This window comes from Echiichthys vipera (assembly GCF_963691815.1).
Source record: "Echiichthys vipera genome assembly, chromosome: 15".
NCBI lineage: Eukaryota > Metazoa > Chordata > Actinopteri > Perciformes > Trachinidae > Echiichthys > Echiichthys vipera.
Genome location: NC_139840.1, coordinates 11824643 through 11968821, shown reverse-complemented (window position 1 = coordinate 11968821; position 144179 = coordinate 11824643). Strand labels below are relative to the sequence as shown.

The 144179-nt window shown below is 40.0% G+C and overlaps 6 protein-coding genes across 7 annotated transcripts; 4 read left to right on the top strand and 2 right to left on the bottom strand.

The window, feature by feature from the left end:
* The first annotated feature begins 33254 nt into the window (after window positions 1-33254).
* Window positions 33255-35711, top strand: LOC310958139 (aquaporin-1-like). Its single transcript, XM_083928968.1, has 4 exons — window positions 33255-33661; window positions 34371-34532; window positions 34750-34830; window positions 35138-35711. Exons 1-4 carry the CDS (start codon window positions 33299-33301, stop codon window positions 35315-35317), a joined length of 786 nt encoding a protein of 261 aa, XP_083785094.1. The 5' UTR covers window positions 33255-33298; the 3' UTR covers window positions 35318-35711.
* A 3473-nt stretch (window positions 35712-39184) lies between these two features.
* Window positions 39185-40747, top strand: LOC310957872 (aquaporin-1-like; the record flags this gene model as incomplete). The annotated part of the gene is made up of 4 exons (XM_083928610.1): window positions 39185-39547; window positions 40082-40240; window positions 40405-40485; window positions 40583-40747. 4 exons carry the CDS (start codon window positions 39185-39187, stop codon window positions 40745-40747), a joined length of 768 nt encoding a protein of 255 aa, XP_083784736.1.
* Window positions 40748-48712: 7965 nt separating this feature from the next.
* thoc1 (THO complex 1) lies at window positions 48713-54637 on the top strand. Its single transcript, XM_083929033.1, has 21 exons — window positions 48713-48788; window positions 49000-49073; window positions 49158-49218; window positions 49302-49371; window positions 49991-50109; window positions 50209-50257; window positions 50373-50468; window positions 50604-50686; window positions 50769-50842; window positions 50931-51039; window positions 51176-51310; window positions 51518-51618; window positions 51733-51799; window positions 52332-52382; window positions 52504-52574; window positions 52732-52827; window positions 53073-53138; window positions 53223-53306; window positions 53444-53591; window positions 53712-53796; window positions 54154-54637. Exons 1-21 carry the CDS (start codon window positions 48741-48743, stop codon window positions 54429-54431), a joined length of 1965 nt encoding a protein of 654 aa, XP_083785159.1. The 5' UTR covers window positions 48713-48740; the 3' UTR covers window positions 54432-54637.
* Window positions 54638-54703: 66 nt separating this feature from the next.
* Window positions 54704-61656, bottom strand: usp14 (ubiquitin specific peptidase 14 (tRNA-guanine transglycosylase)). The gene is made up of 16 exons (XM_083927757.1): window positions 61528-61656; window positions 60427-60572; window positions 59918-59950; window positions 59710-59814; window positions 58811-58914; window positions 58586-58644; window positions 58296-58426; window positions 58072-58152; window positions 57868-57950; window positions 57567-57681; window positions 57280-57345; window positions 57086-57178; window positions 56869-56997; window positions 56666-56723; window positions 55811-55918; window positions 54704-55677 (listed from the first exon to the last, which is right to left on the bottom strand). Exons 1-16 carry the CDS (start codon window positions 61541-61543, stop codon window positions 55532-55534), a joined length of 1473 nt encoding a protein of 490 aa, XP_083783883.1. The 5' UTR covers window positions 61544-61656; the 3' UTR covers window positions 54704-55531.
* A 950-nt stretch (window positions 61657-62606) lies between these two features.
* Window positions 62607-97114, bottom strand: rock1 (Rho-associated, coiled-coil containing protein kinase 1). 2 transcript variants are annotated; one of them, XM_083928492.1, is made up of 33 exons: window positions 96267-97114; window positions 83988-84069; window positions 82004-82104; window positions 81703-81840; window positions 81353-81528; window positions 79620-79704; window positions 79252-79396; window positions 78825-78963; window positions 78497-78588; window positions 77443-77602; window positions 77171-77246; window positions 76962-77050; window positions 76535-76583; window positions 76144-76279; window positions 75611-75702; window positions 75269-75515; window positions 74193-74299; window positions 73864-74014; window positions 72790-72950; window positions 71914-72098; window positions 70949-71018; window positions 70755-70858; window positions 70431-70596; window positions 70226-70319; window positions 69711-69799; window positions 69424-69615; window positions 69165-69330; window positions 66992-67062; window positions 66761-66849; window positions 66427-66505; window positions 66019-66280; window positions 64820-65027; window positions 62607-64624 (listed from the first exon to the last, which is right to left on the bottom strand). In XM_083928492.1, the coding sequence occupies exons 1-33, from the start codon at window positions 96360-96362 to the stop codon at window positions 64573-64575; spliced, it is 4149 nt and encodes a 1382-aa protein (XP_083784618.1). In that variant the 5' UTR covers window positions 96363-97114; the 3' UTR covers window positions 62607-64572. The 2 variants fall into 2 exon arrangements, with proteins under 2 accessions (XP_083784618.1, XP_083784619.1); XM_083928493.1 differs by having other exon boundaries at window positions 62607-64155.
* Window positions 97115-124603: 27489 nt separating this feature from the next.
* On the top strand, window positions 124604-143502 carry greb1l (GREB1 like retinoic acid receptor coactivator; the record flags this gene model as incomplete). Its single annotated transcript, XM_083928008.1, has 32 exons — window positions 124604-124760; window positions 125311-125484; window positions 125696-125872; window positions 126002-126178; window positions 126807-126929; window positions 128417-128539; window positions 129760-129897; window positions 130029-130154; window positions 130361-130498; window positions 130868-131053; window positions 131225-131524; window positions 131654-131782; window positions 132117-132251; window positions 132660-132857; window positions 133038-133218; window positions 133742-133931; window positions 134838-134971; window positions 135519-135861; window positions 136437-136552; window positions 136986-137218; window positions 137351-137910; window positions 138044-138149; window positions 138309-138455; window positions 138885-139024; window positions 139211-139372; window positions 139498-139702; window positions 140287-140449; window positions 140538-140753; window positions 140849-140990; window positions 141445-141645; window positions 142233-142371; window positions 143339-143502. The coding sequence occupies 32 exons, from the start codon at window positions 124604-124606 to the stop codon at window positions 143500-143502; spliced, it is 5823 nt and encodes a 1940-aa protein (XP_083784134.1).
* Between the last annotated feature and the right edge of the window lie 677 nt (window positions 143503-144179).

The following is a 144179-nucleotide window of genomic DNA, read 5'->3' as shown; positions in this document are numbered from 1 at the left end:
CAGTTATTTTACATGTTCTGCAAAAACACCATGTATTTCACATCTGAGAAGGTAAAGGATGGGACTGTAAAGAACCAAGCCAAAAAAATAAGCCTGTACTGTGATTTTGTCTGTGCAAATATCTGATTTGGACGGTGAATCAGGGTCTTCGACAAGAGTACAAATGTTAAAATGTAAGTGAATGATCCCCTGTAGTTTCATAACGGAAATTGCTATTTTTGCATCTCTCCTCCACATCCAGTAATTGTGCCTTCTGTATTTGACTGCACGGTTCATATGTTTGTTTGCGTGTGTGTGTGTGTGTGTGTGTGTGTGTGTGTGTGTGTGTGTGTGTGTGTGTGTGTGTGTGTGTGTGTACAACTACTGTTGTAGTCCACCAAGCGTGGAAGAATTTAATCTGCTCTGCTGTGCTGTACAATTCTTTAGGTATGGCAACAAATTGGATTAGCGTATGATGCAGATCATCCAGTCATCACTAAAGGCAGATTGGTGTGAAAATGTCTCACATGCCGACAGAACCGACAGTATTTTTGATGGAGTCAGACATATTTCAAAGACAAAGTCGCTGGGGATCGGTAAAGTCTCTTTGAGATGCTGAGCGTCTGATTGGCGGGACAAAGCCCAGCATTTATCCAATGACCGTCTAGTTTTGCTGCATTGCAACCATAGACTGTATAATGTTGGAACAACCCACTATACCCTTCCCCATTGAAGTCAGTAGAAGCTGAGCTGTGTAAAGCGCTGTGGATGAATGAGAAGGAAGTTGCGCCGGTTACCTGTGATAAGTAGCTGATTCTGAACAAAGATGAAGGCTTTCTAGCGTGTATTTAGTCAATGAAATGTACACACAGCAGTACATACAGAATTTCACCACTTTTTTTTGCTGACATTTTAGGGGAAACTGAGCTTCCCTTGCAGTCTTAGAGCAATCGCCAGTAATGCAGGAGTTATGCCACTTTTTCACTTCAGTAGAGTGTGCGTTCTTAATTACAGTATATCCATAGTTTTACAGTATATCCATAGTTTTCAGCACACACTATGTTAGTCCTCCCCAACCGGTCAAGACAGATGGCCGTACTCCCCAGAGCTGGGTCAGTCTGACGTTCCTGCCTGTAAAAGGAAAGGTTTTCGTTGCCAGCGTACTCTACGGGGGAATTGTTGTGTCCAAATAAGTCATAGGGTGTGGTCTATACCTACTCTGTAAAGTGTCCTGAGATAACTTTTGTTATGATTTGGCACTATAAATAAAATTGAATTGAATTGAAATAAACTTTAATTTTGTTTGAAATATTTTAGGGCCCACATTAAAGCCATGCTTTCAGTCATTTACAATTTTTGATTGCCATTTACAATTTTTGATTGCCAGGTTGAATAGTATTTCAACGAGTGAGCAAGGCAAACTGTTTATCTGTTACTTCCTGTCTTTGCATATTCATATGCTTTTCATAGATGTATTAATTACAGTTTTTCTCTCACTTCTGGAGGGTCATGGTGGGGTTAAATAAGGAGGATACGATAAAGTGGGACTGAACTGTAGGTACAAAGGGACATATTTGTCTGGAGGGCAGGATTCAGTGCTTTAATTTGATATGATATGTTAGGCACAGATATGCACTGCCCCACTTAAACCTTAAATAAATCATTCATCTGAAGTTCAAATTAATTCTTGATGGAATTTGGATTAATGGTTTAAGTTATGCATTTTATAAGGATGCGTTCTCACATGTTTTTTTTAAACAAGTTCTTAAAAACCTGCAGGGGAAGAAGATTGTTAACCTCTATTTCAAACAGGAAGGTTAATTAAAAACGGACTTTTATTCATGCTGAATGCCCTGAAAGAATAGAGATGAGGAATTGGGAACGGGAGGGATTAAGCAAAAGCAGACAGACAAGACAGGAATGCTTGCAGCTGGCAGGAGGAAACATAGTAGAAAAAGATAGGAGACACAGAGACAGCAAACAATAGCAAAATAACAACACTACTTGAAGTAATTAAGCATGTAACAGAAAACACATTTAGCAAAGATCATGCCAAGGGTGTTATGTTATATTTCATTTTCCTATAGACAGTTGGGTTAATGTCCAATCCTCGTTAGTATAGTGGGCTTCTGTTCTGATCCTTTCTGTGTCAGACAGGCTGCCCTGAAAACTCCCTGAAGCCTGCCAAGGCCACGATCCCCTTGGCGCCTTCAATCGGACTCTGTAGACTTAAATGATAACTCCCCTAGTATAAGAATCTGGGTTTTGCTGTTGAGCCTCAGAATTGAGGTGGCTTCACACACTACTTTCTGTTGATGACACTGCCGTTTTCCTTCGTCAAGTAATTAAACTCCTTCAGTATCAGACATACAGGACTCAGGCATTTTAGTTTCTTTTCTGGCATCATAATAAATTCTTCCCTAACAAAGGGTTTGAGCAACATTTTTAATTGAGAGAAGAATGTTAAAAGACAAGGTTGATCCCTTGTTGCCCTCTGCTGGACACTGGTCAACTCTCCCTCTGGGAAAGGCAACAGGACGGCCTCAGTCATTTCATCCCCACTTTACGAGACAACTGCTGAATATTAGATTTGTTATACACTCATGAAACCTGGCCTTTAATATGTTCATCAAATTTTACCAGTTGTTATATATAAGTATGACTTCATTCCTTCGGTGGTCTCTCTGCTTTGCAGCACAGGTATCTCCCTGGTTCTAATGATCTGCTCATTATGAAGCAGCTAAAGCTTATCAAAGGGTTATAATGATCAGGTCATAGTCTAGGTAGGTCATAGGTAGTTGCTCTCAAGGAGCAGAGATGGAGACCACTGACATGCCTTTCTAGGGATTTAGTGAACATTTATATATTTGTTTATATATTTCTATATTATATATTGTTACTTTTCTGCATTATCCCTACATTACACGTAAAATGTCATTCCTAAAATGCACTCTTTGTACATTTTAATGGGAGGATTCAGCAGTGTTTCCGGTCATTGAAAGGCCAAAATTACAGTTAAATAATAAAGTAAATGGCATTTTAAACCCTTGTTTTGTGACATGTCCTGTATTGTTTCCTCTGGTGTATTATGTCCCAACATTTTGCAAAAGACTGCAGTGTTGTGAACTTGAAGAAATTATGCAAAACCTTCACAAATAAAATATAGCAGACTACAATGTCATGTCAAGAGTTTTAGAAAATTGTAATCCTCTAAAGAGAGGACTTGAGAAGAAAATCAAATATCATCATTAGAAAATGATGTCTTTCTGTTAGTGAGAGAAAAATGTGGCAATCAGACTTGCACACAAATATTTTTAATAGATTTGGAAGCAAGTGGTTTGTGAACCAGTATACTATGCATCTTAAAAAATAATGCTTTTTATTAATCACAACATCTGCAAGGCTGACAGACATTTTGTCTCCATCATTAATCTTGTTTCGGTTGTTTATTTCATGTTCCTGTTTCCAGCTACCAAGCAAACTTCGGTCTCATTATAAACCTCAGTGACTTGAAAGCCCAGTCACTTAGAATCTATGCATACAGACTGAAGTCAAGTGAAATCAATTTCACAGTGAGCCAATACAAAACGATACTGTTGGAATGATTCAGCGCAACTTGTGGCAGTGAAATAAACTCAAATTGATAGCAGTGCAGAGACGGGTGATTAGATAAGCATTTATCCCCTGCTGCTCTGGTTACTCATGCTATTATTTAAGAAGAAAGGTGTAAATGAAATTTGCATGCTTATAAAAGTGGAAATCAGGGAAAGGGTGTGATAGAGAATGCATGTTTTAACAGGCATGCTTGTGAGTAAAACATACTTTAGAACTTTAAATATATATGCCCAACCATTGTCAGTGTCACAAGTAGAAGTGGTGCAAACGGAAAGTAAGTGCTCACACAAGTGCATGTTCTTAGCAGTTAAGTCATTGGCAGTATGGCTGTGCAGACATTTCAAAACAGATAATGATTTTGTATTAGGCCTATTTGTTGGGAAAAAAACAATTCATCAAATCACTAGACTTAGCCACACAAGCTAGATTGGTTACATTTATGAATGATGTATTGCCACATCAGCTCATCGCAGCATGTGCTCACTATTTATTCCGCACCCAGCAGCAGCACTCTCATTGGACTTTGTCTTGCAAATGACGACAACAACGGGATGCTGTTAAATGCATCAAATGTAGCATAGCAGTTGCATGTATCGAGTAGATAAGAGTAATAAAGGCAGTGAGCTGGCTCGGGAATGCTGATTTTAGAGGTATCTAAAGGTGACATGGCAGGTGAACATTAGCTACCATGATCTACTGATCATATCAGAAAAAAGGCTGTAGCAGCGAAACCCCTGAGTGCACTGAGCTGAGCAAGTGTGCGCTATATTGCTTCAGTGCCTGCTGAAAACGTGCCTGTATCGCAATGGGCCGTGTGGACATTTTTATACATGAAGTGTTTATTTCTGTTACAAGATACTTAAAGTTGTATTATTACTCACTGTGCATATATATCATTTAGATTAAAATGATTTAGCATTCTTTCACATTATTATCAAGTTATCACAGCTGTCACATAATTAAAGAATGTTGCAGACAGTAGTAAGCCGTAGGATGAGAATGTTTTAGCTCAGGAAACGGAGAGTTACAGAGTATGGAAGGCTCTTTCAACAGGAACTTGCTGCTCATTGGAGGAAGCGTGTGCCCAGGAGCGGAGGACTCAACTAATGCAGCAGTGAACAAATGAGAGTGTGTGTAGGAGTGATGGACGGCCCAAAGCCTGGACATTGGCTCACCTCAGCAATATTCTTAACCAATCATACAAAGGAAGGAACTTCATTGCTGTGTTAACGCTTTGTATGTGTTAGGCTCTGGGCTCTTTCTTGTTCTCATTGGTTGCAACAACAGCTTAAGGCAGACTGTGATTGCCAAAGTCAGAGAGAGTCCTTGGCTGATATGAAAATCCTTTTTTGTTTTCATAATAAACTATTTTATATACCTATATAGTAGTTTGGCTTTCCATAAGAAATACAAACACCACAGTCAATTGCTTGGCCTCTGGTATTGGTTCCCAACATTGTGTTTCCTTCAGCTTTGGGCATAGACTGTACATAAAGATGGATGGCTTGACAGCTCCTCGACAGTGAAGCCAAAATATCTTGCTCCCCCTAGTGGCTGGCTGCAGTATAGGTCACAAGTCCTGCCCCCTCCATGTAAGCAGATGAGACATGGGCCAAACCAAAAATTCCAAGTCAAGTCAAGTCAAATACATTTATCCTTTAGATGATTTCTGTCATTTTAGGTATTTTTATCACTTGTTCAAGTGTTGAGAGAGGGATGGAGAGAGAGAGAGAGAGAGAGAGAAAGAGAGCGAGAGAGAGAGAGAGAGAGAGAGAGAGAGAGAGAGAGAGAGAGAAAGAGAGAGAGAGAGCTTTAACCATCATGCTGTTTGGTGGTGTACCATTGAACAGGGATCCTCTCTCAACACACTATATGATAAATATGTCATGTATACCTCTGCACTCGAGACTGAACTTCCTTGTGTCCTCAACAATACACTCGTCAAGTGTTGAGTTGATCGGATGAGTTGCCAAGTTGTCAAGTAAATTGAATGACACAACCAGACAGAGACTATTTCCATTTAAGTTGGATGAATTATACTTTCCATTTGTAAGAAGCTACGTAGTTTCACTCTAAAATCAGCCACTTGTAAATCAGAGTTTGCAACAACAAAAAAACATGGTTAAAGAGTTTGCATATTTTCTACTAAATTATCCAAAGTCTTTCACTGATTGCATCTTTTCAGTTCAGCACAAATGATCTTGTCGTGTTATTTGAAATGTTGGAATTATTATAAGGGCAGCAGTAACACTGACTGTTCTGGCCCAATTGTGAAAGCAGTTTTGCATCTTTTAATTTTGTGTCCAGCTTTTTGCTTGTTTCTTGATTAATTTAGTCTGTTTTTAATTAAATAAGATCATACCTGTTAAACTAAACATTTCATGACTTCACAAGTTTTTCTGACAGTGGTAAACAGCAGTATGTACAATAGGTAATGTGTTGTCCACCTGCTAAAATGGTAGAGTTTATTAGACTTGGGTCCTGCAACCAAACTGTGCTGAGAGAGTGTTATGAAGCTAAAACTGACAAGCACCTTAGCTACAAATTGATCAAACTTTTCATTTTGTGTTCACTAGAGGGCAATGGTGAGGTTAGGAGATGGGATTCAGAGCAGTGACCTAGAAGTCCAAGTGCTGATCCTTTATCTCATGTTGCAGGAACAAAGTGCATATTTTTTATTTCAGACAAATGGAATGAGTGGAATTCAGATGGAAATCAAGGGCTCTTCGTCCACACTGAAACAAAGCCTATTGGGAAATATCCATGGACATGTTTTGAAGTCGGATGCAATCACAAAGCATAATGCATAGGAAGTTCAAACACTGCTATTTAAAGTTTTTGCACCGCAGCAAACAATGCGATCTATTCAGGGGGAAATTGTTTGGGGCATTATGTTGATTTCAGTGGTGATGGGAGTCAATCTGACCTGTGTCACGTGGAGTGAGTATGTGACTTCAGGAGTATTGTATCCTAACAGCTTCCCGCCTGGTCGCACATTAGACCCCACCTCGTTGCTATAAATGCCTCCATGCACTCCAATGGCTACACCATCTGGTGGTGGTGGTGTGTGTGTGTGTGTGTGTGTGTGTGTGTGTGTGTGTGTGTGTGTGTGTGTGTGTGTGTGTGTGTGTGTGTGTGTGTGTGTGTGTGTGTGTGTGTGTGTGTGTGTGTGTGTGTGTGTGTGTGTGTGTGGGTGGGGGGGATCCCTCCTGCTTATTCCCCAGCGTGCCATTTCAGAAGGTCAAGGAACTGTACATTTCCCTCAGGCTGAGAAAAGAAACAAATCAAAAGAGCAGTTTATGCATTACTCCCTAGTAATTTGACTTGCTTTTTTTTCCAGTCAAACCAAGGACAGATATGTGGGCAGTGAGAGATGAAAGTCAGGACACACATACAGCACATATCAACTCCCACAAGATAGTACTAAAGCAGTGTGAGGCTGTCTCCCAGCACTTTTCTCCTGCATTAGCAGAGGATGATGATGCCAACTCAAAGCATGAAAAAGGTATTCCGTATCAGCGTGTCAGCTTAAGCAATTCCTACCACCAGATATAAATGAAACATTTGCCAAGCTGTATTCAGAAACAAGACAGTTCTGTCAGGTTGGTCTGACCACCCTAGAGAGATATTCAGAGCTGGGAAAACAAATTCCATGTTCTCCATGAAAGCATAAATAACCAACATTGACCTGTTGCATTAGTGTGTGACAGACATGTACTCCCACTAGACCTATCAAGGCATGTTTGATAGACCAAATCTAGCAATGTGTGTAATTAAGGAGGTCTGTAACGTTTTCAAAACCGTTTAAATAAATAGTACCTCAATCATTTATCACATTGAAACTCACTCAAGATGTTTTGTGCAAGCTTGCAATTGCAATTTTGATCTGTACTTGGGTTTTCATCCTTTGTCAGCAATCCCATGCAATGTATTCCATCACTGCAGTCATGTTAAGAGCCTTGTCACTTAAAAATCAAGCTCACCTCAGTATTGGAGAAGTATCACAATGTCCTCTTTGTTTTTTCTTTTTAACTACTGAACATGGTCTCTGCTCATAGGTGCAACATTCAAGCTTATCATGGCTTGAAAATAACAAGAGGGTGATGACTGAGTGTTCCTATTCGTTCACCTTATGCAGCAATAAATAACAAACATCATTCAGGCGATACAACTTCTTCGCATTGACGAACAACAAAATTCCATTATTGTGAACTTCATGGGTGGCCTGATGGGCCTCCGGTGAATGCAAGGTATGCCCTGATACCAGCAAAGATAAGTGATACCTATATGGATATCTTGACCCCTGGGACAACCTATAAAGGCTCTACAGAATGTTGTAGCTCATATGTAGTGGTATATTTTTACACTTAATAACTCCAGAGATCATTAAAGCTGATACTGGGGGCTCAAGCCCAGATCTATATGAAGCTCTCAATGATCACAAGGATGTCTTTCTCCCTCAAATGATCACATCTTTAACAAAGTTCACAAACCATTTTCTGTCCCTGTTTATGTGATCCACTAGAATGAAAAGCCAGTTATACACTATTATTGAATCAGAAAGTATTTGAATCGAGATCTGTGAATTGCATGGTGCTTTTTTCCCATCCTAGCCCATCTTACAATGGCAGGATACTGAATTGGAACAACATGCAGCCCATACCTTCCTTATTTTGAGTTCACCAGAGTGTTATCCTAATATTTGTACGAGTGCTTTGTCAATAGGGATGTTTCCTGTCCTCCCATTTTACTTTCCCCAAATAATCTTCTTCAAGAGAAATTTTTAACCAAATCTGAACCCCAATGTTCCAGTTAAAATTATTCTAATAATTCCAATAAGAGCCAGTGCAACAACGTAAATGAATCAGAAGTTAACAATCTAAATAAGAGTGCAAATTGGTCAATCTTTGCTTTTTTGTGTGTATTCATTTAGACAGGCTGAAGAGACAGAGTGAGACATCAAAGGAGACAACGGTGTGGACTCACTGAGCAGCAGTTGAAAACACTTAAAGGGGTACTACTCTTTTTTTTTAAAATTCATACATGCTCTTCCATGTATTAAAGAATATACAAGTAGTCCAAGACAGTGCAAAAAAAGTAAACATGTACAACTTTCTCCCAAATCCATAAACTAGAGTGCTAAAAATCTAATTTGTGATGTCATCAAGTATAGCGTGTGGAACTGCTCCCTTGACAATGAATTGTGAAAGATGGTATAGATGACAGATGAGTACCCAGGGGAATGTATTGAGTAAATGGGCATATTTTCTGTTTCACAACTGAGAACCATCCATCCATCTGCAGGTACTTATCCCAGTCTGGGTCGCGGGGGCCTGGAGCCAATCCAGGCTGACATTGGGCCCTCGTTTATTATCTACGGAGCAACCCCAGAATTTAGACTTTACACTTGATGACACCACAAGTTTGTAGCTCATGTTCACAAATATTGGTTGACCATGGAAATAACATATTGGAATTCTTAATTTAGGTGGTGTCCCCCTTTGTACTGTACATTTCATTGTACTGGTACAATGACAATAAAGACAATTGTATTATATTGTTTTACTGGACAAAAGGGCAATAGATTGGGCGGTAGTAGCCCATAGGTGACTGGGATGGGAACCGGAGGGTTGCTGGTTCGAGTCCCTGTGTGGACCATGAATGGAGTGTAGACTGGTGGCTGGAGAGGTGCCAGTTCATCTCCTGGGCACTGCAGAGGTGCTGTTGAGCAAGGCACCGAACCCCCAACTGCTCGGGGCGCCGAACACTGGCAGCCCCCTCGCTCTAACATCTCTACATTGGTTGCATGTATATAGGTCCTGTGTGTGTATTTCGGGCCTGTGTGTGTGTGTAAAACGAAAAATAATAGAGTGAAAATTGAATTTCCCCATTTAATAAAGGAATTCTTCTTCTAAAATTACCTGTTCTTCATTCCTCATATAAAGCCATACTAGATGATGGCTAAATCTGTTTACTGTATAGTGAACAGTGTGAAAACACTCTTTCAGTCCAAATTAGACCATACTGAGTCGACCTGCAAGCTTCTAGATGTTCTTGGGAAAAAGAATAATCAGGGCCAGTGCACTGTAGAGATCCGGACTCTGTGTGAAAATGGCCATATTATCTGATGTGAAGGGATTGTTTCGAGGTTGTTGTTGTTGGCCCACTGAAATAGTGTTGTGTAAGAAAACATGATAATGTTGTATCTGTCGCCTGGATACGAAATAATGAAATAAGTTCCACAAGGCTCATAGTTTGTGGGAGAATGTTCCAGCATATATCTGCATTACAGGCTTTCATGTGTTCAACATTCAAATCCTCACTAAGTTTTTTGACAGATTTAGAGATACCGCATTAGCTGATTGAGTTTTTTTTCTGGCTGAAAACAATTTGTGGATTCTGCACATTCTCATGAATACTTTTGAGCTCAACCACCTACCCACTGAAAAAGGCTGCATCAAACATATAAGACTTTCCAAAAGAAAGCAAGCCAATCAGTCCAGTCCAGTCTGGGAGGCATGTTTTCAACTTGGCAAAAGTCTGTCACAATGACTGGCCCTGAGCCTGATAGGCTGTGATTAATAGATGACATCTGCTCTGGTCCTCCCTTGACCCGTGGTGCAAAACGCTCTACGGAAAAGAACTAGTTTAAGAAAAGCACTGCACATGCATACACACATCTTCAGTATTTACACATCATTTACCAGGAGAGTTGTGGAGTCAGGATTTGCCATTGAGCTACATTCTCACAGCCTACTTCTTGATCTACTGGCCTTTTGTTTAACAGGAAGTAAGCCGAGCCGCCCTTTAGTGAACTGATTGACTGGGATGTTGCTCTAATCAAAGTGGTCTAATTTATTCTGTGTATAGGGTAAATGGATGTTCTCTGCATGCTCTGAATGACTCTGCATTCTTCTTGGTGACTTTTCATTTTGGCAGAGACGCTCGTCATAGAAATATGACATGGAAATTACAAAATATTTGAACTGCCCAGAAAGGAGTAATTTCCGAGATTTTTATGTGTGTGGTGACTTTTAGGACTTTAATACTGAACAGCTGATCATTTTTATGTTTATTTTTGCCATTCTGCTGTCTTTGTGCACAAATGACATTTGAAATTACAATCCAGGACCGGACAAAACATTTTGCCGTCTTTTCTCTTAGTGACAAATGTTTATGTGCTTGGTTTAGTCTTCAGTCTTGTTCACATCCTGAGTCAGAACTGCTGCAGCAACAGCCTCTTGGCAGTGCTCTCTCATTAACATAGGTCTGAAACGGCCTCCTGCTCACACATTTGGTCCCTTTTCAACTAAGGGGCCTAACACCCGGGTTGCCTCAAAAGCTTTTTATTCCTCACTATGGGGGATTTGGTAAGAAACTGCATTAAAATCGGTTGCAGATCCTTTCAGTAATGTGTAGCTTGAGAGAAAGAGCCAGCATCCCATCAGTGACCTTTTCAAATACCAAGGATTTTGTAATTACATTTTGTGATATTTATATCCTGAATTGCTCTCATTCCAAGAGGTGAAGCGCAAAGGTGGCCTGAGTATTTTATGCTCTCAGGCCCATGTCAATTGCAGTTTTGTAACCTTGTTCACTACAACTTGAAATTAGCACCCAAATTAGTGCTGTGATTACCTGAGATCTGAGGGAGATGATTTGTATCCAACGGTGTGACATTCAAAGTAATGGCTTGAAAACTGCAACCCTCTAACCCCATTAAGTCAGTGGGCAGAGATAGAGCTGTGACTTTATTTATTTATCTGGAGGGAAAGGTATGGGGTGAGGCTCTGTGGATGCCGTGTTTGCTAGTTTCGATGTGAGAGTATGCCTCTCTTAGTAATTGTTGCTGGTACACCTGAGTAACCACTCAGAATTCAGCATTTTTTAAAACAATGGGTCTTCAATTTAACTTTGAAGTAATCAAAACCAGGTTTTTCATTTTGAGCTGAAATACCACCCTCCAAACTCTGTAGCTAAGTACAAAATACTAATGCTCACTATCGCATACATGCACACGGCTTCAATGTGTAGGGAGATCCAAAGCTTCACAGGCCAACTGTTTAACCAGTCAACTACCTCCACCAAGGAAGTTGTGTTTTCAACTTTGGTCTGCATGTTTCTGTCAGCAGGTTTACGAAACAAAAAATACTGGCCCGATTTTTATTAAACTTGATGGAAGGGTGGAGCAGGGGCCAGAAGAGGCCATTCAATTTTGGAGCAAATCTGAAACACAGGGCGGCTACACAAATGTTTCACTTTCATGAACATTGAGATATGGCATCTGTGCTGCAGTCATGTGATGTCAAATGAAATAGTGACCGGGGAAACTTCACACTGCATTAACTTTGTGAGATAGTCTCTCTGTGTTTGTGCTCCCTGAGTGCCCTTCTAGTTGGAGACTGATTTGGTTGCTGACTGATCACTAGAGAATAATAAGAGGGCACCAGGTATAAGTCCTGGACAGTGATAAGAATACCATCAATGGATTTAAACTACTCATTTGAAAAAACTATTGGTTAGGAAGAAGGTTTTGAGTTTTCCCAAGAGAGGAGTCCCCTAAAAACCCTTGTGGTGGATGGGTCAGGCTTGAGCTTTCATGGGGAAGTGTTGGTCAGGTTACAAGTTAGTTTTATAGCAACCCAGGATAGAGAACATTAATACAGCTTTCACTGTTCAACCTGTCAACAGCCCTCCTAACATCTTGGCAAAGCTCAGCGCTCAGCTCCAAGTATTGCTGTGCATGATCAGATATTGAGTCATCCATCCGTTCTCGCTCTTGCTTTTAGAAATTGATTGAGTGGCATAGCCGCGAGGTCGTGCTTGGCGGATATCTTGAGAGATAAGTGGTAGTTAAAAGTGTCAATGTTGTAATAATGTGAGACGCCTACGGTGCTGCTATCTGTCCAAGAAATGGAAAAGGACACTGTCTGTTCTTCTACCAAGTTGGCATAGTGTGTTTTTTGGCAGGCTTGTTTGCCAGTGGAAGTGAATGGACAGGCCTCTTACTATGCAGCTGCACAACTCAGCTGTTAGATGCATTTCAGGTGCAGGGGCAGTCACTTATAGTTGGAGGATAAAAACTCGTCTAGGGATCTTTAAGAGCACTGAATGTGGCAACTTTGTTTTGATGAGTATGTCGGAAGATAAGTGATAAAGGCAGGACTGGAATTTTTTAACCATGCATTTCTTATTAATGCTGTCTTGTGTTTATACTTCCATGCCAGCTACTTTATATTCTCTAGGTTTCCTTTGTGTGTTTCCTATGAGTCTAAACAACTGATAGTCTTCGGAAGCACACCCAAACTTACCTTGAGCCACCCTAACCATTATCTTCCGACTGACTAATGCAGCCTCCTCTCACTAGGGGGAACAATAATACACAATGCAGGGAAGCAGCTCCCAGATTATTTCCTTCCCTTGATAATGCAGCTACTACAGAATAGGAGACAGGAGAGTAAATCCTGTACCATTAGGGAAAGGCACTTTGTGAGAAGATCCTGTGCCTTTGGAGCCAACACCTGCCCTGTTGCCACCCATGAACTCCTGCTTCAGTTCCCAGTCGACCTCCGACTGATTATCAGCCCTTGCTGATTTCCACCGCTGTGCACACAATGCTTTGTATGTAAGATTTAATGCTGACACTCCGGCATCTAGGAAATGCTTGCAATGTGATATAATTGTCTGTGGTTTTGGGAGGAGTGCATAGAGTACAGAATTACTTTGTTGGTTTGTTTGTTTTTACACAATCAAGAAAGGTCATTTGGTAAGCTCCCAGGTTTCATAATTTAAGTATAATACAGAGAGCTTATCACAACATATTGGTCAATATATTTCATAATTTTATCAAGCAGTGAAAACACCCAGCCTGCAAACAGATCAAGATTTCTTATTATGGATCTAAAGATATACTGCATCCAGAATCTAAAATGAAAATCTTATTAAAAAACAGTTTGTTCCTTTGCTCAGTTTGTTGTTTGCACTTACATTGTAGTTTTGTCATAATATGGTAAATATGCTTCTTCCACCAGATCTTAAGCATTGTAGGGAGGGATACAGCACACATGTGAGTGTTTTTACAATTTAAAAAAAATACAGTAGTCACTGTAAAAATACCTTACAGTGGTATTTCATTAATGCCTTTAGGTCACTTTTGTTAGCACTTATGTCAGGCAAGGAGCTGGCAGGGATGGGGAGCCTTGTTTAATACCACAAGCTGATTAACACACATGCTCTGCTACTTTCCCCTTGTAGAACAAGGACAGCTCCTCTGACCACAAGGCCACTCAGAGGAACTAGAGGAACTAATGAGACTCTCTCCCTCACCCAGGAGCTTCTACTCACAATACTGTCATTGATCATTACCATGAAGCTGGTACACAGAATGGGACACTGCCCAACATGCCGGTGGCCCAGCATTGCCCCACATTGTTCTAGCCAATGATTTTTACGACATCAAAGCCCTTGACGTCCATCACCAGTGATTCTCACAGAGACAGGGTTTTTTAGAGAAGCTGTTGGACGTGGGAAGGGAAAGAGAGGTGCTTTCTCACTTCCCAGCAGGCAAAATTGTCTCTGTTTATTTAGGAAGAAGTGAGTGGAGTCATGCAGACAAAGCATTTTCTCACATTTAGGGTAGATATACAGTGGAGATCGAAATTAGAGAACAAAATATTAATTCTTGGTTTATTCTGAAATATTGTATGAATGACTTTAGCACGCCTGTACCCACAGGACATCACTAGTTTCTCACACTGCTCTGGTTTGATCTTGGTCCGTTCTTCTAGCAGTCTCTTCCACAGTTCAGTAACCGCAGTGGTTTTCTTAGCCATTTTTTTTTCTAAGGATTTTCCATAGATTCTCTATGGGGTTCAGATCTGGACTCTGGGCTGGCCATTTCATTAATTCAATATTCTTAGCTTCGAGGAACTGCTTACCCTGTTTTGCAGTGTGACAGGGGACATTGTCTTGCATGAAAATTGCGGGCTGAGTCGGAGACAATTGTAGTGATGGTATTGCATGTTGCTGGTGGAAGTTGACATAAACATTTGCATTCACCCTGCCATGTAGCCGTACAAGAGGCCCAACTACCGCAGCAGAAAACATCCCCCATACCATGACACTTCCTCCTCAAAATTTTACTGGCTTCTTTACACACTTTGGTTTGAGTCTTTCCCTAGTCCCACATCAAACATAATGTTCCCACTCAGACCTAAATTAATTGAGCGTACTGTCATCACTGAAGTGCACTCTGGACCACTTCTCCTCTGTTCACACAACATGCTCCTCAGCCAAGGCAAGTCAAGTCTTTATTATTTCTGCTTATGAGAGGTTTGGTCAATGCAGAGTGAGCTTTGAGAGCAAAAAGTCTTAAATGACACTGTGTGCCAAGACAGGTCAGCACTGAATTGGCGAGCAACTCCAGCTGCAGTGTTGAACCAATTTCCCTTTTGGGTCATCCCTTTGGCCTTCATCTGGACAACCTGCTGCCGCAGGTTTTCAGTCACCTTAGAGTGGCTTGCAATCTTGCAAAGTAACTAGGAGAGCTGTCAGATTAATAGGATGTGTCCAACAATTAAGTAAATTGTCACCAAGTACCAGATTAACACCGAAAACTGTAAGGTATCTGAAAGTGTTCTCTAATTTTGCTCACTGTTTTTTTTTTCATAAAATAAAGGTTTTTGTTGGTGCCTTGGGTATTTACAAAAAACATGCTAGTACATCGGGGCGGCACAGTGGTGTGGCAGTTAGCACTGTCGGTTCCAATCCGGGCTGTGGCCCTTCTGTGTGGAGTTTGCATGTTCTCACCGTGTCTGCGTGGGTTCTCTCCAGGTTCTCTTTGGGTTATCCAGCTTCCTCCCACAGTCCAAAGACTAGCATGTGTTACGTTAATGGGTGTTAAGGTAATTGGTGACCTTAAATATGGCCGTAGGTGTAAATGGTTGTCTTGTCTCTATGTGGCCTGCGATAGACTGGCGTCCTGTCCAGGGTGTACCCCGCCTCACGCCCAATGTCAGCTGGGATCGGCTCCAGACCCTGATAGGTGGTATAGACACAGCAGATATTCTATCAAATTCTGAACAATAAAAATTAACAGTATTTCAGAATAAATCAAGAATGTATACTTTGTTCTCTCATTTGGATCTTCACTGTTATTTAAGATAAAGCCTCATCTAATCAAACAAAACTTAATGTTCTCAAGCCACTCATTCTGTAATGCACAAAATACATTTGTTTTTACCACATTTTACAAATGAAAGACAGAAAACCGCATCCACAAAGGTCAACTTGTGGTCCGCCTCAGTTTTTTTGATGGTCAGTACTCCATAAATCATCATAGTCACTGAACATATTCTAACAGTGATGTCACATAAGGGAGTCCAAAAAGGAAACCACAGCCCTGACCAAACATCAACAGTCAAGTTAAGTTCAATCTGCATCCTGGCTGACATTTCTGACATTTCAGTTCATCTCCAAAGAGCATTCTTTTGTCTTGTTCAGTCTATTTGTTTTGGGTGAGGCTTAATGCTCTTCAAACTCTTGTTCTTTAAAAAAAAAGTTTGCAGGAAACAGAGAAACTGCTCATGGGATAAACCTCTGATCTATCTTTCTATCTTCTTCTCTTGCTGTCACAAAGATTATTATCCACAAGATAAGATTATCCACATCTGCATCCCAATTCCTTGTATTGTCTTCTAGCAGGGGGTCTGAATTCCTCTCTGACCTTCTCCGTACTCAGACCTGTGTCCATAAATGCAGAGATATGAGCAATATGAGAACACTAGAGAGGAGGAAAAACAGACCAGATCAATTCAGCAATAAATATTTACACAGAATGATTGGTAAAGGTGTAAAAGACTAAAGAAAAAAGCAAGTATGAAGGACTGAAATCAATTTGGGAAAAAGGGATAAGGCACATTGTTCAGTTTAATTGTTGAGATTAATCTATTATTACCATATGGAAAGATGATGATCGTATCGAGAAGGGGAACGAAAAAATCGAAATTGTAGTTTCTTCATAAGCTAAAAAGGCAGTTAACATTATAATTTATATTGCTTTTTCATATTGATATAAAAATGTACTCAAGGGTGCTCTCCAACTTTTGAATATGAAACACTCACCCCCTGTTGGGTTGATGGATTAAAGTAACAGCTTTGTAGTTAGCTTCAAACATGTCGATTGACAGATAAAAAGTGAATTATCTCACAGGAGCAGTTTGAGACATACAAATCCCCGGAGATAACTTTAAGCATTGGATATTTGAAGTCCTGTCCCTGACCCACGCCAGGCCGTCTCAAATCTCCATGAAGAAGAAAACTACAAACATTTTACAACTTTCTTCCAAGTTCAAGGGATCAGATTGTTGTGATCTCTTTAGCCTCAACAATCAATTTCACAATTATCCTATGAGAAAATCAGCTCAGCCTATATATATGTGTAGATAATATTCCATCATGATTTATTGTTGAATTCTGGCTTTTTTTCTTTACTTAATGTCCCTCTTTTTGTTGTCCTTTCAACATGTGCTAAATAAATAAAAATCATTGAAAATCAAGATTTGAGGTGGATGGATGGATGGCTGGATGGATGGATGGATGGATGGCTGGATGGCTGGATGGATGGATGTATGTCAATTTCTTACATCCCACCAAAAACACTAACACCTCTGGAAGCCCTGAAAGGCAAGTTGAAAAAAAATTTTTTTCCGGGCATTGGCCAAAACCTAAGTTAATATCTCCTATGTATGAGTTAATATCTCCTACGTACAAGATAATCTTTTTGACCAACAATGACAGAAAAAATGTTTTTTACCTTCCGCAAACACCAATACATAGAGAATGTTAAAGAAAACAGTGTGTGTATATAAACTACACATAGATGAAGCTGTCTGTTTGGAGAGAGTAATTCAATCATGTATTATATTTTATACAGCACCTACATATATTTTCTTATCTACCCTTATGATACCCTATCATTCTCTCTGGTCTGCAATTATTTCCTGCAAGCACTCTAGTCATATTTCATAGCTCTTTGGTGTTTCCACAGATTGTATCTTCCGCTGTTTCAGCTTCAAAACTCTCAGTGACGGGTCTTTTGTCCCCTTTCTTTTCAGAATTTCACCTCCCCATGGGCTTGTGTTTGCTGCTTTTGCTGACTCTGTCACTTGTCTTGCATAGCCGTTTGTTCACTGCTTCCTTTCTCTTTTGGCGTATATCTCGATCTTCTGTGTGGTCAATGCTGATAGCCATTCCTTCTGTTGTTGTTTCCTTGTACCCAGCACTTGCTGATAGGTGAAACCTACATCCTGCCAGAGGGTATCAAGAGCGTTCTCCTCATCATATAGCTCCTGATGTATGTTGGAACATGAGGCTGAGTGCCAACCTGTAATCTGTCCGGATCTCTCAGTCTTACACTTCTGTCTTTTGTTTTACCTCTTTGTGAAGTTCTCTCACAATTCCCTGCTCTTGCAATCTTGCAGTTAGTACATGGTGGTCTCTTTCAGCATAAACTCCTTTACCTGCACATCATACAGTGATCTTGTGATATTCAGAAGTACCTAATCTGGTTCTCTTTGGAGTGAGTGAAACCTGATTGACTTTTGGTTCAAGATTCTGATTCCCCATCCATATATTCTTGCCCCTATCGCCGAGCTTGTCTAAGGATGCTTGACTTCACTGTAGAAGATTCCTTTTGCTTACACACTTTGGTCCAAAGCAAAGGAGTTCCTTTTCATTAGTTCAGAAGCAGCCACTGGCCCGGAGTACAACAGTCAGTCAGTCTGCTGCTCATCTGTCTGTCCTGTTACTCTTTCGTCCTCTTCTTCATTTAATGCTGGCGGACTGTAAATGCTATCACCGCCGCAGCTAGCAGGATTTTGAGTGACACTGGCATCAGCCAAGGCTATGGAAGGAGGCTGGGAAACCTTTTTGGGTATAACATGTGCAATGGAACTGGAGCTGCGCTGTTGGATGGTTACAGCAAATGGCGCTAGCATTAAAGTGATGGTTTCCGCTCAGGTGCGCACAAATTAAGTATTGTACAGTGACAAAATCTGTGCTATACAAAGATAAAGACAAAGAATATCAAGATACTAGAACAAAGTCACAACTCTTAAACATAATACTTTTAATTGTTCTATGGGCCTCTCTGCAATTGCAGACAGGATTTGACTGTGCATGTGTCATACCCCAACGCTCAGACTTTTTTTGTTTCTGTTTATTAGCCTTTTTCCATAGCTGGCATCAACAAGAAAGTAAGTGGAAAGTTTATTTTACAGCAACGAACTCAAGATTTTTTAATTTTTTTCCACTGACCTTTTCCGCTCCACCTTTTTCACTTTTCCATTACGTATTTTCCATTTATTTGTTTTTTTCATTCATCTCTGCTCTTTCTGTCTTGATTTCATTTTATTAATTCCTACTTGACCTCTGACATTACATGGAAAGATCCACTTGAAGATGTGGGAAGAGGTGACAATGGCTGGTACCACTGCACATGCCATATAGGCATGGATGTAGCCTATTAACAATGTTGCGACTGTTTAACTGCTCATCAGTTGGGCTATTCCCACATCCAGTGGGGGCGAGGCTGACAGCGTTGCATTATTTGTGATTAAAATAATGTTTTTTGGCATGTATTAGCGACTCCCACAGATGTATGTGCTTTCATGGGAGCTCAGATTCCTCTTTATGGACACTCAGCTCCCATTGGCTCTCACATAACTCAAAGCAAGAAGGTAAACTTTCCTTGGACATTCCTTGACATTGGGATAGGACCATAAGATCAGAGACCAACAGGCAGGCTTTTTTTTAGAGGAGAGTCCTGCATAAACCAGATTATTTCACTTCTTTTCTTATTTACCAACCACTGAGCCCAATTCTACTTTAAATGTAAATATGGAAGGCACTATAGAACAGAACAACCTTTTAGGAGCTCTTAGGCATGGCATTCAATTCAATTTTTATTTATAGTGCCAAATCCCAACAAAAGGTATCTCAAGACACTTTACATATAGAGTAGGTCAAGACCACGCTTACACATTCACGGAGACCCAACAATTCCCCCATAAGTATTCAACAAGACGTTTTGGGGTAAAAAGCTGATTGCATCCAACAGACAAAATAATCAAAACCAACCTTGTGCACCAGTATGCAGCCAGCCATGATAGTTACAACATCCCTTGTAATGGTGGAGAAACTTATTTATCAAAGTTGAATTTGTGATAACAAATGAAGACACTGATACAAGCAAGAGGGCAAGCGTTTATTGAAAAATTTGAGAAAGTCTAATAAGATCAGGCTGCAAACAAATACCTGGCTGACACAAACATCAAAGCAGTCCTATCATGCAGTACTTATATAGCGCCTTTCTAGTCTTCTGACCACTCAAGGAGCTTTAACACTACTTGTAACATTACACATTGCACATTTACACAGACATTCATACTGATGGCAGAGGCTACCTGCCCATCATCTAATCTAATCATTCAAACCCCTTTCACACATCCATGTGCAGTACAGGGAGTGGTTTAAAGAAACTGGAGAAGGAACCAGTACCAGTAAGATGGGCTACACCTGGGTAGAAATTAGAAAAATGACCCGTGCAGGAACAGAGAAGTTGAAGATGAGTTGTAAGTAACCTTGAGTGGTCACAGACATGACTGAGGCAGTGATTATGTTTTTAACTGCATTAGATTTTGTTGGCAGTATCACTTTGGCTGTAATATTTGAATGTTCAAATAAAACCTCAGAAACAGACACAATATGTTGTTTGGCCATACTCTTTAGAGTGAAACATACAATTATAGCATTTTCCTCTACAATCTGTCTGTGCCTTCCAAAATGGACAGTGTAACCGGATAACTGTGCAAACAGAAAACACATCACATTTAATGATACGAGGGAAAATGGCAGTTAAAATAATTTTGGTTTGGATGATGTGTAAAACCTACACCAGCGTAATGCCTACTGCACTTTTCACCAGCACTGATATTTCTTCATTTTATGATACATACAGGCATGTTAGTATAATTAAAAAATATCAAATTGTGAAAATGATGAGCTTGGTATCATTTCCAGACATCCATTATACCATCAATCTAAACTACTATTTGTTATATGTTTTATATCTCTTTACCCAAAAGGTCCTTATCATAAAAATGCCACACAAAGATAAATGAACATGTAATGAGCATATTGTAGTACATAATTGTATTTTTGACTCTTTCCCCTGGCATGGAGTGATTTAGAACAGAGGAGTGGAAACAGTTCACTGAGACTGTTGTTGCTCTTTTTCATCGTCAGTTTCATCAGACACTATCAGAACATTTTGTTTTCAATTTGTGTTTCACAAGGAGACAATATTTATTGACCGTTTGAGTTGGGTGGGACTCCAGTTTGAGCTCCCCACACTCATTCTGTAATCAAAAATATTTGAGGACACATCCTAAATGATTGCTGATCACATTTCCAACGATTGTCTTCCAACTACTCTTCCATGAAATGTTGGTCTGAAGTACATACAGGGACCATGTGTAGCGTCATTTGTGTTCCTTCCTGATTATGTAAACACAGAGTTGTACATTAAGCACAATGTCTCGCGAATATAATGAAGCACCCTATATGATAAGGAAGTCAGTTTCGTTGTCATAATTTCTGACCTCCAACTGGTTGTCTCTTAGGAGGTAGTCTAATTTGGTTTCATTGTTTCCCTTCTCAGTATGAAAACAGATGGCCTTACACCCACACCTACTCTCTTGTGCTTCCACACACTGCACTCAACAGATGTACTGAAACATACTATGAGTAATGTTGAACGTAATGACCCCTCTGTTTTCAGATAAGGACTTGGATTTGTCTTGAGCATATCAGTTATGATCACACAAATATGTTGCTTTTCCATGTTTCATAAATCTGTAGTTCCCTGTCTATTTCAATTTAGTTTTTATTAGAAAGCTCCCTGACTAGATATTAAATTGTTACAGGACATTTTTATCTCAGTGGGTTGCCTATAAATTCCAGGATGTGTAAAAGATGATTATTTGATTAGTTCTGCCTAAATACCATGAAATAACTCAGCAGAGACAGTGGTACCATTTATTATTCCTGTTTCTTATCTTATCAGCACTTTAGTGTTGCCGAGATGGCTTGAAAGAATGAATGCCCTAATGATATATTATAGATAATAACTAAGAATATAGTATATAGATCGTAATAAATAACTGTAGTGCTAGAACAGTGCTGTTCTGTTTGGAAAAAAAGATCACCTTGATACCACTATTTCTTTGTAAGCAAACATTGCAGATGACAGAGCTCATCTGCCATAAAAGCAGCATAGAATCTTAAAAAATATTGTTCATTTTTACAAGGGATATACATATATACATTTATTCTACAGAATGCACATCACAGTTTTCTTTAAATATCCCCATAAAAATTCCTTTAAAGCTGCACTACTCAGTATTTTCATATAAACAGTGGATCAAATGACTATGTGCAATGTGACACAGTCAGGAACACTCTCGTCATAGATTTACCCATTTATTGCAACAAATGGAAATACAGTTATGCTTGGCGCTGATGGCTCTGCTCTTAATAATGCTCCCTGTATTAGCCAAGCAGCATGCTGAGTCAAGACAGGGAGCGTAATGCAGAAATCCCCCATGGGTGAACAAGAGTGGGCCCAAAGCAAGCACTGAATACCATTTTTAATCTTTGGGACATGTTAGGAATCTAAAATAGAAAGGTGGAGGCTGGGGTGGAGGAGGCAACGCTTTACCAGCAGCACCGGTGTGTAATGGCATTGGTGTGCAGAGATCAGTGCGGTGGGAGTCATATTATAATGAACCGCCTTGTGTGAGGACGTGATTAGTGTGTGACATCTGGAAATCATTCAATCAGCGGGCTGTCAGCCGATTACGGCTGGGGCGTATGACTGCTGTGGCCTGCAACTAAAGCGAAACTTAATTTCCTTTCAGCTCCAGGAGGCCTTTTAGTATCTTTAAGCTCATTGTTTTGATTTTACAGCCCACACCTTTATTGCTTTGGTTCAGTCTCACCATCAACCTAATTTCCAGCAGCAACTGCAGAGCAGCATTTAACAGCTAAAGAATCAGATCTCTCCCCCAGGAGCTTGTAGAGAAGAAACAGAGCTAAAGGAAGAGTGAATGATGGACTTACACTCACCAGGTGGAAAGAAACAAATCTAAATGAATGCTGATGGATGTAGGTAACTGTTTGCCATGGCTACAGCTAATAATAATGATGATGATAATAAATGGGGTTTGAATAGAGAAGCTAGAGTGGAGAGCAGTATGTGAACTACTGTAAAAACAGAAAAATGACTCTTATCACACTGAATCCCAGGAAAGTTGTTGCTTCCAGCTGTGCATGTGTGTTAACTCTACAGTACAACTGTTCACATGCAGGCCTGCTGAACCCAGTGCCATAATGTGTTCACCATAACCATTTTAAAGCTTCAGTATTATATATAAAAAGCATACTGTAGCTTACAATTCGTAAACACACAGCATTCAGAGTTAGCCAATCCTCTCCTCTCTGGCTCACGGTCAAAAGTCAGAGAGAGAGAAAGCGAGTATACAACCATGGTGAGCTCTGTTCATTAAGGACAAAACAGCGAATCAGAGGAATAAAAGGGTATTTTATGATTGTTTGACAGCGGTTAGGTTTTCAGCACAAATAAACACACACATACCTCCACAGAATTCTGCTAGGAGGTGCTGCACTGTTGGATAATGAGTGAATGCAGAGCTTCATTGTGTGTGTTTGTGTCTGCCTTTTGCACTGTGCCTCAGTATCTAACGCTGAGGGAGAGTGGCGTCACAAAGCGACAGTTGGCTGGGGGTTAAAACCCCAAACCCCAATGCCAAAACTACACCCAGAAATATCCCTGTCCCTCTCTAAATCAGGCCCCCACGAAGTGTGCCAGACTTTGAAGCCAATTTGACCTAGTGGCAAAAAGGTGGAATTACAACTTCCCCTAAAATACTTTTTTTTCATTGACTTACACAATGAAAGAGACATCATTTTGAAAGTCTAGAAGACCCACACTATTAAAAATGATAATCCCTATTCAAGTTAGCCAGATTACTAAACCAGAAGTCGCCAGCTCAGCCAGAAAAAGTCTCTAGTGCGCCTGCTCTATGGGTCCAACAGTGCAGAAGTATGACGGAAATAGTGTTGGTCATCTGAGAATTTTTAGACACAGGAGTTGAACTTTTTTGGCTTCATGGGCCACTGAGCAACTTTCACAGGAATGAACAGGACTCCACCTCAAATGCTCTATCCAGTTTTCTCAATACATCCATGATCTAAATACCAAGCAAACAGAAAATCCTGGCAGAGGACAGGGTCTCTGCAGATACAGACACACTGTTCTAGTATGTCATAAATGATTACTTTTGTATTAGTTTATTAATTGTTTTTGAGGATGGCCAACAAAATGTCAAAAATTAATACTTGTTTAATTGAAATATGCTTCTGCACATGTAGTGTGTATTTTACTGATCTTTGGACTGTAGAGACGTGCAGACGGATATGCATGCAGTACCTTATATATCAATACGTTATAAATTTAATTTATCAATGAAAACACTTTCTTCTCTCCCTGACCTCTGTTTCAGCTGTTATCAGACAAGAAATACAAACAAATGCACCAAATCAGATTGGGAGATTGGTTTTAGTACTGTAGCATATCATTATCCTGATTAAAGCCAGAGATGAGCTTGCTGACCATATAAAGTACATCCTTATCAGTTGGCACAAGTAAATGATATTATCTTATAAACTTGTTTTCATGACAGATAAGTATATCATCCAGAGCCTCCAGGATGGCAGCGTGCCATGAAGTTTTGGTGTTATCTCGGTGAAAAAAAGGTTTTGTTTGTAGATACACTCTGCATTCTTATTCTACAACGTGTGAAACCATCGTAAATTAATTGAGAGCAAATGTATGTGCGATCAATTCATCAATTCATTTAATTTCCAAACATATCAGCTTTCATTTTAGAAATCAAGTGATCAATCTCACAGCACAGTCACAAAGCTGTGGCGAAATTCTAATGTGGTGAGTCATAAAGGTCTCCTCGGTGACCTTGCCACAGAGATGCGTAAAACATCATATGGTCTCCGAAGCGGGAAGAAGTCTGTAATGTTGGAGCTGTTGTCATGGCATCACAGACCCCTGACTAAGCCTTTCAGAAATGTTTTTGTATAGGTTCTGTAGAGGTGGGGGACACAGGCGAAGGCTTTTACAATGGTAATAAATAGGCAAAGAGCCAGGAGCCACACACCACAAGCTGAACTGATCCCCCTGATAAAAGACCCCCTATGGGTTTGTGAGTCTGCCGGTCTCAAGAGAACACATAGAGTGGAAATATAAATCTCTTCGGAGATAGACACATGTAAGCATCAGCCCATGCAGGACTAAATTGCCGAGGCTGGTTGGATGCACTTAATCTCAAAGAAACTAACAACACAAGAAGAGCAACTGAAATAAATCTTGACAATGCACCGCAGTTCCCTTGTTTAAAGACCAGAGAAAGCTATATTTCAACTAGTACATAATCCCTTCAAAGACTAATCAGTTAATGTTTAAAGTTATATGAACCCGCCACAGATAAGACACAATGATGCTGTTGTAACTATTGTAAAACAATCTGAGGGTGCTTGTGAAGTCATTTGTTGCACTAGAGAGGTTCAGACACTTTCCTTTACAGAGATAAAGTAGCTGAATACTTTACCGGGCCGTTCGATGAGGTACGTTTTTTAAATTTGCACCAAAATCAATTTTATACACAGCAGATCTGCACCGTCTGAAGTAGTTCACATGCTGAAGTCCTGCCAAGATCGCTAATCAATGGTGTGGACAGGCATACAAATGAACTACTGTTCTTCTGTCACAGACACATGCAGAATAAGAGGATATCCTATGATGGTTGTTGCAAAAATAAACAGTTTCACCTTATAACTCGCTAATTATATGATCACTGTGGAAGTCAGATAAGCCAAAAACCATTAAAGCAACATTAGACCTGCTAATGCTTCCTATCCTGAGAAACCACACCAAACATTACACCTTGGATATTTTATAAACAAATAAAAAAGACGCATAGGCGGCAGGAAATTACTGGGATGTCATAATTCACCTGACAATATGTGGACGGAGGTTGTTTTTTTTTCATCATCTGTATTGTTGAGAAAAACAATAACACTCAAAAAAAAGAGACAAAAGCAATCATAAAGTAAACTAACTTAAAATCTTCAAATAGCCAATTTATGCAACATGCCTGAGAAGTTGCAGGAATTTATGTTTATGTATCTTTTTCTGATCATTTTTGATATTTAAACAATCAAGGATCATTTGGCCCAGGCTTCTTTATTTTGAGATGTTGCATGTTGGTTACATCACTTGTGAGTGCGCCCTTAGAGTCCCGTCCGGGTCAGCTCAGCAGCACGCTAACTGACCCAAGCTCGCAGAGCAGCAGCAGCAGTCTCATGACTGTGATCTGCCAGGACTGTGCGCAGGAATGCGAGAGCGTGCGTTCTGGGTGTTTTCTGGACAACACATCATCCGAAGAGAAATCAAGTGTGCGCACATCCAACCTAGATAGTCAGGTGCAAGACAAAACGCATTCAACATGTTGACTTGACATGTCGAACACCTAAGGCAAAAGAAAACCAAATCAAGTTATTTTATCCTTCAAATGTATCCAATGTATCAACCATGATGCCACAGAAGGATTTCTTTTTCATCTCTATTGTCATCTTAACAAAACGTTAAATGCTTTTCTTTCTCAGAGGAAATGATGCAGGCAGCTATTTGTTTTGCTGTGAATTTTTTTTTTCCTTCAGACACAAAATACCATGTGGCCAAACTGTAATTAGATAAGTTTGAGCAATTAGTAAAATGAGTTCCTAACTGTCACAGGCGGTTTTGCGGGTCACTGGATTTCCGTGTTCCTCAACCTTTAACCCACCAGTCTGTTTGCTCCAGTTTTCGAGACAAACACTCAAAGCATCTGTAGGCTATGGTTTGATTCCATCTTCCCCTGTTTTCAAGCAAATTCCACCACTTTGCTTTGGGAGAGACGGTGCACGGAAAAACGAGATTGACATCTGAAAGTGATAAAGTGAGCAAAACCATGATGACTGTTTCCTGTCAAGCATTTACTAAATTTATTTTGTTATTCGTTGTGGCCTGACATTTACAACCATGAAAAATGGCTTGAAGGCATTTCTCGAACCACAATATCCATCATGCTTTCAGTCCCAACAGAGAAGGTAACTCCTCTATTTACACCTCCCACTTAGATCATATTTTAACTTGTTTGGCATTTTATTTAACAATTGTTTTAAATGTGTTTTTCCTGCTTTTATTTTAGTGCAAGAATAAGTTAATAATTTAGATAAGTAAGAAATTGGAAATCCTCTTACATCCATCCAAAAGTAATTTCAAATGCTATCAGCTGGCTGCAGGCTATAATTTAGTAGTATTTAAGCAAACAGCACACAAAAACTATTTTACAACAATTCCACTTGTATACATCTCCCTTTTCTACAAACATACATATGATTTTCCCATAAGTCAAAGAGGGTTTTATTTAATAGTTGTTTTTTTTTTACTACTTTACAGACTTTTATTGCAGTTTGTATAATTATTTATGGCTGTATATACAATCTGCATGCATGGTTGGATTACTGTGGCATAATAGCAGCAACCTGTACGCTTGGTACGTGTCACCTTTGAACTTAAATACCAAACCAACTCATGTGATAATCAAGCCCACTGTGACCTTGACCTCCCCTTGACTTTTACTCTCGGCTCCTGTTATAGTCAGTTCCATTCGCTGCAAATTTTAAAGGATTTAAGAACATTCATTTCATCTCTTACATAAACTACTCACACAGGACTTCTCACTGTGTTTATACTTTGTGTGGTTTTAAGCATTCTCCACATTCCTCTGTTTGTAGTCAGCAAAGGTAAAGGTTTATAGGAGATATAAGCAGAGGCAAAGCGGGGGTGCTCTGAAAGTCTGATAAGATGCAGATATATTTATTGTACAGTAGCCTTAACTGCGAAATATTTGTGCAATCACTTACCAGAACTGATGTGCAAAGTTTAGAAAGATTCGCCTCCTCCCTTTATATCTAACAGACCACACCTGATGGTTGTTGATGTATCTTCTGCACCACAAATGTCAAACAATGTTGTAATATACAAATTACCACAGTTGAGTAACTAATGAGTTTATGTGAATGGTTCTCTTTGAATCACACTTGGTTATTGTTCTTATTTTATTTCTTTATTTCTATTTTATTCAGCATTGCTGTGGTTACAGTTGATTTCAGATGGAGGTAATGATAAAATAGATAGAACAAAAAGATATATAGAGTTGTGTTGCATATGGATAGCCTACAAGGCTAGAATACAATAATTAGGTATTTTTATTTTTTAACATTAGCGGACTCACTTCTTTTGTACATGTACATTTTTTTCTGAAAACAGAATAGTCAAGTATGCCTCGTCAAAAGAAACATGGTTTGTGTTTTTTGCACATTGGGAGTTATCTTGATGTACATGCATTTTAATTTTTCCAGAAAAACAATCTTGGTTACCACAGGATTATTTTTCAAATGGGAAAAGCATCTTATTAATGACAAAACTGCATGCATTTGCATAAGTGTTTTCACTGATGTGTCTGACCTATGCTCCTGCCCCCAGAAATATCATAATGTGCAGTGTAGATTACATATTAAATGCTACATTATGTAAGCCCACACTAGATGTAGTTCTGACATTTTCCATTTAAAATCGGATACTCATTCTCTCACACTGTTGATATGTCTTTGGATGCTGAGTATCGTCGGTTTCTTTTGGATATCTCGCTTCGTAAATCTGCTCTCAGCATTGATTTCATTCTTTATTAATTCATGTCAGAAAAGGTGACTGAAGTTGAGTCCAATGAAATGTGACAAATGGCAATTAATAAATTATTTATTAGCTCTTTTATCAGTCATCAAGTTTGCTCTTTTAAATGTTAGTAAGTCATTAAGTGTAACCCTTCTCTCCGGTGCTGTCAGTTCACCCTGGCAGCACACTGCTTTTTAAAGGGATTAAGAGGAGTTGGTTTGATTGACAATATACTGTAGGCTACAGGCCGTCTCATTTTGACTTTGTTGCTTGTGCACTGCACGCCCCCGGCCATGAACATACCAAAATTTCATCAGTCCAGCATACTCACAAGTCATTCAGTGTTTCCATATAACTATATGTCTCAAGTCCTCAGGCCACACCTGTCCAGGAACACTAGATCCAGTGAAGGAATCGTGGACGTGGTTAGCCTTTAACTGCATCAAGTATGCAAGAGCAGACCTGGAACAACATGTGCACAAAACAAACCTAATTTGAGAGCTGGTCTGATAAATGTTCCTCTATCCAACTACATCAATCTCTTCATTTCAGGATTTCCCTTTAAGATGAATATCTCTGTCTCCAGATTGAGGCAATTGGCCCTCAGTGTCTCAGTCCTCACATATAAATGAGTCTAGTGAGTCAAAAATAAGGGTCTTTCAAATCATGGTTGACTGTGTGTATATATATATATATATATATATATATATATATATATATATATATATATATATATATATATATATATCCTTCTCCTATTTCCTAGCAACTTACTCTATCACACTTTTGTTATACTGCTGCCATTTTCTGCTACTTTATTCTTCAACCCAACTACATTCTACAGGATAGTGATATAGTTACTCTTTACTTTGAAGATATAGATTTTATATACAAATCATGATGTTTAATTCATCAAATAATGAGCAATATCACAGAGAGTATATCACATTTGTGCAACACTAATAATATCCCAGACATTTTTCAAATTCTTATTATTTGTTGGATAAAGAATTATTTTACTTTGATACTTGAAATGAGTTTAGCTGATAATAACTGTGCTTTCAGTTACCTTTTACTGATTATGTTTGTGGGGGTATTATTTGCAATGGGGTAGGCCTACGTTTACATTATTGTATTGGATCTGAATACTTCTTCCACTACTGGCTTATACTGATAAAACTAAAGGTGACTCACTGGAAAAACTGCTCTTGAAATGTGAAATGGCCCCTGTAGAAAATGCTTCTTTCATGAAACCTAGAGAGATTTAAGTGTACTGCAGAATATACAGTGCCTAAAAAACTCATGATACCCTTTTGAAATAGTCACTTTTTTGTTTTACAGCCTGAAATGATAATACATGCATGATTTACACATTTTGCCTTACAACATTCAAGTGATTTTTTTTTTTTTTAATTTCAGAAAATTAATAAAAAATGAAAAGCTAGAAAAGCAATGTTGGAAAAGTGATAAGTCCTTTAATTATGCGTCCCTTAGAATAACCATTATAAACATTCTCAGATATATCCAATCACCTTCCAGATTACACACCAAGTGAATGGGCCTCCACCTGAAATCAATTGTGGTGTTTGTGATTACTTCAGAATAAAATCAGCTGTTCCTCCACTCCTGGTAGTGTATGGTAACACAAATAATTAGCCATGGTTGAAAAGATGCTTTCAAAAGATCTCCAGGATGAAGTTGTGGATAGGCAGTTAGAGAAGGATATCAAATATTTTAAAGACTTTAACTATCCCTCTGAGTACCGTTCAGAGCATTGTCCACTCAGACCTTAACTAGATCGGGCCGCCCCTCCAAACTGGATAACCGAGCCAGGAAAAGGTTGACCAGGGAAGCTACCAAGAGGCCCATGGGGACCTTGAAGGAGTCACAAGTCTAAATGGCAGAGGTTTGGTCGATCTGTGCATGTGACAACAATTTCACAAGTTCTATGGCAGGGTGGCAAGAAAGAAGCTTCTTCTGAAAAAAATGTGACGCTGAGTATTGTTTACAGTATGCCCAAAAACATATTGAAGATTCTGATGCCATGTGAAAAAAGATTATATGTTCAGATGAGACCAAAATTGAACTTTGAACTCTAAGCGCTATGTTAGGCAGAAACCAAACTCAGTGCACGGCCCAAAACACACCATACCTACAGTGAAGCATGGAGGTGGCCGCATTATGTTGTGGGCTTGTTTCTCTTCAGCGGGGACTGGGCAGTTGGTCAGGATTGAAGGGGAAATGGATGCTGCCAAGAACACCCAAATACTTGAGGAAAAACTTTGGCCCTCTGCTAGACACTTGAAAATGGGCAGGTGGTTCACCTTCCAGCATGACAACGACCCAAAACACACCTCCATAAAAACAACACAGTGGGTAAATGAGAGGAAGGTGAATGTCCTGGAGTGGCCCAGTCAGAGCCCGGATGGGAATCCTACAGAACATCTGTGGATGGACTTGAAGAGCGCAGTCCATCACCGCTCACCACAGAATTTGACTGAACTGGAACAGTTCTGCAGGAAGAACAGGGAAATATTTCCCAGTCTAGGTGCACAAAGCTGGTGGAGACATATCCAAACAGACTGATGGCTGTAATTAAAAAGCAAAAGGTGCCTCCACAAAGTGTTAAATCTGGGGACTCATCACTATTCCAACCCTGCTATTCTAGTTTTTCATTTTTTATTAATTTTTATAAATAAAATAAAAAAAATATTCAGTGTTGTAAGGCAAAATGTTTAAATCACACTGGAAAAAAGAAATATTTTTTATGTATTATCATTTCAGGCTTTAAACAAAAAAAGTGAGTATTTCAAAAGGGCATCATGCCTTTCTATAGGCACTGTATTTATTATGTGTAAGACTAAAGAGGATATGTCATCACTCCTAACTGGCATATGGTCCTTATCGTTATCCTGTTCTTGGGCAACAGAGCGTACTACAGGATCATAAAAAAAACTGTGTGTCCTCCTGGCCAAAAATTCAATGTGATATGAAAGTCAAAACTGGTATTTTTATGCATGCAATTATTTGCTCTATACTCTTAAAATGACATTTCCTATTCATTTGCTTAGTCACTTTACATTACAGAGGAATAATTATACTTCACACATAAGCTAAAAACATTTGATGATTCATTTCAATTAATAAGAGAATATTGTCACATTGCCAGCGTAACCTCCTGACTGACACATATTCATTCAGCCAACTGATGACACAGTCCTGAGTTAAGCATTAGCATTAGTCATTGTTGTCTGAGAGCATGTTCCCGTGGAACGGCAAGATATCCTTAAGCAATGGTTGTGCGTTTGGCTCTGTCACTGTCCCCGTCAACCTTCAGGAATGTGCCAAATATGAGCCCATTCAGTTGTAAGAGTGCAAGTCGGCACAGTTAATAATTAAAAGGTAGTACATTTGTTTTTAAAGACAGAACACTTTCCCTTATCTGCCTTTGATGCTGCTCAAAAAAGTTATTTAGACAATCTGTGATGCAATGACTGTCACTCCCAACTATATCTATATACTGTATACTATGGATCATAATGTTGTAGTTGCATTGCATCATCGTAAATTATGTGTTTCAGTAACCCAAATAAATGTCTTTATTTTGAATTGATTCTGACATTTAATATCCTCAGAAATAAAACAAAAATAAACATGTTAACCCAGAACCAGATCAAACAGAGAATGGCCTGGCTGCAGTTTGTTGTCACATATCCTCGAGTTGAGGTCCAGGTGCAACAGGCAGCTACTTTCTCAGAGTTGATGTTTTACCCTGCTCCAACTTTTTTTGTTTATAATACATAAAATAATTATTAAACAAAGACCCTTCCAGTTAATGATTTATTGCTGCACCATCTACTAGAAATGTGTCCCATTTATAAAGTAAATTCTCTCTCCGCTTAAAAAAAGCAAACATGTTTTTTTTCTGTTAAAATACATATTTTAATGTTTATTGTTAAAATCTGAATCCTTTAGTTTTCCTTGTTTGCTTGTTTTACAAAGTTACAAATACCAACTGATTCCAGTTTAAGCAACAAAAATGTGTGTTTGTTTTTTTATTCCCATAGCAGTTTTTGTGATTCTCTCTTTGCCTCAAAGGGTGTCTATTGGAGCTGGCTCATGAGATGTCATTTGGGTGGTCTTGTAAAAGCTGGGAAACCGTGGATGTGTGTGGAGGGAATGGTGAGACCTGAAATGACTATTTGGGAGTTGTCTGGCTTCTCTCTGGCTCTCCCTTCTGTGCTGTCATAGATCCATGGTGTTATTAAGTCAAAGGGTGCACAAGACACAGTTATGTTAAGTTTTAACTTTTTACAGCTGAAGCAAAAACATAAAAGGCACTAATTAAACTTAAAATGCTTTAATTACATTTGTATTTAAAAGCCCAAAAAATATTTTCCAACTCAAATCTCCAAACCAGAGGATCTGTGATAAAATTGTAAATGCTTGTATGGGTGGAAACTTTACCATTAGATACAGCTATTTAACTAACAAAAGTCCAAAGACCAGAAAGTGGTGCACAGGGAGGTACTGAAGGGGGGGGGGGGGGGGGGGTTGCAGAGAGGAGGAGGGAGCAAAGGGAGGGAAGTGAGAGACCAGTCTTTTGGATTTCTCATTAATTCAGTGTGGCCCTCTCTTTCAGTTTTTTTTAAAGCCCGCCCACTGACCATTATCAGCCCGGGCCTTATATATGCAGTCTGCTGCTGTTGTTTGTGAGTACACACACTTTACAGAACTTGAACCCACAGCTGGAGAAACCCACTTACCACCACCATGAGAGAGTTCAAGAGCAAGGATTTCTGGAGGGCCGTTCTGGCCGAGCTGGTCGGCATGACCTTTTTCATATTCCTCAGCCTCTCCACAGCTATTGGGAACAAAAACAACACCAACCCAGACCAGGAGGTGAAGGTGTCCTTGGCCTTTGGACTTGCCATCGCCACTCTGGCCCAGAGTTTAGGCCACATCAGTGGAGCCCACCTGAATCCTGCAGTTACGCTCGGGATGCTTGCCAGCTGCCAGATCAGCGTGTTCAAGGCTGTCATGTACATTGTGGCCCAGATGCTGGGTTCAGCTCTAGCCAGTGGCATTGTGTATGGAACACGTCCAAGTACCACTGATGCACTGGGGCTCAACTCAGTAAGTAAATTTCTTATTGCTGCTGTTGACAGAAAATGTGGAAGCTGTAATGATGCTTAAACATCCCACATTACTAAAAAATGGGATGCACCGCCATATGATGCAACACTATGTATTTAAATCGCCTTCGTAGTCTCAAGTTGACCTCTTACTGAAAGCTCAGAATTTTGTGAGGATGTAAGCACTTATTTTATCACTGTTTGTGTTGTTCTAAGGACATTCTGTGAATGCTTATTATTGAATAGTGATGACACATAATCAAAGCTCACCACACTCCATAACAGCTGAAAAAAAATCTGCAAATGAAAATATGCAACATACGCTATTTGACATTTACCCTCAGCTGTTTTGCATATTAAACTGCTCCGCTTCTCTTTGACTTATCTCTAATGTGTGACATCAGCTGTCTTCTTACCAAAAAGCTTGTGAGTGTCAAAGCATGATATCTGCTCACTGTGGATAAACTGAACTGCCCCCCACCCCACAGTGTACCACAGTTAAATTTCACAGAATAACAATAATCTGATTTTCTACCAACGAAAAATCAATGAGCAATGTGGTACTTTGGGGTCTCTGCCAAATTAGTGTCAGACTCGTGGGGTGATGCCAGCGGCTGCTAAATGGGAAGTGGTCGTGATGGGAAACTATCCATCTAACTGACACAAACTGACTGTTGTTGTTTTGCTGTTTTCCTCTCTAACTCTTGCAGCTCAACGGTGTCACTCCCAGCCAAGGCGTGGGCATAGAGCTCCTGGCAACCTTCCAGCTGGTGCTGTGTGTCATTGCAGTCACTGATAAAAGGCGTCGTGATGTCAGCGGCTCAGCGCCATTGGCCATTGGCCTCTCAGTCTGCCTGGGACACTTAGCAGCTGTAAGTTGCACTTTACAAACATCTCTAAAGCAGTTTAATGTTTATCTAGAATTAGGCACAATACATTTAAGCAATGTAAACATGCAACAGATATGATAGCGCACTTGGGGTGAAAGAATTTTTATCGGTTCAGCTAATACGCCCCTGACTCTATTATACCATCTGACCATGTAGCTGAAGATATCCTCTTATGCTGTCTTCTTGTTGCTGATTACAGATCAGCTACACAGGCTGTGGCATCAATCCCGCTCGCTCCTTTGGTCCGGCTTTGATCTTGAACAATTTTAAGGACCACTGGGTAAGTCAGAAACCGAAGCACACAAGGTCTTAACGTGGGCCTCACATTTTTTCTGCATGGATATTCCATGTCAAGCTTAAATAATTCAATAACTCCATAACAGACAGATGACTCCATTACCCACGAATCCTCCTTCAGAAGTTAATCAGTTATAGCGGTCATATTGTTTTACAATTAGCCCCGGCTGAGACAAAAGTAAACCTTTTGAGCTTGAGTGGAGTCATTGTGTTATATCTTTCTGCGATATCGATGTTTTTTTACACATGACAGGTATTTAACAATGTGGAACAATGTTGATCCGTTGCAGGTGTACTGGGTGGGGCCAATGTGTGGTGGTGTAGCAGCAGCTCTAGTATACGATTTCCTGCTGTCCCCCAAATTTGATGACTTTCCTGAACGCATGAAGGTCCTGGTCAGCGGCCCAGTGGGCGACTATGACGTTAATGGCGGCAACGAGAACGCAACTGTGGAGATGACATCGAAATAGTCCTGTACAGTCACAACCGCTTTGTTTTATTGTACATGTTAAAGCTCCTGTAAAAAAAAAAGCTCTTGAATTTAGTGTAAGATGTCAGTGTTTTTGTGTTTTTTTTAAATACCAATGAGGATTGTGGTGGTAACGGGTCAGTTAGCATCTTTGCCTAATTCACTCCTTCGTTTGACCCCTACACACAAGCTGCTCAGGCATACAAGTGGATGGCGTGAGAATCTTGACAGAGCAGTGTGCTGAAATGCTTTCCCATATCAGTATTCTTCGATGAGCCATTTTTGTATACTCTATGTGCTTGTGTCACTTTTTATTTCTGATGGATAATGTATTGTGTGTACACTCTTGAAATGTCTCTCACTTTTTTAAGTAAATAAAACACTTGTTGTTAACAGCTGTTACATACTGTGCTTTCTTATTATAAAGATACCAAATATGTATAAATATATACCTGATTAAACATTGACATATTAAAGCGTGTATATATTGGATAAGTATTATCTTGTTAAAACCTTAAAAAGGATTAATATCCAATTACATCATAAATGGAATTAGTATATTGTATAAAGTATATTCAAACTGAGATACTCATTTGTGTTTTTTCCAGACATTTTTTTGCATTAAAACATACAGATTCATCCATCATGAACCGGGCATTTTTGAGAGCAATAATTCTCAAAGGGTCCGTGGCATTTTGTCGGGGGCTCTGTGTGAAAAACATTTAGATTATCATGATTGAAAAAATGTGTATTTATTTTTTCACAAAAGGCTTCATAGTAATCTTTTCATTTTTAAACCTATAATAGTTCATGGATTACTTTTTAAATTCATTTACAGTACAATCTGCAAATGCGTTTAATGTACGTCAAATATCTTTCGAATACATTTTGCGTTCTTCCACATATAGGTGTAAAAAAAAATAGGAAACATCAAATTATTCCAAGGGTTATATACTGTAAGAGCTGATCCCTGGTATATTCTCTATCTTGTAATGGGTCATTGGCTGAAAAAAAAGGACAACCTGTGTCCTAGAGATCTGAAGCCCCTGAGGCTAGCCCACTTGGTAATCCAGTCTTGGATTTATCTGATAAGAAATGTGTGTACAGAGGTCTGCATTCCTGAAGAACTTGAGCCAAATCATTTAATTTCTTATTCATTGGCCATCTTGTTTCACCTTTTGTATTTATCCGTGCCAGGACAATTCAACAAAACAAGCGTATAGACAGATATTAGCAGCACTAGTATATATTGTATATTGCTGTCAACCAATAAAAAAAATGCAATCTTTGTGATTAATTAATCTAAATGAATCACCTATATCAATATGTGCTGTAAGAGGCATTTAAAAAAACATTGAAATGGAATTTTGGACTCTCTCCTCTACTTTAATCTCTGATCATATCACAGGAGACAAAGGAAAGGTGGCCTTAAGCTGCAGGAGAAAAAAAGGTGAGAGAGCAGATAAATCCAAAGAAACAACAAAACAAACAACCTACTAAAAAGAATCAAAACACAGACAACAATGGTGGGTAGTCCTATAGTCTCTACAGCCTCTTCAGTTGTATTTCTATCTAAACCAAACGACATTACCGGGTAGTAGGGGATATGTGATATCGAAGTAAGGTCAAAATCTTTATTTAAACAACTCCAAGGCTCTGTTGTCTGAAATTAACAGACTCACTGAACACCGGAAACTTATCCATCACTATTTCAACAATCTTAAGTGAATGTTTTTGGGTTTGTTTTTCTTCTGTTTACACGTTTATTCACCAAGCTTGTGATTAAATGTTTCGGCTTATTTCAAGCAACTGGGAGGGAAAACATTTGAAGTTGTAACCACCATTTTACCCCGCTTAACAGACCGGCATACATATTGATTTTGTACTTGACTTGCTTCCATTTCTGCATGACTAAATTCTGTGTTCATCCTATAATCTTTGAAGTAGGTTGGTGTCCAACTCTCATGAGAGACCACAATATAGAGCACCTGCATCTTGGTGATATATATATAAATATATGCCTCTGGATGACTTGATTTGGGGGGGGCGGCATATTTGTGTCTTATTTACCACGGAAAGCCAGGGGTGTGAACATCATGGGTGAGTGGAGGGCACACGTGACGAGGTGTTTCCACTGAAGAAGGATCAATACGGGGTTTTGGTGGGCTGTAATACTGTTCTCAGCCAGAGAAGCTGTCCGTCAGTGGAAAGCTATCCTTCTCTCTGACTAATATTTAAGAAAGAAGTCGTATCCGCTTGATAAATTCATACCACAGCTGTTTAGTTGATGATATTTCTAAGTATACAATTATTCCCCAATGCGTAACAAAAATAATGTGTTGCTGGGGCGGTCATCATTACTGCTGAGAGATGAATGAACCTCTCTGTGTATCGATTTGCCGGCTGATGTAATAATTGCTGATGCTCGGGTTCAGTCAGGCAACTCATACGGACTATTATCATGTGAATGTAAATAGAACATGTACAGCTTTGATGTTGAACCCCTGGCCTCTTCTCTCCTTTCTAGGAAACCCCAAGCAAAGCACCATACGGAGGCGGGTGAAATGATGACAACTTCCCCTGTAGACGCAGAGCCTACAGGTGGATGCACGGGTGGAAGTAAGGCCCATGAAATGCTGCGCAATAGAGTAGTGCACTCTCAAAATGCACGTACCAAAAAGGAAAAAAAAGGTGATTTTTCAACATATTACATATCGGTTGAGAGGAAAGTTGGCAGGCTTCTGCCCACAGGGTTAGAGAGTATACCCTTTGTCCTTCCTGTCATTTCTCCACACTTATCTCTCCACTCTCCTATCACATTCACTTTATTACGTGCAGTATATATCGCTTCCTGCTCTTCTGAAGTAATAAATCTCTCATCCTCTTGACTGAAACATATCCGTAGCTTGTTTTTTAAATGTCCGAAAAATGTCTTAATCTCTCAGACAGAAGATGGAAAAAAGTATTCAATTTGAGAATATATCGAAAATTAACTGAAATAATGAAAATTGAGAAAAAACACATTTCTTTTATACAGAAAAATGGGGATGTCCTCTTTCTTTGGTTGCCCAAGTCAAAGTTGATGCTATGACAGGTGTCCTTTTCTTTTCTACTGACAAGGAGATAAGAAGTGGCATAACCTTTTTTAACCTGTCAGTCCGTTCACATGGAAAAGGCAGAATGGGTGGCTGGTTTCCTTGTTGTGAATTCAAAAGACCCCATTTCCTTCACAGCAGTATTTGACTAATGTTAACTTCAATGCAGCCGGCTCTGCGTGACACGTTCTCAGAATAGAATAGGAGATAGATTGAAAGATAGGGAAACCATTTACAAAGACTTGAGAAAAGGTCATGGGAGTTGGATGTCCTTCACACATCTGATGAGTGTCCTTCACACATTTGCTTTGAATTAAGCCAAATAAAAAAAAGGTGCTTTTTAATTCCTAAATCATATTAAAACATTGTTCTTTTACTTTTTTACGACCCCCCCCCTAAAAGAAAGTAAAATTAATTAATTTAACATATTTTTCAACATTCACTTCACTTCTTCACACACAAAGTAACAGTCTGGTGAATATGAGTTGTGAAAATCAGTAAAAGCAGCTCCACCTTTTTGTTAAACTGGAAAAGTACTGAACAGAACAGGAGAAGTTGGAGGTCACTCTCACTGATTGAAATGCACATCTCTCAGCTGCTTCTAATCAGGCCTGATTTGTTAAAACCACACACTTGATGACTGCTGGTGAACATGATGTTTTCAGCGGGTTGCTGGTGAAACCAAATCTTTGTCTGCGCCACAGCCTGAGTGTATCACTCAAACTTCACAATATCTGTTTGTTAGCATGAAGTGAAATGTTATGTGAGTAGCCATGTCAGAAATTAAAACCTTGGTATTCTGGAGGGCTGTTCTGGCTGAGTCTCTGGGAATGATCATTTTTTTGTTCACCGGCCTCTCGGCTGCGATAGGGGACCGAAATAATTCTTACCCTGACCAGGAGATAAAAGTGGCCTTTGCCTTTGGCTTGTCCATTGCCACATTAGCCCAGTGCATAAGTCACATTAGCGGTGCCCACCTGAATCCTGCCATCACCCTAGGCCTCCTAGCCAGCTGTGAGATAAGTATTGTCAGAGCTTTTTTCTACATGATAGCTCAGATTTTGGGAGCAGTGGCTGGCAGTGCCATTGTGTACGGTATCAGGCCAGGAACTACACATTCACTTGGTGTTAACAAGGTAAGGTGGAATCCATTTTTCCTGAGTAACGCTCCCCTTAATGAATGACATGTACTGCTCAGATTGAGTGGCATTTGGGGAATTGCCCTCCAGCCTGATATATTTTTGCTTGTAAAAGCCTGTAACTCCTTCTGTGTTCTAATCTCTAAGTCGTTCATATTTGCTAACTACTGGTGATGAATTGTTTTAATTAAAAATAATAATTTTCATCAGCACTTATTGTCTGTACCTGTCACGCAATAAAGGCAGGCCATAAGTCACTGAGGAGGGTTGATGATGAAATCTTGTCCTTTGCAGTAACTTAAAGGGATAATTTACAAATTTTAAGCCAGGTCAGTGACATGACAATGACCTCAAACGATTTCGACACGTTCCTCTGGGACTGCTACTGAGACGGGCCAAACTGCTATGACACACAGACCTGGAATAAAATTGGGGAAAAATACCCCTAAGTACTGAATCAGTCAGGCAACTAAAGTGTGGTCCAACTGTTTTTGTTCCATTCCAACTCGGGTATTTTCTCCCCTATTGCAGCTAAATGGAATCAGCCCGTTACAAGGCTTTGGTGTAGAGTTCCTGCTCACCCTTCAGTTGGTACTGTGTGTGCTTGCAGTCACCGACAAAAGACGTGATGTCAGTGGATTTGCGCCTCTGGCGATCGGATTGTCAGTGGGGCTGGGACACCTCGCCGGGGTGAGTTACGCGTTTCCACCGCCATTGATGTAATACATGGTTTCTCCTTCTCACTGTGGTCTGGTAGAATAGATTGGTGCAGAATGAACCAATCAGGCTGGCACGTAATCTGCTGATGTTGCAGCCAGAAAGACAAGTGGTGTTTTCTCTGATTTTTTTTACAGATCAGCTTCACAGGATGCGGCATTAACCCGGCTCGATCCTTTGGTCCTGCAGTCATACAGTACTCTTTTGATGATCACTGGGTATGTATTGTGGAGCTGTGAATCATATTTTGCAAGTGTTAGGGATTCTTGAGTCATTCCTACTGGAAGAGGGATGTCTGTATTGTTTAATTTTCAGGTGTACTGGGCAGGACCAATGAGCGCAGGTGTGGTAGCAGCTCTTCTGTATAATTATCTGCTGACACGTGGACAGGAGCCTTTCAGTGCAAAAAAAAGAGTTGTGTTCTGCTGTGACACAACACTGGGAAGTGAGATTCGTGAGCCTCTTCTGGGTGATGTGTAAGACTGGTCAAGGACCACATCTGAATGGAAATGACTACTTCTTAGTTGTATCAAATAAAATAGCTTTTCAATAAAAATGGTCCATCTTCTTTCTTATACTGATGTGTGAACTGAAGTCTTCATCTTTATCCCTTTACACCTCTTTTCTCCTCACCTTTGCACACAAACCTCCTGCACACTATAAATACTGAGGCACTTACAGTGTACGTTGATTTAACACACCAGACACACTGGAAGCAGATATGACCTGAAACAAAAGCTGGGTGTTTTTGGAGGGCTGTGGCTGCAGGATTAGTTGGTCTGTCACTGTTCAAAATTACCGCTATATCTGCTATCAGGGGAAACGATGAGAGTGGCATTCCAGGGGGAGAAGGCAGCTCGGGAGCTGTAGGTGCTGCTGGCCACATGTCACACGAGCTCAGAGCTTCGGGTGCATTAGCGGTGCATACTTGCGATTACTTTGGGCCTACTGGTCAACTGTCAAACCCCTTAGCCCTCAGATGTGTGTGCTACAGCCTGGCTCAGATGCTTGGGGGAGTTGTAGCTATTGCAAATGGATTTAGGCTCAGTGGATCCCAGGGCTGCTGCTAAGCGTTTGGGGGGCCCTAAGCAGAGTTTCACTCACATCTTTTCTATTAACTATTTAAAATTGACAAACGAACAAATTGTCATCATAGAATATTTTCTTTAATTTTCCCTTGGGGAAATGTCTGTAGCTGAACCTGAGGAGTGTTCATCACAGCATTGTACTGACCTGAAGCCTTTAGACATGGACAGTTGCTGGAGTTGTTCAGTATGCTGTAGTTTTTGACTGCTTGTGGATAGTTGCTCATCATCTGAATCTTCCTCCTGATTGTGTGTTGCTCCATAAACATATTTTACCGTTGACACTGTGACTAGTCTTAAAACAAAATGTAATTAGCAAAAGCTAAATAAAAATACCGAAACATTAGGATTTTCTGATGACAAAAATAGCATGTCGCACAACTGTTCATAATAGCTTAGGTCTACTGTTTATCTATCAGTATAGCACTAGCTCTATTTAAAGTAATGGCTATATTACATGCATATGCCTTAAATAAAAGTTCTGAAATAATTCTCACTTTCTTTAAAAAAAAAACATGGGTCTGTTCATAATTAGTTGAGATATTTTTGAAATGTAATAATTATGACATTTTTTACTAACCTTAATTCTTTGGGGCTCCCGCCAGGTACTCGGGGGGGCCCTACGTGCTTTGCATATTCTGTGTATGGGAAGTGGCGGGCCTGTCGGATCCGCTAACAAAGTAAGGGGCCATCGTCTCAGTTTAAAGGATGATTGATTTAATAATAAAAAAAGAAAAAAGTTTTATCCAATATATATCATTGCTTTTATTCTAATAATACAAACTAACTTTAAGCATTTAGCTGTAAATGCTGATTGTCTTTTGCAGCAAAATAAAGTGACCGCAGGACTAGGCTTCATCATGGAGTTCTTTGCCACACTTTAGCTGGTTCTGTATGAGATAGCAGTGTCTGATAAGCTGTGCTAAACTAAAACATACCTGTGCTAAATCTGTGGTTGACTTTTACAGCAATTTGACCAACAGTAGACTTTCTACAGTTGACAGAAATTTCAGGAAACAGACTAATGGTGAAGGTAACTTCTGCTAAAATAAGCACTGTAGGGATGGACAAGGGTTTCATTTAATAGAGGATAAGAGGCACTATTGGAATACCAGTTATATCAGTTTGTTGAAGATGTCAGATTTTGTTCAAGACTGTCAGAGCTGTTGATGTTGGATACTTACACTGTTGTGAAGTGAATATCCTGTTCAGTCAGTGTTGGTGACGGTCTTCTTGAGACCACTGTTCCTTTGCCAGTACAGTTTTCCTGTGTTTGGCAGGTCTTGTCATGATTCAAGACTTGTCCTCAATGCTTAGTTACATAATTTAACTGTGTGTGCGCGCCAGCAGATCAGGAAGCATGTGCAGCAAATCACAATTGCAACAACAGCTACACAAATGTCATGTTAAGGTGTGTAAATCCAAGTGTGTTTTCCTGGCAGGGGGTACTGAGGTACAAAGGTGTGTGTGTGTGTGTGTGTGTGTGTGTGTGTGTGTGTGTGTGTGTGTGTGTGTGTGTGTGTGTGTGTGTGTGTGTGTGTGTGTGTGTGTGTGTGTGTGTGTGTGTGTGTGTGTGTGTGTGTGTGTGTGTGTGTGTGTGTGTGTGTGTGTGTGTGTGTGTGTGTGTGTGTGTGTGTGTGTGTGTGTGTGTGTGTGTGTGTGTGTGTGTGTGTGTGTGCGCGCGCGCATTGTGGCCATGATAAGAAGATGTTGTCTTTAGAGATATAATGGTCACCATAAGACCCTCATGCACAACTTTGCAAAATTCTTAGAGATATAGAACACTGTAAAAAATGCGGTTAATTTTGGTTGATCAACACTCAAATTATGCATGTCAAAAGACATTTGATTGTAATGTAATGTTACCATGTGATTGTAGGAATGGCCTGCACAGATGATTTACACATGCATAAGCTAACTATTCCCAAACTACTGACATGAATTATCCATTTCATCTATGTAATGTTTGAATGATTTACACATCATTTTCACTGGATGTGGTATAAATCCTGCTGCCTAGAAATGAAACTGCTGGTTAATCTGGTGTCAGTGGACACTTATAAGCTTTTCCTCCAACAACCCTTTTATTATATCAGACACAAATCTAGTCGATCTCTGCTTTCATTCCAGCAGGTGTACTGGCTGGGGGCCGATGAGTGGCGGCATAACAGCAACTCTTATCTATGATTTCCTTCTGTGTCCACGCACACAAAACTTCCAAACGATACAGCTGAAATAACTGCAGAAGGCAACAGCAGCCCAGGTCCAAGTTAGTGGCACAAAAAAACCCTCAGAAACATTAAGCTGTCTGCCAACACATCTATGAACATGAAATAAATAAATAGTGTGCACAACGCAGGGCTCCAATATTCAGGTGTAATATATAATTGGATATTGGAGCCCTGCAGTGTGTTTATTTCATGATCTGCCCACTTTCATGATCTGCTCACTTTCGGCTCAGTCTTTGGCCTACTAGCACATCTGTAAACAACATATGATTTACAGAAATTAATAAAATAAAAATTCTATTTTTCTTTCAAACTGTTCTCTAATTTGCAACGTTCAAAGTAAAGTCAACATAACCTCATTTACATGGTGTTACCACAATAATGCAATGTAGATTTAGATCTGCTTGACCTTGACATAGTTTCTTTATAATGTATCACAAACTGTATTATTTTAGTTAAGGTGATTGGCGACAGTCCCAAAAATCTCTCTTCAATGAAACAGGACAAGGATGTAGGTTAGGTAATTTCACACACGAGCACTTTATTTCAGTAAAAAAGCAGTTAGTAAAAAAAGTAAAAAGCACACTTAGACAAGATGTGGTCGTCACAGAGATTTCCTGTTTGGCTGTGTCACAAGAATGCCTCCATCTACGCACATGGCACGTCTCACATCCCATTTTTATGGTTTATGCGTATGTGATGGTCCACACACCCTTGGCTAGTCATTGAATAACCATCAAGTGACTTTAAACTCATTGGACATTTCTCAACAGAAGCCACACGTTTTGAAAGCGATCCAACCAAGGTCGTTTTACGTAGATGCTAGGGATTGTTAGTTTAAGCACCAATCAGAGGCAGCATAACCGCTGTGGTTGGATGCACGTACCCTTGTTGCGCATTCCCATTATTTCTGCTCTGTGTGAGATGATCATTAACAAAATGTCTTGTGTCCCAAATAATTTTACAATGCCCTGTGAGGAAATAAAGGTGTACCTTTTGTTATATTGTCTGGTCCAAGTTCCAGTTATTGCCACACTAGTAAGGTTATATCCATGATGGAAAATCACCGCTATATAACACAAACTTTACTGCAGTATTAAATATAAATGCAACAGATATAGCGATGCAAGGGGAAGATGTTATACGCCCCAGCAAAGCCTGTATGGATCAACATATTTCATTAAATGTAATTGCAATGTCTGAAACAATCAAAATAAAGATCTACATTCAGTAAATGCATAATTCTTTATAGCTTTCCTCTGTATCAATGAAGGATAGTTGGGCTGATGGGTTTATTTCCCTCATATATCATGACACTTCTTCACTTTTTTTTTTTTATGGTGGAATTTCAGAGGCCGGTCATGTGACGGAGACCAATCTAGAATCTCCTTTCTTTGTGTGCTTAACCTCAGAGGTCAGAGCATTGTGTTTAGCCCCTTGTTTTGAAGTTTGTCCTCAACAACATGGACAATACTCTTTTTGTTGCCCGTCGGTCATTTTGTCTGAGACTGTCCTTCATCAAATGATTTGGCTCCCCATGTTGTGCTTGTTTATTCCACGAGTTGGCCTGGGAGAGTGCTCACTGGTCCTCTCATTATATTTATCTAGACAAAATCAGCAACTGGGAATGGAGGCTTAACCTGATTTACACTGATTTCAGAGTAAGCAGGGTGATATTCAACCCAACAACATGGCCTGAATATTCTCAACAATGGCTGTGATAGAAAATGTGTGCCTTTTTTTCACTTTGATTAGTAACACATTAAAGGCTAAGGCTGGCAATATTCAATATATTCTATCGTCAACAAATCCCATAAAAAGTCTAAACCCGTCAGTTAATTGATCCAGTTAGCCAAAGCCTGATATAAGTTCCTCACTGTGGTCACAGATTGTTTTTAAAATAACGTGCAATGTTTTACATATTTTTTGTTGCATGTAATTGATTCCATTATTAAATTTGGTGTACCACTGTGCTGTCTTGTTGGCTACATGTTGCTTTAAGTTGTTTGCAGCTGCGTTTAGCACTATTGCCCAAGGAAAGTGTTCCCTCAGGGACAATAAAGTATATCTAATCTTATCTTATCACACAAATAATGAGCTAAACTGTGGCACTCAGTAACATGTTCCTTTATTACAGTGAACACTTGTTTATTTCTATAAATCCCACCACCTTGCTGCAGTAAATAACTCTGCAAATAGTTTCCGAGCAAATTAACTATTTACTTCTGCTTGAGTAATATTTGCGGAAAGCTACAGTGCCCTGCTGTTTCTGGAAATGACTGAACCGTTTTTTAAAAACAAAATTATATATTTGCCCTGTTCTTAAAGATTGAATTCTTCAGCAGGAACATGGGTAGCTGAGTCCCACAGTCAGGGTGTTGGGGAATAGGGGAATCAGGCAGAATTGAGAGAAAAATGTACACATTGTTGACTAAATTATTGCCCAAAACAAGAAAATATAGAATAACACTTGCATTCAAAGGAACATACGGCGGCTTCCTTAGGGTTTAGCAGAATACAGAGTAACACATCCTCTCCTCACCACCCCTGGCCTCAACTTATTGACTGATGCTTGGTCCTTATCTGTGAGCTACTTGCCAAGCTCACTCCCTCTCCCTGCTTTTCATCAGTTTTTGGCAAAGGTTTAATAAATGCTGTGTCAGAAAGGGGGGCCGTGCGGAGCTGTGGGGAAGTGGGGCACTGTTAGATTTCTGGCGAACTACATGCAGAACTCTGTGTATGACAAACAAATGTGCCAATCAAATCTGCAGAGAGTGCACAGTTTTTACTTCCCTTTTATGACCACCGTGACCACACAGATATGATGAATTATTGTCCCCCAGCTCTTTCTGGATAGCACAACTGTATTCTCGATTTTAGTGTTTTTCTCCAAACATCAGCGCAACACCTTTAAGTTTAGTTAACAGCCTTTTTTAACGGCAGGGCTATAAACGCGTGTCAGAGGGTGCAGAAGGTGAATGGTCCCACAATCTATTTCAGAGGCCCTGACCCGCGAAACTGCTTGGTAAACACAGATCAAAACAGGCCACAGTGGTCACATTGGCTCTGTCAAAGTTAAAGGCTGAACCAAAGGGCTGCCCCACCACCAAAATGCAAAACACGGGATTGAAACTTGCTATTACTCTCAAATTGATTAACTGGTGTGTTAAAGTACCGACTAACACTCAGCAACTACCAAATCCAGGTTGTTAATGTTTTATGGTGTTGTTAAAGGTCTGTTTCATTAATGTTAGTAAATACAGCATAAAAATTCCTTGGTGAATAAAGTCTGATTCTGATTCACCTTCAACTAAACCCACAGAATTATAATTAAAATCAATTACGTATGTTAATACACCTTAAATGTATGTATTTTTAAAATAACAGATCAGGATTTTAATGATTGACTTCACCATGTGACGCTACGCTGTTCCTTGTGCTCTTTGACATTGTTGAACAGTAAATTCTTCATTTAAATTGTATGCCCATAACTTGTATGCAAGTGCATGCTCACAAACACAAACACACATGCATAAAAAACACATTAATTTGACAGCTGCAACCTCTGTGAAACCTCATAACCACAAGGCCTACATGTAAAATAAGTCAAAATAAGTCTATGAAGTGAGCACATTCAAATAAACGGAAATGTTATGTCAGTTGCTGCATGTACAGTATATGTTATGTTAAATGCTACAGGGATTATTATCAGGAAAGGGTGGATTTCAGGTTTATCCTGCCACGGGTACATAATGTCTACACACACACACACACACACACACACACTCTGAAATGTTGTTCTGAAAGCCAAAGGGATGACCCCCTCAGCCATTGCAAGAGAGGTCGAGCGTTGCAAGTCTGATTTAAAGAATATTGAAACTTCACAAGAACACAGATTAATTTAAGTCCCTTAAGAAGGCCGGCCCTCCACGTAAATCAAGTGCACAAGAGGACAGGATAAGGCAAATTCTCAATGGGGAATAGGAAATGCAAATGTTTATGTGAATCTCCTTCCGCAACATGCAATACCTCCACTACAGTTGTCTCCGACTCAGCCCGCAATTTTCATGCAAGACAATGCTCCCTGTGACACTGCAAAACAGGTTAAGCAGTTCCTTGAAGCTAAGAATATTGAAACAATGAAATGGCCAGCCCAGAGTCCAGATCTAAACCCCATAGAGAAACTCTGGAAAATCCTTGGCAACAAAGTAAATTCTAAGAAACCCACTACAGTTACCGAACTGTGGAAGAGACTGACGAAGAATGGACCAAGATCAAATCAGAGCAGTGTGAGAAAGTAGTGATGTCCTGTGGACACAGATGTGCTGAAGTCATTCAAAGTAAGTAAGTACAGCTGCTAGTACAGCAGTGGTATAGCCACAGCGGATATTCCATAAAATTCTGAACAGTAAAAATTAACAATATTTCAGAATAAATCAAGTATTAATACTTTGTTCCCTAATTTTGATTTCCAGTGTATATAGTGGACAAACATAACATAACAGTGTGCAACACTGCCACCCCCTGGTCTTAAATGGATCTAGGCATGCATGCTGTTTAATGCAGTTACATCAATAACTAACTGACTAAAAGTCAGACTTCCTAACATGAGAATGAATCCTTTCCAAAAAATGATGTCCTCTTCACTCATTTAGCCTCCTATATCATATAATATCCAATATAGGCCACGGAACTTATTTCTATTTAGTGTATTCATGAAAGCTGTCTAAATGTTGTGATTTGACTACAAGCTAATTGGTGCTGGTACTGTCTTTGGTATTTCTGCAAGAAATTAGATTTATTTACGATGGAGGAATTATTGCTCCTCATACACAAATGAATAGTAGGCTAGTTGGCACAGACCCTGCAGCATTACATCTGGTTTAACCTTAAGACAACAAAATGTCAATTAAATACAATCTAGTTAAATAGAGTTTTCTTTTAAAAAGGACAAAATACATATTGTACAACTGCAAATCAAGAAGAAGCTGACTGCGGAAATCATTGTAGTAATAATGGTGAAGATAAAACCCAGTGTTATTTATATTTTATTTTTTACAATTGTCATAAACAGTACGTTCTGGATCAGAGTGTTCCTGAACGCACCGCCGAAGAAACCGGAAGACGTTTTGCGTCAGTTCCGGTTGCAAAGTTGTAAAGATGTCGCCGTCCTTGTTTAATTTTGTCGAGGCTAAAAACAAATTTACGGTGAGAAATCGCGTAAATTAAAGAAGTGCTATTATAGCGTTATAGTGTGTGCGTACTTAACATCAAACCAAGCTTACCGGCTGATTACTGCGTGTTTCTTGTTCTGGTAGCTGGTGTTCGTGCTAGCTAAGCTAACAAAACGCTATCTAACGATGTTTTTCTCTCACGAATGTTAAATGTTCTCTCTCTCTCCCTCTCAACACACCTACAGGCTTCTGTCAAACATGGCCTGGTTGGTAAAAACAGCAAACATTTAATAAATGTTTTCAACCAGTTCCCTGGGAAGTGAGTATTGTTTATTTAGTTGAATGCATACGCATGAACAACGTTAGTTTAGCGCATCATCATACGTGTTCTCGTGTGTTACAGTGAGACTGAGAAGAAGACTACACTGGACCAGGCGCTGAGGGGGGTTTTGGGGGATCAGATTGTAAGTAAATTGGCGGTAATCTACCCATATTTTATTCTAACAGATGATAACATGAAAGCTTGACATTTTTGCGTTGTCTTCAGGTTGAGCAGAAGGCGAGCTGTGAAGAATACTTGTCCCTCATCTGCCTGAGCATCGATGCAGTTGCAGAAGGTATGTTACTCATCGTATTTTTGACTGAAAACGAATAAAGTTATACATGATTTTGTGTCATACCATTGAAATTGCCCACACGTGGCTACATGACACTCAGTTAAACTATGTATTATCTGTATTGTTCTGATTAGACAGTTGAGCTTCGAATAAAGTCACCATATATTATGCATCTTCCTAACGATAGGAAATTGTAAAAACAGAATTAAAACACCAAAAGCAGCAAATATTTAAAGGGTTGCAGGATAATTCTTCTTGTTAAGTCCCTCCCTAACCTAGCTTATGTTAGTGATTCCTTATATTTTCAATTTCATGGCCAAAACCTAAGTTAAAATGCCTCTTTTTTCTATGCAGTGTTCTGTGTGTGTGTTCTAACATCTGGCATAAGGTTGATCTGAAATGTACCAATTCAATTTTGTTTATAGTGCCAAATCATAACAAAAGTTATCTCAGGACACTTTATAGAGTAGGTATAGACCACACTCTGACTTATTTATGATTTACATGGACCCAACAATTCCCCCATTTTCACCCTTATCTATTAGGCCTTTTATCTGTCATTGCTACTGCTGCCATTAATGTCCCTGTTATTGTTGCCTCATCTCACCTCTCACCACAGGTATCTGTTCTGCTACAACTCCTTTCATCCTGCTGGGAGATGTATTGGACTGTCTTCCTCTCGACCAATGTGACAAAATATTCTCTTTCGTCGAGGACAATGTGTCCACCTGGAAATCGGTAAATAAGCCACAGGCTCTCAGTAAAGGCAGTTGGAAGTATTCATCCAGCATAATATAGATCGTTAAATCACTTTGTCTGTGCTCTCCCATCACCTAGAACTCTTTTTACACTGCTGGAAAGAACTACTTGTTGAGGATGTGTAACGGTAAGGATAGTTTTTCATTCTTGTTTATGAACAAAACTGTTTAAAATATAGAAATAAAATTATATTTCTCTAATTCCAAAGTTCCTGTTTGTAACACACCTCGTAATATGTGTAGATCTTTTAAGAAGGCTCTCCAAATCCCAGAATACTGTATTCTGTGGGCGAATACAGCTTTTCCTGGCACGTCTCTTCCCTCTGTCTGAAAAATCAGGTAAACACATCTTTTGTGTTTGTTATCTTTGAATATATATGACGACGTAAACTATTTGTGGATATTTTGTATGATAATGTGTGGACACCATCTTCTGATTTTAGCTTGTCATACTGCCGTTTGTGTTTATTCCAGGTCTCAATCTACAGAGCCAGTTTAATCTCGACAATATAACAGTGTTCAACAAAAACGAACAAGAAAGCACTCTCGGCCAGAAGGTGAAGTGTTGAAACCTGATGATTACTTTGAAAATTAAAATTTCTAAAAGTTTAATCTTATTTCATGGTTCCATGTTAATAGCACACTGAAGAAAAGGAAGAGGGCATGGAGGTGGAGGAAGGAGAAATGGGAGAGGATGATGCTCCTGCGCCATGGTAAGTGAAAGTCACGCTTTAAAATACATGGCAAAATTAAAAAAAATATATAGATTTAAATTATGCTTTTGCTTGTTACTTTTTTCAGTTCCATCCCAATTGACTACAACTTGTACAGAAAGTTCTGGACACTGCAGGACTACTTCAGAAACCCTACACAGTGTTACGATAAATTCTCTTGGATGACATTCCTTAAGGTAACGCACTTTACCGCAAACGCAGAGAAAATTTTGCCCCCTTTGTTCTCCATGTTGTCAGAGCATAACAAATCCCAAAGTAGATGCTAAAAGCAATGACTCACTGCCGGTGTGTGTTCCTTTTTGTCCCGCTCAGTTCTCAGATGAGACCTTGGCAGTGTTCAAAAGCTATAAACTGGATGACATGCAGGCCTCTAAGAGAAAGATGGAGGAGCTGAGAGCTTCCAGAGGAGAACACGTTTACTTTGCCAAGTTTCTAACAAGCGAGAAGGTGAGGAACCTCTTTATAGCCTGTAAATTATCCGCCGTTTATACAATTTATTTGTTTAAAGACTGGATGAAATATTACATTGCACTTGGTAAACAACAAGCTGGCACAGTGGTCTTATTTTTTATGTACTGTAGATACTTTATTTCTGAATGCATTGGTATTGAATATGTTAATTTGTATTTATTTTCTTTTGCTCTCCGTCTTCAGTTGATGGACTTGCAGCTCAGTGACAGCAACTTCAGGCGGCACATCCTACTACAGTACCTCATCCTCTTCCAGTACCTGAAGGGTCAGGTCAAGTTCAAAAGGTGAAGCATGTCTCTGCGCTGACTTTGTAGAACAGTAAACAAAAAAGTGTGTGGCAACAAGCAGTAGTCAGTTGTTGGGGGTTCATATTTTGCAATGTCTTTGTCCTCATACAGCTCCAGCTGCGTTCTGAATGATGACCAGACTACGTGGATTGAAGAGACAACTAAACTGGTGTATCAGGTCAGTCACACATCACATGGGCAAACCATACACTGTCTTCCCAGTTTTGATGTCAAGATTTACCTGGTTGGACGTACAGTAGGCACTTTTTGACATGCTGATTATTTTTGATTTGGTTAAGATTCTAAGGTACCTGCCATTTAGACAGGTATCCTTTTTTACTAGAATGGCATCCAGAGTATGGCTGCACTATATGAGGACGATATCTTATTACAATTATTATGACTGATATTGCAGTTGCGATATTGGAGCGTCATCATTCTCATTTTCATTGAAAAATGTATTCAAATGAACAACATTTTTTCTCTCAAGTCTGTAGAATACAACTTGTGGGCTGGGATATCTTTGCAGTACTAGAATACTTACTTTGATACATTTTGCCTTTAACAAATATTGCGCCCCAGTGCAATTTGGATATTGTACTTGCCCGTATTGCGAATGATACAATTATTGACAAATGATTAATCATGCAGCCATAGGGTCCAGAGAGAGAGAAGTAAACCTGCATTAATCTGTGACTGCTCTCTTGTAGCTGCTGAAGGAGATCCCTCCTGATGGAGACAAGTTTGCCTCCATGGTTGAGGTGAGCCTTACTTAGGGAATACTTTTATTTAATATTGAATGAGGCTCACTTTGCACATTCTGTCAAGTTTTTTGGTTTGTTCTCCATACACCAGTGACACTAGAAATGTTCTTCTTTAAAGCATATCCTCAACACAGAGGAGAGCTGGAATGGCTGGAAAAACGAGGGATGCCCAAGCTTTGTGAAAGAGAGGTACAGTAGCCTAATCATGACAGATGATTATTTCATTTGATTGATTTATAAACTGTTTAATTCACATTTTAAACAAAAAAAACGTGGTCTGTCTGTGAGCGAGCTCGGGCTAGCATGCTTAAATGACAGTTGGCCCCACCTGTTCCCTCTTTAACAGGACAGTAGACGACAAACCCAAAAGACCCACTAGGAAAAGACAAGCTCCAGAAGACTTCCTTGGAAAAGGACCAGACCGCAAGATTTTCATGGGAAAGTATGTGATCTAATACTGGGTTTGGCTAGCAGAGTAATATTTTTTTAAAATATTAAGTCTCCGGTTTAAACCCTTTACTGGTAAGCATCCGTCCTGCAAGGATGCAGGTGTGCAGGGCATGCGTTTGTTTGTAATGTGTTGAGACAAAAAAAGTGAATAATCAATTGTAGACCGTAGCTAAAGTGGAATGAACAACAGCCTGTGGAGTTTACCTCCGTAATTCACGCTGTTCTTTGTTTTGTTAGTGATGAGTTGACTCGACTGTGGAACCTGCACCACGACAACATGGAGGCCTGCAAGTCAGACAGCAGGTCAGTGGTTAAGAAAACAAAGGCAACAATTCTCACGCTCACCTTTTTGTATATATGCTTTTACATTGAATATCTTTCATTCAGGGAGTTCATGCCGTCATTGGATGAATTCTTTGCGGAGGCCATTGAACAGGCAGACCCTGCAAACATGGTGGAGGATGAGTACAAGTAAGTTTGTACTGTGACATGTTTTATCAGAACTTTTGAAGGTCTTCAAGAACCAAAAGAGCATTACTAGCTTCACTCTGAGCTTTCCACTCAGTATGTTTGCGTGACTCTTCTGTTTCTTCTGTAAATCAATGCAGAGTTGTGCGGAATCCAAACTACGGCTGGCGTGCCCTGAGGATGCTGTCCAGGAGAAGTCCACACTTCTTTCAACCTACTAACCAGAAGTTCAAGAGCCTGGCAGACTACCTAGACAGCATGGTTAGCAAACTGGCCAAAGAACTGCCGGTGAGAATTTTTTTTTTTTCTTTAAAAAAAAAAAAGTATTCATCATTATAAAGGGATGTATGATGTACACACAAATGGTTGACAAACACTGATATTGTAATTTCCATTGCATATATGCAGAAGGACATTCCCTCTGAAGAGATCAAGACAGGAGAAGAGGATGATGACGATAATGGAGACAATCTTCTCAAGGACAGCAATGACAGTGAGTTTGAATAGTCACCTATTGAACCCAGTACCTTTTTTGTTTGGGTCATATCCACCATATAGACCACCCGTTTTTTCTTCTTTCTTTTCCATATTTTTTAACACAAATTAATTCATGGAGGAGTGATGGATTATCTTACATTCAGGCTTTTCTCAGGGAATATATGGAGCCCTTATTGATATCGTATCATGCATTTTCAACTAAAATTTAACATAGCTTTGGTTTATCCTTCCCCTCAGCTCGACATCTGTATTTTTAAGGTCCTAGTTTCGGTGATTAAATCCCCTCATGCTCCACATATCCACCCTTTTCAAATCAAATCTATTTTTATCTTCCCTATTGTCTTTCGTGCAGGTCTGGGCATACAGAGCAAGATGGTGTCGAACCAGCAGATGGATGACATAGCAGCCAAACTGGGCGCTCAGTGGAAGATGCTGGCGTCTCATCTGGAGATGAAGGCGTCAGAGTTGCGAGAGATTGAAACAGACAGTGAAGATGTTGACATGCAGGCAAAACTGCTGCTTGTAGCCTGGCAGGACAGAGAGGGAACCCAAGCTACAGTGGAGAGCCTGGTCGCAGCTCTAAATGCTGCAGGATTCGCCCAGATGGCAGATAACCTCAGTGAGGCTTAAGGTTTATTTCTTAAATCATTAGTACCTCCATTACATTGTTGCAGCAGCCTTTTTCATACCAAAAACAATTGGAGGCTAAAGTTTTGTATGTAGTATAGGTTGAAAGTCATTTTTTAACTGTAAAAATGATTCAATAAATGTTTTTTTCAAGATCATGTTATACCAATGATTATGATCCCATACTCACATTAAAGAATCTCACATTTTGGTATAAGTTTATTTTCACCACCTATGAAAAGCAATCAGTCAATAACTTATTACAGAGTGTCGATGGTTAGGTCTTACACATTGTGGCAGGGCTGCAAGAGAAACAAAGGGAAGCGTAGCCTTTTTGGAGGCTGTAGTTTTCAAAAGTCTGAAATCATTGTCAGCCAGAACAATGTTCAAGGCTTGTTGAATAAGCCATCATGGTTGAATCTCAAGTCTTTATTTAACCACACAGTTCATCACAAGGACAGCCTGTTCTAAACCAGTTCCCCACACACTTCCCCCAAAAAATCATTAGTGAAGATCTGGCAGAAAGAACCTCATCTGTCATCTGTCAATACATCTGAGAACAATACCAGGAGATGATGTGAGCCAAGCACTTAAGAAAAGACCTGAGATTGAACCCATGTTTCCCAGAGGGGAACAGGTGAAGTCTTTACAGTGTTGCGTGAAAATCTTAATAGATACGAGACAGAATGTCAGGCTGAATGTCAAGTGCTTGGCTAGGCATTTTTGTACAAGTTGATTAAATGACTGAAGAGAAATATTTAGCTTTTATGATATGAGCACCTTATCAAAGGCTTTAAAAAATATACAATGTGTATAAAACATTTAATGAAACTGCAGAGCTAGACTTAAAATCCTCTTTAGGGATCCTGTCCAGAGATCGCCACTCATAACATTTTCAAAGCCTGCTATAGTTGAATATTAACACCATTTGACAGTATTTGTTTTACAAGCATCTGTGTTGGTTACAAAAACAAAACAAAAATTAAGGTCATCAAATCTTTAAAGACACCAGTTTGATTGCACATCTATGCAGACAGTGCTTGGAAATGGCATTTTGTATGTGTGTTGGATGTTGTCTTTGTCTTCTAGGAAATTTTCCACAGCTACTGTTCCTCTTCCAGTATTTCCAGCCGCCGGGGGCCGTACAGTAGAACATATGCTATATGCCAGTCCCCACCACCAGACAGTCGCAGGATATCCTCTGGAGACACCAGGCTCACCTTGTCATCATCAAACTTGACCCACTCATCTGGCAGAAGCAGAGACCACAGGAAACATAAATTCCTGAACATCTGTGTACTTGTGGGATTAGGTTCCTCTTTGCCGTTATGATTAGTCACTGATCTAACACTTAAGGTACGGTGTAGAACAAATGCGCTTACCTTCTTTCCTCTTGACCCATCCCACATAGTGACCGGATGAGCTAGAGCGGCCTTGGTGTGTCAGCACAGCCTGCAGGTCGTAGTAGCCACTGTTGTTGGAACCGAGGTCTGCAGGTGAAACGGCAGCATGTCACAATTCCTTCAACTTGGGCAAATAACTGAATGAAGCAGCAGAAAGTAAAAAAAAAAAAAAAAGGAACATCTACCCTTTAATGCCATTACACTTCTGGATAGAAGTGTGGTACTTAGCATTGATCTTTGATTCCTAAGACACCAGTAACTAATGTTTCACTGAACAGTGTCTTCTCTTGTTAGTTTTATTAGAAAATGCATTACAAGCTACTCATTGACCACATCACTTTAATCATAGAATAAAATTAATGAATAAATAAAGTGAATTCATTTTTATGCTGGTGCTGGTTTTGAGGGGTGGTGCCCTAGCGCCCTCTATGGGCCTGCCACTGAATCAGTTGTATTTGTAAAATGGATATACCCCTACTAATTAATCGATTTTAAGTATCAACTTGAGTGCCTGGATTTAGATGGTTTATGTCACAGTATCCATGGATGAAGGCCTTTTTTTTTTAACAAGTTGAAATGTCTATTCTTGGTGTTGGATTTCCCCAAAAAATGCAACTTATACTCGAGACTCGCGACTTATATATGTTTTTTTTCAACTTTATTATGCATTTTCGGCTGGTGAGACTTATACTCCGGAGCGACTTTTAATCCGAAAAATACGGTACTTGAAAAAATGGTAAGATGTATTTATGTTTTTGGTAGCGTTTTAAGTTACATTCCTCTTTCTTTCTTTTTTTTTTTTAAGTGTAGAGAAGGTGTCATGTCCCAACTTACCATCAGGAAATGAGAAGGGTTCATATTTCACTTTTGCTGCATCTTGCTTCTTCACCAACTAATGCAAAAAAAAACAAAAAAGGAAATTATGAGACACTGAACAGAACTGGTAACAACACTGTATGATAAAGTGGGAGCTTTTCTACTTCCAAGCTAAGCATGAAAGGTAGCTAGACAATAAGATAATCATTGATCGACCTTACCTTTTTCTGCTGTTCCTCTAGCTTCTTGTCCTCAACCTCCTTGAACTTTGACCTGATAGGCAGCATTTTCTCCTGGAGCTCTGAGGTGCACAGCTCATAGACATCCAGCATGAGTGGGAACTTGACATCCTTGAAAAAAGCCAAAAACAATATGTTTGCATTAAATGCCAAGTTATAGTGAGCCATGTTGTAAATGAGAGATTTAGAGAAGACAAACCTTAAGGACTTTTGCATTGACAGACTCCTTCTCTTTGTAGAAAAATCTGACCATCTGAACAGTCAAGTAGGCAGGGAGACGGCTGAGTTTTGACTAGAGGGAGAGGTAGAAAATATTTCAGAAGAGTAATACATTTCAAGTTTGTTAATGCAGAAGAAAAGATCACTTCTTTCAAATTAAACGGAAATACTTACAGATTTTATATACAAGGCATTTCTTTCCAAGGATGGAGACATTTTTGTGATTTCTTCCTGCAGTCTCTGGAGAAGAAATCAGTCAAAAACATGATTTAATCCCTATCACCCTGGCCTGGAGACAAACAACCATATTCCAGGCATCTACGTATAGTTTGAAATATCCCAAATACAAAGGGTGCACGTCTTGCTAAACAGTGGCATCTTTTCATATAAACACTTCTCTCATGAAGAAAACACGCACTACTCTGTTTCAATACACTTCCATTTTTTTGTCTGATACACACCAGCCTGAGTCCTGTTGCCAGGTATTTGACTTCTTGGTTGATGAAGCAACTGAGCTGGAGCTGGCTTTCCTTGCCCTTGATTGGCTCCTCCTCCTCAGACTCTGTGCATTTCATACTGAACAGTTGAGTTAAGAAAAAGTCTTGTGAAGTAATGTCACACAGCTGAGACACCTTTGCAGGGTCTTGCTTCAACACAACCATGCACCACTCTTTATGACAGAAACGTTCAAAGTCACACCCCACCAAACAAACAAGTAACACAAATATTTATGTGATCAACAAAGGCACCCTGCAAGGATACGCAGTTTCGAATTCTACGCCAAAATACTGGTCGATTAAGTTCTTCTTTGTAGAGGCAGAGGCAGCTCCGCTCTCAGACTCGGTCTAAAGATTGACAGACAAAAAGCAAAAATGTAACTTGTTGGAACTGTTATCTGTCTTTAACTCACTTTTTAATTACATATTATAACAACAGATGGTTAAAAATCAAACTAATAGATTTTACCTCCATGGAAGTCTCTGGCTCTAGTGGCTCTAACTTTTGTTGAAGCACTCTCATCATCTGCAGCCAGCACTCATTGGCATCCTGAGAACAAAAAAAGAACGATAATGTCAAGAGATTCGAACATATTCTGATATTTTCATTTGCTGTTTATTATAAGAATGCAGGTACAAGATGGATGGCGGTATAGATGTCAGTGATAGTGACTGTGGTGAAGAATTTCTCACCTGCTGGAGGTACTGTCCCTGGTCCCCCTTCTCAGCAAACTGTGGAAAAGCCATGTGAAGGAACTGCAGCAAAATAATTGGTGGCAGGCTAGATGAGGTCTTGTCCATGGTCTCATACAAGTCACGAAGGGCTGAGGATGCAAAGAAATGATATATATAAAAAATATATAAATATAAAAATATATATATTCATATATATATATATATTCATTTTAAATGCATTTAGTAAATTGCAGACAATAATATATGCCTGTGATTTCACAAATTCATCAAGTCAATGTGCCTCATACCTGCTGTGATGTATTGTGACGGTGCATTCGCCCCTGAAGATCGCAGAGCCCCTGTATATCTGTATATAAGACCAGGAAAAGGGAAAACACACGAAGTGGAAGACAAAAAGCTGATTTTAAACATTGCTTTCAATAATGTTGACCACTTAAACACAGCACCTCTTTATATTTGGAGTCTTAAACTTCTGAATATATTCTGAGACCCACTAATGGCAGAAAACCCACCTTCTGAGTGCGGTTTTGAGCTCTGGCACAGAGCGCAGACACTGCACCGTGGCATTCATGTAACATGTGTTGCCCAAGTTTGTCAGCCCACAAGGTAACTCCATCTGAAATGAACAAAGAAAGGGATAAGTTCCTGTACAGTTATAAAAGGTGAAATAGAGTTTTAAAAAATAAATAAAGAATTCCTAAGAAATGACAATATAGGTAGATCAGCATTTTACTGTGTTTATATTTTGAGCTGATTTCATCTTCAAGTGTTCAATATTGGCCAGTTGTCAACTCAGTTACCACTCCCAATAAGATGGCATTTCCCCAACATTTTATGTTTTATTTTAAAGTTTAGTTCATTTTTATTAATTTACAGTGTAGCAGAGTTTCCATTACTGTTGAGTAGTTACAGTGTTGCGAGTGCTGCTATAGGGACCTGAAATAAGAGCATTTGTGTGAAAAAAATCCGCTACTCTGTTTATGTTAATAACAGGACTCTTTGCTAAGAGAAACTGACAATTTCCGAACAGAAATGTGAGCAGCACAGTATCAAGTGACACAGCATTTTTTCCTTCATATGCATTACATTGTGGTCTGTGCACAATTCATCCTCAGTAAAAATGTTTTGGAAACAGTGCCATATATTTATGACAATAACAAAACACCTTGCTGACTGCAGCTTCATTCGTTAGGTGTTTTTCTTTCAGGTAAACACAAATACTGACCTGAAGAAGCGTCTCACCTTAAAAAGCTGATCTCCCAAAAGGGGCATATGCAGACTGTATATTTAATTTATTATGTTCTCTACTTGGTAAACATCACATTGAGGATGTATCATGACCAAGTCAGTGCCGAAAACATCAATCACCATAGTTGTTTTAGACGTACTGGTAATTTTCAGGCTTACTCACCGCTGAGGCCAGCTGCTCCTCAGTCATGTCCTCTACGAACATGGGCCGGACAGCAGGTTCCTCAGGCAAGGCTTCTGCTGAGCCCATCATCAGCAGAGTCATTCCCTGCAAAGAGAATCCACTTACATTCTCTTAAATGCATTTGGTTGCATAGCTATGTAAACTAAGCAATTCTTATAATATGCATTCCAACATCTTAAATACTCACATTTTTCAGCTTAATGTTCCCCCACTCATCATCCTTAAATAAGGACAAGACATTGGTTAGCTTTTTAAAAAAAAAGTATGCTGTTATTTATTCTTTTGGTGAAAAAATCCTTTAAAAAGAACAAAACCAATAATGTTCTAACACATGTCTAAATACTTTGACTTGGGACTGAACACTGGAAGTTACCAAACGTAATTTCAATTTTTCTTGATGTTCATTTGTCATTTTTTCCTGCTCTTAAAAGTGCCCATTGTTTATCTTGCTTTGTTTATGTGTATGTATGGATTTATATGTGCTTTTGTCTTTACACTGTCTGCCAAAGCATTTTGTAAATGTTTGTTTGTAAAGGTTATATATAAATAAAGTTATTATTACTTGTTAACATGATCAATTAATTGTTGGTTGTGGTCTTTTCATGAGATCTGTTGAAAAGAAAATATAGAGCACTGCCTAATCCTTTGCAAAAAAAAACCTGCAGTAGGTTATATTTTAGCACATGAACCAGATACCTTCAGAGTGCCTCCCTTCACCATGACCTTCTGTCTGTCTGGCTGAACTCCTGTCAGGGCAAAGAGCTGCGCCTTGAACACCATGGGTGGTTCCTCAGTGTTGAGCTCTACTGCATCAAACTTCTCTTTACCCCATTTCACATTCACTGCACATACAAAACAAGAAGAAATTAGAGTAACACATACTTACAAATTAGCCTCCCAGGGTGTGTTGGGAAAAACACCATAACTTTTATCAAACTGTTGCCATGTATGACACAGCATCTAAGGTAATTAGCCTCAGTAATGGGGAATCGGACAGCTAACGTCACTGTCCAACTGACTATCGGGATAAAAGCACAAGGCTAAAAGTGAAAGAATACATGCAGATGTTTGGCTGCCAATACGTTAATAATAAGTTAATACGACTGATTAGCCATTTCAGAAATCCATATTCGGGTACTGTCCTGTTTAAACGGCAAACCTGTGTCCTGTAAGCATTGTTAGTCTTACTGCAGTTAAGTGCTTTTAAAGTGTACACTCATGATTTGGCTTAGCAAGGCTAACGTTACCTATGCTAATGAAAAAAATACATTATTCTGATAATTTCATAAATGCACAACGTCAGAAATTCACATGGCTTAAATTAGAAGAAGAATAACAAGAATAACTGATAAGGTGGATGGGTTGTATTTAGAAACAATGACTTTAAATAACTAGTTTAAACCACCATAGCTAACGGTTAGCTGGCTAACACAACTAGCGTTAGCTTGCACTTAGCGGCAGTGGCTAATAGTTAGCTGCTTTTTAGTTTGTCAGATTGCAGTTTAGCGTCACCGGCTTCATCAAACACATCCTGTAAACTCCACTAACTGTGACTCTATGACAACACTGTAACAGTTACGTTTGCTCTTCTGTATAGAAATATTGTGGGTTTTTTTTTGTTATAATTCCCCCAGTGGCCTTACAAGACTGACAGACGTTAGCATGCTAACTGGATGTCATGCTAAAGCTAGCATGCTAAACGTAATTTACGTTACTGCACTAAAACACGTGTATGAGTTCACGTTTAACAGTCCTTTTCAATGGCAATGAATGTGTTGTATTAAAATAACATCATACCTGTAAACACCGGCATATTTGGCAACCGTTTACTTCCTCTAATCTTTGTTTTTTTCTGTTTCAATCCACCGGGGCGCGAATGAAGAGTTGGCTACTTCTCAGGCTGAACTTCATTCAAACACAATGACGCTGCAACAACACGCTGAGAACTCATCGATGCGCTCTGACATCTGCTAGCCGCCCTGACGCATGCAATGCACCCAGACTACACACAGCAGACTACTCACACTTATTACAGTATTTATGAGCGGTGAGTGTTGTTACTGATGTTGGCTTAGTACCATAGACTGTACACGACACTCTTAGCACGTGAATTTGTCCACTCCACATATGGCTCACCTGAGCCTATGTATCCCCGTTACTCTCCGATTAGTCCATCAGACCTCTAATGCACCATGGATGGATTAAGCTCCCTATTCCTCACATTATTTGTTTAGTAATACAATAATTTATCAAGTGCTTATACTGCACTGTAACTTCTACTCCTTTAATATTCTTGGTTTTATTTGATTTAAAATAATTGTATTTGCTGGTTTGTATTGCTATTTTTTGGAATTGTTTTATCTGAGCGTCATTTTATATCTAAATGCCATTGTATGCATTTCTCTCCAATGCTTTTAATGTTTTATGTCAAGCACTTTGATTTACCTTATTGTTGAATGGTGCTATACAATTAAAACTTTCCTTGCCTGAAATTAACAACATAAACCACTTCACACAATGTCATATATAGCTTATATAACATAACTAATGTTGCCACAGCAACTGTAAGATTGTAGAGCAGTTAATGTGTTGTTGCCTTGGTTACGGAAGACAATTTTCTTATGCCGGTTTGTTCAGATGTTTGCACTGTCATTAAAGTAAATATAAACGGATCAAGCCGACCCTCGATCACACAGTAACAACAGTAGTTTGGGGGTCCCTGTGACTGTGCTCACTTTGTCTGGTCCAGTTTTTGGATGGGCCCATGTATAGCCTGAAAATAAAAATATGAAACCCAGGATGGATGGCTGTAGTGAAGACTAGTATACAATGAATGAATGATACAGATATGTTTATTGACATATCCATCAGTGCGGACTCCAATGCAATTAACCATGCAAATTATCCAAGACAAGAGTAGATCATAGTTCCAGTGCTTTTTTTAACTGAACAAAAAGTTACAAATAAAGAGATTGCGGAGGTATTCCATAATCCTTATGTCTCTCTCATTATATACACTGTGGGGGGTTTGCATTAACGGGACATCACCGTGTTAGAGAAACAAGTTGTAATTGTTAACAAGGACAATCATTGACACAGGTGCTCACTTTAGGTACACCATCCCGAAATTTGTCTTATGATATGAACCAAGTCTAGGGACTTTGTTTTGACACGCTAACTCTATTGCAATGTGTCCATAAAGAGTTAATCTAATATATATATTTTATATACTCAAACCAGAGAAAATAAGTTCCGATAAAACCACACGTGTGGCGATTTCTTAAAAAATAAATGATGGAAGAGTTAAGATTTGTCTTGTTTTGGAGGAAGGAAAAAAAAAAAAAGAAGAAAAAGAGATATGGCAGTAAAATCAATATCCAAACATTAAGGCACTAGGTGGGCCAAATGCTACACCTGTTTAGTCTACAAATAATTTACAATTCAAACAGTGCAGTTTTACATTTGTTAACTTAATGTTTTCCTTTTGAACCATGTATTTATGAATCAATGTAAGGCAATACATTACAAAAAAAAAATAAACAATACAAGAAAAAAAATATATCACAGAGACAATGTACCAAATAAACAGAAAAACAAATCAATTAAGTTTTAGGACTCCTATACGCCATTACAATGGAATATTCCTTATGGCTTGGAGCAATAAAAATAATTATAATAAAAATAATGCATAGATTTAAATGATGATCTTGCATGCTCCTCACTCAATACTCAAAGCATCTAATACTTATGTCCCAATACTCTGTCTCAAACCTGATAAGTGACTTGCAGAGTGATAAAAAATAAAGGCAAAAAGGCCAGAGCTATTAGATGAAGGCATCAGTCTTTTTTTTTTCTTTTTTTCTTAGCTGGAAGCAGAAGTATGCTGGCATAAAGCTTGAGCATCTGTCAGGTGGGGGCGGGAAATTACAAAATAGATATTCATTTTCCACCCGAGACACAACCACTCACTGCAGATCTGCAATCCCTGTATGACAGTACCTTAAACTGAACACATACAAGTCCCAGCAAAACCCCCAGTTAACCTTCCAATATCCATCATAACTGTCATATAGTATAAAACACAGAATATCTCCACAACATGAGTCCCTCTATCGCTCCACTGTCCATCTGTAGTTCAAGACTAGTGTGCCATCTTCTGGTAGAAACGAAAAGCTGCACGTTTGTTGAGTTGAATGACAGTTATCTCTTGAATGTGGAAAGATGGGGTATTAGGCCTCTTGATGTCCATGATGCCTTGTGTCTGACATGTGTTGCAATTTGCCAGCGCTGGATATTTGATATATTCTTTCTTCTTTTTTTTTTCCATGAATTTTCTATGTAATACAGGTTTCTCCGTTTTTGAGGATGAGGAAGAAGGGAAAGTTTAGAGTCCAGAAAAAAAATCCAAATGGTTCAGATGGTTAGCTGAAAGAAAAAAAGAGAGAGACAGGTGTCCGGTAAAAGAGAGACACAATATCTTTACCTTGGTTAGTAACCCAATCTAAGTCAACATACAACAGAAAAGCTGGTTTACAGACACTGCAACACTGTTAACACCTTTGCATCATGTTGAACAGGTCATGTTAAAATCCTGTGCGGACCGTTCTAACAAAAGAGGTGTATAGTACGGTCTATAGGTTAGTTACTGAACCCAACAATACATTAGTGCCAATAAGAAAAATCCCAAGTGTCAACTGGAAGAGCCAAGAAGTCAACTGAGCAACCAACCAACCAGGAAGTGTCTCGTGTTAGAAACACCCAGTAACACATTTAATAAATAGAAGTTTAAAGCTGGAGAGAAAAATCTTTTTAAAAAAACAACTCTTTCTGAAGAAGTTCCTGTCAACAAGTGCTGGAAGTTGTGTCTGCCGCTTGGAGGCTGGACTGCGCTCTGCTACAACACAGGAGACAAACAGCAGGTCACGCGACTGACTTGGCCACATTTCAGCCCACCAGATGGGATAAAAATAAGACTTCTGACTGCAGCACACCCTCACTTACTGCCTAAAACAATAGTAACAGTGTCTTATTGTATGTCATGCAATTATCTCAAAAAGCCTAGACATCGCCCCACAAATTGTCAAGTTACCTCAGCTTTCCTGTATTGCTTTTAGGGTTCTTGCGGAAGGACTGGTTTGGTCCTGAGCGAGTGGACATAGAACGAGGCGAGGCTCTTGAAAATGTGGATGGTGGGGTCTTGGGAATCTTCTTTCCGAGGTGGCCGATCCATTTCTTCTGCTCATCCTGGGTCAGGGCGAGCAGGAGCATGTCCCGCGCAGAGGTCACATCGTAGTTTACTGTAGGGAAGGGCACAATGTGTTGCAGATCAAGAACACGTTCTGACATGATGACCTCAAAACTACCCTATATGTCAAGGTTGACAAGTAAAACACACACAAAAAGGAAAAAAAAACTGATAAACTGTCCAACACTCATTTTTTTGTTTAGTTTTCCCCCCGTGACAGCCCCATGGAGTCCAACAAGCCTTACCAGTTTGGATTGGGTACATTTTCTATTTCTTAAATCCGTCCTGAGTGATCAGAGCCCGACTGGACAGCTCTAAGTAACAGTGTGAATGCACAGAGGATGCAGTGAGATCAGATCAATCAGACCACATTCGGAGGTGGTTTGAGCCACTTGTATACATAGGATTCTTTTAGCAGTGTGAACGGAATGCGACCTGAGCCACAGGCAGCTCTGTGTATTTTGGCCGCTCTTTTGTATTTTTAAACATTATTATTTAAGTCGTTTTCATGTGTCTGAGAGTGAATCGTGTGTTCTGCATGTTATTATCAGTGGGCAGTGTTTGTTACCCTGCATTTATCCAGCTCTCTGGAACTCTTTTGTGTTTTCCCTTAAAAAAGGCAGCCCCAGTGACCGTGGGTGGATAATAACCTTATTTTTGGGTTAATAAAAATTTATCTGAAGTCACAAATATGTAGGATATATTGCTATACGTATTCCTGTTGTTTCTTTGTAACTTATGCTGTTGCTATTGACAAAGCTAGGGTCGTTGTGAAATGGATAAACATTTTATTTCCTATCAATTTTTTAGTTACAGTAGTCCCCTGTAATTTGTTTATTTTCCTGCCAGGTGTGAACAGACATACTGAGAGCTGTCCACTTGTGATCTGATCATTCAGGACGGATGTTAACACCAGGTGAGAACAGACCCTTTAACTCTTCAAGAGGCATTGCGAATATCACCGATGCTATACAGTTATTTTATGGAAAGTACCGTAAAACATTTACAATTAAAGATAGCTCATCTTCTAGACAGGACTTTACCTTTGCAAGGAGCAATAACGTCCTCCTTTTTGTCGAGGTGGTCCTTGTGGCACTTGACGTGGCAGCGGCGACACTCCAGGGCCGGAGGCGGCTTGAAGACGTGCCACAGAGGCTTGGAGCAGGCCTCACAGTTGGAAGGGAAGTGATATAGCGTGGGGATGAACTCGTGGCCTTTGTGTGGGAGACAGTTGGTCTTGTCGCCCTGAGGGACCGTCTCCATGTCCGCCTCCTTCCTGCATTCCCCCTCATTGGCATACAAAATCTGAATACAGACAGAGAGAGGGCCTTAAAATAAGCATTTCTGAGGCTGAGCAGAGCTCCACAGAATCTGACTTGACATTTTTAGAAATCATAAATCCAAGCAGAATGAAAATCTAGAAAAATCCAGCACAGGAAGAAGCCTCCAACCTGGAATATCCGTGGAATCTCTTCTGTCTCAGCTCGGTACACGTCTCCTTGTGTCACCGGTCTCACGTGAAACAGTTTACTGCACAAGAAGGCGCAATATCAGCAATTACATCTTATATCACAACCATACACTATAGACTGTATATGAAGATGGGCAAAGATTTTGGTTTTACTTTTGGGGAACTGTTAAACCATCCATCTTTATTCACAGTCTACGGTAACAACTCCTGCAACATGACCTCTGTAGATAATGCCTTTTCTTGCAATTATCTTTTCCTTTTTAAAAAAAACTTTAACTGTGACCGTCAAAAGGAGCACAAAAAAACATACTTACTCGATATCTAGTACCATTGAGGGATTGGACTGTTCCTTATCCTGCTCATCATTGTAGAACAGAATCTTCTTGCTGCTCACCACAACATACTGCAGATTTTTTTTTAAAAAAAGGACAATGAGAGGAAGACGGATATTGCCCTCAATGGGGTTGTGAACATTCTTAAACCATAACAGACTTCACAACACAATGCAGGTGCGCAGAGGAAACTCCAAATAAAACACAACATACCTGCTTCTTCCATCCGTATCGCTTTATATTAGCACGGTTAGGAATGGACAGCCAACCCTCCAATCTGGATTCTGAAAAGCAGCCCAGATGACAAAAACTTACAAATCTATGCAGTCGATTAAATGCACTGCAGAAAAGTGTTTGGTGTTTAAATACAAACTCAACTGGGGGGGGTTTAAGTGACAAAGGTCATACTGTAATTGTTTCAAAACAGCAGGTGAACCACTCAAGGAGTTCTGCCAGCTTTAAGGTAACTACACTGGAGGGCAGAGAGATTAGTTTAGATATCCCATGCTGCTACTACACACTACCCATGCAGGAGTAACATATTAGACATGTGCAAGTCCTTACAGCATTTTAGCAGAGCATCTTACAATTTATCCTTTCAAATGTTCTTTAAAACTCTTTTCGCAGCAGGAATTAGTATGTATTTTCTCTCAATTAGCTTGATCACTCACTCCTTTTATTAAAGAACAACCATGTGCGTTGCAGGGTATATACATTATTTGGTGCTAAAATTATAATTTCAAGTGCATGCAGCTGCAAAAACACGAGTTAAATGGGAACAGTGAACTTAGAGGGGCTTGTCTACTAAATGTGACAAAGTGAGGCAGGTCTTCGTGTCCAAGCGAGCAGTAGTTCTAGGTGAACATGCCAAAAAAAAAGAAAAACACACAATAAGAGTGTTAAGTGTTTGACGCACACAGTGCCATAAATGAAAGAAAATATATATATAGCCTTTTCAGTTTCAAGACATATTTTGAAAGGTGCTGAGAATGAGGCCGTAGACCTCACATCGGGCGTAGTCTAGCATGACGGTAACCTCGATCTGACGTGGTTACTTTACCGTCGGGGCTGACTTTGCGGCATTAACCAAAGCCTTTTTGCTCAACATCCTGTCAAAGTTCATGTTTAAAATTTTGTTGGTCGGACTGTTTTGACAATTTGGAAAGATATGTTTCTCTCCACTCCCTCAGACGTCTTTCAAAAGTCTTGTTGAATTCCCCCCAACAGAGATGGGTTTCTCACCTCCAGCAAAAGAATATTTAAGAAAAAAAATCAGGGGCAAAAAAAAAAACACAAAAAAAACTACACAAACACAACAGCTGCAGCACAGGCCAGGCATGAGGGGCTCTTGTCCACTCAGTTACTCACAGAGGGAAAGGAACAGACGTTACAAAGATAAGAAGAGAACCGACTGGACATGAGGGGAATAAAGAGAGAATGATTTAACCACAGACACCAGCATATAAGAAAACAGATCTAGATTAAGGAATATTTGTAAAGAAATGTGCTAGAGGAGGCGTCATTGTTCAGCTGTTAAGTACGGCAGCGTGATTTTAAAAACTAAATTGAGAGATGGCCACAGCTTCCCCCTAAATGTACTAAAAGTAAAACCACAAGCACCAATTAAATCTATTAGCTGATAGTACAACTAGAACAAGGTTCCTAACACTGATTCATTACTTTAACTATTATAGAAATATCATACGCAAAAAGTAACAAGACTGGAATACAGAACCACTACAACAGCCTTTTGTTAATAAACAAATCATATACTCATGTTCAGTTAAAGTTAAACACTAGTCCTTAAGATGTTTGATCGTTTCCTGTGATGCAGTTTTTTTAGTGTGACTTACAAATAATTTTTTGGGAACCATGTCAAAATATCATCTATTTTAACCAAAACGAAAAGTCAAGATTTGTAAAATTCTTAACACAATTTGATGTTAAAAAATGGGATAAGTGAGTGTATGCGAGTGTGGTATTCAAATTTGTGAGTAGTGGATGCATATTAACTCAACACGAAACTCCTTCTTGAACGTTTGTATCATAATTTGATATTTAAAAAATACGCTGGCCTCTGTAACTTTTTTTCTAATTGCCACAACACGCTAATAGCATGAGGCATAAAAGGTTTTAAAATCCACAAGTTGCAACATATCTTAACATTTTGAAGACCGTTTATACACCTTTCACTGTTTTTGTTGTTTTAAGACTCATCCAATACCTTCAATGTGATTTTGAGACTATTTCGATGCTCTTGAATTTGATTTCCCGACTTTTTTCAGACTTAATACCTAAGGAGGAATCCTGCATTTGGGACTTGAGTTTCTTGTTTGGAGTAAAAGTAGCAGCAGCAGTGTCCAGTTAGGCGCTGAGGTGACCTTACCTGCGATGTTGCTGTCCGTCTCATCTGTCTGCAAGCTGGTGACACTAGAGTTATCCATGCGCAGCTGCAGGTCGTTCAGTTTCTCCCGAAGCTGCTCGATGTCGCTCTCCTTGCTGTCCAGCTGCATTTGCAGCTCGTTGCGATATGTGCATTCCTCCGCCAGTTGCTGTTGGTAGCAAAGTCATGAGACTGGGGTTCAAAAACAAGGACAACCTTTTATGTTACTGCCCTCTACAGTTCTGAGACTTCTTTAACTTACCGCCTGCATCTCGCTCAACTCCTTTTGGTACTTGATGGCCATGTGGTTGAACTTCTCCTTCTCCTGGTTAAGTTCCAGCTGGAGCTTGCGGTTCTCCTTCTCCTTCTTCCGCAGGTCGGCAGTACTGCCCTTCTTCTTCTGGTCTAGCTTCATGTCCTTGCGGTTCATGATTTCTGCCAGCTTGTTCACCGCCTGATATTTTAAAAGTAGTTAAATAGTTGGAAAGCATAAGCTACCAATCTCCACTTGCGTTACTCGGGTTTGCTTCTGACTAAAACGTGTTTTACCTGAGTCTTCAGTGTGCGCTCTGTGTTCAGGACCTTCTCGTAGTTGGCCTTGATTGTATTTGCAATCTCTTCCTTCTGAGCTGCATACTCTGTCAAGAAAAAGAGACTCAGCTTGTGCAAACACATAATTATGAGGCAACAAAGAGACATGAAGGTCTAAACATGACTTAAATGCAATACTTAAACGCAATAAAGAATAAATAAATACAGAAATAAAATAAAAAATACATGCTGAAATAAATGAATTAAATAAATGCATAAATACATTATGTTTATGTATAAATAAAAGAATAAATGCATGCTTCATATTTGTTTCTACATTTTTGTTCACCTATATTTATTGATTTCTGTGTCCATATGTTAATGCAATATTTATTCATGCATTTATTTATTTATTTCAGCATTTATATATTTCTGTATTTATTTATTTCCTGTATTTTTTTTCTTCTAAATGTATTTATTGAGACTTGAGTCATGTTTAGGCCTCCATTTAAAGGTCAATGAAGGAACAGTACCTTCCTCCTGGGTACTAAGCTTCTCAGTTAACTCAGTCTTCTCTTTGCTCAGGTTCTCCACATCTTTGGTCAGAGTTTTATTGGATTCCTCAAGCTGCAGAGAAATGTCAATAGCACCTCTTTCACTCAAAATGGAGACAATAAATTAAGTTGCATCTTACTAAATGAACAACATAATATACACTGTGGAGGGATTTTTGCTTACCCGTGCAATAGTAGACTCCTTCTCCACAACCTCCTGCTTATGTCTACTGGTTGCCTTCTTGTTCTCCTGGCTGAGCTCGAAGTACTGTTCCTCCTGCAGTGCCCGGGCAAGCTGCTCTGACTCGGCCTTGGTCACTGTCAGATCCAACTGGGCAGACAGGGAGTCCCTTTGTAGATAGAAGATAAAACAAATATGTGTTGTTTTTTTTTAATCTCACATAACCTTGTCTCGTCAGCTGTTTATCATAAGACCACAAAAAAATAGGACATAAAACCATTAGCTTATATTGGGGTGGCTTTATCTACATAGAACAGAGTCTCTTACCTTTCACTGCACAACTCCTGCACCTTTTTATGAGCCTCTTGTACCTGCCGGTTCCTTTCCTCAATCTCCTCTTTTAGTTCCTTTACCTGAGTTTTGTAAAGCGTCTGAGGGAGGACGGACAGATAGTTTAGCCGATGACATTCACATTTGTTTAGAGACAACAGGGACATTAGGATAATGAGATGTATACTTACAGAAAAATACTGTTCAGCCTCTAGCTGGTCCTGAAGTTCCCTCATCTGTCCCTCGTTGCCTCTGTATTGTCTGTTGACACATCAACCAAATACATTAAGTACTTTTTTTCATTTCCTCATTATTTCTACGTATCTAGCGAATACCACTAGGGGTGTCTTTCTTTGACAATAGCAGACAGTATATTTAGAACTGTAGTTTCACTTTAACAGCGCTGTGTCAGAAGGTGTCAGATTAACAGTCTATAATGAAAAACAACAAATGCGCTAATACTCAAATTAAATGATGCTGATGACTAAACAATATCAGACTGTTGTATTTCTGGCGCCCAGATAGATTTAAAGCCCAGCCAAGACGCACTCTGACATGCTTGATCCTGGATAGCACAATTTAGAGACTATGAGATTGGCAGTTGAATCAGACTCCTCCGAGCGAATCGTCGATTGGTCGACTATACGGGCTCACCCCTAAATACCACACACTCAAGAGTTGAGCACTTTCTAAACAACACTCTTTAGCCAGGCAAACAGCCAGCCTGTAGTAAATTATAACTAGCATCACAACCAGCGGCACTGGCTGCAGCACTAGCAGAGGGATTAGCGATGGAGTGGATGGAGCTGGACTCTAAACCCTAATCCTTTGATGTACACACTGGTTCAGAAGAGCTTTGGCATATTCACCCTCTAAGCTGGAATATTAGCGCTTATTTGAAAATAGCAAGCAATTGTATGGCAATTAACACCTCGACTTCCAAAGAGCATTACGGCCGGTGCAGTAATAACACCAAATAAGAGCTCCTGACTGCAGCTGCTTCCAGTTGAGTTCCAATTATTACAATTTCTACACAGAGACATGGATGAACAGTAGATGTACAACATATGCAAAAAAAATTTATGACAAAATCAAGCAATCAATCAATTTTACAATAACATGAATTTTAAAATTCTAATGTAGGAAGGCCACTCACTTAGTCAGCTGCGCCAGCTGGAACTCCAGCGAGCGTTTATTCTCTAGTGCTGTGTTGATCTCCTGTTTGAGCTGCTTCTCTGAACACCTGAGACGATCCACTTCCTGCGTGCGGCTCTTCAACTCGCCCTGAGCCTGGAGACGCTTGCTTGACTCCTGGTCTCCCTGTATCCGCAGACTCTTCACCTGGGGAAGATATGACATGAGAGAGGTGAGATATCACCGATATACACTCACTAACTACTTTATTAGGCATACCTGGTGCTTAATAAAGTGTCAGTGTGGTCTTCTGCTGCTGTTACCCATCTGCTAGAAAGTAGGTCGTGTTGTGTGTTCACAGATGCTCTCCTGCATTCCTCGGTTGTAACCAGTGGTTATTTGAGTTACTGTTGCCTTTCTATCAGCTCCAACCAGTCTGGCCATTCTCCTCTGACCTCTGGCATCAACGAGGCATTTGCGCCCACAGAACTGCCGCTCAATGGATATTTTCTCTTTTTGGGACCATTCTCTGTAAACCCTAGAGATGGCTGTGCGTGAAAATCCCATTAGATCAGCAGTTTCTGAAATACTCAGACCAGCCCGTCTGGACCAACAACGATGCCACGTTCAAAGTCACTTAAATCACCTTTCTTCCCCATTCTGATGCTCGGTTTGAACTGCAGCAGATCATCTTGACCATGTCTACATGCCTAAATGCATTGAGTTGCTGCCATGTGATTGGCTGATTAGAAATTTGCGTTAACGCGCAGTTGGACAGATGCACCTAATAAAGTGACCGTTGAGTGTAAGGCACACAAAGGCATCTTTATTTGATGCGCCTAAATATTATTTAAAAAAAAAAATAAAAGGAGAGCCAGAGTGAGAGGGGGTTACTTACTTCATCTTCCAACCTTTCTTTTTGCTTCATCAGCTGCTCCATCTTCTGCACAGACTGCTTGAGGTCAAACTCTAACATCGAGCACTGCTTCTCGACCTCCACTACCCGACTCTCCGCTCGCATTCTTGCGCCATTCTCCTCAGACATCTTCTGTTGAACAGCTGGAGTTGGACAGTGACAGAAAAACAGTCAATTTCTGGTTCTACTGCCAACTGGTAGCCCTGAATTCACACCAAACTATCCATCTGTCCAATGTGTCTAAATTCTGACAGTTTCCTTCCATTTTCAATAACTACAGAAACAGCAAGAACACCATCTATTGTGATTATTTATTAATGTGTGACGATCAGTACAACATATGTAACAACTGGATTAAGAAAAAAAGCTGAATATCAGCAACTAATGTGCATTTTCTCATAATTTTTCCTCTTTTTTTGCCCATCACCAAGGTATACTTTGAGCTGTAATTGTTCAAAAGATTTGTTTTCTGTAAATGGTGCACAGTGTGATTCTGGAGCCGTAAAACAAACAATGTGTTATTGCATGGGGGTATAAGATCCAGATGAAGTCCAAAAAAAATGGCTGGAAACTTTTGAAAGAAAATCTAGAGTTTGTGATGCAGATCAGTAAAAATTGACTATTACTATACTACTAAGCCTTTAATTATTGACAAGAGCACGATCATGGAAGCAATGTGCCTTCTCAAGCATGTACAGGGTGAAAGGCAAGAAATCACTAGGACAGCTCATCATTCTATTGCAAAAAACTGCTTTAGAGTCCTGCTTTAATATGCAATGAGGCCCTGTCCCGACTTGCTGACTGGCTTACACTCCTTGAATTCCTCCCACCCAAACATCCCCTGCAGGTGTGTCCAATCAGATTGTAGACAAGAAGGATAAACAGGAAGAGGAAGATGAGTTTAGAAAGAAGTTAATAAAAATAAAGGAAGAGAGGCAATAAAAAATGAGGAGACAAGAGGAGTTCAAGCAGGATTCAAGAAAAAGAAGGAAGCAAATAGAAAAGGTGGAGAGAAAACAGCGGAGTGGGGCAGGCTCTGACATAGAACTGGCATACCATTCATGGCAGCTGATTTGGCTTCTTCGATAGACTCGTATTTGTCAGTGAGCTGTGCCCGTGTCACCCTGTGCTCAGTCTGCTCCTGCTCCACGCGCTGCTGCAAGGTCTTAAGTTTGTAGTTCAGGTCTATCTCTAGGTTGTTTTTTTCCTGTAGGAAGGGGTAAAAACACCACGCAAACATGAAGGCAAGCCGAACACACACCTGTCTTATAATCTAGTTGGAAGTACACTAAATAACAGCAAGGCCTACAATTCTACAGAGTGAAAGCACATTTGTTATTTCACAAATATTACTAATACTTCGTGAACACACTTCTTGTGTATACCTTCTCTAGGTTATTGCTCCTCTCCTGGGCCTGTTTGCGTTCTGCCTCCACTTTGGAGAGGCTGTGCTTCAAGCTTTTGTTGTCCTCTTGCAGCCCTGCCATCCTCGCTGAGAAGAGAGGATAAAGTGCGTCACTTTCATGGCGCTTACGATATTTTCAAATATTTAGTAAATGACAACGTGCCTAATGCCTAATACTTGTCTGACATACTGTTCTGACTTTCAGAAAGTCTTCAATGTCCCTCTGTCACACTCCGTTCTACCTCTCTCCTTCTATGACTTTCAGAAGTTTCTTCCCATTAAAAGATAAGCGGCTGACAGATAAATGAGAGACTGGCTTGACTGCTGTGGGCTTTGTCAGTGCTTGGGCATGTCTCACACATATCAGTGTGGAGAGTGAGGGATAGCTGCTATAAGGTGGGATATATGCAGCTGTCTCAAATGTCTGAAAGAGTGAGATTATAAGTCTAAAAGAGTCATTTGAAACCACACAGATGGCTTAATACATGCAAATTCTGCCCTCCCTGGCTTTAGTTCTTCAGTTCCATTTGAAAACTAGTAATACATTTATATCTGAATTGCATGCCTCTGAGTTTATCAGTTCCCTTTATCAATGCCGGCATGTTTACCTGACAGCTGTGCATTGCAAAGCAATGACATCAAACTTGTGTCTTAGCAGCTGATTACTTGCCACAAGGACACAGTGTGGCTTTATTACGCAATTAAATATGACAACAGTGCAGCTTGGAATGTCTGTAAAATGATCATAACAAGTCAGGGTGGTAACACCAGCAATATGTTAAAATATCTTTCTATAAAACATGGGCTTACAGTCTTTTTTTCCACACAGAAAACTGATCTGGAATCGGTAAGAGAATCGTTAAAGAATCATGCCGGTAAGCAGAATCCATACCAGTATTGGTATCAATAAAATCGTATCAATTCGTATTCCGACCTGTCTCTGTCTTTAAAGAATGCTTTTCGCTCTGATGCAATAAACACAGATTTATGGATTATTATGTATTTCAGTGCTGGATTTGCATTTGCTGTGGCTAGGTTTGTATATCATTGGGTCACCTTGTAGCTCGCTGATCTCCTCAGAGCCAAGACTGTAGTTTCTCCTCTCTGAGTCGAGGGTGCTCTGAAGCAGCAGGAGCTCCTTCTCGAGCTGGGCCTTCTCCCCGTCCACTGCGCGGCTCCTCTCCTGCAGCTCTCGGTTCAAGTTCTCCAACTGGCTCATTGACTTTGCCATCTCTGTGTGGCTCTTCCTCAGTCTCGCCGCTGTGTCTGACTCTGAACGCAGTAGGTCATTGGCCTCTTCCATCTGTCAATCAAAAACAAAGAGGATCAGGAGGGAAAAAAGAAGAAGCTGAAAACATTGTCCTCCACTAGTCCAGACTGCGTGTGTACACTGTATACCTGATTCTGCAGCTGGACAATCTTTTCATTAGAGGCCTGAGAGTTCTGGCTGATCTTCCTCATATCTTCAAGCTGCTCCTTTAAAGTCGACACTAGAAAAAAAAAAGTTGTGAAATTAATTAGACAGGGCTTCATATAAACTCCTATTTCGACCCCAAACGACATCCTATCCCCAATTTCCTGATAAAAATCACACTAAAAGACACGCACAAAATATCAAGTCTTCAACTAACTGTTTACTGGTTCTCAATCCACTTGCAGTATGAATGGGAAAGTCACAAAAAACACGTGAATGGTATCACAGTTAACTAGATCTGTAGTTGGCTGTGGGCAGGATAAAGGTCACACTAAGACACCAGCTAATCCATTTGGGGGCATATGTCTTGACCAGATCAAATGATACTGAGACGATAGGGCATTAACATCCAACAAAACTGTCTTTAAATATCGACTGCTTCCACGTTCCACTCTACAGTTATGCTTTAATTGCACCGTGTCTGAATCGTACGTCAGCAGCACCTCATTATCTTTACCCTCATTCTCCAAATTGCGTCTCTTCTCTGCCTCCTGGTCAGCTTTTCTTTGGTACTCTGTGAATCTGTGCTGCTGCATGATCTTGTCCTTCTCCAGCAGAGACATGCTGGCCTCTGCGCTCTTCCTCATGTTTGCCTGTGGCATGGAACAACAGAGCAGCTGTGATGTGGCAGGAAGAAACGAATCCCCAATCTAGCCTCTGAGCAGTAATACATTTAACATCACCCTTTGATTCTATCGTCACACTTTTTTGAAAATATGGATTACCAAAATAAAAGCTGTAGATGCAGTTTATTCTTATGGATAGAATTGCTATGATTTGATGATAGCAGCAAACATAATCATTTGTCCATTAGAGGAATGCTGAGAGAAAAAAAAATAGCATTTAACCTCTTCATCCAGTTCTTTTATGATCTTGTCGATCTTGGTGTTTGATGTCCTGAGGAGAAAAGAGTTTGAGAAAAATACTTACATGTTAATGTCTCTTAAATTAAAACGTCATGCACATTGCGGTGTACAAAAATCTGGTTTACTCTACATAAACAATCAAGAACACAAATGCAACCAGAGGGCAAAAAACACACTGGCACCATGTCATAATAACTAATCTATGGCCCCTTTTGCATTTAGTTATATATATATATATATCACAATTTAACTTGGAATGATTAAGTATTTTTTAAAGAAGTAAATGACTCTCCCTCTGTAATACTGTTGTCTGTTTTATGAGATGACTGTGACAAATAATTTGCATCTTGTCTGTGCTTTGACTATGTAAGCAGCTACCTTGTGTATAAATAAAAGTCCTATCCCAAACCTGCATTTCTGCTCCAACTCATCCTTCAGCTGCATCTCACTATGGAGCTGCTCCTCCAGTTGGTAGATCCTCTTCTGCAGATTCTCCAGCTAAAAACACACATTAAACGATCTTAGATCTTCATAGATACACACAGATATTGCCGATATCTACGTAAAGGGAAGCCATTTGCAGATATTCTACATCTCACAAGAAAGTCTTCTACTTACATGACTCTTGTCTTCTTTTGTGGAGCTGCTACGTTTGTCACTGGTCTTTGTGGCGGGATTGGAGCTGCGCAAAAGACTGGGAACAAAATACTTTTATTATCACAATAGTTATTTTGAAACCTCTTATTATAGGAGCATTTACTGGCAAACGGAAGATGTATACCTGTGATATTTGCCCTAAATTCCCAAATAAGGTATATGTGTATTCAGTGTTACAAGGAATAAAGTCAACAACTCTGCACATAGATTATAAACGTGTCTGGCAGACTTACTGCTGACTGCTATAGTATGTGAAGCCTACGAAGGGGAGCTGGTTGCCCACAAAGGCCTTTGGTATGGGGAAGGTCTCCTCCTCTCCCCGGTCCTCCTCGATGTCATCAAAGTTACTGGTGTCAACGTCACTGCTCAGTTCAGGCACTACTGGGGCCGCCGCTACACAGGGCATGAACAGACAGAAGATTCATGATGATACAAGATAAAGAGGGCTACTACGGTTCATTACATATATAGTATGCTAAAGGCAGTCTATGAATCAACCAAAATGTTCAACACAGGTTTCAGAAGACTACGGGGAATACGGGGACTAACACCGGAGAAAACCTCAATCTAAGATCAAAATGTTAACCATAATGCTCATTCTTCATGATTAATAATACATGCAAATAAATCTGTAATTTCTATGCTACTATTAGGCCTTGAAAATGGTCAGATAAGCCAAATGATGTGAATCATATTTTCTTTACTGTCCCTCTCTCTTTTTTTTTTTAATCGGTCATTACTGTATTTTGAAGTAGATTACTTTCCAGCTAGATAAGGGCCACAGAAACAATTATTCTCCTCAGAGTATTTTTTTTGGATCAAAGATCTCTTTTGAAACCCTCTTTAATACAGGGGGAAACCAGCCAGCTGGAAGGGCTGGTCAGCCCGGGGAACAACCGGGTGGGCCAACACCAAAGTGCTGACTTCAGCCTAGTAAAGTATTAAATATAAAGCCACTAAAGAACTGACTATAGCTCCTGGATTTAGCCCCACATTTCTAATCTCTCTCTGCTCTGGTGTCAATCCCCGGCGCATTAACATTTGCGACGTACTGCTTCCCTCGCTGTTGGCCTCGAAAGGGCTGTGCTGCCAATTATTCCTCTGAGCAGGAATCACGTTTAGTCTTGGAAAGGATACTGAATGAATGGCTCGTCTACAAGAATTTCCTGCAACTGTCTGTAGTAGGTCAAATGGAAAACATGATCGCTGACATGATTGCAGTAACTGTGAGCAGACTGCCAAATGAGATAGGAGGTGTGAGAATCATGACGGTAAAAATGTTCTTACTTTCTCTGATGTTCTCCCACGTCCACTGGTCATTCTTGAAGAAGGGATGCCTCTTGATCTCATCAACACCATTACGGCCAAGTCGAACTTCCCTGGGGGGTTGGGGAGGACAGACTTAATTTATTTCAACAGTTAGGATTTCCAAACACCAGTAGAAGTAGCAATATCTCTATACAAAGAAGCACATCTGTTATTTTTCTATGTATGTCAATCAAGATTCTTTCCACTGAGGGTCCTCTAAGCAATCACAATCAATGCCTAAACAAGGAAAGGGTCTAATGATAAGAACCCACTTCAAAATCCAGTGCTTAGTATGCCACTATCTAACCTGTCAGTCAGGAAAGCACAGATGAGATTCTTGGCGTCATTGGAGATGTCACTGTCGTCGGGAAAGGTCAGGGCATTCTTGTGGTTCATAATTTTGCTATAGGTCCCCACCAGGGAGTCTGCATAGAAAGGAGTGTCGCCTGTGCACAACACAAGACAAACAAGAGCCATGGGTTACCTATATGTCCACAGTAAGAACAAACTGGGTGAAACATATACACACAGTAAATATAAAAGTAAATAGATAGAATAAATATATAAAAATATATAGGAGTATATATTATTTTGGAGACAAGGTAGAAGGGATCCAGAGTTTTTGTTATTTTATTGTTTTTTAACATAAACTTCAGACTATTAAATTAAAAATTATGTCAGGAATATAAACATTAATGTTGAACCTTACAGGAAAAACTTATTCTTAAACTCACCAACTAGCATTTCGTACAGGAACACTCCCACTGACCACCAGTCACACTCTCTGCCATAATAGCCATCTCCTCCTTGGGATTTCAGTACCTCGGGCGAAATGTAGTCTGGAGTTCCCACTGCTGTGTCGCATCGTACCATACCATCCTGAAGAGGAAAAGCATTTTTTTAAATATCACAATTTAAATACTTTTTCATAAAAATCAATCCCTCAAAACTATTGTTTGTCAAAACTCTTACATGTTTTTCATATACCTAAATAATCAGCAAACCACTTAAAATCCCATACTTAAAACATTTATTCTAATGCATACGTGGTGTGATTATGGCGATTATGGTTCATTAGGGTGAGAGAAATTAAATGTGATACCTTGTTCATTTTCATGCAGGTCCCAAAGTCTGCCAGTTTTAAGTGCCCTGCTTTGTCTAGCAACATGTTATCAGGCTTCACGTCCCTGAGAACGCAAGAATTTAGTGATATCAAACACATATACACACAAACAAAAAACATCAAACTCAAGGACAAGAAAAGTAAAGCACTTTTGTGTTTATGTGCAAAAGTTACGATTAGAGCTGCTTTAGGGAGCCACTTGGAAAAAATAGCTCTCCTAATCAGAAGTGTCAGAAGGTGCTGCAGTATTCTGCAGTGATAGGTCAGATGTAATGGGGTGTGAAGGAGCCTGAGAACTGAGGGAGCAGAATTTATGTGTTCTTAAAATTTCTTCTCACTTCAACTTCCAGCAAGCTAATGGGAAAATTGCAGAGAGCTACTTAATACGGGTGTCATGGTGTGAATTTTACACCATTGCAGCTGAGCACATGACTTGGTGTGTAGAATAATATCAGTAAGCATTTTATAAAAAGGAAAAACAAGGTTTTATCATGGAAATTTGGCACTGACCAACGCATAGAGATTGATAGATTGCCCTACTACTCCAAGATATATTATTCAGCCAGCATCATGTAACTCAACTGAACAGCATAGGCAGTAATGCAGCACAACATCTATAGTTAGAACACAAGCAAGTAACTAGCATTTGTGCTAATAACAGTACCCTCTAGATCATAGGTTACTACCACATCTTCTAAATAGCACATTTCTCACAGTTTTTTATTGATGCACCAATTTTTTGGGCAGAACATCGATATCTGCCAGCATTCGCCTCATTGACTGCCTATTGGAAAATATTTGATAATTCACAGATGGCGGGGGCCGATATTTATTTGTTATTTTTTTGCAGTCGGACTCCAACAACAGCCCGCTAGCGTGCGCTGCTACTACAGCTATGGAGAAGAAGCCGGGAAGGACACGGCGCTGGCATGACATGCGAGGTAAGAGGTCAAAGGGAGCTGTGTGCCTGTGTGGTTTGTTTACAGTGAAAGAAAATGCCGGCTTTGTGGCAGCACAGCATGTGAGAACGAACAATCACGTAAACCGCAGCATTTGAGAAAGGGGGAAAATTCCACACAGGCAGAGGCAAAGGCAAAGCTGAAGAGCTTACTAACAAGGCCTTGAAGTTCACTGGGTTATGTAAATACTGAAAAGTGATTGTCTTGGTAACACTGGTTTAAAGCAGCTAAAGGACTTTTGAAGCAGTTATTTTTCTTGTGAAATAAGGACATATGAAATGTTGTTTCATTAAATTTGTATGATTGAATAACTAAATGAGTAACAACAACAAAACATTTCTATCACCCAAACTGTCATTATAAACATTGTGTCGGTGCATCCCAAATTATTTTACCGGTTCACTTTGGACAAGGTTTCAGAGGCAATTCCAAACAGACTATGAAGCCTCAAAGTGTAAATCAGGCTCAAAATCATCCCACGTTTTTTTTGGCACTTGCATACATCAACTCTCACGGATTTCTCCGTTAATAGTTCATACACGAAAAAACTGTCTCGATGGCTTATTTGACGTATGTAAGTGCCGAAAAAGATCATGGGATGATTCTGCGCCAGAATTACACTTTAAGGATTGCCTCAGAAATAGTATTTTCCATCAGAAACGTATCACATAAAGTTGTTTGACTGCAGCCAATATGAAAACCAAACCAACAACCACAATGGAGACCGGGGGAAGGGGATAGTTTTGTTGTTACCTGTGAATGAAGCCCATGGAGTGGATTCCGTCCAAAGCCAGAACAACTTCAGCTGTGTAAAAGCGAGCCCACTTTTCTGGGACGTCATAATTGCTCATCAAGTTAACCAAGTCGCCACCCGGCATGTATTCCATCACCATGTAGAGGTAGCGGTCGTCTTGGAATGCAAAAAAGAGCTGCGGAAAGAATTAGCAAAAAATCGATTTATAAATAAGAATAACAATAATACTATATTAATGAGAAGAATATTTATTAATAAGAAAAAGACTCAACACAACTTGGTTTATGCATTTGTGGCCTATAATAATAATAAACTAGGTTAAAGATGCTGTTTTGCTTTCACATCATACCTGTACTACCCATGAGCTGTTGGCAAAAGCCATGATGTCCCTCTCCTCCCAAAAGAAAGCAGAGTCCGACCTCTTGATCATCTCAAACTTGCTCAGCAGCTTCATGGCGTATACCTTGCTTGTGGCTTTGTGTCTCACCTGGAAAAGATCAAGTTAGGTGTATTCAAATACTTCTCACAAATAAACCTTTTAGTGCAACACATAAGGAATAACATATTCTTTTTAAACAAAAAAACTGACTACATTACTCCTTAAAGCTTTATTGCCAGGATTAGAATATTTTAAAAAAAGGCATTCTTACCAATTGCACCTCTCCAAATGCTCCCCTCCCAATAACTTTAACCACCTCATAGTCCACCGCTTTCATGCGTAGATCCCGAATTTTACTAATGGTTTCCTTGTCTGGGAAAAAAAACAAACAAGTAAATACAAATGGGGATAAAAAAAATAGAAGCTATAGAAGCTTAAGTTGTTATAATACAGTATAAGGTGCCTGAGGGAGCATGCAAAGTATGTTTTTGTTTTGTTGTTAAAATACAGTTTCCAGTGGTTGAATTTTGTTTGGGGGATCATCTACCTTATTTTTTATTACCCAACATCATTAAGTTGTCATATAATGTTTACATTTAGCAGAGGATGACTTTCATAGGAACATCCAGCCTGTTGGCAAACAGATCAGAAAAAAACGACAGTGCTTCTGCACAGCTGAGAGCTGCTGTTCAGGAATACTTGCTTACTGAGAGTTGGCCTCTCCCTAATGCAACAATGCAAGCTCCCCTGGGGGAGGTAGTGTTCACTGCTCAGCCAAATTTGGTTATAGTTGAACTTAGGGGAATAATTTTCAATTCACACGGGCCACAACTGGCACTGGAGCGCATGGAAAACGGGGATGCACGCAAGTTCAATTGATCTAAAAATAAAAAGCAAGGCCTGAGTTATTAGAATGAGAACATTTTAGAGTGAGTAATTTCCACTGTGAGCACATGTTCCCGGGAAAACTCCCAGAGGACCAAAGGGACATACAGTATAAACCACGTTTAGAAATGGTGCAAATAGGATATTTATGGTGCTATTACGGAGACACACTCTGTGTATTTCTATGCATGTGCGGGCGGAGGAGGATTATTTCCAGTAGCTCGCTGCATACATACAGTAGAACAATCAGCTGATGTGATCGGGGTGCAACACACAATGCATGTAGGCCAGGATTCTGAGTAAAGAGCCCTTCAGGCAATGCATGCTACAGAGGACCAGCGTCTCACAAGACCGCTAGTCCATTAGTCCACATCCATCAATGCATTTCCAACACTTGGCTGCTATACACAAAAGTACTGTACCAAGAGTAAACGAGGAGATGCCTAATGGCAGTTTTAGCCCAGGGGTTTACAGTAGATTGGACTGATGCTCAAATATGAAACACTGAATTTAAGTTTACCATAGATTATAAACACGCTTATTGGAAAATGCATCGTATAATGTATTGCTGTTGCAGATTTATTGAGAGAAGACCACATGTTCTCTTCCACATCATAGGGTTCAGAGTGTAAACAGATAATTTCCCTATGAAAGCCGTCACTACTTAATCAATACTGTACATGAATACGAATATCAGTAAAATTTAATTTTGGTGCAAAGTGTATTTACTGGAGAATTCTTGAGCAATTGAAAATGAAAAGTGAAGGCTACAAAACATGGCAAAAACGGGAGGGGGAATATTTTCAGAAATAACAGTTTGGTTATAGGGGTTAAATTGTCTGTCTATATGTAATTCAGGAAATTAAAGACATATATTATATCCCCAAGATGTAACACTGACGCTCTGCCCCCACATCAGATGCTGCTGGCTCTTAAAGAACAAGTTCTGGGATAAACACTGTAACATGTTAAGTTGCCATTTCTTAGAAATGTACAGGCAAACAAATGGGAAGTTATACTAAATCTGTCAAGGAAAGAAATTCAGCCTCACTATCTGCCTGTGATTGGTACTAGTTAAGGGGTCCCCCAGTCTGAGGGCACTGTGGAAAAAAAGAAGCCATCACGATCGGCATCATGTGGGTCACCAGCCATTTATGAAAGCCCCTTTGTTGGGGACACTAAGCAGCAGACACCTATTGTGTCCAAGCCCACATAGAGTCGGTGACCCAAAAACAGCCTTCTTTTCTGCGCCTAGGCTTATACCCATATGTGACAGGGTTTGCAAACACAAACGGTTCAAGGGAAAGACATGGAGAGAGCAACCTTAAAAAAGGAGGACACGAGAGAAAGCACTGATGTGAGCTACTTACATCTACTCAAAAAGTTGTCAATGCTCTTGTTTTTCCTTAGGGCAGGGAAGTCAAGGTCATACACCAGTGCGTCCAAACCATCCTGCGAGGAGAGGAGAAGGGTTAACAAGCAGGCAAACAAAGCTACAGTGTCTAACGTTCCAGCAACATCACACACAACATGCAGAAAGCAAACACAGTCACTGTCCTGTCAGGCTGTTGAACAGATGTCTGCTTGAAGCTAGCAGTGGGCTTTGAGCCTGGATTACATAATTAGTGTCTAGGAGGTATTTTGCATATTACAGTGCTACTGTGAGCATTCAGTTTCTTAAAGTGATTGATAACACATCCACTGAAGGATCTCAAAGGGCAGTTTGGCAGTCACAAAATCGTGTTTTTAATGCTAGCAGAAAATCTTTTAAATGCATGCTGTACGTGTATCTATAAATGCATGTGAAGAATTAAGAAAAGTCTCCTTTTTTTAAAAGAAATGTGTGAATGTGGTATCTCAAGCACTCTTTTGTGATTTGTTGCAGCATCACATACTGCAACAAAGCCAATTCCTGAATGAACTAAGGAAACATGTCTGGTTTCATCGATGTCAAGATCATGTTACTGTCATACAGTTGAAAGGGAACATCTGCCCAGGAGCATGTGCATTGAGAGAAAGGTTATTATGTCTGGGGGGGGCTTAAGGCAGCTGCTGAGCAGAAATACCTTTATGGGCCATACTGCTGGAAAACCAAAGCAAACATGGAGGGAAAATGTGAAAAGAAATCTTGCAGCTCTACAGTGAGTGTTTACATGGAGTTCTTAAAGCCTCTTGTTTTTGCGTTTGAGCATGTAACAATTAGCCTCATGAGGCCATCCTGATCTCGCAAGCTCCGTTGTATTGTACTCGCAGATCGGTCTGATAACGTGCGGCGGAGAAAATTTGGAGAAGTCTGCCAAGCGAAGAGTCACGAAACGAGAAGCGATTGTTCAGTGTAAACAACATGAAGGCTTCCATGGATGAGATGAGATGAGCGCAGCGCAGCCATCGAGCAAGCAGCTATCGATTAAGCAGCTCGCTAATGCTTTTTTCTCTTGGATCCTTTTGTTGGAATATGGACTTTTATCCATAAATTTGCGTTACACAATCGGCAAATATACTTTACCCACATGTTTACTTTCTGAGAGTTATTATGCAACCATATCCCGGTTTCAAAAACCTAAGCCCTTATCCCAAACCTGAATATGCTAGATGAAGGACTCGAAAAGAAATCAGGATACTGTTGCATGTATGCGCATTATTACGCTGCAAACTATCTGCACAGGCGCAGCTTCAGTCCAGTGACTTAAAAGAAACACACACAAGACGGCAGCATCGAAAGCATTTCACTTTTAGAGCAATTAGGAAAGGGTCTTTTGTTTTTCGGTACTGAAAGAGGTTGCGTATCAAAAACGTCTCCCCCACGCTGCCTGACCACAGTCTGAAAACTGAAGCAAGAATGGTTAACAATATTTTTAATATTTCCTGTCACTCGCATCTCCCAATATTGGTTTGTTTTGAAAACATGACAGGAGCCTGAGCATATGACATGCATTATTCACTAACTCTGATACTAGTATTGATCACGTATATACAAGGATATGAATAAGCAGATTTCTCTGTGTTACATGGAACCATCATAGCCCGAATATGATCAAAACAGGTATATGCATCATAACTGGGAAATGCATGTCTAAGTTAACACGCTCACTGCATTTGCATACCAAATGGCTGGTGTAGAATGCAAGTGTCTGGTAAATTTTGGCTGGATGACCAATTGCAGAATTTCCCACCCTAGTGACAAGTCTAAAAAAAAGCAACTGAAGGAACTAAGTACCTTTTGATGACTAGGGCAACAGGGTGGTGGCCTGATGAGAACTGTACAGTACAGGAAACCTTTTATAAGAGCTTGAGCAGCATCACCCGTTATTTAAAAACCGTGTTACGAATGATGGTGTCAATAAATACAATTGAAAAGAGCCATGCATGAATAAATACCCATTTTAAATTAAAATGTGACAGCTACAATAGATCTAATCTTCCATAATCCAGAATGGGTGAAAGAACACAGTCACTCGAGCACTTGAACATCACACACTGTTATGCATTCCCTCTAGCAGGTGTGAGCCAGATGTTGAAACTGAGCATCTTCTGACACTTTGCCATGGGTCAACTAGCCTACAGCTTCTATATATCTTTGTTATTTATATCTATGGACAGCTGGTCTCCAGTCCATACAATATCAAATAAACATTAATTTTACTTGTTGACATAAGCTCCAATATTCACAGAAGACTCACTATCATTGCAAGAATCTTGTCATTCCTGTATTGCGAGTGCTGTTCTGTCAAATATTCAGAGGATTTCTTTTTGCATCACTGAGCAAAACAATGATGACACATGGTGAATCAGCAGCTCAGACGAGGCAAGGAATCCTCTTAAGTAACTCTGCTGCTTCTGCTCAGCAGTGGAGGTCAGGGCCATACCCATACCCTCCCCCCTCACTATGAAACATAACAAGCAAGCACCCTGTGGGGTGGGTGGAAGCAGGGGGAAAGGAGATATTGGAGGTGAAAAATTGCTGTACGGAAAAACAGAAGCGCGTAGACAGAATGTGGGAAATTAATGAGAGGGTAGGTTGTGATCGACACTATGGCTGAGCTGAGAACTATCATCTGCTCAAAAAAAAGTTAACTTTCTGGAAAGACAATTTACACCAGAGAGACCCTAGGATGGGAGAAAAAAGGGAACTGGTTGGCTTTACAGTATCCAACCAGCCTGCACTGGGGGAAAAGCTGAAGAAATAAGTCCTTCAGGACCCTAATCACAAGGCTCTGTGCTCTGCAATGCATGTTTGCATAACTTCCTGCCGCAGAGAACTCTGGACAGCCACAGTAACATTCCTTAACAGGACTGTACACGTCAGAGAGCTATTTTAGGTATGTGGCCAAACAAGTTCTCAACAAAAAGTGAAGGAAGGGAGGAAAAAAAATCCATCCCAAGTACAGAGTCACCCAGTGAGCCTTATTTTCAATCAGCGCTAGTGCCTAACACGATGACGGAAAGGAGAAGGGAGTGGAGGGCTGGTGCATGTGGGGCTGGCTGGTCCAATGGGAGAACAAATGAAGGAAAAAACAAAGAAATATCTGGAGGACAGCCATGCTTTAAAGTCTCCCACTGAAACACAAGTGACACAGAAGAGCCAAGTTTATACAACACTGTAGCATAAACAAAATAACCAATAATTGAAATGCTCATTGTTTTTGCAAGACTACCTACAAAGTGCATTTAAGGAAGAAACTGTACACCATCAAATTAGCAATCTGAAGAGTATGTAGCACTTGGTGTGTAAGCAGGTTTGTTGCAGGTTTGAATCTCAACATTTGCATTTCTGCTGTGGTGTCGGCTATCTTCACGGAAAGAGGCACTGCATCAAGGTATTATGAAGGCATCATAGTCAGAAATAAATTGCTGTTAGGAGTGGACAATATAGATAAAATCATGATACCAGTATATAGTGATATAGTAGACTTTTTGGTGAATTAATTGAGAAACGATTTATGAAGTTTATTAATTCATGAAGTGGCTATTTCAGCATATTTAATACCTGACTGATGGTAAAAAAACAACACAGATGTTCCAGTTTTTTCCTTTCCAATACCAATAATTGAAGTACATATCCGCCAATAACTACTGATAAGTACTGATCCAATACAAGTGCATTAAAAACATTTTTAATACATACAAAGTATTATTTTTTAACAACTGCATATTACTAACCCTGATGATGTGATATGATGGCTATCAATGTTGTAAGGTCATAGCATGCAGCTCATCCTACCTCGAATTTCAACCAAAATACACACCTAGGTTAACGGAGGCGATCTGTGTGATGGGCTGAAATACAATCAAACATTTCCAGGACAACAGAGATTATTTCCAGGGTATTTGGTCATAACAGAAAAAGAAAATAAAGATATTTTTTTCAGCATTTAGGCATTATCATAGGCATTTCCGAACAAAATATCTGGAACAACTTTAACTTCCATAATGTAGTCCTGCTCATTGTTTTACAAGACTACCTACAATGGCCACCCAGTGATAGCTACAACAGTAAAAACTCTACCTGTAGACACGAGTAGTAGTCATATTGGCCAAACCTAAGAGCTGTACCTGAATGCCTCAAATCAGCATATGTATCTGCAATATCAAGCAGTTTGTTCATAAATGGTTTGTGATCATACAAGTTGAGAGTCAGTAACCAAACTTCATCATCCGTCACTATCTGGCTTTCGCTATCAGACCACTGCAGCTGGGCCAGATGGAGCAGCCAGTAGCACAGGCATGGCTCAGACTAAAATCAGCACCAGGCTGCGCTAACAAACGCGAGGCTGATGCTCCAGGATCACTGACAAAGCTCTTAGTAATAAGAGTAGTAATTTCCAGAGGTGAAACAGTTCCTAGATAAGCACTCCCACTGCACTTATTGCTTGAAAAAATTTCCAAGGGCTCAGGAGTTTATGTCTGCTTTACAGGCAAACAGAAGGAAAAAAGGCTTCAGTGATCAAAATTTGCAGCATAATGGAAAAGAAAATGCTACACTAGTGCAGATAAATAGTAATAGACCAGGGGTCTAAATATTAAATGCATGTGGATCTAGCCTTTAGCCTCTGAGATATCCACATTCACTGTAGGGATAGTCTTGAATGAACCAGGCAAGAGCAAATGTAAAAACAAAGTTAAATTAGAACATACATACTACTCTAACAATCTACCTTAATAGAAATAGAGCAAAACAATGCACAAAAGTCACTTAAGTACAACAAGCATAGGGTGGTAGAAGTCTACAGACTATGTTTTCATTATAGAGATGCACCGATACCAGGATCAGCTAAATAACAACACGAAAAACCATCTCATCACCCTGTTAATGGAATGTGGTAATAATGTAATATATATATATACACACACACAAATCGCACAAGCCAGTGGTTGACATTACATATGGCAATTATTTCTTTATGCTTTAGGGGAGAGAAATCCACACACACAAGCTCTTTTCCAGACATTAAAGTCTGAGTTAAAATTTCCATGGGAGACTCAGCCACATCATCCCTTTCTGCATGCCAGCACAAGGCATGTGGACTGGCGTAAGTTGAGCCCTACTTCTCACTTCCTTTTCTGCCACCTCTTTAAGACAATATGATTTCCACATGTGAGCAACTGCGTAGACAGCTATTCAGTTTGCCATGCAAATAAAAGCGTTACCCTTGTAAACACAAAGGTGACCATACAAACCAAAGAAGTCATTCAAAGCATAAGACACGTAACTTCCTTGCTGCTAACTTGCAGTTACGGGCTGTTCTGGCTCCATCTGATCTGATTTTCATTCATCGATTTAGAATCCAAGAGATTCCCTTTTGTTTTTGTTTTGTTTTTTTAAATAGGTTATTTGTCCTAACTCCTTTTGCACAGTCCTGTTGTACATAATATCTACTGACAGAAAACCCCACTTACCTAGAAAGCCTGCATATCTAACAACTCTACTGGATAAATGGCAGTGACAGTGAACCCAGGGGTGGCAAAACAGGGGCATTCCATTTCCTTATGAGGTCCCAGTGAGTGAGAATCACTGTCACAAATGCTTTCATGTCAAAATATAATTGAGTTATTCCAACAGTGGAGAGCACTCACGTGTTTCCACTGACTGGGCTCTGGACTCTCAAGCAAAACTCTGCTGTCCTGCCCGCTCTGCCCGGAGTTTCTGACCTCGCCCCAACAAATAACCATCTTATTAAACACCAACTCAGCTCATTTCGACCATCTTCGGGGTCGCAGAGTTCTTTGTAAGTGGGTCAAACTAACTGAGGTTGTAGCCTGTACGAAATAAAATGAAAGAAAAGCAGGACATTGTAAAGTTCAATGGGTGAATTAAAAGGAAAAAGTGTTCCATTATTAAAAGACTGGATCATTTTAGTATGCATTCCTGCACATAATCAGTCAGTTGAGGGAATGCAGAGCTACAAATAGCTCAGCCAATTGTTGTTCCCATAGCTGAATAGCTGAGGAGAGCAGTTTACAACAGACAGCCCTGAACCTTTCAATACAATAGGGATGGATCAAATGCTGACAATAACCCATGACACAAATGCATGTTTCTCAACTCAAGGATATCATTTAATTTATCATTAAATAGACCAAAGTATGAGTTTTCAATATTTGAGACAACTACAATACAAATGGAGTCATTTAGCTTTAAACGGTATAATGTAGCTTTGAGCAGCAAGGACCATTTATGTCTATTAAAAAATAAAAAATAAAAAAAAGTGGTGCATTCAGGGATGCTGCAACATCCAAGATTCCAGTATTAGTATTCCTAATTAGTGTGTCCTGGCGGCTGATTGCTATCTGACAATAATGCTGGGAATCAATATCACAATATTATTACTAATTATGGGCGTGAGTGATCGATTCCTCGAGTACTCTTCGTTTCAAATTCACTCAATTGGTAAACAACGGCACTCAAGTTTTTTGTGTGTGCAGCACCTCTTGCTTCTGCGCTTGACCCCAGACAGAAATCATTGGGATTTTTGGAACTGGCTCTTTGCCTTGACATCCGAGAGACGTGTGAACTACATGACAGGGATACAGTGCAAGGCCCAGATGATATGGAGGGGAAAAGCAGTGATGTTTGGGGATGCAGCGTCGCAAGCACAGAAGCACTGGACACCCTCTTCTGGGAGGACTACTTTGATAAAATGGATGTCAACAAGCTGGAAACTTATTTCAGTGAGCCATGCATCCGTCCTTAGAATAACCCACCGGAATGGTGGAAGTCCAACAGGTACCGGTACAAAACAATTAGCATTGTGGCAAAGCAGCACGTGCTGATACCTGCCACCTCTGTGCCAGCTGAGCGCATGTTCTCCACAGCGGGACTGATCATTAACAGAATGTGAACGTGGATTTAATTACGTTTTTGTAAGGAAATTATGTTTTGAAGTTGTTGTTCTGAAAAAAATAAATCCTTAATGGGTAACTGTGACTGTTTTGATTGATAATAAGCATTAGGTGTTGGATAGGCTGTATTGCTGTGCATCAGTATTCTTGCAGGAAGATGTGTTGCGTCCTGAAAATAGATTTGGAAAAACAAGTTCTCGATTGGCCCTTAGGGAATTTATGCGATCCCTTGATCTTGGCATTAACTGCCTGTGCCTGTCCCTTATTATTACATATCAGTCTCAATCATTAATTGATCTAGATACATAAATGGTATAACTACACTAAACCCTAACTTGGCATTAAAGGTCATCATACAGCACCCTTTTGTTTTCAATAAATATGTAGAACAATGAAAAAACAAAGCAGAAGCTGCATTGGCACATTCTCAAAACAATGGACAGTGAATCAACCTAAAATCTAAAATAAAGCATGCTTTGATGTATTTAAAGTATGAGCAATTTGTACACAGCTCGGCAGACTCAAACATAGAAAATCACTAGTATGGTCTTTAAAATAACCATAATAGGTGATCTCATGCATTGCTCCAAATAATCAGTTAACAGAAAATTAGGTTGAAAATACTTTGATTTTACTTACAAGGTAATGTGTCATGTAAAAAGGTACTGTGTTCAGCTTGTAAATATGTCACGTAGTGTAAATACTAACAAGCATCTGTCTCTAAGTCTAGAAACAATATAGACTATCCCTGTCTTCCAATACCATACTTCCACGCTATTTATTATGCCAGAAATTATTTAGTATTTCCCAATACATAGTAGGTCAAACGCAGTATGCCAAAAATACCATGACATCCTACTGCATCCCGTGGGATTTTGCAGTATACAAGCCAGCAAGCGATTTGGAACTCAGCCTATAACTGCATTATCAGGGCTGACAACACCTTGCAGGTAAGGTTTGTCCATTAAAGGCAAAGGTCATTAGAACAAGGGCATGCTCTCTCTACATAGGCAAGACAAGGATTTACTGTACTTACTGGCTGTTACTCAAGCAGATTGACTATGCAAGTTCTACAAATCATTCTCATGGCTTAAATTTAGGCCATTCCAACAACTGTCACTCTGCCTGTGCAAAAGTTCCAGCCTCTGTAGACCCTGGTTTTGCTTTCCTTTGAATGTCCAAACTCTTAGAATTGAGCTGATTTTTCTTAGAAAAGGAAAACATGCTGAATGGCAATAGGCCATAATTGGAAGTGTAATAAAAAAAAACTTAACATAAACAACTTCATTCAAAAGCAACTGGTCAGATGCGTACATAAAGTGATGAGGCCCTTTTGGATGAGAGGTGAAACGTCTTTCTAGACAAAAAACCAAGTCCAGTTTCTTTTGACTGAAATTGCTTTGGGTATAACGATGACCTGGACAAATGAGGATTTATTCACAGGCTTAACATAAACAATTGAAACGTTTCACACTTTCCTTTTTTATTCCATAGCTTCTTCCCCACACAGCACCATTAACTTAACCTGACTCTCGCCAGATGAATTTCGTTTCGCCATGCTTCACTCATCCATCTGGGATCACTCCATAGCAAAGTGATTCCAAGAGACTGGGCCTTATCAAAAATCCTCACATATGATTGGATAAACCACTTGTCCGTCATCTTTACTGACGTGCTACTTCAACCACTCACATCGAAACCAACTGATAACGCTGATGAGAGATGGGCGAAAATATCGTTCCCACCAACAAACGCCTTCAGAGCCATTCTCTGGTATAAGAAGAAATATTTGCTTGATTGGACAACACAGATGAAACACCAGCATCGATATCGACGCCTGCTTCCTGGATGCGAGCCACCATTGTTGTCCGAATCAAAAACAGTCGATTCTCCGCTACGTCACATCTATATAAAACCCCTAAAACCCCTCCCGGCGGTCCTGATTGGCCTGACCATTTTTTGTGCACCCTGAAATCCCTCTGCAATGAAGGGATCCCAGATGGTTGAAAGCGAGCTAGGCGGAGTCAAGATGGAACGAAAGTCATCTGGCGATAGTCAGGTTACCATTAACTAGCAACAGTGACAAAAGTATTAATGAGCACCTCCTTCAATTAGTCAACATTGATATTCTTGTGGGACTAAATCTATTTTGAGTGGCAAATACTCTCAGGTGTTAAACTGCAAATATGACTTTAAAAACATTCATTATGTCATTCATTTAATAAAGCATTTCTTCATCTGTAAATTAGCTCATGAGTAGACTTTAATAGATCTAAATTAGCAAGAAATTAAATTAATCAAATTATCAGAAAGCCGGTTTTGGCATTTTGATTATTTGAGTGATTTAAAAATAAGAGCATCCACCCTAACATGTCCATGCACTATTCACACAGTCAATCACTGTCTGTCTACAAATCTGGTTTACTAGCCTTGTAGTTTCCTATAATTACTCTTATAACAGACTTAGAGTCTAAATAGCAGATAGAAGTTGGATCAAAACACAGGGAAGCCAATGCACCCCAAGTGTCAAAGTAAGAACAAAGACAAAAGCCTTTATATAAATCAAATAGAGGCAAAGCCCTTGCAAAACAAGTTCCAACACATCAACTCAACCATTCTAATTTACCAAAAAATTACAGACTCTGGAACTGAAGGACCAAGTGAAAAGGCAACTGGCGATTTCTATTTAATATGTCGATAAACAGACAAACACACCATTTCCTCTATGCTAACTTTCAGAGACTCAATCCAGACATATTTGATAAAATTATTTGGTGCAAGATACTGATCGTTGCCAACAGAAAAACACCTACGGACAATGCTAAGACCCTTTATGTCAGTGAGCTGCTTTCACATCACAATGTCAGGAATTCTGTCTGTTCAGATCGGCACTTAAGAGGCCTGCCTAGAGCACAATTAGGGAGGGGACAGCCCACCCAGATAAGGTACTCTTCTCTCCAAGCAGGATTTATATAGGGGGTGAAGATAAGGGCAACAGAGCTGGAATACTGTGCTCAATAGGCCAGCCCAGAGCTGAGTGGTAAGGTGCAGGCCAAATGTCACTATCGCACAACACAGACCAGGCTTCTATGGGGAAAATGTACACGTCCAACAATGCTACACTTTATACGGAAAGCTATGCCTGCTTAACTCAGGTACAGAAACATGGCCAGTAAAAGGCTTGCATTGTGCATTCTGATGGAACCTATTACTCATAGCCAAGCATGTTGGCTGCTTTATGAGTTAAATGTCCTGATTCATGGCCTTCAGAAACATGAGTCTTCAGTCCACATAATTTTGGTTTATGGGTAGAGAGAAGAGCCCACACCCATCTACCTCAGAGCTGCCTGCCTGGTCTCAACTCCCTCCAGACGTGCAGAATGGCTTTGGGACGCACAGGGAACTCCAGGCCAGTCAAAGACAAGAGGTTATTTGATTAGCATGGAATTTTATTAAGCTGTGGGTGGAGTTGCACGGTGGCAGAGAGAAACTCAGCAAAAGGCCTCCATTCATTGATCAGGCAAGATTGCAGAAAGGGGAAAAAAGAGGAACAACACCCTTGTGTGTGTGGCTGCCAGCAGGAATAGTCCCCACAGCTTTTTGCCATTAAAAATGCAGAGCGTGTGCACTTTTAGGTGAGTTTAATTGCCTCTTTCTGCAACAGGATGGGAGGTCACAGAGACTAAGCAAGTTTTTCTTTTCAAAAGACAGCTATCTATGGAACCCTAAACACAAACACTTCAAGTCGGGTGTGCGGATGGGGTTTTAGGACAAGCTCCCTTCCCAAAACAGACTTCCCTGATGTCCCTTTGCTTGGTAAATCAGCCAATATCATAAAATCGAAATACAGGAATCATTCATTAAAGAATATGGCCTCATGTGAACAACACATGAGTGAGTTACAACCGAACTACTACCTGACTGGGTGACAATGAAAATACACTATCGGCAGACTCAAAGCTACCAGTAATTCCTTGATAACTCAGTCATACCTGCAAACAGACATAAGTGCCAATTCCTGGAAATTCTGGCCAAAAATGTTTAATCCAATTACCCATATGAATTTTGGTTTCATCACACTAAACAGCTGAGTGCAACTGCTCTCATGAGTCACTAAGAGCCAAATCCTCGTGAAAAACACTCAGTGCCACTGTCACCCAAGCTGAAAGGATACTGATATAAACAAACACTTGACACAACAACATCCACTCCATGAGTGAGTCAGTTCCTGGGATTGCCTGGTGTAATAAACACCTATGAAGGTGTTGCTTTAGGGTTTAGCACGTGGCAGCAGCCGCCTTCTTTTCCTCAGTCACTTCATGAGTTGTCACCCGTACACAGGAAGCAGCCAGGGCAAACCCAAGCCAGCAGGTGTATATACCGATGCAGCCATGCCTGCAGGTTACAACAGGCTTGTAGGCAGCCTCAAACTTCAAATGAAGCTTAGATAAGTAAATCTCGACAAAACAGCACACCTAACCACTCACCCTACTGTAATCTAAACAACGTTCATGTCTTTTACAAGGAAGGTTTTTGTTCCCAGCCACTGTCTACACAAGATTGCTGAATAAATACTGTATATAGATATTATAATTATCATTATTATACATATAGTGACCTGCTGTTGCTCATGGAGGAATTGCTGGGTCTCTGTAAATCCTAAATAAGTCTGAGGGTGGTCTACACCTACTCTATATGTAAAGTGTCTTGAGATAACTTTTGATATGATTTGGCACGATAAATAAAACTGAATTGAATGTTTTTAAAGCACACTAGTGTCATCAAAAAGCATTAAGCCTGTGACTTCTAGAGTGTGTCAAGGAAACCAATAAAGTTGATCAGATCTAACAACATGATTCGTTTTAACAGGCCTAACCAAAAATAATCTGACAAAGTGTGTGTGTATTGTGGAGAACAGAAACACGGTTGCCATCTGTCTGTCTAGCTCTGATATAGCATTGCTTTTTAATTACATATTGAATCCAACTTATCAAGTAGTTACTGATCGCTGTTAAAAAATCAATCGTACTGCTAAGCAATTGCCGTTTCGTTGTTTTTGGGTGCGAAATTGGGACTGTAGGATACAAGTTTCTTTTTGCAAATCCGTAATACATAAAACCTTGTCGTAACACACACGTGTTTGGTGATCGTGATTAATTGTTTTGAGGCGTCAATACCAGCACATTCCTTCAGTGACAATTGAGACGACTTGTTGGTCTCGGAAAGAATTTCTGCTCCAAGGAGTAGACTGACCCCGAATGGTTGACTCGCTAGCTGCCTATAGCCAGCTAACAAGCTAACAAACTTACCAGAAGACAATCGGTGTTTACTTCTGACTTTGGGTCCTTCAACATGGCATCGATTTTTTCAAACCGAGCCACCATACTTTCCCCGGCAGACGACATTTTTTTGCTGTTAAACTCAGCCGCCGACGTTGAGGTTGTGAACAAAAAACAGCTCACTGGTGGCGAGGCAGAAGGCTGGCTAGCTAGCTTTAGCAGCCAGCGGTAGCTAGCTAGCCAAAATGTTCCTTTCTTCGTGTGAACTTTTACACTTTAAAGAAAACACATCGTTCTCTTCGAGCTCTCACACACGATGAAACGTTTAAGGTTTCGTTGAATGTACAGAAGCCACATTTTCAGAGTCGTAAAGCTGTCTCTTCCCAGTTAGGGTGGCAAACGACTTCAAGATAAATGCGGCGACAGATTAGTCAGCCTCCACAGGATGCCACCGAGGAGAAGGGCTTAAAACTGTTGCTGCATCCAAAACAAAGGGCAACTAAAAGTTAAATGTAATGCCTTTTTGTTTGTGGGAAGGTTAGTCCAGGCCCGTTCCCATTTCTGTGCCAGGCCCCTTGCAGAAAACTACAGTAGATTCTGACAGCTCAAAAGTAAGAAGTGGTGGGAAAAAAACTTCTGCTTCTTCCAAATGTCGCTCAGTTTAAACGCGGAGTCGTTACAACGTTTATCGGCAGTCCTTCCGCTGCATCCTGTGCATTGTCATTGACTGTCGGTTGTTTCCCGTTAACACTGTTTTTTCTCTCATACCGAATGCATATAAATCGGGTTTAGGAGTGTGTTCGTTTTCGGAAGAAAAAAAAACAGCAGACGATGCCCGATTTTCTCCCACAGCCTGACCAACATGTCCGCCTTCCTGTTCAAACACCCCGGAGAAGCAACTTCAAAATGTCAAGTACTGCGCATGCGCCATGCCGAGGCGCATTCAAAGAGTTCGTGGATGGCAACATGTTGCTGTTCTCAAGTGTTAATGCAGGGCATTGAAATGCACGAAGCACGAAGCCTATGAGCGTAATTAACATTTAAAAAAATATTTTTAAGTTTTCCAAAAGTTGAAATATTATTTTTTATTATAATCAGGGACTGAAATGATTCACGTGAGTTACATATGCTGTTGTTATTATTATTATTATTATTACGGTTATGGACCATAATCATAAGACTATTCTATTTTATTCTATTCTATCCTATTCTATTATAGTATATCCTATACTATTCTATTCTATTCTATTCTATTCTATTATAGTATATCTTATACTATTCTATTCTAGTCTATCCTATACTATTCTATTCTATTCTATTCTATTCTATTATAGTATATCTTATACTATTCTATTCTAGTCTATCCTATACTATTCTATTCTATTCTATTATAGTATATCCTATACTATCCTATACTATTGTATCCTATTCTATCGTATTCTATTCTATTCTGTTCTATTCTATTCTGTTCTATTCTAGTCTATCCTATCCTATTCTATTCTGTTATAGTCTATCCTATTCTATTCTATTCTATTCTATTCTATTCTATTATAGTCTATCCTATACTATTCAATTATATTATATTATATTCTAGCATATCCTATCCTATCCTATCTTATCCTATCCTATCTTATTATATTATATTCGATTCACTTCTATTCTATTCTATTCTATCATACCCTATTCTATTCTATCCTATCCTATTCTATCCTATCTGATCCTATTCTATTCTATCATATCCTATTATATTCTACTCTATCCTATCCTCTACTGTTCTATTCTATTCTATTTGATCCTATTCTATTCTATTCGATTTAATTCTATTTATTCTATTCTACCCCGCTCTATTATATCCTATCCCTTTCTATTCTATTCTATTCTATAGATTATATAGAATGCCTGTGGTGTTCTGTTCTATTCTATTCGGTCCTAGTCTATCCTATCCTATTTTAACATGACCTGTTCTATTCTATTATATCCTATCCTATTCAATTCCATTTAGTGATGTAAAGTATTCATATGGGTTACAGATACCCTTGGTTGTAGATCATATTTAAATATGACCTTTGCTCTTGGTTTGATTGTGAGCCAAATATACATAACCAATACCAGCAAGCCATACCCTCTGAGCTATTTGACTCATATACGTTTTAGGAATAGCAGCTCCACTAAGGTCACCATAACTCACTTGATCCCCTTTGATGTCCATCATGGTCTATTGGAATGAATATTGTAAGGGTAATTCACCACAGGCTAATATTCTATTCTATTTAGAAATGCTTGTTACATAATAACTGTTGTGTACCTATCTAGTGATAATATAAAATTATTAACTGTAGGGACTTAGTATCAACAGTTTACACCAAGGATCGAATCAAATTTCAGACATATATTTTAAGTTATTTTTTTAGTTAAAGTTAAGTATTTAGTTTTTTGTCTCTTTCTCTTTCCGTTCTTTTCAGCAGTGGTCCTCTCGGAGTCTGTGTGTTTAGTCTGCATGTCACCCAACAGAGGGCGGTGCTTTACAACTTTTATGGCGAGAAGAAGTCACTTGTGCTCACAAACTTGAGGCCCATTACAATTTGACATTTAAAGCACAAAAATAGAGTGTTGCTGAACTCGCTAAAATGCATCAGTTTATACCGGCTGTAATGTGCTTTCTTGTGGAGCTTGTTTCTGTGCAACCCGCATCCCTTTACAGTGCAGCCTGGACTCAGTTCCGCATTTCTGCCAGCAGAGGAAGATGTTGTAACCTTGGAGACCATATGTAGCCTACATAGCTAGGTTACTTTAGGACTTGTGTCCATATACACTTTATGGAGGTTCAGACCAATATCATCCTCATCATCCTCATCATCCTCATTATCATCATCATCATTATATTTATTTAAAACCACAGAAAACACATGAGAGGGGAACTCTCGTTTGCAATGATAGATACAAATAAATGCAAAAAGAAAAGACAAAAAAGTTAAAAAATAAAATGTAGCTTGCTAACTTGCTAATAGGCTTATAATGTTGTATGCCAATAGGCTATTATCATGCATGTGCTACCGTGTATCTACATCTACTATAGGCATGTATGTATCCTATACTTTAATGAATGGATTTACTTTTTTTAACCTTGTTTGATTGATTGATTTTGATATTTTCTGTAATTGTTCATTTCTTCTCCTAATTCTACTCTGTCAAAAATATTGTTCTGCTGTCTGTCCATGACAATGTGAGGTGGACTGCTGCTAAGAATATGATTTGTATAGCACCTTTCAACAACAAGCTAATTCAAAGGGCTTTACATAAAACATGTAAAGCATTGGAAAGAAACAAATGAAATGACACTTGGATTTAAAATCACATTCGGACAAAATAATTACAAAAAAGAAAACAACCTCAGTATAATAATAACAATAATAATAATAATAATACTAGCCTATATTTCATAAGCCATCCATTAGGGTATATTCTAACATCTGACTCTTCTCATTCGTGCAATAACTAGTTAGTTAATTGGTTACGCTTGTGACGTATTAATCTTGTGTTACGTATTTAGTCTTAGCAACGAGCTGAGCTGAACCAAACGGCAGCCTACGTAGGCCTACAGTCATTTCGTCACATGGCGGTTCCCCCCACTGTGCGCAGATCAGCTGTGGCAGCGGGCAGGGCAGACCGACCTGAGCAGCAGCATCAACAGCAGTGTGTGGAGGCGGTGTTCAAAACCACGGACCCTGGTTCTACGTGGCGGACATGGCCGTGTAACGCGTTTCCGTGTGGATAAAGGTAGGCGTGCACGGTGTTGCTTTGCTTCTTCTCTTTATCCTCACACTAACTTAAAAAAAAAAAAGAATAACAACAACAATCACGCGTCATAAGTAAGAAAGCACGTTAGCGATCATTGACAGAGTCTGGATGGTAACGCTGTCCGGAGGGGGTGGTCGCGCTGCAGACATGGTGTCGCGGTCCGTCACCGGGGTTTGAAACAGATGCTTAAAGTTTGCTTCAGCAGTGGTTTTAACATGACATTAAAGCTACTGCTGTATAAACCGCAGTGTGTTTTTACGGGAAGGGGTCATTTAAGTACATCGACAGGCAATTAAGTGTCAAATCATAAGCAAAGTCTGTTGGAAAGCATGTTTACATGTTTGGAAATGGCTACTGCCTTAATATCTTTTCCTAAAAATAATTTTTTTTTTATTATTTGCTCCATTAGCTATATATATATATATATATATATATATATATATATATATATATATATATATATATATATATATATATATATTACTGCATATAAAGTATACACATTAAAGAGTCTGATGTCATGACTGTGTCAGTATCAAAGCTCAAATGTGTCCCACCTATGTAATAGCCTAATTACTATAGGAGGCATAATTAAGGTATCTTGCAGTGTATTAAGAGTGTCAGTGTGGAACTAACTTTTGTTCACCCTAAGATAGCAAGTTAAGTTAGATCAGTAATCAATTAATTTATCGTGTGGTATTCAAATAGTCTAAGTGTAGATCAATTAGTGCTGGCTTATATTTTATTATCTTATTTCATGGTTGAAAATATCACTCTTGCTGATGTTAATAAAGCCATGTCAAGGAGCTATATTTAGGACCATGCCACTAATTTGCATGACTGTCAGTTGATTACTGTTACAGTTGCCTAAGGCCGGGTGTTGAAACAGGCTTCAGCAGCTTAGATAAAGTCATATCAGATAACCAGGACCAGGAGATGTTTTTGGTGGTTTGTCATTGTAATTACAGGCAAACCAGTCTGTCTTGACTACATCAAATCTGCCATTCCTCATGTTTCATGTCCCAAAGGTTGTAGTCCTCTTGTTTCCGCTCCTTTTACTTTCAAAATGTCAGTAGAGTTAATGACAATTACACGCACATGATGAGATCCAAACAGCGGAGTAGTTTATTTTACCAGATGCAGTGAGCTCAATGATGATACAGCAGCTCTAATGTCAAATACTAAACAGACACTTTTCAAGTTAAAGCTACATTTAAATATCAAAAAATTTCTTGTCCGGTTGTAACAATTCACATTTTCTAGCTTTAAAATATTGTATCTATGATAAGAAAAAATATCTAAAACCCTGACTGTTGCCATTAACTGCAAATTTGTGATATCAGACATTCATGGTTGTCTTCTGCAACTGAACGTCCTCTGAACATCTACTGCAGAGAATTATAATTCATCTCAGACACAGGTAGTACACTGTCATGTGAGTACATGCTCTGTATGAGGCGTGTGGATTGAGAATTTGCTGGGTGGCCTGTCTCACCTAGAGCACGCGCAGCCCTGTCAGAGAGGGCAAGGGCTAGAGGGGTCAGGGGGCTCTGAACGCTGACCATCTGGCCTTTGGGGGGGCTTGCTTCCTCCCTGGCTGCCTTTGTTCCTGGGGAACAATTGCGAGTTAATCTGAGAGGAGATAAGTAAGGCCTCTGTGACAAACCCCCTGCGCTCAGACAGGTTTCTGTCTGTAGCCTTGAAGGAGACATCTCCTTCCCATGTTGCTGTGTGAAGACCTTGAGTTGTTGGGGTTTGGCAGTGGGCATTTTGTTTGTGCAACTGTAACTGTCATCTCAGCCTTTTAATTCTCAAACATGAGTAATAAATTGTCTCAGGGAATACGGAAAGTGAATTGTATAAAGTTTTAAAAACAGAAAATTGGTCTGACCCCTTATATTTCCCTTCTCACAGGATGTTGTCATGTTGTCATGTTGTCAAGTGTCATTCATAAGAAATAAATACATGCAACTTTTAGCATCTATAATCAACCCAAACTAGATGCACCTAACTAAAAATTGATAGAGCTAGCTGTTCCGATATCGATACCAGTATCAGAAATGCCCCCAATACAACCTCAAATGCTGGATCAGGTATAGGGAAGTACTTTCACATGGATAAAATGGCTGTTTTCACAAAAATGACTTGTTCTTCTCTGCTCAAATTGTTTTTTTGATAATTTATCACATGATGATATGTCATTGATGCTACACAGGCAAACCATAACACAGGCGGTCCTAGCAGAGAGACATATCTAAAAAATTAGCCTCAAAAGATGCCCTCTTTAAAATAATGATCTTTTTAGCACGCTGTTTTGTCAACCTTTTATCTTATTATGTTCATGCATGCTCCCCTCTCTATCTTCTGCCCCTGTCTCATACACAGTTGTTTGGTTGTGCAAAAGACCTGCTGTGACACAAAGCAGTTTTCCAAAACATTCTCCAGAAAAATCTCAAGCAAGCTGTGGATAGATGGCTATTTTACATCTATTTGTACATAAGGCAATTGTCACCAGGGTAACACATTCATTTATGTTCTCTCATTATTCCCTCACTATCATTTTGAGCCCATCAGAACTCCTCTCTCTCTCTGTTAATGCCTTGTGTTTGCTCAGTTGGCCCCTCAGCGTTTCTGTTTATTTTCTAGGGGAAAAAATGGATGATTCATGTTCATTTAAAATCCCAACCTATTTCATTCACATGTGCTCTATTGTATCACTCTGTTATGACAAACTAGTGTGTGATGGGTCACTCCGATTTGTGTCCCCTGTCACGGCAAAAGGACATACGTAAACCATTGATTACCAATCCAGTCTGTAACAAAGAGGTTTCAGTTTCTGCTGTGGCTTCAGCCAGCTATAGAAACATCGTTTTAAATATTAATCAATGAGGTGAAATCTTTCAAATGAAAGACCCTCACGAATCATCCGCAATACCGATTAGATCACAAAAACACCACTGGGACTAGTCAGCAATGCAGGCAGATGCTTCTCTTGATCCTTTCAGAGGTACTTTGTAGTGATTGTGGGCTTCTCTGATCCTGAGTACAGATGGTACAAAGGACTAAATCCCGACTGGATCAGTGCTTTTGTTTCACACTTTTTTGAGCGTGATGTGACAGGACCCAGCAAACAGGTGGTCATCAAAATAGCCATCATTCATCAAAAAATACAGAGGCAGAGGCCAGTTTCTGAATCAAATTTTCCCTTTTTCCACATGTTTATGTTTTCATGGAGATAGTATTGTGTCATTAAAACAGAGTGTGTTTTAATGTTTATCAGATATCGGCTGGTCTGTTTATGGCTGAGTGAGAGTATATCTGTGTTTATCCGCAGAACCAAATGTGTTCTGTATGGATGCCAGTAAACTTTTCAATTTGTCTTTTTTTTTTCATTGAGGGTCAAAAACACACACACACCAAGAACATTGTGTTCACTAGCAGGTAATGTGTGTCAACAAATATTCACAAACTATTATAATAGGGTCAGGGTTTGTATGTTTTGCTGTCTGCAGTTTGCTGTGATTGCGTGACTATCTCAAACCACTCATTCAACCTAGATCTATTTATGTAATGTTTATTTTTGTTTCTTTCTATCTTGTCCTAGCGGTTTCCATGGAGCAAAATGCTTCAAAGTATCTGAGCAAGTACAGCCATCTTCTCCATGGCTTTTTTAAGTGATCAAATCTCTCTTCAAAAATGCTGCTTGACAGAGGAGGGAGGGAAAAAGCACAGATAAGGTCTGCAGAGGAGCATGGGGAGGCTGGAGTTGAAGAGATGGGAGAAGAGGTTAAAACAGATGTGGGGGTGATGAGGAGCAAAACAAGGCAGCTGGATGCAGACAGCAAGTAAGACTCAATGCAACATATTTTGATTGAAACCACACACTTGTGGCTGGACAGTTTAGTGAATAGACACAGTGTACACATAGAGGAGAGTATGACACAAACTGTAGCTACTGTATGAAGGCATGACACAGTTGACAACTGGATCATTAAAGCCAATCTCACAAAGGCCTTCGCCCCTCCCCCGGCTGAAAGGAGATGTCAAAGGTCTGTGACCTCTTCCATTTATGTGCATTGATCCCTCTGGTGGGGGGTGGGGCTTCCTCCTCAAAGCCCTCTGTCATCAGCTGTTATATCTTAGTTTCACCTGCAGGAAGCAAAATAATTATTGTATTTTATTTTATTTCCGTCAATTGTTTTTTATTTTATTTTTGATTTACTTTATTCTTTCTTTGTTCTTTAATACGAGCTGTGTTCAAATGCCCTACTGCATACTTACCATAACGCAAGACAAGCGATTACATTTTCAAGCTAGTCAAGGACAGAGAGAGACAGAGAGAGAGAGAGAGAGAGAGAGAGAGAAGAGAGAGAGAGAGAGAGAGAGAGAGAGAGAGAAAGAGAGCGAGAGAGAGAGACTAGCTCTGGGACTGTGTGTGTGTGTGTGTACTAATTAGTATGAAATATTGAACTGGGAGCCAGCTTGTTTTTTTGGATAAGACGTTGGGAGTAATGTGCATTTGAGCAATACACTTACGAAACTGTACTTTTCAATGAATACATAGCCCAATGACAAGGTAAAGAACTGTAAACATTATGAGATTTAAGTAGGTCCTGAGCACTTTCAGTGCCAGGGACAGTTTCAATAGGAAACCTATTGTTTTTGCTGAAATTATTATTATTATTATTATTATTATTATTATTATTATTATTATTATTTTACTGCAGCATCACATTTTTGAGGGGCTTAGGATGCAAGTAGGCTCACAGAAATCGGCACACAGGTCAGAAGAGGTGAAAATTGCAAAGCGGGCTTTGTAGCCCCGCTAAACGCACACCATGGTTGAGATACATTTATTTTTATGTTCATGAAATTTGGTGGGATCATTGCTCTCATGTAAAAGTACAAGTGTACATTTTTGGATTTTTTTTTTGTCGGAGAGGAAGCCAGCCATTTTGAATTTCCTGCGTCAATTTTAATTTTCTGAACACGTTTGAGGAATTTAGGAGACACAAAAACTAACAAAATGTTTTGCGCATCTTCAAACTAGTAATTACTTTGATTTGATGCCATAATTGGGATTGGGTGTGGCACGTCTGCTCTGTAGCTCCCCCTAATTACTTTTAGCATTTCATTTCAGACATATTTCCCGTTAGCTTTCATTAGCTCCGCCCAACAGGAAGTCTGCCATTTTCAATTTTGTGTGGTTTTTTCATGTATTTTATGCAAACTTTTGCGAAATCCTCCTCAAGAGATTATCGGATTGATTTCATATTTTCTTGGCAAAATCCTTCCACTAATGCTAAATTGTGAAGTATAAGTCAATACCTTGAACGATGATGTCGTATTTCAGGTGACTACCCGCCATTTTAGGCAGGTATGTTGTTTTCCATAACCTCTCTTAGAGAATTCAACAGATCAATCTCAACTGTGGTCAGTAGAATCACAAGACCTTCACAATGCCAAATTGCAAAGCATTTGTGTTTTACTGGAACCGGGTAGCCTTGGCGAGGTGGGCAATGTGGGTATGTATCGCCATGACACAGTAAACTGTTGTAACATGCCTTTACATTGTCTATTCTGCCCCAGATTTAACATTCTACCGTATATGAGAGGCAAGACCTGAAGACATCTACACACCCATATTGAGTCAAAGTCACAGCACCACCTAATGACAACAGCAAGTAAAGCTTATGTGACAGACGTCGTCTGATATACATGAAATGTATATAGTGTGGCCTACATCTGATATATAGCAACATGGTGTATCGTTAGTGTGTGTTATCGGAAGGGATACAAAAATTGAATCCATAATTTGCATGGCCCAATAGCTGATGCAGAAAGTAATGTCTTGGGTCATGCATGCAGTGTGTGATGGTTGCGGGAATGTATGGTTGGGTCTGCCAGCATCCCGCTTAAACCAAAATCTCATCCCTAAATGTCCTCGTGTTAATGGTCTACTCAGGAGTGACGGGGAAAGGGAAAGGTTTTTAAGATAAAAAAAAAGTGCCTTTCTTTCTCGCAGTCTTAGAATGTGACTTTAAGTGATGGATGAAAGGAACTTAGTGTCAGTAAGGTAGGGCATACAATAGGTAGGAGTACAGCCAAAAGGACTGGACTGAACATCCTGCTCTCTGTTGCAAGGGAAGCTTGGGATGGGGATTTTGTGTGTTTGCGTGTTTGCGTGTTTGCGTGTGTGCGTGTGTGTGTGTGCGCGCGTGTGTGCATTTATGCATGAGTGGAACACGACTCCAGTAGATGGTGCCACTTCCTGTTCTCTTTTTGCTTATCTCTGATTCTGACATGTAAGACAGGTTTATCTGTCACAGCTGGATCTCCTGGTTGAGTTATTTTTCAGTGAAGCATTCCCTCTAGTTTATTTACTGGTAGGCCCTCATTCTTCAGTTCTTCAGATAACATCAGTAATACTTATTCCTATTTATACTACTATTTTCACGATACCATTACAACGTATTCTGATAAGCCATCTACAATACAAAGCAAACATTTTTTTGCCTCTATTGCACTCTTTTTCTCCGTACTCCCAGCCCCAGATCAAAGTTGAAATAGCTCCCTGACAGAAATGAATGGAACTTATCTGGACGTGCCCCCAAGTCGTTCGTTGTAAAGTGTGTATGGAGCAAAGTCCAAAGGTTGCCATTAAGCATGTGTGTGTGTGGGTGTGTGTTCACAGGGGAGTTATGGCATGTTAAGGTAAAGGAGGAATTTCAGTCTTTTGTTCCTTAAATTGAACTCTTTCATTTGCAGCCGTGATAAGCAAAGGTTAATAACCCTCGACACCTGATTCCTCGGATTCTTCACAACTTGCATTACATCAGAACAGGATTGTGGTATGAAGTGCTTATCCCATGTCTACAGTGTTTCTTCTCTTTTTTTTAATCTTTTTTTTTTTTTTAGATCAATGTCTTGGATTCTCATGGGCTCCATTACACCATTGTAAGCTCATGAGGAGCAAAGTGTGCATGCGGCTCTGTGGAGAGCTCTTTTGTAATCATATGTCCTCATTCCTGCCTGGAAAGCACCCAGCTGAGAATCCCTCCTCGCACAGTATTGTTATGGAACGGTGTGTTCTCACAAGGTGTACTCCCACCCCCAACCCCCACTGTACGGATTCCAACCCCAGTAGATGTTCTTTTTAATTAGCACAATATGTGCTGTGCCGCCTGCAGGATCAATGTGTAATGGTCTGATTCAAAGTTTTAGGCTGGATTTCATTGGTTTGGCTTTTGCATCAGGTGTTTGATGTTTAACCAAAGTATGCAACATTTGAATAATAATCACAGTTATTAGCGTTTTTATGTGTTGATTAATGTGGCAGTTATTCACATCGGTGATTATCCTCTGCATTTGTTATTTTAATCTCATTGTGCTTTTAATCTTTGCAACACTTTCCTCTGCTTTTGATTACATACTGCAGCTAATGTAAGTGAGATGACTTGACAAAAAAATATGTAACACATGTGCAAGAAATAACAAAATATTTACCCTATGTATAATGTGTAATGCATTTCTTTACAGCTTAATTTGTTCTAGACCGTATTCATGAGCATAAGTCGAATAATGTCAGCCTCAGTGAATTTTAGACCCATCATTCACTACTGAAGTATATATTCTCATTTCAGTCACATAAATAATTACATTTGCCATGCGATCCATTGTGATCCTGCAGTGTTGTGAGTATTGTAGTTGTGGAGTTGTGTTAACAACAGCTGGAAATGCTCAATTTTGTTGCCAGATTTCCCACATCACCATGGCAGCAACGCATACTATATTGTCCCAAAATCTCCACGCCCACCCACCCACAAAGATGTACCAACACCGTGCCAAACAGGACATTTACTCTCTCTCTCTCTCCCTCTCTCTCTCTCTCTCTCTCTCTCTCTCTCTCTCTGTCCCTCCCTCCCTCTTCATATTAAAGCACAAGGTCAGCGTGTGTTGATGCTGCCAGGGTTTGTGGGGGATAGGGCTATCTGTAGCAGAAGGCTTTTCCATAGGCTGTCACAGTCCAAGGCTACGGTGACCAAGACCCAGCCCTCTGCTGCGAGGACTCAATGTTCCTCTGTGGCAGGGGAGGTCATTCTCTCTCTTTTCAGTCTCTCTGTGCACACAACTCAAGCCCAGCTAGAATAGAACAGGCATACAGCACATAGAAAAGTATTGAAAATTAATGTTTATTGATTTTTCTCTGTGCACCTGCGTATTGACTTGTTCAAGTCAATTGCATTAAAACACAGAATTATTTTCTCAAACCAATTCAGTTGTGTCTAGCTACACATATGCTCTCAATGTTAAGCCTCTTGGTTAAGAAGAAGACAGAGAGCTATGTGAGAGAGAACTTTGGACATATGTGACTCATGTAGAAGCCACACAGTCCTTTATTTGGGTTCAGTCCTTTTCTTGAAACATTCTACAGACAGGCAGCATAATACAGGAAGCCCATGACTGAATGAGTTGGGAAACATACCTAATAAAGATCCCATACCGTTAATGAGTAAGAAAATGGCTTTTGCAATCGCCTGATCTCTAAACCAGTTGAATAACTCATATTTTTGGAGCACATTAAAACACCAAATGAGGGAATATATTCTGGTAGAATAGTTTTCATCCCTACTGTAGGTTCTCCAGATACTTGGCACTTGGCGGTCCAACAACTCAATCGGACACTTTATGTCAGTTCCTCCTTTTAATTTGTCACCCGTCTGTATGTTATCTTTTTTTTCCCCTTCAGACCTCCAGAATCTCCGCATCATGCTTTGATAAGAAAGGTTTAGCACACATTTCCCTAAAAAGAGTCTATCTACGCGTCTCTGTCCCTGATGATAAGAGCAGCAGGGCCAAGATAGGAATGCTTACTTGGTAACGCTGGTAGTGTGGTAATTAATTTGGGCTGTGTTTATGCTGTTTTTGTTCCCATTCTGTGGACCTAACAATACCAAACCCAACCTTAGTCACCATTGCAGGAAACAGCTGCCCTTTCTAACAGAACCAGGGTAGCTGTTATAGTCTTTTTGCTAAGCTCACCTAATCAGCTGTTGGCTGTAGCCTTATATTGAAGGCAACAGTGGTATTGATCTTATTGTCTATGCAATAAGCAAATATGTCGAATGTCAAACTATTCCTTTAAGTTTACGTTACTAGTTTATGCTGCAGTATAATACTATATGTGTGTTTATACTGTATGTATGTATGTATGTATATATATATATTGCATTCTTTGTATTTTCTTTTTTCCATTGGAATAATTCCATTATACTACTTTGATTGTTGCATGATTAACTTAGACTCCAATAGTTATTATTTTCATTAGTTGTTAATGTGACAGTAGAGGGCCAGGCGAAAAATTAAATATGATAATGTATTGTTTTTCAATGGAATCGTATCATGATGATGTCATGATATCAAGATATTGTGATAAACAGTTGTGTCGTCTAAATTGATATTAATCATCACATACTCAAATTCGAAATTCTCTAAAAAATCGGATGAAGATTTTCATTCATTCATTTGAAGATGGTGGTTTTACATCACACTGTTTCCGTCGATGTATGTAAACAGTGTATAGCTTTTTTTCTCTATAGTTTCACCTTAAACTGTTCATTTTGAACTTGCGTTCTTAATATAATGAGAAAATAGTCAATATGTTTTATTCATCAAGTACTTAATTCTCGTGTATATAAAAAGCTATGTTTTATGTTTTGGTTATTTCATATGTATAATGTATTCATTGAATTACCAGAAAACATTCTATATCGGGATTGTATATCGTTATCAAGATATGAAATGACCTATATCGGGATAGAAGTGAAGTTTGGTGTCATTGCTGTCTTGCTGTGCTAATGTTGATTAACAAAGATTTTTAAAGACAAACTGAAGCCCCTTTATCACTCACAGCCAAGAGTAATTTGGGGTTGAAACATATCTGGTTTGGACAAACTTGCTCTTTGCTTAGGTAAGAGAGATATTATTTTGAAGAAGAAAATACAAAATAAAAAAATCACATATTGGTGGAAGGTTGATGAGTAGGAACATTTGGAAATTTGCTTTCAAATGGCCCACTTAAACATTAACTTCAGCATCCTGGCTGTTTTAGAAATATGGCTGAAAAGAAAGATGAAACATTGAAGTCATAACATTTTCTATCATCAGATTCACATCAGTTTGTACCTGAGTGCCGTATTAGCTGTTGTTTCATGCCTGGGTACACCACGTTGACAAAGGAGCTCTGTCTTTGAGTGTCACATCTGCCAGTTAGTAAAGTATCTCATCTCTCAGAGGGATCAGTGCAGGATGAAGTGCACAGGGCCTCAAAAGGTTTACTGTCACTTCTTCTCATCAGCACAGTTTGTGTGTGGGGTCAAGCCCTCAACAAAGGATGGCTCTGCTTCCATTGTCTCATTAAGACAAAAAAGAGCCCTGCTGATGCTGTGGCTCTTGTGGCAGTAGGAGGACTGATGAGATTTAAGTGTGTCCTGTCACCGAGGGCAACCTGGTGCTTATTAATCTGGAGGGTGGGGGGTAATGGAGGGGATGTGGCAGGAGAGTGAGGAGGGTAACGGGGGTAGGGTGCTGCTGATGCAGAAATGCTGCCTGAGGTCAGGAAGAGGGACATGATGGATACAGCTGATCGCCCGGTAAGGAAGTTTTGAGGGAAAGGGGAGGAGGATCCCTCGTCGGGACATTGAGAAGCCTCTTTGTCACGGTGTCACTCAACTGGATTCAAGGTGGCTGAGACTTTTTTCAGGAAGGAAAAGAAAGGATAGGTCCTATTGTGATAGGTGGGTCTCTCTCTGGATGCCTGATAAACACAACAGACTTCATTCTTATTCCCTCTCCATGAGTTGTCAATTCTCCTGCGTGGCTAAATTAAGTTAGTGTCAGTTGCGTGAACTTTTTTTTTTTTCAGGGAAGAACTTTGACTGAACTTTGAGTGGATTGCTTGTCTTTTGTGTCCGTCCCTTTTTATGCATATTGTTTTATTTCGGGGGGAAAAAGAGTTACAAGAGAAAAAAGTGTACAAAATGTTAAGTGAAGATTCCTAGACACAGACAGTTGACGTCTTTATCTTTACCCTGTCTTTAAAAAGTAGAACAGGGTAGGACTGCAACTAATGGCTTTTTTTGTTATTGATTAATCTGCTCATTATTTCCCAGTTAATTAATTAATCAACTATAAAATGTCAGGTGGTAGTGAAAAAAGTTTCCTAAAGCGTATTATCGCATAAGACAAAGAAAAGCTAATTCTTATATTTAAAATGTGTGACTGCGTGGCCACCAGATAGTTAATGCGTGGCCACAAGTTAATTATTGCAGTCATTTCCATGCAGACTGTTGATTGTTAACATGGACAAGTCTAGATTCATTTCCTTTTATTTTAATATAGGAATTAATTACAATGACAATGTAAGTCACTTGCGGTTAGGCATGGAGTAATTCTTAGCAAGAGACAATTAATCCGTCTGCTAAAAATGCATGGACTTAACCGCAAGAAATATGCTGATATCTGGGAAGTCGTAGATTTCATCATTAAGCAGCTGTAAGGACCTGGGAGACAATGACGATTTTAGCCCCTCCCAGTTGCCACCCCAGATCTGATAGGTCGTTGGTGAAGTTCATCAACACATGGCCGGGACAAACGCTGCTCACTCAATGATGACAACGAATCTGCTGATACAGGACCCGTTTGTAATTTCCAACTACTACAGTAATGGTAGGACTGTGGCCGTAAGAACTGATCTCTGGTGAGCAAATGTCTTGAAAACGGCATACATGCGCACACCCCCGCCGGTGCCATCCTCGAACGTGTCAAAGACATCCTCAGGCAGATTATAATTACCATTATTCATGAATAATAAGACAGCTCCATATTGATGACCATCCCGCTACTGAATGTGAATTATCTCTGGCCACACATTAACTAGCTGGTGGCCACACATTTTTTTTTAATTCTGTGTCATCAGGGGGGCTCCGTAGAAATCAGTTTACTTTTTTAATGGCTTAAAACGTTTAACTGATTATCAAAAATAGTTGCCAATTAATTTCTGTTGATCAGTTAATCGATTGATCGCCTTATTGTTTCTGCTCTAGAACAACTTACTTTAGTACAACTGAAATGGGTTATGTTCCTGTAGCACGTTGAGTATGAAAAAGGGGTCAAGTTTTATTCATTATCTTATTCAGTATTTTTACAAGATATTTATTAATTTAGATGATAATTTGAATAATTTCTTTTATAACTTTTCAGTCTACAGGCAAGCATGCAATTAGACTAATAACAATACTAGTAATACTAATACTAATAATTAATAAAGTTTCCAATAATAACTCCAATTAAATTTTTCCTGCAGTAGGTAACATAGTTCTCTTCCAAGAAACATCCCTGGGAATTATCATTAAAATATTCCGAAATTGCATAAAGATGAAATAGAGTAAAGTTGTTTTTTTTTTTTTAGAATTTTCATATATTATGTTTTGGTACCAACACAGAGGTTAATCAACATAAAACACTTCTAATCACATCCTCAGCACCTCAGTCTAGCTAACATAATGTGGAGGTGGTGGGGTGCACTGCAGCTCAGCCAGCCCCTGGAAACAAAAGCTGACCCCTTTGCTAGTTCTGTCATCTGATAAGAGCCAATGTTTTGATAGTGTTGGCCCTCTCAACGTGATCCATGGCTCTCCTTTTACACCTCCATAACAAATACGGCTGTCTAAACAACAGTTTATGGCCAGGACAAGGCCTGGCCAACCATCATCAAAGATCTATTCTGGGATGAGCCATTAGGTCTGGACCAGATGGAAAAAAAAGCAATTTTATCTCAGATTAGGATAAAATACACGCTATAACTAAGGAGCTGATGAATGAGTGGATTCATGTATAATTAGCTTATTTTTAACTTCTTGTTTAACTCATATGAGGTCAGGGATACTACTTCAAGTCTTAGAATAAAGTTATGAATGCATTTTGACCAGTTAAAATCTTGCAACTGCTCATGTTTTTAAGTTTTTCTCTCCTTCCCTCCTCTTGCCCTTTACCATTGACCGGTGTCTGACCATTGCTGGTGACAGCTTTACAGTATGAAATAGAACTCATTGTTGTCCTTTTCAATATGGCTTCACTGAATAAGTCAATAAATGCATTAGTGTCCTGTGTCTCTCCCTGTTGTTCCGACTTTTAGGTGAACTGACGTTCAACCCGGCCGTGTTGTAAAATGCAGATTGGGTTCACTGACAGGCCTTCCATTTTATTACACAGTCATGAACAGCATTGTAAACTGTCACTCGTCCTTCACTTTCATTCGCTTATTCTATCAGGGATAACGGCCATGAGAACTGACCTCTCTGCTTACTGGTCACATTATCAAAGAACTGACTTTTCTGGCAAGACAGGGTAGAATTTGAACCTTTTACATTTGCCTACATCCTGTAAAATTTGTCAAAGGGTGCCTATAATAAGCCCATCAGTTTAGATGTGGCATTTAAAAGACTTATTTTTATCTCTAGAAAATATGTGTTCAGTTTGCGAGAGATTGTATTAACTTGTTCATCACTGGAAAGTTATTTAGAGCCACTGTTACAGCATTTTAAGAAGACATCGTCCAATTGCATTGTTTTGGTCAGAGGTGTCAAAGGTTTTGGGAAGGTAGACTCATGAGGTTGAGCTGAGGTCGTCTTTTAATCACAAGGTGTCAAAAATGTCCTTGAGTGAGACACTGAACACCAAGTTGCCGGCCAATGCCTTGCATGGCTACCATTGTATCAAAATGTGTGTGAAGGATGAATAGGAAGCAAATTGTAAAGAACTTTGTCCAGTAAGGAGGCACTTTATGCTATATATACAGTATATTTACCATGTTGAGCTGAAACAATTCATTTATTAGTCGATCACCAAAAATATGTAATTGATTAATGGCTCCAGTGCTTTTCCAAGCAAAATCTTTCTCCAGTTTCAGCTTCACAAACGCTTTTCTTTGTTGTATATGTTAGTAAACTAAGCTGGATTTTAGATCGTTTGTTAGTCATTAAAAAATAGAAACGGTCATAATGTATAATTTCCTCTATTTTGTGACATTTTATAGACACAGTAACCACCTAATTTGGAAAGAAAATAATCAATACGCAAAATTATCATTAGTTGCAGCCATTTTATGTTTCATTGAAATTTGCATAAAATTACCACATGAAACATTTTCTATAATATAATAATGCTGGAATCTTAGTTATGGAATGTTCTCCATGAGTTGGTTCCTTTTTAATAAGGTTTGTTTTCCATTTGTGCCGCATCAGTTACCTGTTTGGTGGACTTGTGCCATTAAATAACACTGGCCTTTGTCCGTGGCTGAGATTTAGTTTAAGGTTAAATGACTTGCCCTTAAACTCATCCGCTGGGCCAGAGTGTGTGGCAAGGTCACCGCTCCAATCAACCTAGTGCTAACACAAAGACTGCTTGTCCCCTAATGAATTAGCGCTACAGTTCCACGGCGAGTCTCGACACCGCCCTCCGGCCCCTCGCAGGCCTTCCCAGCCCCGCTGCCCTTTCACACGCACCCCCTAGTCTCTAATTTTGAAATGAGTTTTATAACTGGACAGTAAACTTCCAGTGGCTTAATGATGATGACTTCTTCATCTGCCCAAATGCTCCTTTTGTCCGCCCCTCCTCAGGCCCTGTACCCAGCCCCCGTTCCCTCTGGTCACACCAGGCCTTAAACCCTGGTTCACCCCACTTTATAGTTCCACAGATAATCCTCTAGAACACACACACACACACACACACACACACACACACACACACACACACACACACACACACACACACACACACACACACAAGCATGTGCATACTCACATTCACCCTCAAGCTATTATCTCCACTGAGCCCTGCTCTGTCTCCTTCTCTCTCTCTCTCTCTCTCTCTCTCTCTCTCTCTCTCTGTTGCTGCCGACTTCAGCAATGGCATTCAGCTGGAATGTTTGCCTTTGTTTGTGTGGCCCACTGGAAAGCCATGAATGACCTTAGCTCATCTGCTATCCTCACTAGCACCGATTTGCACTTCAGGGCCCAGCAGGATGTCCCGAGGAGTGGGAGGGGGGGGTTTCGAGGAAGGTTTCGGGCTTTTATAAGGAAATTAGAGCCGTGGACTGCCACCCGGATAGTAAATAACAGTGCGAGTCCTCACACCTTTGGCGTCAGATAGCCCACGTGAAGCGGGTAGACAAGGGAATTCTGTGACGGGAATTTTCACATGGCAGTTTTGTTTTCTTGTTTTATTTTTTTGACAGTTGAGCTGCAAGATTGTTTTCTTATTATAAGAGTCAGACGTGCTAATTAGCACCTTGGTTGCTGCACTTCCTCCCCACCTGATACTCATCCTTCATCACTTCATTTGTCGGTTGAACCTCATCTTCAGAGGACCTTTCATTTTTTTCTGTAATATCAGAACCTCAACATGTCATGTTATGTAATCAATAGAATCCATGCGTTGTGCTAGGTCAGACAGGGGTAGGTTACCTGCTCCAAACAACTGCCATGTATTGCATCATGTTGCTTGTTATCGTTATGCATTTACTGCATTCCTGTTTACATTCAGTTTATTCATTTTGCAGTTATCCTACTATACACTTGTCTACCACACATTTATATTTATTTTCATTATATTATTATAGTATCCCTATATTCTGCACTCATTTTCGTCTTAATTATTTTCTTTATCTCTTTGCATGTTTTTCTTTGTAAATATGTACTAAGTAGTGAGCCACATGACATTAGCAACTTAAATCTTGCTGAGTGAGCTAACACAAAGCTGTATAACTCTGGGAATCCCCTCTCCCAAACCCCGTCCACATTTAGAGGAGAGCATCAAGGCCCCCCCCCCCCCCCATAGCTGATCGTGTGACTCGTCTTTCCTCAGGTGGCGGTAGCAGGGATACTTCCCCTTTGTCAGGGACTTTAGCTGGAGCTCAATGCAGTGATGAAGGATGGGCTTTGGGGGGCGGGCATGCATTCAATCCACACCCTTTTGTTTTATTGCACAGTGTCTTTTGAGGCCAAAGAAAATGCTGGGTTTACTCATTATCTCCATTCTAAATGGGCTATTTAAGACCAGCCACGTCAAAGTCAGGGGCTTGGATATAAATCACACTGACAGCTCTTTTCCCCCAGTTGAACTTGTGCCTATGCTGGCATATAATTCATCACTGAAAAGAGATTTCACTTTTGTCACACCTGATAACTACAGTTGATTTAAAATATCTCTATTATCACTCAATATTTATATATATGATATAATATGTATAACATAATATCATCCGAAGCACTGCTTGAGACTCACCGATGTCTTACCACGTGTGGTCTAAATCAGCAATAGCCAGACAGATTTCACAGTCAAACTCAAGCCCAATGTTTAGACAAATGTGGCTGATTGAGAGAAATGACTGCAAGAAAGCCCCGTAAGACTAATGGAGGCCCTTATTGGCTCGCATGGTGGTTTATAGCAGCCATCTCACTGACTGTGCCCTAATATAACCATTGGAGAGGAGGTGAGAAGAGCTGCACAAGGCTTGATTAAAACAACTGTTGACTGTGTCTGTGGTAATGAACTGGAACACCAGTCACACAGCTCAGCGAAGCAAGAAACCCGGGCCAGTAAAGGGAAATGTTGATACTATGAGAATTTAGGACATCAGGAATGTAAACAGTGTTTATTCTAATCACTAATTGCTATTATATAGGTTATAGGTTTAGATATTTTCTCTTGAAGTTCACACAAAATCCCAATTTCTAGATAATGATATGTTTATGCTATTCTCTCTATTATCTCATGATGAGGGGAAATATTGGTACTAAAGAGAGGCCTAAAATGCTTTGTCACTGCAAATGGTGAGTGCATCGTCCCTGCTATCAAGTAGATGTGAGTTTACTCAGACCTACTATTTACTTGACACATTCTTGCTGACTTTACTTGGCATTATTAGTCGGCAGGAAAACAGAAGCCTCTTACACATCAGACTGACAGTCGGCGATCGGTCAGTGTAGTGCCTCTGGGGGGTGTCGTCCTAGTTTTTGCAATGTGTCCCGCACCGTTGGCACTAGTTGGCCCTTGCCAGCGGCTTTTCAGCTGAAAAAAAAAATGAGCCGAAGTGAGCAAAGTAAACAAACGACTAAAATCGAGAGGATGTGAGATCAAAAACAAAACTATTCTATCAGTTAAGATTTTTTTTTATTCATTATGCTCTGTAGCAGAAGAAGGTTCATAGTTGTTTGTGTTATTGTTGGCTAATATGTGTTAAATATCATTTGTTCTTTCAACATCGAGGTGTGTTGTTTATGTGCTAAATGGCTAACTTAGCATCTTGAGCCATCCTGTCGGTCTTCTGGTTTCCCTCTTTGACTGATGAATACAGACTACCACCACCTGCTGGTATCGTGCGTTATTTCCTCTTGCAGGCGCAGAATGTACAGTATATAATAGTCGGCTGTCGGCTGTGGTCTTTGCGGAGTGTTCAAGTGCAACTTTTTGGCCTTGTCGCAGCTAGTTCTTTCACATCAGACTTTGCAAACAGATGCGCATATGTTGAAAACCTGCCTAGGCTGACTTTTTTTATACCACAATGTTGATCAGGAATCAATAAGGGACTTAATAAAGAATCAACCCCGATAAGAATAATCGGTACCGGCATTGGTATCAATAAAATCGTAGCAATTCCCATCCCTATTCCCGAATCTCATCTGTCCAATTAGACATTATCGTTGGCGTCTTTGTGTGTTTGTTTTCTTACAGTTTCGCACAAGCCACATGATGGAAACGTCACCAACGCGCCCACTCCCCCTCTGGGACGATGACCTGCTTTATTTACACACAGGCTCAATTGGAGATTACACAGACTTTGTACGAGGGAGCTGGCAGGGTAAAGTCAGTTTAATGTCCCCGGTTGCGTTCTCACATACAGCTCCTCCGGGTAATGTCTAAGTTCAGGGTTGCACTGCATGTGTGAAAGGGGCTGTAGACTTGGGAATCTGACAGCTGGTCGTGTTTACCACTCAAAGTTAGGAGACACTCTAGTGTGTTACAGAATTTCAGAGTGTTTGAATAGAAAAAGATGGAACATTTAAAATGTAAAAGTTGATATTGGATTGTAATTCTTCAATATAGAGTCATTCTATTCTAAAATAAATAAATAAAAACCACTGAAGGACGGAAATTTCATTGTACAGTTGTTGTGCAATGACAATGAAAACATATTCTATTCTATTCTAAATGTTACATACTGTATGTGGACACAAGGCAAGAGTGATTTGATTAGTCTCATATTTAATTTGTGACATTTTGCTCCGATGTAGGCGTGTATGTTTTAGCAGCGATGTGACGAATACCTTGCTGCACTTACATACAATGTGATCACTCTCGAGCCACTTAGTAATTTCCTGGAAATGAGCCCCCTCTCTCTTTAGCAACATCATGATAAGTTACTAGCCCTAATAACAAATGACATAGAATCCCTAACATCTGCCAGCGCCTGTTGATTTGTGGTGCATTTCCGTTTATTTATTTTGACCAGATGAGCCCCTGGTATTTATAGCGGGAGTAAAAGCCCAGTGTGAGGTCAATCCCGAGCAAGGCTATGAAGACAAAATGCTCAGGCTGACCTGACATTCTTGTTCCCATTTTGCTGGGAACAGATACTCCTGTCTCCTGAATTGGCCCCCAATAAAAGTGTGTGTGTGTGTGTGTGTGTGTGTGTGTGTGTGTGTGTGTGTGTGTGTGTGTGTGTGTGTGTGTGTGTGTGTGTGTGCCAGCGAAAGTTTAATTTAAAGATCCATCCCATCCCTCTTTCCGGGAAAATGAAAAACTTCCACCTGACGCAGTGTCGGTGTTTGGCGTGCTGGGGGTCACGCGTGGCAGGGGCGCCGTGGCTGTGCGACGGAGGGGGAAATGCAGTATCTTCCTCCCCCCACAGCTCTGCGGGCCTCCAAGAGCATCTGTCCCCACAGGGGGTCAGCAGGGCCAAGATGAATGAGCCCCCGGTGGATTCCCTCCCTCCTTGGCAAATGGCACAGGACAGAGGAGGGCATAGGGGACTAGGGGGAGGGGTCTGTGTGTGTGTGTTTGTTTGCATGTGAGTGAGTAAGAGAGAGAGAGGGAGTTGCTGTACTGAGGGAAAGAGTGGGAATCCCATTTCTCTCTAGTATCATGACAAAGGTGACTTGGGACATACCAGAGAAGAGTGAAACTCCATATGCTGTCTGGATATTAGCAAATTCTTTCCACAAGGATTTACGATCTGAAATGGACTACATCTGAAAAAAACAAACTGCCTTCACATTTTGGATTTACTACATTTGATTGGGATTTTAAGTGTCGGTCCACTGGTCGAGTATGGAAGGTAAAGGAGGAGCTTCTTTTTTTTTTTAAGTGCTTGTTGCATGTCACGTGTGGCCCTGATGTAGCATTAATGAGATGGGCTTTTAGCACCTAATTTAGAGAACACGAGATATGTTTGTCTTTTTTTTCCCTCTCCCCTAATTTCTCACCCCATCCCCCTTTCACTCATCTCTGACGGGCAGTGTCTTTTCACTACAGCTTTTCTAATGTTAACAGTATGCTGAGCTCTTTCACACATTTCAGCTATTGAGATGAACCTTAAACGTTAACGCATCTCAATGAGGCGAAAACCATTTCAATATTAGATCAAATTTTCTTAATCCTTATGTTTATTTTCATGACTGAGGTGAAAAGAAATTGAAATAAATCCTGAATAGCTGATTTTTAGTTGACCTGTATTTAGTAGCTATTTTAAGCAATAGCCAAGTGTCATGTTGAACTTTTATGGACAATATCCACATCTTCCTACTTCTATTTCTCAGATATTTACATGGGAAGTAAAAAAACAAAACAGGAATTCTTCACATTAATTCCGAAATGTGCTTTGACTTGAAGGATCTGCTGAGTCAGATTCAAACCAGGTCAAGAGGGGAAGTGAATTTGATCCTATCTCCTTCTCTTTCGCTCCCTCTACTGTAAACACTGTAATGTAATTATGCATTTAAGGGACTAACAAAAGAAGGAGAGAAAGAAAACACAGGGTTAGAAGTAATAGCAACTCAAGTGGATATAATTCAAAATCAGAAAAGAGGACGTTCTGAGGTTTCATTTACATTTGACTTACGCTCAAACTGTGAGCGTTTGCTCTGAACAAAGCATACCGATTGTAGAAGATTCAAAGTATATGAACATTCACAATGAAATTATTTTATTTTATTTACTAATGTGTGTGCATTTTATTTTTAATGTTCATACCTAGATTTAACATTGGTTGTGGAATCTATCTATCAATCAAACAATATTTGATTACTTCTTTCCATTCTTAAATAATTACACTTAAAAAAAAAAGACATGATGTACAGAGAAAATGCTGCATAATTTTTGATTACAGTCTTCAATCTAAAATATAAGCAGTAATACCAGAACAGATGACTGTTGAAGCAGCTTCATGGTTACATTGCATTTCTAGTGTTTCAACAAAGTGAATGGAACAATTTAAAAATACTCAAATTAGATATGTCTTATAACAATCTCAGCAAAGTAGGCTACTTTCTGCTACTTTATGTATGCATTTTTGCACTCTCCTTATTACACATATGCATATGACTGTATGATTTACATATGCTGGGTGTGTGTGCACATGCAGTCGCACTTGCCTAACAAAGTGTATGTTAGAAATGTGTGTGTTTTACCATTGCCTTCAATCCAGTCTGGCTTTAAATAACAAACTAAGCCAGCCTGTCAGTCTAAACATTCCCCCAAATGTCATTACTGGAAAAACAGAACCTTTTTAAAGCACCTCGGGCTGGGCTTGTGTCAGTGTCTACATTTACAGCTCCTTCATCTCCATCTCGGGAGCCATCTGCGTCTCCTTCTGTGTTGTCTACCCTTCACGACTAGATAAGCATCAAAATATTTCAAGACTGCTGCAATTAGAAGAGTATGAGGCCTTTGGGAAACACCCAATGGAGGGTAAAGCTTGAACGTATGTAATAGAGCATTTCACATGATTGGTGCTCCATTGAATTCTGAAATAATTTCCTTCTGTCCTAAGCTAAAGCCTCAGTAAGCGATTCAGTTGCCCAGAAGTTAAATATGCACAGGTCTCTTTCTGACATATTGACATTTTAACTTGTTACCTTGATAAGCTGTATCAAGCTGGCTAATCATTCACAAAATAAGTTACACTGGGTTTGGTATATGCAAGTTGACCCAGCTTATTTACACTTGCTTTTCAAAAGGACTTGTACCCCAGACCAACATCCCTGACCCTCTTGCAGAATCGCAGCATGAAGTAATGCAGTCATTGTTGTGAAGGAAACTTTGCTGATGTTATATCAGAGGCTGGGTATCTAAACAATACTTTGTCAAAGGGTCAAAGTATCTGGTAAATCCATTCTGAGTAGGGTGACTATGTCTGTAGTGAGAGCAGCTACCAACTAAAACAACCAATTGTGTTTTATGAAAATAGCCCCAGGGCTGCGGTGTCACATAACACCTCATAATAGTGAGTACATATGTCATTGTTGGAGTGGCCATAAGTGCACCCATTCATTTTGTGAGTGGGTGTGTTCTTTGGGCCGTGGTGACCTGTAGTAGCAGACTACCTGAAGCATACGTTGTTTCAGAAAGTTAAGTGTTTTTTGGGCTTTCCATACGATGGTGCATTACCTCAACATTGTTGTTAATAAATATATTTTTATTTAATTACTACAGAATTACTTTTTCTTACAATATTATTCTTTTTCTTATTATTATTTCAGCTGTCTGTCAAAGTTTGGTAAGAAAAAAAAATCCAATAAAAAAAAAACCTTGAGATATACTGCGGCAATCTGTTGTTTTACATCATGTTTCAGGAGTATCATTTTATCTCAATGAAGTGGATTTATTAAAAATTCCTGTATAAAGTAGAATTTGACCGTTTGGGGTTTTTTTTTCCCCTAAAACTGTGTGTTGTTTGTTAATTTTTCAAATAAATACATTGAGATTAACATAGTCCTTCAATATATAATACTGGTTACGTAGGGAAAACCTAACCCCAGTTAGTTTTCCACAGTGTAGCTTTACACTTTTGAATTTGTGTTTCATTGTATAATTAACACTAACATGTATCTCCCTGCTCTCTCCCAGGTCTCAAAGCACTGAATGAAAAGTCTTCGCTGAAAAGTTTCCGCTGAGTCGTAGTGATCCAGCATGTAGCAGAAGTAAACAAGTCCCTCCACGCCTGGGAACAATCTGACAACGTAAGTCACCTTGTTTTTAATGCTCTGCTCAAATTAATTTCAGTGTCTGTGTTCTCATATTTTCTCTGTCTTGATCCACTCAAATTCCACTTAGCGAAGATTACATTATCTCACTTTGACCTGGGGTCACATTCATGCAATCTGTCAATGCCACCCAGGGAATGGCCTTGACTGACCATCTGACCGCCTGAGAGGCCGTTTTTAAGTCGCCACTCTGTCACATGAAGACCCCTTTCTAAGCCATTAGTCTTTGAACATTGAACTGCTTTTCCCCAGCAGTCCACTCATTATGTTTGATCATCCATCAAGCAGACTGCAGCCGCTGACTCACCTGAAATACCCCTGTCACTACAGCTGACCTGAGTCACGCCCCAGAAACATCCGTTAGGCAACCTCTGCAACAGTCATGCTTTGCTTTAAGTTGCGCAGGTGATAAAAGGTCATTCTCTGTGTTCACCTCCGGCCTGCACGAGGTTAATGACAAATCTGTCCGCTGAGGCTTGAGGGTCAGACAGCCAAAGAGGCCTCCGGAGCCTCCTTTTGAGTTCACAATCGAACAGGCAGCGGCTGCTTAAAAATGCCCTCAGGCACATTTCTTTTTTTCTTTACCCCCCTCTGCTTTTGTCTTTCAGGGCAGGCACCTCCCTCCATCAGTTAAGCAAGAAATACTGTAGCTTCATTCTGTTAAGCTGCTTATCTCTTTGACAGCACAGTCAGGCACTGTTAATCTTGTCTTTTGTCTGTGTTGGACTCAGATTCCTCCCCAGGAAGGTTGTTAGGTAAACACAGGGTCTGGAACCTGTCCAGGCGTGGGCAAAATGAGACCTGAGAGGAGAAAGGCAGCTCCAACTTGATTCCAACCCTATTGACAAAATAGAAAGGTTCAGGGTTTCTGTGTAGCCAAAAGACAGTGTGTATTTAGTACATACGGATGTACATTTTTACCTACATTCTGACATTTTATATATTTGTGTGCTTTTATATCATATTGTTAATCAGCTAAATTGCTACATTTCTAATTCAGCCTCTGTGCAGCTTTGACCATAACCAAATGAATACTGCTTTTAAAAGCCTCTTCATTGCAACATATGCAAACAAACATTTGCAATCCAAGGTGAATGTTTTGAAAAACCTTTGTGAAAGGCCAGCTTAGTTAAATTTTGACTGAACTCTGAGCTCAAGTTGAGGTCACTTACAACGACTAACTATCGAGAAAACTAAAGGTGCAACATATTACACGGTAATGTGAGCGCTCCAGCAGCTGCGTAGGATCTTATTTGGACCTGAACGAGGAGTTTGAGCTTTTCTTGGGCCTGCACTTGGCTGCTCTAGTGTAGATGAACCACAAATGTAGTCCAAGGACAAACATGGGAGGCACTTCAGGCCAGACTGATGTGTCAGGAAAGCAGCCAAAACTCCATTATTTCCTTTTTCAACACACAGTTTGAACGCTCTTAATTACAAACAGATTGAGTGAAATGTTATGACAAATAGGAGTTTGAGTAGGATGCTCCACTGTGCAATGAATGTTCACCGTGATGTAGCACAGCCGTTACTCAGTGCGGCTTTTCACCCCATTTGGAGTGCTCTCTATATATTCCCCCCTCCCCTCCTTGTCTCTTTCTTGTGCTCTCTTCTTTGAGACTACACGCTTAGCCCTCTGTCCAGCTGCCACCTGCCACCAGAGAGCCAGCCACAACCTCAGACCCACACAGCCGACCCCGGCAGATGTCACAGAGTGGACACTGGGGTGGAAAGGGGCTCAGGGGGCAGAGCGGGCGGTGTGACACAACAGATAGAAGGAGAAAGAGCCATTATTTTTGTGTTGACATTGCAAAACTGCGTGTGTGTGTGTGTGTGTGTGTGTGTGTGTGTGTGTGTGTGTGTGTGTGTGTGTGTGTGTGTGTGTGATTGCAAGCATACTTGTTGTAAATGCATGCATGTGTTATTATTCTTAGAAGCTTCTCTTATCGTCTGCAGGAGCCTCTGATTTGTTGATTGATAGTTTGGTATATTAAAATGTCCCAGAGCTCAATGTGACTTCTTTTGAATTGTGGCTGAAGTTAACTTTGAATAGAAGAACGATTGACGAACACAGAGCAAACCCTCAGAAGACTATGGCTCCGTTCATTTGAAAAACATGCAAAATGCATTCGCGCGAGACACCTGCTTCCCTGTTTGCCATCTGCAGAGCTCGCAATCACTGAACAGAGATAAAACATGACTGCGCATCTTTGCTCATTATCCCGGTTCTCTTTGCTCTCACAGATAATGGGGAATTCATACGCCGGGCAACTGAAGTCTGCTCGATTTGAAGAGGCTCTCCACAACTCCATTGAGGCGTCGCTGCGCTCGAGCAGTGGAGATCCACAGCCCATCTTCACACAGCTCTACCTTGAGCCGGAGCCATATCCTGTTAAAGTGGAAGGTAGGAAGACGCACTCTCCCTGGCTGTCATGTCAACATTACTAATGATTTTTCTGGCATGCACTTCTGATTTGCATTTTAAGAGAACATATCTACATACAGATGATAGTGCCAAAATTACTGAGGCCTTGTCAATATTGAGATATTGAGTCAAAGTTGTGGTTGATGTAAATTACAGCAACACCTTAATTTATGAGTCGGCATTCCCTAATCCCTCTAAAAGAGGAAGAAAAATCCTTGAAAGAACACATCAAAATAAATAAATAATAATTAATGTATTATTAGTGCTTATTTTTTACATTTATGTTTAAGTGTATGCCTACCTTTGGAAAAATATTTTTGCCTGTTCATTTCCCCTGCCGTGAATTGATTCAAAGGCTCTCTAGATTACTGTTCCCTAATTTGCTATAATTCCCTATAATTAGTATGAAGTTACAGTTCTTTCCAGGATACTTACGAGAAAACTAGTAGGAATGTGCCTGTGAAATACAGTGTTACCCATAATTCTGATCCAGTTCTACTGAAATAATCAGACTTAAAATGTCCATCAGACATGAAGTCGAAAGCCGACCTCAATGGTGGCGAGCCGCCAGGACAGGAGCTCATGAACAGCCACTCTTCCAACGATCTGGAGGAGCTGGAAGACGATGATGACTCAGACAGCAACAGCCCTCCACTTCCCTACCTACAGACTCCTGCGCCCGACGGCTGCTGCACACTGGATGGTAGCTCTATCGAAGCACAAAAACATTTACTTAGAATGAAATACAAAAAAATAAGCTTGTTTTAAAAGTAATACAATTATAGAAGATGTGGCTTCTATGTCTTTGTTTTCATCACTTGATATACAAACTGTCTAATGTAAAAGTCCTTCTTTATGTCTTCAAATGACACATCTGTTTCATCCTCTGACTGAAAAAAATCCTTCCTCATCAGGGTTCTGTCAGGCCGGCAAGGATCTCCGACTGGTCTCCATAGCAACGGAGCACGTGGAAGTCCCAGCAGGCTTTGAGCTTGTTGGTGCCAAGTCCCCCAGTGTCCCTGAGCATATCCTGGTGTGTGCCGTGGACCGCCGCTTTTTGCCTGATGAGAACGGGAAAAATGCACTTTTAGGTTAGTCACCTCTCCTAGACTGAAGTCATTCAAATGTCCTGGTATAGGAATGCAATGAACTGTAAATGTTTCTAAATAATGTATTATTGTTTAATATAATAATTCTCTTTTTTGTTGCATTACTTCCAGGTTTTTCAGGAAACTGTGTGGGCTGTGGCGAAAAGGGTTTCAGATACTTCACGGAGTTCTCAAACCACATCAACCTCAAGTTATCCACCCAGCCCAAGAAGCAGAAGCACTTAAAATACCACCTGGTGAAGAATTCTCAGGGTGCTCTGTGCAAAGGACCTCTCATCTGCTGGAAAGGTAAAAATCATTCATATTACACTGCAAAAATGTATTGAATTAAGCCTGAGGGCATTTTGACAGAGCCCGGCGAGAGCTCTAGCACTAATTTATTTATTTATTTATTTTAACTTTATGGGGTAAGGACAGTCGTGAGCTACCTGAAGTTATTTTGGTTGGGATGTTGGTTATTTTATTTGTTTGTTTTATTTTTTTGTTTACACATTATCTTAGTTTAAATCATACAATTCACATGGCTGAAAGGGAAAGCGGGAGAAGCAAAAGCTTATCTAGTCCCGCCCCCGTTGACCACAGAATACGTTATCTTCATCATACTATTTTTCTTATGACATTACACATAACACGTTTCAACAGTAGGTAGTAATCAGACCTGCAGTCTAGCTCTAGACAGTCAAACAGTGTGTGTCTGCACAAGTGTCCATATCAGTCAGTCATGAGTGAGCTTACGCACACGTTGACATCTGCCTCGTACTGTGTTTCCTTTCGGTTTTGATATCTTTGTGAACATAGAGAGCACTTGTAAGTTGATTACGTTCTATTTCGATAAAAATCAATAAAATCTATTAAAAAAGAAGCTCTAGTACACTGATTCACTCTCTTTTGTCATTCCTCTCCCTTTGCTTCTCAGACTGTAAAACCCGCCAGCTCTCCAGCAGCGCGTCCACATCCAAACCCAGCTCATCCTCCTCTCTCAGCAGCAAAGAAAACGGAGGCACCAGTGGACAAAGCTCCTCTCCCTTCTCCCTCTCAGGTGAGACTGCAAGCAGCACGGATAACGTGCATTGCAAGATTTAGCCATCCACTTCAGTATAACATGCATTCACTTCTGTGCAAGAGGATTATACATATATTCATATAAAATTCAAACAGTTGTTTGGCTAAAAACTGGCTAAAGTTATGAGCAATGTATTTCCTGACAATTTGAAATGTATATATTCCACCAAAAAGAGGTAATGCATTAATTGGTTTATGCTGATAGGTTTAGGTTGTTGCCATAGAGACAGATCGTGGTGGCTAGGCCCTGAAATATATTAGGCGATGCTTGAGGCACCACACTGCATTCTGCTGTTTATAAGTGAGTTTTTGACAAAGAGGATACTTTTTTTGTTGATTGGGTTTCATCTCATTTTGGTGCTGTGATGCTTTGGTGTGTATTCTGGAAGCATACTGATGTTTCAATAATAGTAAATAACCTTTTCAGTATTTTTTTTAATTATTGTTATTAGCAGTGGTTAGTGTCAGAATTTCAGTTTTAAATCGGAAGTCAGTTGAAATGAGCTTTCAATAGCAATGACCAATATCAAAAGCAGAATTGATGATTCTCTGGCTTTAAATTAGTTATTTAAATGTCTCTATTTAAAGATGTCGTTTGCTCTGTTTTTACATTTACATTGTCTTCTTTTATCATGTGATGCATGGTGGCTCTGTGGGGGCACCCTACATTTTATTTGTACCTTGCGCATTGACCATAAATACTATCTTATCTTAAATTTGACCATTTGCCCATAGTGTGGTACAGTCCCCCCAAACTATGGTGTTTATATCACATTTGATACTATGTAATTCTTCTTTTTGAAGAAGAATTTGAAAATGTAAATGACAGTTGTCATTTTGGAGAATCTTGACACCCCTCGAAATAAATAAAGGCCTGAATAATTTCAGGTAAACCAACGGCTACATGTATGCGATACAGATTCTGCCACTCTTTAAGGAGATGTTTCTTCTCTGACCTCTCACAACAGGAGTGCCTGCTCCATTTTTGATTGAAAAAAAAAAAAAAAAGCTCCTGAGGCTTATTGTATTGATTTGTTCTGACTCTGGAAGCTGCCTGCCAGTAGAGATCTCACACATTCATGTGTTAGACATGTGGGACTCGTTGCATCACCCTTACCTGAAATGTCCTGACCTTCAGGTATAACCTGCTACGAAAGGGAACTCTCAGCAAGTCAAGAGGTTAAACACCGTGACATGGAATTCTCTACCTCTTCTGAAAAGTAACTGTTTATCCTCGAATGATTAATGAAAAGGAGAGATATTGTTTGTTTATATTGTGCAGTGGACATTGGATACAGATATAGAAGAGTCTGTTAGTATTAGTAACATGAAGGCCAAAGGCAGCCGCATGACCAGTCAGGGGGCGAGTAGTCGGTGGTAGGGCTGCAGGGAGTTGGTGAGTGCTGTTTGTACAGTATTTAAGCATAAACGCTTGAATTTCTCATCTTGTTCTTTCACCTCCAGATTCCCCACCCAACAGGACGACACAAGTATCCTCTGTCTTTTTCGGGAGTCAGGACCTCAGCAGAGACTGCAGTTTCCTCAAACCTCTGTCATCCACGCCTGGTAACAAGACTCTACCAATAGGTGAAGCTCTTTTCAGTACACCTGTAATTTCAGGATGTTTTATCTGCTTATCGCCATGTCAGTGTATCCCCCTCTGCATTCTGCTTTACTTTGTGCGTATTATTAATCTAAGAAGGATGAGACAAGAGGCACACACAACAACATACATTTACACATTCCTAGTTGTGTCCAGGCTTTGACAGTAGAACTTGCAAGGATTTAGATGCTGATTAAAGCCTTTACCTTTTATGTGAGGAACACTTAAATGGCCTTGCACTGCTAATGGTGAAAAGGGTTGCCTAGCTACGGGGTTCTGCGTAAGCCAGATGGAGCCATGGCTGACCATGGAGGCACGATTAGCCCCTGCTACGACCTGCTTAGACACACACACACACACACACACACACACACACACACACACACTTGTGACATACATGTGCACTTGTATTTACACACCAATCAATACTGAAGGGAGGAATGCTGTAATGACTTTTTAAGGCTTTGCTATCCATTAGCCCCTTTACAAGGTTGTGATATTGACAAGCAAAGGCTACACGCACAAATCAATGTTTTAGTGTATTGCAAACACAGTGAATATGAGATTGCAAAATGTCCAATCCAGTTATTGGCAATAGACATTCATGTGTAGGAAATCAATAAGTCACTAGTACTGACTCATGTTTATGTATTTTTATGTATTGCTCAGAAGATAGTTACAGCTGTGAAAATATTTATTTAATATATCTGAACAACTACTGATTGGTTTTCACAACATTTTTTACTGACAAGCATGGTGACCAGAAACTAGTCCGATGACTTTTCCTTTAGCGCCATCACAAGGTCAACCATTAGTTCAAAACTTTGGTTTATAACTAAATTTAAGTCCCATCAGCCCTACTGTAGGCTACTTTGTGTTTTGTACTAATTAGTAAATGTTAGCATGCTAACATTCGACACAAATATTGTGACCATGGTGAACAATTCAATTCAATTTTGGGGGGCTTTATCTGCATGGAAAACAAGAGTTAACTGTTGTTGCTGTGCATATTGCTTCCTCCCAAACTCCGTCACTGTGTGTATGTTAGCATGCTGATGTTAGCATTTAGTTGAAAGCACTGCTGTGCCTAAGTACAGTCTTGCAGAGCCGATTAAATACATGTAGTCCAAATATAGTTAAAACATATTTTTAACTATATCTAGTGTACTAATGTTGCTTTTTATGTGCATGCATGTGTCTCCAGTACCCACAGCTCTGAGGGTAAATGGGCCTACTAACAGCCTGGGTGTTGATGGGCGTCCTCCCTTACTGAGCCCATCCCAGGTCTCTTTAGGGCCTCAAGGTCAGGGGTTTCGCACTGCTGACTTAGGAGACAGTCCTGGTAAAGTCCTTTCTTTCTGAAGAGAAAATAAAGTTGGAAAATTTTAGACGCAAAATATGTTCTACATTCATTTTATTTTAAAAAATTGCACTATTCTCTGTTTTGACCTTTTTTCTGCGTTGGATGTTTAGTATCCTCTGCCATGAACTCTGGGCCTCCAAAGAAGCGTCACCGGAGCTGGCATCCCAACTCACTGGTACCCGTCCCACCGACAGCTGTTCCCGTACCAGCCATCCGGCCGATAGTTATTTCTCCAGGTCAGTTCCCGAACCCAATCAGGTCGGCTCTTAGACGATTAGTTGTTTAATCGGTTGTTTGGGTTTTAGTTGACTAGGATTTCTTCAGTCAAATGGTCATTTTAATGTTTTTTTTAAAGCGGAAATATTCATCTTAATATTATATGTTTTAAATATTAGGATTTTATATTAAAACATTGACATGTAATTCCTTTATTTTCCTCTAGGTTCTGTATTAGTAGTATCGTCTCCTCAGCCACCAGTAGCAGGAGTCATTCAGCCCCAACCTGTCACCGCTGGAGAGACGGTCATCGTCCCTGACAACTTGCTCAACTCTTCAGGAGTTCGCCCTGTCATCCTAATCGGTGCAAGCTTTAATTCAGACATTTTGCTCCTTCTTAATACTGCAGAAAATAAATGCAATGTTCCTGGTGTACAGTTTTTCAACACGTATTTGGTTTTCTCAACATATTTTAACCAAATTGTGATTTATCTCCTATTTTTTGATTTGATTAGTTTGCCATTTCTTATCCAGCTTGTCACAGCTACATTTTTTACCTGTATTGAAATATTATGTGTATATTATTGTATTACATATATATATAAGCATATACTTATAATAACTGTTTACAGTTTTACACTTCAGTAGCACAAATATTCAGGTTGTTGTCTCATAATTCTAGCTTCTATACTGTATGTTTCGGTTTTGTTCAATGATAACTCTCCTTTTTCAGGGCATGGCACTTTACCTTATTTCTATGGGAATGTTGGGGACATAGTGGTGAGCCCCCTCCTGGTCAGCTGCTATAAGAGCAATCAGCTAACAGAGAAAATGCTTGAGACTTTGGGCCTCAACAGCAGCCAGCTTCTATGCGTGGAGACAATGATTCTGCTCACTTTACAGTATCTTGCACGTTTAGGTAAGCAGCAAACACATATACATCTCACTGTTACTATTTTTATTGTTACACGTTGCAGGTTTGCTTTTATCAAACACACAGGGTAGTGGAGTGCCTTATTCACTCTAAACAGAAACAATATTTAACGATATCAGTGGTTTTTGTGTTTTCATATTTCATTTTTTCTTGCAGGCTCAGAACAAATTCCTCTGAGGGAGGAGCTGGAGCAGATTGTTTTGAAGGCCATGCTGTGCTGTCCCAGGGGTCCTGCCATCTCCCCGTCCCAGCTGCCCTGGTTAGCTCGACTGGAAGCCAGTGTCTCGGGGGGCAGTGTCCAAGTCTTGGTTACCCATAACTCCTTGGGAGAAGGCATCTCTGAGTCACTGCGTTCTCTCAGTGAGGGTCCTCACCAGCAGAAGTGCCTGCCCACCTATGTAGTCATAATATGTGCCTCTAAAATGAGCGGCAACGAGTTCTGTGTGCTTGTTTTAGGTGAGTCTTGCAACCTGGTTGCTCTACTTTGGGCATCTAAAATCATTTAACTTGGTTGCTGTCCTCTTACCTTGGCCAATCTCTCTTATATTAATAATAATCTAATCTTAACTCATGTGTTGGGCTCAGGAAAGTACCAAGCACGGGCCTTAGCTGAGGGCATGCTTACTACCAATGAGTTTCTAAAGGAGATCAGCTACGAACTCATCACAGGGAAAGTCAGCATCTTGGCTTCTCACTTCAAAACCACGTCACTAGGTGAGTGCTGCGTTCATACATGTGCCTGTTATGTTTTTGGTTAGTTTGTTAGGAGGCATTCCACTGTCCTTCATTCATACATTTGGAAGAAAGCCAGTGTTTTATAATGACCATGGCTGTTTTTAGGTTGTCATCGGATAACTAAATTAAAGTTTGACAATGTGATGTTGTCCGAATGTCAAGGAATAAAATAAAACATGTTGTCACACATCAGTTGTGTGCATTTCTATCTTTTTTTAAGGACTGTGCTGTATATCAAAGAGTATTTGTCCTGTAGCAGCTTTGCATGCCTGCTCTGCGTCTTTGTGTAACTGCGGTGACTGATTGTTTCTAGGGGACAATCTGGACAAACAGCTGGTGCGATACCAGCGCAGACGAAAGGGACAGGTCATCCTGCCTTTCCAGGGCGATGTCACTGACCACATTCACTCCCAGGAGGCTGCCAGCATGTCACCTCCCTCAGAAAGAGGTTAGACTGCTCTCCGTCATAATCACTGAACTGCTATCAGTATATATATTCTACATGGACTGTAATTATGTCTTCCAATCTATAGTTAGATATTTAGCCGGTATAAAATGAACACAGATAAAGATGAGATTAATAAGCACAAAGAAGCTGAAAAACGTGTGAAAAGAAGAGTAGGGTTATTGAGTCTGGTTGTAAAAAAGATACACGATGAAGGCGTAGGGTGCTGAAAGTTAATAACTTCTAAATACAGTCAAATAGATTCTCTGTCGATAAATTACATCAAATGTAATTTTTTTTGTTCTTCATTGGTGGCAATAACCTCCGCAACTTAAAATGTCTGTGTTACTTGTGTAATTATTTTGATTTACTATGCTAATACATGTCTCCCTCGTTGTCTTCCTGTAGCAGAGCTGTTATGTAAGGTCTTCCAGATCTATCCGACCCAGCTGAGCGTGGCTCGGAGCCTCCTCTCCCAAGTCTGCTCCATCGCTGACTCCGGAACCCAGAACCTCGACTTGGGGCGTTTTTGTAAAGTGGACTTTCTTGTTCTGGTCCCCCCATCTCACATTCTGGTACACCAGACAGCACAGCGCATACGACAATCAGGTTTGTATCCCGAGGCAAACATCCTAAATAATAACATAATCCGAGGATGACTTTTCCATCTGCTTAGAGCTTAAACTTTCAAAACTTTCCATGCCAGAGACTTAATGTTTAAGCAGTTAGCGCTTCACTAAAGTTATGACAACATGATTGTATTAAAATGTCTCGTTTATTTTTGCTCAGGAGTGCTTGTCGACCTTGGAATCGAAGACGTCTGCTCAGCCTACCAGAAATCCGATAAATACGTGGTGCGTCTTGATGTTGACGTTCACGCCAAGATGGAAGCCTTCATGAGGAAAGTCAAGCAGAACCCCTACACCCTGTTTGTCCTCATCCACGACAACTCGCACGTCGATCTCACAAGGTAAGACGACTCCACTGACACTATTTTGCTCCTCTGATAATCTGAGTTGTCATGGCTGCAAATGTAGCCTTGTCCTTTTTATATACTAATTAAGGTGCAAAGAGGATAACAGCTGCAGGCAGTGAAAACAAATACAACACAGAGTATCTATAACCTTGAATTCTGGTGGTCAAATGTAGGCCCGATCATTTGAGATCCCTGTTTTCTTTAATTATTTTAAGACATATTTGGTCCAAAGTGATATCTCATCCATGTTGTTTGCTGGGTTTTGTGATGACAGGTTAAGCGTTTTACATATTTCGTCGAGGTGGTTGCTACTGCTGCCAGATGCAAAATGCTGCTGTCATTGCCAGAAACATAAAAATAGATAATTTCCTGTTTTCCAGAAGTTTTTTTTCTTTTTTCTTGGGAACGACCTACAACACACTGGCCACTTAGCTCAGCAAAAGTAAAACCCTTCATGAACCATGTCCCAAATTGAGTTGCTATTTGCATCCGTGTTAACACTTACTCCACTCTCCAGCGCTCTGTCAGGCTCTGTGTGCCACGGCGAGCTGCAGGGTTTGGCTGACCGGGTGGTGAACTGCCAGGAAGTCCTCAATGCTATGAACCTCCTGGTCCTGCAGGTCAGCTGCTTCCCGCACACACTGCAGACCCACCAGTCTCGCATCAGCATGCACAATGAAGTTCATTGGCCCTCTAATGAAAGTCTGGTGAGTAAATATTTTAACACCCCAACTATAAGAAAAACCCTGCAGGTCATAATTAAAGGGTGTCTCATACATTCCTATAGATAGGTATATTTTGACATCTGGACTATTTCATTTCCAAATTTTGTTTAATTTTAACATTATGGCAGCATGCACAGGGCCAGTTTGTAACAGCTGTGGTTTAGCTACTCCACCTGGTGGACTTAAAGTGCACTGGAGAGGTAACTTGATCCATCGCAACATTGATGACGCTGTCTCCACCTTCAGATCCTTTCTCAAGGATTGTCCTAATGATATTTAAGTTTGGACTGTTCATTATTTAAATATATAAATACAATTTAGAGCCTCAGAGCAAAGGAGGGGTGTTACGGTCATACTGTGCTACTTATTCTCATCACTATATCAGCTGAATTTACAGTACAACACTAAATGATGTTGAAATATCGTTTCCAAACTGAGACAGTTAACAAGAAGAATTTGCTCAAAATATTAGATTTATTTTGAAACATTCCTCTTATCATTTCTTGTGAATTACAACCTAACATTCAGGCAGATAAAATATTACTCAAATAATTACTTTTTTTGTTGTCTTGCTCATACCCCATAGACATAACTGTTGGTGATGGGCAGCAAGTAGACATTGCCTCAAACTTAAGGGGTCACAAGCCAAAAAAGTTGGGAATTGCTAATTTTGGAGGACAAATAATAATGAAGTAAAAGTACTCAATGCATCAAATGATAAGACAAAACTCCTTATATGCTTAGAAAACTAGTTCTCCTTTTCAACACTAAATTTGGTGCTGTATAGTGATTGTATAAATGGGTAAAAGGCTAAATTATAGTGTAGTATTGACATTAATAGTGTTCATGTGTCCATGTTCTTACTATGCCATAATTGTGTTCCATCAGGGGGAGCAGTCTCCTAATGAGTTGCTGTACTTTGGCCTGAAGGACTACAGCAACTCGCTGCAGTGGGGTGTGGCCAGTCCCATTCTGCGTTGTGATGATGCCTTTGAGAAGATGGTTCACACTCTGCTGGAAAGGTACAAATGATGTCACTGAGAAATCATTAACCCTTGTATGGTGTTCACTATTGGGACCCTCTGGTATCCCTCGGGTCAAATTGACCCGGGACATATTTGGGGTATTAAAAACAAGTCTGAAATTAAGTTTTACTTCATAAACCATTAACATACAATGTCTTTATCTCAATTTCAATCAGTAGAGACAAGATATAGGATTAATTATGGCAATCAGTTTAGAACACAAATTACAATAGAAGTGTGATTCATTTTTTGTGGTGGTGGTGGAGGTGGACACATGACAGAGGGTAAAAGTGGGGGACGGTTACATTGAGTAGAAAAAAATTACACATTTTTCCTGAAAGGGTCAATTTGACCCGAATACCATACAAGAGTGAACATGTTGTCATCCAAATATTAGATGTGTGTCTTCTGTCTTTTTTTGAATGGAAACATACTGGCAGTGAGTGGGTTAAGAAACAAAGCTGTCTAAATTCTACCTGTTTTGAGGAAATACATCATAATCAGCTAAAGCTCAAACTAAAAAACTCCCTTATTTGTGTTCCAGACATCCGCACCTGCACAGCATGGTGATCCGCAGCTACCTGCTGATTCAGCAGTACACTGAGGCCATGATGGCCCTGACTTCTTCACCGTCCCTGAGAGACCATATCACCCCGGAGACCCTGGCTATGGTGGAGGACCTAATCAACGCCCCGAGCAGAGAGGGCTCACAGGGCAGGGGCCACATGCTGCTGGTTCGAGTCCCCTCACTGCAGCTGGCAATGCTGGCTCGCGAGCGACTCGAGGACGTGAGGGACAAACTGGGGCTGCAGCTGTGCTTTGCCGTACTGCTGGGAAGCCCGGCCTCTGAGCTCAACCTGCCCAGAAACTTCATCAGCCGCCTCAAGGTGAAAACGCCATACAACCAGAGTCACATGATTATTTTTTTATTGTGTTCTCTAGCAAATGTTTTAAATATTTAAAGCAAGAGGTGCTGAGAAAATCACATCCACGAGTGACACCCTCAAGTTTCTCCAATGTTTGAATAGATATCAGGGTTTGAATTAAATGGGGTTTTAAGGAGAAGTCTGAAGAGATTATCTTGGAATTGACTAAATTCTCAGAATTCACTCATCTCTTTTCCTCAGACTCTTTTTCTTAGAACATTGAGATTAATCTCAAACCTCATTTAAACCACCAAATACCTCCGCTGAAACCCTGCCAGTGAATGTTGTCAGATTTTATTCTTAGCTCGTTTGAACAGTGTGACACATTCACATCTTAAATATTAGGGAATTGTGGTTTAGACTACTAGCTCAAAATGGATTAACCAAAAAAATATTTGATTTCATTAAATATGTACATAACATCTGCAATAAATGAAAGGAAATCCCCATCGTCAGCCCAACGTGCATTATTGGTCTTGTTCTAAATGATGCATAAACAACCTAACCATAATTATGTAATATTAATTATGCTGTAGGCGTGGAGAGGCTGTGAGCATGAAGACTGGGTACCGCACACTTATGAGGATCTGGAAGGGCTACCTTGCATCGTCATCCTTACAGGCAAGGACCCTCTTGGAGAAACTTTCCCCAGGTAAGCTCGTATGTCACAATACCCCATCACCATAAATCTTGATAGTCAATCATGGAACGAAAAATATGTTTTCTTTTAGCTCATCTATAATTCCTCTTAGTATGCCGTTGCCTTGACTTTTTTTTTTTTTTAAACCTCTGAGTGTTATCTTACACGTCTGAACTTACACAGTGTAGCTTGTCTTCTCTACAACAAAGGTCCAGTTACATTTTGTCCTGCACCCAGAGCACCATTCAGTAAACCATGTTAGACTTATAACACAAGCATTCAAATTTAGTGATTTTATCCAAGTTCAGATATATTTTAGACAATCTAATTGTGTGCAATTTACAAATACATACATTTCGATCTAAAATGTTTTTTCAAAATTAAAGACCTGTGGGAGAGAATATAGTAATATGCAACAATCCTTTCCGCACTTTAATCCTTCTAGGTCTTTGAAATACAGCGACCTCCGTCTGATAGACTCCAGCTACCTGACTCGTACGGCCCTCGAGCAGGAGGTGGGTCTGGCCTGCACCTATGTGTCCATGGGTGTCGCCCAAGAGCCTAAAAAGGCTATGGCCTCTCGGGAATCAGACGGAGAGAAGGCCTCCACCAGCTTAAATGATGGAGAAGAGCTGGAAAGGCCTCAGAGCAACGGCAGCGCTGCAACCAGAACCTCTGGTGAGTCCCTGACCTCCCTGCGATACCGAGTCTTAGGATTAAAGATGCACACGCTGGAAGTTAGCTTTAAGTTAATACCTTGTTAGCTTTATTCATATTTATCCTTTTGCTCTCCTCATGTCTTCACTCCAGGCTCTTTGGCAGAGAACGGTGTCACTTCATCCGATGTTGCCGACTCTTCCCAAAAGCCTTCCACCTCCACCTGCCCGCCAGAAGTCAGCATCACCTCAGACATAGGCACAGTAACACAAGGCTTCAAGCAGGAGTGCGATTCCCTTGGGAGCCAGCTCTCCTCCAACCCCTCCAAAGCCTCAACGGCCCCTCCCTCTCTTTACTCCAGTTCCTCCTCCTCCTCCCCGTCTTCCTCCTCAACCCAGAGGCCCAGCCAATCCACGCAGTACAGTCGAGATTCTAAGCCGGCTCGCGTGTCGCCGCGGACAGTCATCATGTCACGGGCGGCATACAACCTGCTGTCTGGGGAGTCGGGGAGTCAGCTGAGCTCCTTCTCACTGCTGCCTCACGCAGATGTGGCCTGGAGCAGCCCCCTGAGGCCCCTCATCACTCACAACCTGCAGGGGGCAGATCAAAGCATGTACTACCGCCAGTGGACCGTCGCCAGGCAGCATCACGCTGATTACGAAGCTCCATCTGTAGCACATCCACGACGCCTGCTACTCAGTGGACCCCCACAGGTAACAAAAGACAAGTACTGCTCCCCTTATAGGTGCATATAAGTACTCATATACATATATTATTAATTATGCATCTGAATTGATGTGTCATCGTAACATGGCAAGAATGATTTTTTTTGTGTCCATTTGTTAGGTGGGAAAAACTGGTGCCTATCTGCAGTTTCTCCGTATCCTGTTCCGAATGCTCATTAGACTGTTGGAGGTAGATGTGTACGATGAGGAAGAGGAGGAGAAAGAAGGTGAAGATCATCGGGACTCAACTGACTTAATTATTCTGACCTCATATGGTTGGAAACCCACCACAGATATTATGAGGAATTTAATGTCAAATTGTCTTTTTTTTAATTGTGGTGATTGAGCTTTTGTTCTATATCTTTTCATATTCTTTTCATCTCCAGAAACATCAGAAGTGACGACTCTAGTAAATACCCAGTTGCCTGACATCGAGGAAGTGCGAAAGCTGCCATTTGACCCCTACCCCAGGGACCCTAAGTTCAAGAAGGCCAGTCCTGTTTACACTGACAAGATGCCAAAGTACTTCAAAGGTCAGCAGAAATATGCAAACACAAAGCAGAGGCAGTCATTTTAATCTGCCATTGGTAATACAACACTTCTTTTTAAAAGACATTTTTTATTAAAGGTTATTGTTGGATACATACATTGGTAAATAAACACAATCTTATTTTTCCACGTTTCCTTCGATAACAACTTTATAGTGGTGTAAAACAATGCACTGTTGAAATTATTTGGCAGATTCTATACACATGAGTGGGCGAGTTAGCTTAAAAGCAAGACTCAAGTTAGGAAACAGTAGAAACTAAGAGAGCAATACAAGAGAAAAAAATGCATAATACATAAACATACATGCAGCTATCACTGTTATAGGATGAATACTGTTGATCATTCTCTCCCTCTGACATATCATTAACTTAAACAAGCTGTGAGCTGAGTGTGAACATGTTTGATTTTTGCAGATTTTAAGCAAGAAGACGAGGACCAAACACCGGCCAAACGAGAGACCAAGTCCATACGTCTGAGCAGGTTCGCCGCCCATAATGCCTTTCATCACTGTGAACAGTGTCACCACTACAGTGATCCGGGCCCTGCCACACAGGTGAGTGCACAGGTTTACATCAAACATCAAAAATTGCTGAATTGACTTTTATGCACGTACTGATATCCTAACCTGTCAAAATACTTATACTTGAAAGCTTAAGAGCTTTTATACAATGTAGTCATGCTTAATGATGTGCTCTTTGTGTTAATAATGCATGTGTGTTTGCGTATGTGGGTGTTGTAGCTGTCGGAGTGCACCTTCCACGCTTTCACCTTCTGCTCGTCCATGCTGGGGGAGGAGGTCCAGCTCCAGTTTGTCATTCCCAAAGCCAAAGAGCAGCACTTTGTCTTCAGTCAGCAGGGCAGCCACTTGGAGAGCATGCACCTGCCTCTGGTCTCCACCAAGGTTAGTTGACTGTACACATGTGGGAGTGTTTTGCATTTGAGGCATCAGCATGTTTGTTCTTTTTTTTCCTCACAACATTTTTTTTTGTGTTTTTACTCGACTTTCTTCTCTGTGTGTCTCTCTAGGACCCCGATCTGTTAAGGAGTCCAATCTTCACCCCGAGTACAGGACGCCAAGAGCACGGCCTGCTCAACATTTTCCACGCCATGGAGGGTGCCGTTCATCTGCACATTCTGGTGGTCAAGCAATTTGAGATGCCCCTCTACAGAAAGTACTGGCCCAACCATATCCTGCTTGTCCTGCCAGCCATGTTCAACAGTGCAGGAGTTGGTGAGCAGCTTACTGGCTTAATTAAACTAAGATGTCTTCGTGGTGTAAAAATGTTAATTTTTCCCTCTATGGATGCACCAATTTTTATAAAATTTCCCCTATGTTTTACGGATATTTTTTTTTTACTTTAACTTTGTGGAGTGTTCTCATAAACACACAGAAGTTACGTTTACATTAAGCGTATCTCACCAAAATGCAGGAACGTACATCTTCATATACGTGCACGACACAAAACCCAACAGGCACCCACTTATAGAAACATTGCACTTCTAGTGGTCAATAACTCTACAAGGGTACCTTTTCAAGTCTACATCAACTCACAACTTATCTCTCTGCTGATAAGAGATTTTACTACAGTGTGAGAGACACCTTGGTCATGTATTTATTACAGTCAGTCACGTTTATTTACAGTAGGTGAAAGGTTAAATGTTGCCTTAACCATAGTCTGATTTGTAAGTAAGTCAATCAGGTGCATGACCTGTCTGAATTGGTGTAACTAAACTAAATTGTTCCTTGATAGATGGCAGCACCGGGGTTTAGGCAAAGGGCGTAACAATTGACACGTGTGCTCTTGTCTGTTCAAGGTGCTGCCCGCTTCATGATCAAAGAGCTGTCATATCATAACCTGGAGCTGGAGAGAAACCGACTGGAAGAGCAAGGTATCAAGAGGCAAGACGTATGGCCTTTCATTGTCATAATGGACGACTCCTGCGTACTGTGGAACACCCACCAGCCGGCAGACAGCAGGTAGTAATTTTTTCTGATTTAAGATGCTGAGTTGTTGCCCACCCCCCCACGAAACATACTTATGTACGTCCTCCTTTTTCTGTCTCAGTGAGACATCATATGGAACGAACGTGTCTCTAAAGTCGGTGTTGCAGCATATGGAAACCACACCGAAGATCTCCCTGTACGCAATGTGCGGTACGCGCAGGTGGAGCAGCAGCCTGGCTCGCAAGTCCCCCAGCCACCCCTTCAGCCGCTGTCACCTCCACGACTTTGTCATGCTTAATGTGGACCTGACGCAGAATGTTCAATATGACCTTAATCGGTAAGTTAGAGGAGGATTGTGTTAAGCGTTCGCACATTTTGTGATTCGTTTAGTGTCTTAATCTGCTGTTATTGCTGTTCTGGTACTATGTGCAGGTATACCTGTGAAGAGGTGGACTTCAATCTACGGGTGAACAGCAGTGGGCTGCTGCTGTGTCGCTTCAACTACTTCAGCCTCATGAAGAAACACATTCCAGTTGGGGGAAGCAAAGACTTCCTGGTCAAACCTAAACTCATGGTGGGTGTCGTGTTTGCACAACATATGGTATCAGAATCAGCTACAAATGGCCAAGTATGCATACACATGCATGGAATCTGACTCATACAGCTGAGACAAAGACAGAAAGCTGAACAAAGATAAACATAAACAACTGTCTACTATATATAGATATAAGAATATGAAACGTGTGTATATGCATGTAAACATAAAGGCAAATATGCAATGGTGCAGAGTGCAAAATTTGCTTTAATAAGATATAGAATTATAAATATAACAGGTTGCTTATACACGTGAGTTTGGTTATATACAGTATATGTTTGATAGATATTCACGTTTACAGGATGTATTTAACACTAGAAAAATATATAATTTACTTTGAAGGTGGATGCTTGGTTTTACTGGTATCCTCATTTGTAAGTGGTTTCAGAGTGAATTTATTCAGTATATTTATACTGCTTTCTTCTCTCCCCAGGAAATAGAAAACCCTGCCTCAATCAGCCCGTCACAGTACGTTTGTGCTCCAGACAGCGAGCAGACCCTCCTGGATGCCCCGGCCCAGTTCTTGCTTGAAAAGTTTCTGCAAAACTGCAGTCACCGACTCTTTCCAAAGGCCGTTCAGAACAGAAACCACCCAGTTCTGTCCATAGACAGCTACCTCAACATCAGCCCAGAGGTGAGTGCTCCCAGTAGGGTTGCAGTTGAAAGCAGGAGAGAAGAATATTAGCATCATTTCTTGAAACCTTAAACCCACAGGAAGACTTTACTGCAGCATTAAGAAAACTATGAAATAAGTAAAAAACCTGCTGACTGAGTTTATTTCAAATGTTGTGTTAGCCTTAAGTTTGTAGAATTAATCTAAACCGCGGAGAAAGATGTTGCGCAATTTCACCATCTGTTTTTCTTAGAACATTCTGACCTGCATACACGCACATGTACAAACGCTGAATGCTAACGGTGCATATTTGTGCATAAGAGGTGTTTTCTGCACAACTTCATCATTTGACTGTTGGACACATTTCTTATGTTTGTGTTTTCTCCTGTAATGGAAATAAATCATGATGTGGTTGCACATGGTGCAACCGATGAATATGCCCCCCCCCCCTCCACCCATAGCTCCCCACAGGAGTTATTGAGTTTTCGTAATGATGATCTAATGTAATTATTCCATTAATTGTGACCTAAAAGATATACGCTTCATGTGTCCTTTAGCTTACTCGAGCTGAATTAATGATGTCTATTTTGTCATATCTTTTCTCACAGATTTCTGTGTGCTACATTAACTCTCGTCCACACTCCACCAACCTGAGCCATCAGGGCCTGCTGTTCAGTGGCCTGCTGCTTTACCTCTGTGACTCCTTCGTCGTTTCTGGACTCCTCAAGAAATTCCGCTTCCTTAAAGGTGATACTTCAGTGTGGTCGTAGTTATATCTACTGCTTCTGTTGTCTCTGTTGTTATAGCATCTTCTAAAAGTTATCTTATACCACAGTGGTGCATGCAGTATGCGACGCAAGTGTGTGTTGCCATTGCGGCATGCCTATGTGTATATATTCCTGTGTTTTTCTATGAGTGTTAAGCAATAAGGCTGTATTCACATAGCCTCAGGCGGTCATTAGGGGGTCGTCAGGAGTTCTCAGGTTGTTGTCAGGTGGTTGTCAGGTGGTTATCAGGTGGTTATCAGGCGGTCCGGCGAGCACAAGTGTTTGTCCTCATTTTGAATGGAGTTAATGCATCAAGGCTGCAGGGGTGGAAGCTGCAGGGTCAGTGTCAAAAAAACAAAACAAAGCAGCCTGTAGCAAAAAGTTAAAACAGATTCAACATTTGGAGAAATAAAACCCAATGGCATGCTGCAGTGGTCGTGAGAGATTCGCAGTAAACAGTGAACATCCCTACCTCTATCACTGCCACAATAAAGTTTAAAAAACTATGGCGGTAAAAAAAAAAAAATACAAGCACTAAACTACCCAGGAGTTTGTGTAATAACTGATTGTTTCCTGCAATAACCTTCGTCTTTTTTCCCTCTAAAATGAAGCTGCATCAAGTTCTGACAGAAAACCATAAATATGAAATTTAAAGTCTACTTGTGCTACATTAAGAGGTTAAAGAACACAACAGGACATCCCACAGATTGGCCGTTTAAGTGACAATCGCACCGCCATACAACCCTGCGGTGGATCGGAAGCTGCCTGAGGCTGTGTGAATGTGGCCTAAGTCAAGAACAATTAATGGTAGAAACTTAATGCAGATAGATTATTCAATTAGAACAAATCATTACCCTGACATTGAGTCAGCAGCCAAGCCTTTAAGGATCACTAGCAGGGCTTTTTTAGACTCCAGCTCTCATTTATTTTACCCTGACTGTCCACAGGCGCCACTCTCTGCGTGATCTGCCAGGATCGAAGTTCCCTGCGTCAGACCATTGTCCGACTGGAGCTGGAGGACGAGTGGCAATTCCGCCTGCGGGATGAGTTTCAAACTGCCAACTGCAGCGAGGACCGGCCCCTCTACTTTCTGACTGGCCGCCATGTTTGAACCTGAACCTTCCTGGGTCCACTTCTCTGCTCTGCTGCAGAAACACAATCAGAAATGAGGATAAATTTGATTCCAAACCAGCCAGCACACCACAAATTCTTGCCATTCCAATAGAAGGTCTGAGGCGATATGCTGGAGCACAAAATCCAAAGTGCCCCACAAGACAAGGACAACTAATATGGCTTTCCTTTCATCTGCACTGCGACAGTGCACTACGCCTGGCTCTGAAGAGGGTCAGTGCGTGTTTTAACTCTTGTTTATAGCTGACACATGAGCTTGTGTTCTACTGAAAAAAAACTGAAAAAGCACAGCTGAACCTGAACGTTGTGTGCTATATTGTTTCTCAAAAGTGAACGCTCTCTGACAAATGATGTGACTATTTAAAGATTGTATGTGTACATACAATCTTGTTTGACTACAGTATGCCCCATTCTGGACATACGTGTTTATCTCAGGGTTTTATAGGGAGATCCAAGGGAAGTCGCTTAAAGGGGTAAAGCTTTTTCTCCCAAGTTCTACGTGTTATTTTTGGCATTAACTTATGTTGTGCACCAAAGACATCCTCCGCTGCCCCTCGCCTTTTTCTTTCTCTTTCCTTGTCCGTCCTTAGCTGCTCTGCCTCTCAAACTCCACAAAGCTCATTGACAGCTCATTACATTAAATAAATATCGACACAG

Excerpts from the sequence above, each read along its gene's own strand:
- rock1 (XM_083928492.1), bottom strand. The coding sequence starts at position 96,362 with ATGTCGTCTGCCGGGGAAAGTATGGTGGCTCGGTTTGAAAAAATCGAT. Across the intron at positions 77,603-78,496 it reads GTGGGAGAACATCAGAGAAA|CGGCGGCCCCAGTAGTGCCT; the intron begins GTAAGAACATTT and ends TGCCCTGTGTAG. Across the intron at positions 69,331-69,423 it reads AGTTGAGCGAGATGCAGGCG|CAACTGGCGGAGGAATGCAC; the intron begins GTAAGTTAAAGA and ends TGCTACCAACAG.
- usp14 (XM_083927757.1), bottom strand. Across the intron at positions 58,915-59,709 it reads AGGAGCAGCTGGCCTCAGCG|ATGGAGTTACCTTGTGGGCT; the intron begins GTGAGTAAGCCT and ends TGTTCATTTCAG. Across the intron at positions 55,919-56,665 it reads ACCCTTCTCATTTCCTGATG|ACCTCGGTTCCAACAACAGT; the intron begins GTAAGTTGGGAC and ends TTTCACCTGCAG.
- LOC310958139 (XM_083928968.1), top strand. The coding sequence starts at position 33,299 with ATGAGAGAGTTCAAGAGCAAGGATTTCTGGAGGGCCGTTCTGGCCGAG. Across the intron at positions 33,662-34,370 it reads ATGCACTGGGGCTCAACTCA|CTCAACGGTGTCACTCCCAG; the intron begins GTAAGTAAATTT and ends TAACTCTTGCAG. Across the intron at positions 34,533-34,749 it reads GCCTGGGACACTTAGCAGCT|ATCAGCTACACAGGCTGTGG; the intron begins GTAAGTTGCACT and ends TGCTGATTACAG.
- thoc1 (XM_083929033.1), top strand. The coding sequence starts at position 48,741 with ATGTCGCCGTCCTTGTTTAATTTTGTCGAGGCTAAAAACAAATTTACG. Across the intron at positions 49,372-49,990 it reads CATCGATGCAGTTGCAGAAG|GTATCTGTTCTGCTACAACT; the intron begins GTATGTTACTCA and ends CTCTCACCACAG. Across the intron at positions 50,843-50,930 it reads GATGATGCTCCTGCGCCATG|TTCCATCCCAATTGACTACA; the intron begins GTAAGTGAAAGT and ends TACTTTTTTCAG.